At 44.2% G+C, this 102,011-nt stretch overlaps 1 protein-coding gene across 1 annotated transcript; it reads right to left on the bottom strand.

Annotated features, from left to right (window-relative positions):
• Window positions 1–6,772: 6,772 nt before the first annotated feature.
• UBE2H (ubiquitin conjugating enzyme E2 H) lies at window positions 6,773–75,378 on the bottom strand. The gene is made up of 7 exons (XM_080932048.1): window positions 74,930–75,378; window positions 40,048–40,124; window positions 38,908–38,982; window positions 28,451–28,490; window positions 27,297–27,349; window positions 15,128–15,256; window positions 6,773–10,466 (listed from the first exon to the last, which is right to left on the bottom strand). Exons 1-7 carry the CDS (start codon window positions 74,980–74,982, stop codon window positions 10,342–10,344), a joined length of 552 nt encoding a protein of 183 aa, XP_080788174.1. The 5' UTR covers window positions 74,983–75,378; the 3' UTR covers window positions 6,773–10,341.
• Window positions 75,379–102,011: the final 26,633 nt, after the last annotated feature.

The following is a 102,011-nucleotide window of genomic DNA, read 5'->3' as shown; positions in this document are numbered from 1 at the left end:
TCACAGCAGGAAGCAGGCAGACACAGTGCAGGAGAAAGCTGAGAGTTGTACATCTTGATTCGAAGGCAACCAAGAGAGAGACTGGCATCTTCAGGAGGAAGCTCTATTCCACAACAGGTGGAGCCTGAGCATAGGAGGGGACCTCTAAAGCCATCTCCACAGTGACAACACTTCTACCAACAGGGCCACACCTCCTAATAGTAACACTTCCTATGGGCCAAGCATAGTCAAGCCACCACAGTCAGCCTAGCTAAAAGTCTGTGATCGATTCATGGAGCCAAGTTTTGGTGTAGATTCCTTTTTCCTCATGTCCCTTCTTTTTTTGTGCTGGGAATCGAACTCAGGGTCTTTCTTACATCAGTAGAGAAGGCTGAGCCCCAACCAGTCTTAATTTCACTCATCTATATATCCACTTATTTCCGAGCTGAGATGGAAGCCGGGGCCATACATTTCCTGGCAAATGTACCACTGAGCTATGTCTCCAGTGTCTTCTGCAACTTTAGATACATCTTTTTGAAGTTCGGTGTGGTGGCTCACTCCTTTAACCCAGCACTTGGGAAACAGAGGTAGTTGGATCTCTGTGAGTTCAAAGCCAGCCTGGTTTACAGAGGGAGTTCAGGGGTACACAGAGCAAAGTCTTTTTTGTTGTTTTTGTTTTGAGGCACAGTTTTGCTTGTGGCCCAAACTGGCTTTCATAAAACTAACAATGCCCCTGTCTCAGCTTCCTCGGTACAACCATATGCTACCATGGCTGGATATATATCTTCTTAAAGTTCAGCATATAGCCTTTCCCACCTGGCTCTTGCCAATTTGTGTATTCTAATATGCTGATAATGATAATAATGATGATGATAATAACAACAACAACATACAGGCTTTGTCTCAGTAAACCGCAGTATCTTATTTACATTTCTGTAGTCACGGGGAGGGGTGTGTGCGTGGCATGGCATATGTGTGGAGGTCAGAGGTCAGTTTTCAGGATTTGGTTCTTCTCTCACCATGGGGATCCCGGGGACTGAACTCAGGTCACCAGGCTCAGGGGTGAGTGTCCTATAGAGACTGGGCTGAATCATGAGAGCATCATCCAATTTCCCATCAAAACTAAGAGGTCTGGTCCTCAGGAACACGGCTGCAAATGGCAGGAAGCTAGGGAAACCCAGCTTAAGGGCAAAGAAACTTCAGTTTTCTACCAGGGGCAGAAGTGGGCAGCTTGCAGGCAGGCTCTTCTTAGCCTCTGCCAACTGGGGCCAAAGGCTCTTCTCTTTCCCTGAACTCAGAGTAGAAAACCTGCTTGTGAGGGAGGGAGAGGGAACCCCCAGGATCCACATGGCAGGCAGGGAGAGTAGAGAAAATGCTATTGTGTCATGGGAGGACAGATGCTGGGCAGGCAGCGCCGCTGAAGTCGGAGGCCCTCATTCCGGGCGAGGTGTAAGTGAATCACTGGCAGGAAACAAACTGTGCTGAGCCATGTTTGCTCCTTCCCAGACCCTGAAACATGAAGTCTCACCAGTTTCCTGCAGCCCAGCCACACAGTCAGTCTGCAGCAGTGTTGGCTCAGTCCGGTGACCTCAGGGGTCTTTGCTTACCCTGGGGACCTCCTTCAGGCCAGTCTGGAAATGACTGTTCAGTCCAGGTGTCTTTGAATGGGCACTGTCTGCTCAACAACCCAAAGCTACCTCCCCCACACCTTACTGTTAACACCCCCATGTGTAAGACCTTAGTGCTTTCACTTATAACCAGGACTTTAAAATGTCCTCAACTTGGCTTCTTTAGACAGTGTCTCCAGAACTCTATAGCCCACACAGACCAGAAACTCGTGCAGCTCAGGTTGGTCTGGAACTGGTGGCAATCCTCCTGCCTCTGCCTCCCTAGTGTTGGGATTAAAGGTGTGCTTTCCCATGCCCCGTTACTTTTTGTTACCTTTTTTCTTTTTAATGATGAGGTCAGAAGATAAAGTTGCCAGAGTGAATTCTCTCCTTCTACCTTATGGGTTCCAGAGGGGAACTCAGGTCCTTAGGGTCAGCACAGATACCTTTACCAACTGAGCCATGCCTCCAGGCCCGATGGCATATATATACTTAAATTAATATATTATACTATGTATTATTATCTCTGAGTGTATGTATGTATCTCACGTGCAATTTAAGACAGAGTGGGAAGGGGAATGGGGAGGGGGGAGAGGGGGAGGGAGAGGGAAGGAAGGGGAGAAGGGGGGGAGGAGGGAGGGAGGGAGGAAAGGCGGGAGCGCTAACTGTTCCATCCGGTTCCAGAAACAGGTCCACACGTTGCCTTGGTAGAGGACTCTGAACTGGTGAGAAGTATACCCAGCCTCCCTGAATCGGGGGGCAGGGCATGTGGCTCAGTTTGTTTTAGGGATATGGTGGAGTTTTCCAAGAGGCTCCTTATTGGTTTCTTGTTCCCTTTACCCAGCAACCTAGAACTTGAGATGTGATTTCTGGCTGTCTTGAACCTTGAATGACCTTCCAAATAAATGGAAGTGAGAACTATGACGGGAGGACACTGGGCAGAAAGATGGGAACCTAATACCCATTTCGGTCTTACTTCCCAGCCCTGTGGTTCTGCCTTCGGGGAAGGCAGTTGGGGTGCATTGTGGCCGGGTCGCGATCAGTGTCCCCCACAGAATGCCCTCGAGGGTCTTCCTGCTCCGGCCTTGCTCCCGTACTTTGGTCCTGCAGGGCTGGCAGTTGGCAGGCTGGGGTTCTGTGTGCAGAGGACAGGTGTGGTAGTGGCATAGTGGGGATGCTTTGTGCCACCAGCCAGGCTCTCCCTCCCGAGGCGCGGAGCCGGAAGCAGCATGAGTCCCGCGCGCCCCCTGGCGGCGGAGACGAGGAGGGACTCTCAGGAGAACAGGTGGCGCCTTGGCAGCTCAGGGGTCACAGGGATCACAGCATCTGCCCCCCCACCCCCCACCCCCGGGCCGGAGGTTTTAGCTGTCTACAAACTTTCCAGCGGGGCGGGCGGGGCCTCAGTGTCCTTGGATCCTGGAAGTCACCTCCCTCCCCTCCCGAGGGATTGAGGCTGAAGGGACAGTCAGGTGGAGTGCAGAGCCTCCCACCCCGCCAGCCTCTGGTCCCTCTGCCTGGTACTTCCATTGTCCCCAAATGCTTCTAGGTTCTGGAATTTGCTTTCTATACAGAAAAACCCCAGCAGCAGGCAGAGGCTTCCAGGACTGTGCCTCCAATCAGCAGCGGGTGGGTGGGGCTGGGTGGGAGGTACCAAGCAAAATTCTCCCCCTTCCCCACTTCAGGCTTTGTCCCTGGGAAAGCACTGCATCACGGTATATCCTCGTTAATTAGATCTTAAAACAAACACTATACTTTTTTTTTCCTGCAAAACTTTGTTCTGGTAAAACAATAACAAAACGTCTGGGAGGCCGATGCAGGCAGATCTCTGAGAGTTCAAGGCTAGCATGGTCTACAGATCAAATTCCAGGACAGCCAAAGGCTAGGCAGAAAAACTGTCTCCAAACAAACAAACAACAAATAGTGTGTTTTGATTCTATTTTATGCATGAGTGCTTTTACCTGTGTATGTATGTGCACCATGTATTTGTGTGCCTGGTGCAGGTGGAGGTCAAAAGACTGGCATGTAGAAACGGGTGGCTGCAAGTTACCATGTGGGTGCTGGGAGCAGACTCAGGTCCCCTGGAAGAGCAGCCAGTGCTCTTAATCACTGAGCCATCTCTCCAGCCCCCGAAACATTTCACATCTGGAGACAGGCTTGTCCAAGCTGGCTTTCAACTCACACTCCCTGGTCTCCTCGGCACTGACCAGAGACTGGCTATGCCTTTGAGCAGAGAAATTAGCATCCGTGTTGAGATACACGCTGAACTAAAGTTGTCATTACCATCACTAAAGTGAAAAATAACCCATTAATTTTCAACAATCAATTGTACAGCAATTGGGTCATAGAGTTAAATAAAACCCATTCCATCTGCAGACACCAAACCTCGACATTATTGCTGATACCAAGATGTGCTTGCAGATAGGAGTCTGGTATGGCTGTTCTCTGAGAGGCTCTTCCAGCAGCTGACTGAGACAGATGCAGATACAGCCAACCATCGGACTGAGTCTGGAGACCCCAGTGGCAGAGTTAGGGGAAGGACTGAAGGAGCTGAAGGGGAACCCCATAGGAAGAACACAGTATCAGTTAACTGGACCCCTCGGAGCTCCCAGGGACTAAACCACCAACCAAAGAGTATAAACGGCCAGTCCAATGCTACATATACAGCCAAGAACGGCCTCATCTGTGGGAGGGGGCACTTGGTCCTGTGGAAACTTGGTGCCCCAGAGAAGGGGGATGCTAGAGGGGTGAGCAGGAGTGGGTGGGTAGGTGGGGGGGGGAGCACCTACTTAGAGAGAGGCAAAGGGGAGAAGGAGGAGTTGTGGACTGTGGAGGAGAAATGGGAAGGGGGATTACATTTGAAATGTAAATAAATACAATTAATGAATTAAAAAAATGGAAAAAAGACCAGTAATCATCAAAGTTAGTTTTTGCTTTTGTTTTCTGTTGCTTTGTTTTTCGAGACAGGGACTCTCTATGTAGCCCTAAGTATTCTCAAACTCATGTTTGCCTACCTCTGTATCCTAAGTACCACCTACAATAATAACATTTAAAATTACCTATGGAGACAGCAGTCTATATTCCTGCACCAGAGAGTGGGTTCCTGATCAATTTTTATTGATACTGAAGGTTGAACTCAGGGCCTCACATACAGGTTTCCACCACTGGATTACATCTCCTGGACTTACAGTTGATTTTTATGTTTTGTCTCTACTGAAGGACTCAGAAGCATTGGGAACACTGCCATCAGTAGAAATGGGTGTGTTGGGGGACAAGTCCTGACTCTCACATCACATCTGGACCAAAACAGGTCAGCCATTGTATATTTGATTGGGTTGCTGATGGCAGAAGGTTCCAGTAGGTGCTGGCCATGGATTGTCTGCACTTGGAATAGTGTGAGCTCATAGGGTCCTGCCTGGCCCTCTCCCAGATATGGCCCCAAGATGGAGGTGCTCACAATGGAATCCTCAGAGGGCAGAGCTTTCTGCATACAGGACTTTCCAGAGCAGTGGTTCTCAACCTTCCTAATGCTGTGACCTTTTAATACAGTCCCCAGTCATAAAGCTATCTCATCATTGCTATTTCATAACTGATTTTGCTATTACAAATCATAATGTGAATGTTTTCCGACCTTCCTTTGTGAAAAGGTCATTTGATCCCCAAAGGAGTTGGGAGCACAGGTTGAGAAGAACCATTGCTCTCGAGGAAGAGCATGCTTCTCTGATGCTACCAGCACAGAACTTTTCTGAAATCTGCAGAAGGGTTTCTTGTTTTGTTTTGTTGAGGATCTATGTACAGCAGGTTAACTTTGTGCGTAATGTACCTGCTTCTGCCTACGGAGTCAGACAGAAGTAAAGGTGTGCACCATGCCTGGCCCAAAAGAGCGTCTTTAAAACATCAGTCCAATCTTTTCAAATATACACCAGGGACTTATAGCTAGGCTGCCGGGGAACGGGGGCTATTTGTCCTGTTTGTGGGCTAAGGTGCAGCGAAGGTCACACTATGTCGTCCTCCTAGCACTCTCCCGATTCATGAGTGCAAATCTGTGGTCACCTCTTATGGCCTCAAAAAACTCACACATCTACATATGAAAAACATATACATAAGTATTTGTATAATCCATCACCACAGACAGGCAAACAGCCCTGAATTAGAGGGAACACTCCTTTGAGGTAACTTTAAATACTCAAGGGGTTGGATAACTTTTCCCTTCCCAGAAGTTGTGTAGCTCTGGAGACCAGGCCTCAGCCACAATTAACTTACTTGGGGTCTGTTTGGTGGGTATCCTAAACCTTGTCTTCCTTCTTTGTTGAGTAGGGCACCCCAAGATGCAGTGTTTTAGCAAAACCCCAGAGGATCTGTTGGCTTTCAGACAGAGTTAAGGGCAACTTCTGGTCTGGGACCCCCAACTTTCTAAAATCACAAAATCTCAGGAAAGCAAGACCAGCTATTGACACCCAGAGGGGCACTGAGAGAGGTCACTGGTAGGAAGGACTATGAACTCCTGGGGCCCTTATTCCCCCAATCAAAAAAAAAAAAAAAAAAAAAAAAAAAAAGTTCTGTGAACTCCAAAGCTCCAAACACGTATTAGGATCTTAGTGTTCCAAGTGGGGAATCCCACAGTAGCCTCTGATAGCAGCACGTGGTACTGAGGCAGGTCTGCAGAGCCAGCACCAGCCTTCACTGTTTAGATAAGGGATAGTGCTGAACTGCTGTTTCAGGGGTGCCTCATTGCCCTACCTCACTCAAGGAACAGTTCAAGGTATCTGGTGCCTGCCCTCCTTCCCCTTGCTGATTTTCTCTCAACAGGCAGCTACGGGACAGGCTCCGGGGGACAGGCTCCGGGAGACAGCACGGGGATGCCTGGTTAATAAATCATTGGAACTGAGTCCAGGAAACCCGGGTAGCTCAGAAGACTGGACAGCACTGCCACCTGCTGGCTGGCCAGGGAGTGTGAGCTGTAACGGAACTGAAAGGCTGCTCGGGAAGGGCAGTCAGAATCAGGCACACAGGCTCTAGTCCAGACTAGGTTCACGTCCTCGCAGGGATGGCTGTGACGCTCACACCTCAGCCACCTGTCCGTAGGCGCGCCCTCTTGGTTATTACTGCCCGAGAATGACACACTATCTCTGATTTGTCCTTTGTCACGTTGGATTATGTGGGCAGCTCTGAGTGATCAAGTTCAGCCATTTGCCAAGGTATATACACATTTTATTTAAAAAAGTTTACAGTTTTCATTATCCACAACTATTAAGGTTATAGTCAGAGGAGGCATGTGTCCAGGTGACAGACATGCCCACTAGATCATCACAATGTAAGGAAGGCGGAAGGGAGGAGAGAGGGTGAGGAGAAAGCTGTAAAAAGCTCAGATTTCAATTAAGGGCTGGTAAGTCCCTTTTATCTCTTCAAGTATCACACAAAGTGTACCAAATACAATCAGTAATTAAAGGCCATTTTTTCCCACACCCACAGCTGAGTAATTGCTAAACCAAGAGCCCTGGCCACTCCTCAGGTGAGTGGGGAACTGCTCACCCATGGCCCCCAAGGGCCATCACTCCATCCAATTCCTAAAGAGCGGGTCAAGGTGTTCAGTGGCCAGAGGAAGATGGACATGGATTCAGAAGTCCAAAGGATGCAGTTCTTTGTGCCCAGTCCAAAACGAGTTGGTTTCACTTGGCAAGGCTGTGACCCAGTTAAAGTTGCTAACTTTTGCAAATGGCTTTACTTTTCTGAGACACTAAAACACAGGGTCACATGCCTTTTAAAATTCAATGCCAGCACCTCACCCGGGAGACTAGAAACTGGCAGAGGATCTGCCATGATTCTTGGTCACCCCAAAGGGTAGCCTAGAAAATCCAAGTATGAGGTCAAGGCCAACTAGAACTCAGGAGCCCTTTCCAGGGCACAGCTCCTCTGAGAAGGGACACTCCTCAGGAGCCTAGATCAGCCGGTTGGCAATTGGAACAGTGCTTGAAGTAGACAAGCAGTGCTGGAGAGGTGCTGCGACTCCCGGTAACTAGAGTTAATAGAAATGCTGGTTCAAACTGCTTAGCACTCTCCAGAGCATTACAAAGTGGGGGACACTGCTGACAGAAAAGTCAAATGCCAGGGTCTAGGTTGGCAACCATGGAACACAGCCTACTGGCCCCAGTGCTGGACTCCCAGGGCACAGGAACACAGGTCTGGGCTGCCAAGACACAGCCACTCTGCTTGTTGGTGTTTGGCAAGAGCTCAAGTCATCAACAAGGGCAAAGGATGGCTTCTGCTAGTAAAGCACAAGGCAGGACCTCAAAAAAAAGGTAGATAAAGGGTAGGCAGATGCCAGCAGCAGCTCTGACTCACCACTGCCTCTCCAGAGGGGCTTGGTGTTGAAGCAGCCCTGCTGCAGATCTCACTGTGGGGCCCCAGAGTCTCAACTACAGCCAGGCTTTTCTTCTGGTGCTTTGCAATTGTGGGTATGGTCACCTAGTAACCAGGAGCAGGGAAGGGTCAGGAAGCTTGCATACTGCTTAACAGAGTCAAGGCCCCCGAGAGGTGCGACACGCACAGAACCAGGTCCAGAAAGTCAAGGGTGGAGTGACTTGAGGGCAGAACCCAGTGGCACTGTCACCAAACGTCCAGATGGACACTACACTGTCAGCTGTGCACTGACGTCACCCTGCATGGGAAGGAACGATGTCTCTTCACTGGAGCAAAGTGAGCCCCGGTGAGGGTCAAGATCTGTAGCTTCTCACACCTGTTCCCCAAACTTGGCTGTTTTGTTGGGTTTGTGTATTTTTTCCAACAATATCAAAAGCAATTATCTGCATTTTTTTTATTGAGGGGGAGGTTATCAGAATACTATTTTTATACAGTATTGAGAAAAATACATTTTTTTAAATTGTTTGAACTCACAATCACCACCCAGCAGTTCAAGCCTGCCCTAGGTAGCACCCACAAGGCTACAGCAGGAGCAAAGGGCTAATCCACAGGGAAGCAAGCTGCCAAGTGCCAGCAGAAACCCCTCCGCCCCACAACAGGAGATGGCGTGCAGAGGACAGCAGTGAACCAACCCCAGCACTACAGAACTGCATTTCCCCAAAGAAACCTTTTGCTTCATGCCCGTAATTAACATAAGAAAATGGTTTGTCTTTTTATTTAGGAAAATAATCATGCTAAAAGTTGTACTTTATAGATTCTCAAAGAAAGACTGATTGTGCTTTTTGAATTAAAAAAAAAAAAAAAAAAAAGATAGGAGTTTTCCAACCTCATTGACTTAACCCTTGTGGAATATAGCACTTCTAAACTAAAAACACATCAAAATAAAGGTTAGTCCAGTGGGACGTTCAGAAGGTCTTCAGAAGGTCTTATGATTGGCTCCTCCTACTGATCCGGTCCCGGCAGGAAGAATGCAGAACAGAGCTGCTGTCTAAACTGTCTCCACATTCCCTCCAGTCAGCTCCCAACTGCTGGGCAGGCTGCACGGCAGTTAGCCGGCAGCAGCAGGCCAGGCACTTCCGTCTTCTGACTGGCTATTTCCACAGAGGGAGAAAATGTCCCCTCAACCTGTCTCTGAGACAATTCACGAAGCTGGTTCTTCCCTACCTCGAGCCACTTTGGTACAAAAACTTTTGATTCAACTGTTACCCATTTCAAATTCAGGATGTTTTGGGTCTCAGATACCAACACTACCCACTCCCATAAGCAGTTGGCAGCTTCCAGGAAAACTAAGGCTGGAGTTCAAGGGCTGTACAGAGGCTCAAGCAACGAGGCCAGTCTTCCTCCATCTGATGGTCCACTGAGCGCCTTGTCCAGGAGGAGACTGTCTCTTGGTAGGTGAAAATTAAATCTGTAACCTGTCTAGTACTATTCGCACAAATTTAAAAAAGAAAAAAAAAAAAGAAAAAAAAAAAAAAACAAAAAACCAAACCAAACTGCTTCCAGTTTCCCGGCCCTGCCAGTCCAGGGCAATGTCAGTCCAACAGATCCAGCTCTCGGATCAGTTGTCATGCGTCTTCCGGTCACCTTTCCTCCTCCAGTCCTGTTCTCTCAATACGCTCTGCTGGATAACAAGCTGTGCACCCCAAAAGGAAATGGGTTCAGAAAATGCTTCCCAAATATTCTCCAAGGCAAAAAAACAGTGTGGCTGCAGGTCTGAGAGCAGGGAGGGCGGGACTCTACCTAGAAAAATGCACTTAAATCTCAGTTAAAAAAAAAAAAAAAACAACAAACCTAAAAAAGCCCCAAGTCTCACTTCTCATCAACTCTGTCTCACACTGCTCCTCACAAAGGCCACGCAGGCCGGGGAGCGGCTGGTGTGGGCAACCTCCCAAAGCGCTGTCCCAACCCTCTCTTTCCCACTCTGGAAACGCACTGTCCATCTCCATCCAAGAGCTGGTAGATGTGGTTTGTTTCTTTGGAACCATCAATCAGTAGAGAAGCAAACTTTTCCTGTTTTCTCATGTTTACCTATCGGAGCGGCAGTCTCACAGTTCAGCAGCACACAGGCTCTCTTGGCCAATGGGCTCGTGAATGCATGCATTCGGACCGCATATTGCTACCAAAATGGAATGTGGGAATATGCTATGCACCTCAGGTTGAGAAATGACCAAGAAATCAAGATCTAAAGGGTGATATATAATATATATATATCAATGCTATTATTCATAAAAACCTTGTTTAGTAATAAAAAAAATTGCTTTGTTTAAATATGAATATTAGAGTCTGCTTCTCATGGTTAGGAAATAATAGTCTTTCTGAAAAGCAGATGCCTTTTCTACTACAACTCCATGTCCTGGGCCTCATCTTCTGAGAAGTCAGACATAGAGCTCTCCGACGAGCTGTCGCCAGTGCCCTCCTCCTGTTCCTTCAGCGCCTCCTCCGTTGCGTACTTCTGGATGTACTCTGCACAGGGAGAGGGTGGGGGAAGAAAACACAGGGTGTGAGCTCAGTGACCCCAAGGTTCAAACACATCTGCTGTCCCAGTGTTAAGATAACAAAAAGCCAACGGGGATTCCAAAGAGGAAGTGGCGTGTCTGGGTTGGAGTGGGCAATCCACTTTTTACCTTCCATGTTAATAAGGTGATTATCTCCTTCACAGAAATGGTCCAGTGACACCACAGTGACCACCAGGACCTCCCACTCCTCAAAGATCTGCAGCTATGTAACCATAGCTCCATTCTCGCTGCTGGGCTTTGGAAGCAGACAGCAATATGGTCTCAGTGTGTTCCTCAGGAACGAGCTCCACGCATTCACTCGTCACCTCAACATTATGCTTCAAGAGCCTAGGCCAAAGTGCCGGCCGAAAACAAATTTAAGTGCTGCATAAACAACTTGTTCCTAAAAGTCCACTCTGTGTAAGTGAATTGCCTACATATACCAGGGCAGGGCAGTATCCCGCATATCCTCAGGATGTGTCTTTTCTTCCCTATGGTGCTGTTGAAGCCGCTTTGAGGAGGCAGGAGGTCACTTGGGCGTGCCAGTGCTGAAAAGGCAGCACATTTCCCACTTCCTTCGGTTCTGAGAGACAACAGTATACTCTTGGCTGGCCTGGAACTTGCTGTGTGCTTACCAAGAAGGAGGCTGGAGGGAACACTGCTGCTCTCCCACAGTCTTGAGTTCAAACCCCACAACCACACGGTGGCTCACAACCATCTGTAATGGGATCTGATGCCCTCTTCTGGTGTGTCTGAGGACAGTGACATAAAATATGCTGAATTACGTGCATGTGAGTGCATAGGTGGAGGCGTTACAGCGTGGGCTACTCTATGGCTGGAAACAACACTTGGGTTTTGAAAGAGCACCAAGTTCTATTAGCAACTGAGCCATTTCTCCTGCCCAGGGATTTTATCTCTGACTCCTGGCTGCCTAGTCCACCTTTCCTTTACAGAAGTTGCTACATTATTTTACGACATTTTAAAAAACAAAATGTCTAGAAAGCATCTGAGGAGAAGGCTTTTCAGAAGACCAAGAAATCATGAACAAGATGTGGAAATGAAACAGACACAAGGCAGAAGCTGCACTGTGACAGGAAATGGATGAGGTCTCAGAGAGGCAGCTAGAGACACTTAAGCCCCCACACTGTCAACTGTACTCAAGGGTATAGTCTAAGTGTCATCAGAAGTATGTGGCTAGGCTACTGAAAACTGAACAGTAACTTTAAAAAAGTCAGTCTCATATAGTCCATGCTGGCTTCAAAAATTTCTACACAGCCAAGGATAACCCTGAACTTCTGACCTCCTTGACTCAATGCCCTGTGCATGTGACAGCACAAAAAGTTTACGAAGTGCTGGGGACTGAACCCAGAGGTGTGCACGCTAGGCAGGCACTGTCTTAGCCGAGATACACCCTCCCAGCACTTGGGAGGTAGAGGCAGGTAGATCTATGTGAGTTCAAGGCCTTGGTCTAGAGAGCCAGTCCAGGACAGCCAAGGCCCCACAAAGCCCTGCTATAATAAATAAAAAACTCTAAAGAAAATGAGGCAGAATGTAGGTTTGGGTGGGTATGTGTTAATTAAGAAATTCTGATTGGGGTTGTATATCTGATACCTTAAATAACAGATATTTACGTTAAAATTTATAAAAGTAGTCAAATTATTGTTATAAAGTAGCAAAGAAATAATGTTATGGTGGGGTGGGGGTCACCACAACATGAGGAACTGTACTGAAGGGTCTCAGCATTAGGAAGGTTGGGAACAACTGCTCTACAGGCTAGTTTTTCATACTAACAGAGGAACACACTTTAGTAGCTCAAACTCATCCAACTAGACCGTCCCAGAATGACCCAACTAAGGAAAAGAGGTAGATTACCTCAGTGCTGAAGAACCTTGGCAAGCTGATGCCACGCAAAGATTTTGTGTGCATTTGCATATTTGCATGGAGGGTGATGTCAGGCATCTTTTTTGTTCTCCACCTTCTATTGAGCTCCAAGGATTCTCCTGTTTCTCTACTCATGCTAACAAGGCAGGTAGTTTAATGACAGAGTCATTTCTCCTGTCCCACTAGCAAAGGTGTTTTGGTTTGGTTGGTTTATACGGCATAGTGAAAATTTTGGAATTTTGGTTTCTTTAAAAATAGAACTATAATAATAATAATAATGATACTACTAATAATGTACTAGTAATAATGTATGTATCTCCCTCCCTCTCTCTCTCTCTCCAGTGTAACACTGGAATTTTGGGAACTTTGGAGAGCACATAAATGTTAGAGCCCCAGTAGGAGGTTGTTGGTTGTAGTGTGTTAGTAGTTGTGGTCAAAGAAACAGAAAGAAAGAAATTAGATTCAGGGATCCCTCTCTCCCATCCTTTCCTATCTAGTGTGAGGGGGTAAAACTGGGGAGATAAAGGGTAGGACAAAGAACGCACACCAAGTAGCAAAACCCAGCTACAACAGAGTCTCTCTATGCAGCCCTGGCTGTCCTCTGCCTCCTGAGTGTTGGCTGGCTTACTAGCAGAAGTTCTGAGCATAGGAATTACCTATTTTTAGACAATGCCAGGGTCCCCATGTCTACCCACTGGCTGCTTAGTACTCAAACTTGTGTTTAAACCTACATTTTAAAAAAGATTTATTTTTATATTTATTGAAGTGGATGTGTGTTACCAGAGACAGTGGATCCTCTAAAGTTGAAATCCTAGGCAGTAGTGGTGCTCAGAGCTGAATTCAGTCATTTGTGTGGTACACTGAATGAGAATGTCCCTCATAGGCTCATCTATTTGAATACTTGGCCCCCAGTTATCAAAACTGTTTGGGGAGGGAGGATCAGAAGGTGTGCCCTTACTTGAGGAGTTTTGTCACTGGTCTCTCCTCACACTAACAAAATAGTAACACAGCCACTTTGGAAAAGTAATGTGATGTTGAGGCATCATCTCTCTAGCAACTGCTGTATGCCTCACCTGCATTCTTAAATAGCATCAAGTAGATGTAAATGCTACCACCTAGGAAAGAGAAGTAGTTACAACTCTTCTGTGGTTAAGCATGCTAGGCTGTGACTACCACCGCAAAGATAACCTGGGAGAAGGGTCAGGCTTAGACACACCCACTCTGGAGTCATATACCTAGAGAGTTACCTAAAGCCATGAGTAAGGAACTCAGGGGGAGAAGAGAACCTGGGGGGGTAAAAGCATAAATTGGTCATAAGAGAATAGTGATATTTCAGAGAGCAGGAAACAGCAGAGCTGTAGCAGGAAAGGAGGAAGAGAAGCTCCAGCTTTGGCAGCAAAAGGAAACAATGGTACAGTTCCAGGGCAGGAAGCAAAAGCCTGAGTCCTAAGAAAAGCAGACAAGAGCTTTGGAAATAGGTGATCCCAGCAGCAAATGTACAAGCTGGTGAGTGGGTGAGTTTGAGAAATAAGGCAGGGACTTCATTTCCTGAATGGCACGGGAAAGATGGGGGAGTAAGGCAGGGCTGAGCTCAGGCCAAACAGCCACAACTATTGCAGATTACCAAGGATTGCAAACGGACACTCAATACGGACACCACAGAAAGTTAGAAGTTTTTGAGACAGAAGTAGCTAGCTACCCTAGCCTAAGATGAACACAGGTCTGGTTTCTTTGGTAACCAGTACCAGAGCAAACCCGTACAGTCAGGGTAATACTAAGTAAGGCTAATGGGTATGAGAGCTATAGAAATACTTTCTATATTAAGATACCCATGGTTTACAGACACTGGTAAATGAAGAAAATGTCAAAATTTTACCAAAGTTTCCTAACAAAATCTTATTTGGTTGAAACTGCATTTATCTTGGAATACATGGGTTTGGCTATGTAAATTAATGTGCTATGTTAAACTAGGTAATTAATTTGCAAAGTACTTGAGACTTATGAAAACAAACATTTCTACTTTATTTAAACAAAAATACTCAATGACACTCCATAAAAACCTGGGGACAGGAGAAGACAAACAGGAGACTTACTCAACACACGGTCCCCAATGTTCCTGTCTGACAGGAAGACCTGCGTATTCCAGCTCTCCTGACATCCCTACACTGCTATAGTTTGCAGACAGATTCTAACCACATGTTGAGGCTCCTGATGCTCTGCACCCTTTGCAGATGAGCACACTATTAGCTAACACGAGGGAACCTAGGGCCTACTATGTGCAGAAGGAGCAGACACTGCCACAGTTCCAGTCTCTTCCTTTTGTGTCATGCTTTATGCACCTACACTTTTCATAGGCAAGTTCTCAAATGCAGACCCAGGTAAAGGGCAAGCAAGGGTGATGGCTGTAGCACAACCCGGAAACACACTGAAGAGAAAGAAAAGGTAATGTGACATACAGTTCATGCTTTAGATGTCCTTTCATAGCCTTATGCAAGTGATTGGGCCTAAGTGTGGGAACATAGGCTCTGAACCCTAAGGGGAGTCAATGAGCCACTAGAGTCTCTTCTTAGAGAAAACCTACAAGGAACGGAGTCACTTAAGGAGGCTTTATGCTGGTGGTGGTAGTGTGAGCCTTTAATCCCAGCACTGAGGAAGCAGAGGCAGGTGGATCTCTCGAGTTCCAAGACAGCATGGTCTACAAAGTGAGTTCCAGGACAGCCAAGGATACATAGAGAAGCCCTGTCTTACCTTTAATCTTCTGCTTGTACTCTTCTGGTCGGTGGAGATACATGGCTGCAGCGTCGCCATTGAGGGGATCTATGGGGTTAGGGTAGGCCAGCAACTGGGGCAGGAAGGACTCAAATATATTGGTAAGATCTGAAAAAACAAAAACAAAAAACCCCTTCATGGATAGGAACATGCAATCTCACCTAATTAATGAGTTCAGTAGTCAACAATGCTCTCTCTAAAACTATTTTTTATTTACATGTATGTGTTTTAGGCTGCATTAATGTATGTGCATCATGACAAATTAATGACCAAAGGGTGCTGGAAACTACATGTATGTCCTAGAAGAACAGCAGGCACTCTTAACCACAGAACCACCTCTCCACTCTCCCACACCTTCTCCCCTCTTGCTCACCTGCTTAAATACTATACTCAGCTACAATGGAGATGATTTTCCACAATAACATAGCAACACCAACTAGATTTAAAATTAAAACCTAAGCAGCCATATAAGCATATGCAGAACATTCCTGATTTAAATTCACTCCATTTCCCAAACTGAGAAACACACACTATGATTACACATCATAGTCCCAATAATCTATGCCACTCCAAGCTACTGTAATTCCTTTGTAAAACATTCCTGTGTGCATGCAAGGACTACGAGAGAGGGAATGTCTGCTGTGGTACGTACTGAAGTCAGGTAACTCTGTGGAGCTGGCTTTCCATTTTACATGCATTCAGGGGATGCAGGAAGCCAAGTGTGCATGGCAAACAGCTTACCCACACTAAGCCATGTTGATATGTACTGAGGAGATCCTCACCACATACTCCAAGTGATGCCATGTAGCCTTGCCCCACCAAGTTATCCCTGATTGGTCAATGGAGATGCCTACGCCTATAGCTGGGCAAAGAAGAGCCAGGCAGAGATTCAGTTCTTTTATGGGGGAGGGCAAAGCGAGATGAAGAGAGAGGAGGACAGAGAGAGAGAGAGAGAGAGAGAGAGAGGTTTGGCCAACTGGAGGAAGAGTGGCCCAGCCAGACCTGGCAGGGAAGTGGACAAATGAGTGTAGAGGCTGATGTCTGCCAGGCTCTAGTGCTTTAAGGCTTATTATAAATACAAAGGTTTTATGTCTTACCTGGGAACTGAATGATCAAAGGTGAGGTAGAAATCCCTTATTAACTAGCTCAAAGTGAGTCAGTTTCCTGTAAATATTTTTGTCTTAGGCATGTGAGTGTTTTATGCCTGCATATATGTCTGTGTACCATGTGTGCAGGGTCTACAGCTGCTGGAAGTAAGCGGCATCACAACCTCCTGGAACTGGATAGAGTCATGAGGCTGAAAGCCAACCTGGCTACCTAGTGAATTCCAGACCAGATGGAGAAAAAAAATGACAATTTTTACAGGATTTGCTTGATATTTAATATTCTGCTCTCCCAGCTCACTAAGTAGCTCAGCTGGCTTTGAACTCATGATCTCCTGAATGCTGGGATTGTAAGAATAAATTGGAATTAACTTATACTAGATATAGATAAAATGAAATTCAATTATTCACGATAAGGGCAGAAACCTGCACAACTCAGTTATAAATAACTAAGACAGATAAGCAACCTTCTGTTAGTAGGGATGTGATTTCATCCTCAGCCCTCTTCCTACTTCAACTACCCTGTCATAAAACCAGTCTGGTCTCTAGAGGGAACACTGAAGTAACAACCCCTCTACCTTGTCCCTTTGTTCTCACTGGATTTGGTCTATTTTTAGAGTGACTGCCTATGTACTGTTGTTACTGCCCAGCCGCACTACCTGTGGATCCCCAGGGAACTGATTGGATATGGAGGCACGGCATCCATCACAACAGTGTACGTGCTAACGTCTACTGGGTAGAGACCAGAGATGCTATTAAATGTTATTTATACAGGGGCTGGAGAGAAGGCTGAGAGAATTAGAGAACCCACATTCAATTCCCGGCACCACATGGTAGCTCACAACTGTCAACTTCAGTTCTAGGGGACCCAACACCCTCACACAGACAATACATATACCCATTTAAAAAGCAAAAAAACAAAACAACAACAACAACAAAAAGATTCACCTACAACAAAGAATTATCAGGACCAAAATGTTCAGTACAGCTCACGGACACCACAGATGAGCGTCACACACAAGGGGCTGACACCGAGACGCAGCACAGTGGTAGATGCTGACCTAGCAAGCCAAAGGCCCTAAATTTACTCCCAACACTGTAAAAGAAAACCTTTAGACTGTAGGTTCTTCCTGCTCACTTCCTGGAATAGTCTCAAACTGCGCTTCTCAATTAAACATTTTGCAGAGCTAAAATTTCCTATCTTGGGGCTGGAGAGAAGGCTCAGTGGCTAAGAGCACCGACTGCTCTTCCAGAGGTACTGTCAAATCCCAGCAACCACATGGTGGCTCACAACCATCTGTAATGAGATCCAATGCCCTCTTCTGGTGTGTCTTAAGACAGCTACAATGTACTCATATGCATAAAATAAATAAATCTAAAACAAAATTTTCCTATCTCTGACTTATCCAAATTAGCTGTCACAAATCCTGTCTGCTAAGCACCTGAGATGTGTTGAGTGTGAATCAGGAAGTGTTTCAATTTCCTGAAGCCTGATTTGAACACTGAGACGTGGGCAGTAGATCCTGTACAGTTCCCAGGTAGCTTGCTGTCTGTTCTCCCACTGAGTAGTTCCATCTAGAATGTAAAGACACAACTCAGAGGTTCCACCGAGGCTCTTAAAGGGACATCTTCGGAACAGTCCCACACCAGGACCCCAGTACTAAAGTGTTTTAAACAAGAAGGCAATCAAAACAACTTCTAAAACTTTATAACTTTTAAAATCTAAAAGCAACATGTTCTTCAAACTAGTGATTCTTCTACCTCAGTCTTTCCAATTGCTAGCACCACGCCCAGATAAAGATAGCACCACTATCTTTAAGACATGTCAAGGGGCTGGGAATGTGGTCCAATGGCATGTACAAAACCCTGGGTTTGAGCCCTAGCACCCCCCACACAACGCAGCCTCAGCTCTGCACACCTGTGGGCCTAGCACTTGGGTGGTGTATGTGGAAGTATGCTGGGACTCGGAGGCACATTCCTGTAATCTTAGTGGTCCACAGGGGGATGTGGACACAAGCAGGCGAAATTATGAGACAGCTAGACTATACACGAGACCTATTTCCCACCCAAACCAAAGACCAAAAAACCCCAAGATCAAATATATGTATTTAGTTTAGTTGCCTTCCCAATCTAATTCTGGGGAGAATGAATTAAGTATGACAGTGGGTTAAGTGCTGTGCATAGTGGTGCATGCCTTTGATCTCAGTACTGAGAACACAGAGGCAGGAGGATGTCTATGAGTTTGAAGTCAGCACTAGAACACAGTGACTTCCAGGAAGCCATGACTACGCAGGAAGAATGTCTTAAACAAAAACCCAACAACAAAACCCCACACAGACAATGGGTTAAAAATGCCATGGGGCTGGAGAGATGGCTTTTCTTCCAGAGCTCCAGAATTCGATTCCTATCAATCACATGGTGGTTTAAAACACCTGATGCTCACTGTAGTATACAATGGTACTTTCCAAATTAAATCTGAAAAGTAGAGAATTTGCAAGCAAAAGTCCCTGAGATGGTTGCTAATTGTGGTTTCAGTGGGGCAAAGCATGCCATTCCTAGACGTCCACAGGACTGTTAGTAAAACCATCTGTAGTGGGATCTGATGCCCTCTTCTGGTGTGTCTCAAGAAAGTAGCTCACATACATAAAATGAATAAACCTGAAAAGAAAAGGAACAGAGGCTCGCAGAGGTTATAGGGTGTTATGCTGCTTCTGGCACTGAGTGGAATACACCATCTCATCTTCATGAGGAGGCAGGCTCTCTGCAGCACAACTGTGGTCTCCCTGCAGCTTCCCTTCCTCTCAGAAGCAAGGCTAGCATAGCAGGCTTTAAACACTGAAATGTCTAGGCTGCCTCTGGGGCTACTTCAAAGTGACAATTTGCTTGTTCTCAAGTCCCTAGCATAGGAAAATAGCCCATGCCACTCACAGGGATCTGAGGACATGCACTGCCACGTTTTTTGTGACAGGTGTTGCTGGCATGGATTACTAACAACAACATGAACTAAAGTACAGGTTTGTTCTCTGTTCAGAAGGGCTCTGGTGCTAGAAGAACAATGTAGATGGCCTATTACATAGCCAGGGAATGCTTGTATCCCAGGAAGACATCCAGTAGTAGTAACCTTGCCTACTACTTTTAAGTAGCTTTGCCAATGTGTCTGCCCCAAACAGATAAATTCCTTGTGTTAAAGTTCCATGGACGTCTAGGAATGGCACGCTTTGCCCCACTGAAACCACAATTAGCCATCATTTCAAGGGCTTTACTTGCAAATTATTTGCTTTTCAGATTTAATTTGGAAAACACCATGGCATACCACAGTGAGCATCAGATGTTAAAACTGTTGTGGTGGGGCTGGTTCAGTAAAAATGGTGCTTGCCTCTAAGTTTTCTTTAAGACCTGGCAAGTTTGAATCCTCAGAATGCATGAAAAAGCCAGGGACACACACTTGTCAGCCCTGTGCTGGTGAGACAGTGGCAGAGGTAGGCAGGTCCCTGGAGCTTGCCGGCCAACTAGCTTTGCCAATTTGGTGACATTCTATACCACTAAGAAACCCTGCCTCAAACAGCACAAATATCTGAGAAAGAGCACCCAGCTGGTTGTCCTCTGACTTCTTGACAGTTGTCTACACTCTCACTGTCTATACTGCCCACACACTGACTGCCCATCCTCTGGCTGTGCAGGCACCAAATGAGCTTCATGTGATTTCATAGTATTTGTAATTAAAGAACTCGCTCTGTAGCACATGCATTTTGTCCCAGCATTTGGAAGCAGCCTGGTCTCTATATATAGTTGAGTTCCAAAAAAAAAAAAAAAAAAAAAAAAAAAAAAGGCTACAAAGTAGAAAAATTAGCTTTGTGTACACACTTTGGAAGCTCACTGTCTTGTAAAATTGAAGAAATAAATGTATGCTGATAAGTATAAAATCTGATAATTCCTTCATATTTCTAGTTTTATTAGATTTGACATGCATAAAATTAATTTTGTGACCATCCATTGCCTTCATCATGATGGAGGAAGTGGGTTCATTCACCACTCTTATCCTTGGGCTCTGGTGGTTTGAATAAGGGTCCCCAAAGGTTCCCAGCTGGTGGGCTGTTTAGGATGGCTCCCTCTCTGGCTACTACCACTGCAGATAAGAAAGGGCTTGGGTCAGGTGGCACTTGAGTAAGTTCTCCACTGCTGTCCCGGCCATGCCTACTCCCATGACAGTGATGGACTGACCCTCTGCACTGTAGGCTGGCCCCAATTAAATGCTTTCCTTTCTAAGTTGCTTTGGGTATAAAAAATAAAAAGATAGACCCCAAACCTCAGAAAGGAGTTTTTCTGTTTGTTTTTGTTTTGTTTTCAAGACAGGGTTTCTCTGTGTAGCCCTGGCTGTCCTGGTAGGAAGAAAGAAGAGGAAGTAAAAATCTTGCTCACACTTGACAGAGAAAAAGATGAACTCAAGTCTCAGGGTGTCAATTCCTGTGATCTAGAACCCATGATTCCTTTTCTGAGCTACACAGGGCTTTCCTGGGATTCTGGCCATTGCAATTCAAATTTATGGCTAAGTAAATTGTGGTCATCTTAGAATTTTTAAAATTTCATCCTGAAATAGGCAGACAAGAGAAAACAGCTGGGTGGTGGTGGCTGGGCCAGAGGCAGAGGCAGAACTGCTCTGCAGAGCTGACTTCCACAGAAAACCTTGTCTTGAAAAACCAAAAACAGAACAAGAAAAAAGGAGATTGAAACAGAGTAACTAATTAAAGACTCCCACTTTCCTTTGATTATTTTTATAACTTTAGGCTAAGTAAGAGATGTTGAAAATCTTCTACCAGCCTCTGGAAAACAACAACAAAACAGATTTGGGACTTGTTTAAACACCACTTACAATTCCCTCCTGCTTACAGTACACAAACAGTGAAAAACTACAATGAGATTCTACAAAAAAAAAAAAAAAAAAAAAAAAAAAAAAAAAAAAAAAAAAGGAGGAGGAGGAGGAGGAGGAGGAGGAAGAGAAAAACTACTCAGTCACCCCCCCCTCAAAAGTCAGGGACTGAATTGTGTAGACCTGGCTGTCCTGGCATTCAAGAATATGTCCAAAACTCAGAAACCAACGGGCACAAGGTTTCAGCACATGGGAGCGTGGGCAGAGGAGGCTCCTTACTTGTTGCCCAGGAGTAGTGATTAAGTAAGAGGCCATAACCTTTAAAGGCACACCTCTAGTGACCCATTTCCTCCAGCTAGAGCCACCTCCTAAAGTTTCTACAGCTCCCAAAATAGCACTCACCACCCACTGGGGACCAAGTGCTCAACACACGAGCCTTTGGAGACATTTCATACTCAAACCACAATACCTATGTGCCTGGACAACCAGAGAAGCCTCTACTGCAAGTAACACCCAGTTATGGGTGAGAAAAACTTAATAAGGGGGTTCTAAAAGGTAGCAGACATCCTCAAATAGTATTTTAGTAAAGTTAATCAGGAATATCCTAAGATAGGTAGACCATCTTAAAAAAATTTTAGATTCAACGTAACTTTCTCTAGAATAAATGCTGTTGGATCAAGAAAGACACCACATGGCTTAGAGCATTCAGGAGTAACAGAGCAGCCCACCCCAACCTGGAATTCCACTTACTGGTAGTATTTTTGCCTTTTGTATCTTAAGCTTAAATTAAGCAATTTTGTTCTCTGTGGGGAAAGACAACAGTAAAGATATAGCACATTTGCAACGGGTCCCAGTGGCCTCTTCTGACCTGTCTGAAGATAGTATAGCACACTCATTAACTAACAAAAGGAAGGAAGGAAGGAAGGAAGGAAGGAAGGAAATCTGTAAAAAAGCTCTCTTCTATTAATTGTAGTCCTGTCCCACTGTGTTTAAACTGAAGACCTTAAAGGAAAAAAAGCATATCTCAGAAATACTGCTCACCACCTAGCCTGCCTCAAATACTTCTCACTTTATTTGGGTAGCTTTTAGGGCACTGTAGTTCAAACCTGGCACAACCTTCCTTATTTATTTATTTTTTTTAAGATTTATTATATATCAGTACACTGTAGCTGTCTTCAGACGCACCAGAAGAGGGCACCAGATCCTATTAGAGATGACTGTGAGCCACCATGTGGACATGCTATGGTGAGCACAGACCTGGAACTTCAGCTGTAATTACTTTTCTAAACACACTTGTGTCCACTGTACAGCACACGCCCACAGCCCAGTGAACAGCAGGATACCTCAGTTTCTGCCCTGCCTGTCTCCACGGAGTACAGAGTAGGTGTTGCAACAAGTTTTGGGGTCATGCTAAGTTTTAAGCTTTCACTTGGATACTTTCTTCCATTAGCTATTTAGTCATTTTTTTGTGTATTTGTGCTGCATGTCTGTGCTATGGTCCCAGGTCTTCCGGAGTTACAGACAGCTGTGGGCTGCCATGCGAGTGCTCTTAACCTCTGAACCATCTCTCCAGCTCCAATTATTTAGCTTTATATTAGAAATTTTTTGAAGCTTTCCAACTAAGCCAGTCAGTCTGTTTCTCTCTCTCTCTCACAGGCCACTCAGGAACAGCTTGCTGATCAGAAGCAGAATGTCCAAGTTCCCTCATGCTCATTTACCTTTGACTAGAACTGAAAGTGTGTGTGCTTCCTGCAGAGACATACATGTAAAACTAACTTTAAAGAAAGTTCAATTTTTATACAAGTTACCAAAGCACTACTCCAATGACCATTGTCTGAGCAACACATCAATAAACTGTGCCAAGAGAACACTCAGTCAGGGGAAGCATTCAATACATACTGCATGACTGAGCCTTTTAAGACTCTCATTAATTACAATTGATAATCAATTACAATGTGAGTCATATGAATTACATTTGATAAATCTGTGGTTAACTCTTGGAGACACACACTCCTTGAGAATCAGTAGAAATGTTTTCTGGCCAGTTGTACAAAAATTAATGAGGTGGAATCTGACTTGAGTGCAACTGAAACCTGACTGGAATATTTTTGCTACTTACACTTCTAAAGTGTGAATACAGTTTAAGGAAACACAGCATTACATCAAGTAGTTCAGGCAGCTTGCCAGAATTTGTTTTTTAATCCACCCAATCAGATTTGGAGTGTGTGTGCTCTGGTTGCGGTGTCCAAAGCTTATGGTCAGCAGTGGGGACATGGTCAGTGACATGGTCAATGCACCGACTCAGCCCAGCCAACTGCACTGCACAGCAGGCACTGCTCTGAGACCCGTGTCCTCCTCCATTACTCAGGCTGCGCAGAGCTGTGGGCAGTGGTGCCATATGGACAGAGAGAATGAAAAATACAAGTATTTTGGAAAAAAGCATAGCAGTTTGAAAATCTAACATCCAAAATTAATTCCAAAGCCAACATATAGTGAAACCAAAGACCACAGCAGTGCCTGCCTGCACTGTACTGTGAACGTCACAGCGGCCCTAGTTCTGAGCACAGATGTGCTCTGTATCTGCGGTCATAGTACACATGCTAGAGAATGCGCCAAGACCTGCCACCCCAGGGCTATGCTCTTACTGTGCACATTTTCTGCTCTTATACAAACACTCGCAATACTTTTACAGCCCATCTTCTACATGTAAGTATCAAGTACAACATTTCCTGAAATGTTCCTAAAAACAGCTGCCATTTTGTATTATATTATAGGTGGCCTTTTTTAATAGACCATTATCAAATCTAAAAAACATTCAAAATGCTCTATATTTGAGGTATCAAAAATTCAGACAATATTTAATTCTTTAAAAATACAAATTCACTGGAGATATGGCTCAGAGGTTAAGAGCACTGACTGCTCTTTCAGAGGTCTTGAGTTCAAATCCTAGCAACCACATAGTAGCTCACAAACATTTGTAAAGGAATCTGTTGCCCTCTTGTGGTACGTCTGAAGACAGCTACAGTGTATTCATATACATAAATCTTTTTAAAAAATTAAAATTAAAAAAAATGTAAGATTCTCTCTTTGCCCTGTCTACTGCAAGAATGAAGACCATTCTCGGCAATCAGAATGGTCGACATTCCAGAAAATGTTGACATCACTCTGAAGGGGCGCAGTTATGGAAGGACTCCAGGGGAACTCTGTGGAGGGACTTCAATCACATCAATGTAGAGCTGAGTCTTCTTGGAAAGAAGAGGCTCCGTGGGGTAACAGAAAGGAGCTGGCCACTGTCAGAACCATCTGCAGTCATGTTCAGAACATGATCAAGGGTGTTACGCTGGGCTTCCTTTACAAGATGGGGTCTGTGTATGGTCACTTCCCTATCAGCATCGTTATTCAGGAGAAGGGGTGTTTGGTTGAAATCCGAAATTTCTTGGGTGAAAAATATATCTGCAGGGTTCGGATGATGACAGGTGTTGCTTGTTCTGTCTCTCAAGCCCAGAAGAATTCACTAATTCTTGAAGGAAATGATATTAAATTTGTTTCAAATTTAGCAGCTCTGGTTCAGCAGCCACAGTTAAACACAAGGAGATCAGAAAGTTTTTGTATGACATCTGTGTGTCTGAGCAGGGAGCCGTGCTGAGGAGTGAGATCTCAGTTTCCTAGCTCCAGAAACAAGATCCTGATCACAAGTACAATTTGGGGACAACAAAAAACATGTATCATTAATCTTATCAGTATGGAAGTTTGCCTTCATTTTAATAAATGGTAAAATTATATGTTACCAAATTGTTATAAGATAAATGTATTTGTGGTTGTTACCAGTAAATGTTTAACTTGTGTATTTGTTATTTTTCTTGGTCTACGGGCTGGAGAGACAGCTAGCTAATGGTTAGGAGCAGTGGCTGCTCTTGCAGAGGACCAGGGTTAGTTCAGCATTTATACGGCTGATCTGAATCCTTCAGGTCTCCATAGTTTCTAAGCATGCAGATAGAACACTCGTAAACCTAATAAAAAAATCTTTAAAAAGTGTTTCTTCTTGGCTAGATGTGGTAGTACATGCCTTTAATCCCAGCATTTCAGATGCAGAGGCACGCAGATCTCTGTCAGTTCCAAGCCTGCCTGGTCTACATAGATTGTTCCAGGACAGCTAGGGCTACATAGAAAGATCCTACCTCAAAAACAAACAAATAAATACAATCTAAAGATTAAAAACAAAACAAAAAACCAACTAACAAGACCCCTCACCAAACTAAGTTTTTTGTTTTGGAGCTAAAGGGGATTACAGATGGAGAAAATTCATGAACCCATGCTCAAAAGGAGTTTATAATCCAGTAGATGAAGATAAAACGAAAGGGTTAAAACACATGCAAACAAGATGCTCTATGATGGGTTGGCTAGGCAAGAGCATCTGAGAAAGCAATGCTTGTAATGAAAAACGGAACCAGCCATGTAAAGACCAAGAGACAGTCTACTGACAAACCGTGTGTGAGCTACCGGTATGTTCAGGAGAGAGGGATGAACTGTGTGCCAGTGAGCAACTGCGCTGAGTTCACTGACTAGCAGTACAGAGATGTTTCGGAAAGGTGGCTCAGGCTCTGGCTGAACCAGGAGTATTACGCTCTACTGAGCCTTTTTAGACATTTTGAGATTATAATTACATCATTTCCCCCTTCCTGTTCCTCTCTCCAACCCCCCCCCCCCCACTTCCTTGTCTCCTCATAAGTCTAAGTTTTTTGAGACAGGGTCTCTCTGACCAGGCTGGGCTCAAGATTCAGACATCACTCTGTGTCAGCCCCCAAGTCTTCTCATTCCTAAACAATCCAGCTTTGAGTGATCTTTCCCTCCTTTCCTTGTGCCTTCAACAACTATGATCTACTTAGTCATTCTTGCAATCCCCTTTAGAGAGGCACTTTGCTAAAAGTCCCACCTAGAGACAAATGGACACACTTAGTCCCTACGGTAATCTAGCAGAACAAAAAATTAAGAGGCACAGACAACCAATACCAAGTCTAAGTGGGTGTGTGAGAACTCGGAGACATACTCAGGTTACTCAACAGAAACAGTGCAGAAGTTATAGGCTGGGAGCATCAGAGAGGAGAGTGTCTATCAGCTGTGGATCTGGACTTGTAGTTAAACGCAAAAACATTTACTTTGTTTAGTATTACTGGCTCACTTTCAATAGACTTTTAATTATTTTCAATTCCCCTAGCAGGCGACAAGCCCAGGGACCACGGTGACATTCACCACAGTACTCTGAAGAACTGACCCAGAACTGAAGGACGCTCATTTCCCGACCCACCTCATCTTAAGAGGCGCCTTGCTAAGAGATTTTCTCTAAACTCAAGTTTCAGAATATACTCATTAAACAAAGACAACCAACATGTGTGTTCGTATTTCTATACATATTACTGTGCGTTGAACTCACAACCTTACAGACTAATCTCTCAGCCAGTGTTTCCATGAACCCAACAGCGAATGCCCTCAAACTTCTTCCTGTCCCAGCTTCTTGAGGACTGAAATTACCATACCGAGCCCATGGAATCTTTTATGTTTTCAAAAATTTTTAAATGTTTAAAATTATGTCTGTCTGTGGAAGGTGGGCAGTATATTCACATAAATGCAGGTACCCGACGCCAGAGGCATCAGACCCTCAGAGCTGAAGTTAAAGGCAATTGCATGAAGTATAGAGCATGAAGTCAGGTTCTATGCAGGGGTGTTTCGATCTCACCAACCCTTCCTTAAATTATTTTAAATATGCATTACTAAACTGAAGCTTTTATGTCAGAGGGAAAAAAAGCCTGGTTGTCTGGGTATAATATGCATTATGTGTTCATTCTACTTTATTCACTGAGGCAGGGTCTTCCAACTAAACCAGAGGGCATCTGGTAAGGCTAGGCTGCCTAGCCAGCCTGAACAGGGAATTCCTGTCTCTGCCTGGCGAGGCCCAATGCTCACCTGGATCCAGACTCTAGTCCTCGTGTTTGTGTGATCAGTGAGTGCTTTTAACCCCACTGTCCACCCCGTTCTCTTCTCCACCAAGCAAGTCTTCCCCTTGGCCCCTCAAAATTCTTTCCCATTCCCAACACAACGTAACTGAAGAAAGGCCAAACAACATTTTTTTGAGGCAATGTCACGTCAGTATCTCCAAATAATATTCCATGGCGAAACTCACCATACAGAGCTGTCCAAGTTTGATTAATTACATCTAGACACACAGTTCCTGACCTGAAACAGATGAAAAAAATGGCACTTTTTAAAAATTAGGACTCTAGTTGCATGTTTCTGGCAGCCAATTTTATCAAAAACACTTTGTGACAGATCCTTTAGGATGTTGAGTAAACTGGAGAAGAGGCACAGGGGTTTACAAGCTCCTTGAGGTTCACAAGGAACAAGAGTGAACATTCCAGGAAGAAGCACCTGACCAGGTGAGGATTAGAGACATAGGGAGACCTTCTGAGTCCCCAGCACAGAACTGCAATAAACACTCAAGCATATTTTGAGGTTCCAAAAAAAAACAAACAAACTTAAAGAAAAATTTGAAAAATAACTATTCTACATTTTTAAAATTATAGATGTCCAAGACTAAAGTTACTTAGGAAAACGTAACAATTAAAGGTAGTATGTGAACCATACACTACCACTCTACAGATTAGATAAAAATATTAACATCATACTAAACTCCTGAATCTACTTTACTATGGTTACTTAAGAGAACAGTATTTGTCATTAGGATGGACACACTGAGCTATTAAAGATTAAGGAACACAATATAGACATATAATCTATTCATGCAAGGTTCACAAAAATTTCCTATGTAGGTGCGAGACAGCCAAATCAAAGCTGGGCCAAGAAAAAAGTCCAGTCCAGATAACCCGAATTAGATAGACAAGACAGGCTGTGATGACATTATTAAAAATAATCATTAAGAATCATTGGCTAAAATGTAATAATCACTCATATTTGGTCCTCAAGAACTAAGAAATATGCTAAGGGCTGAAAACAGTAAATCCATATGCTGACAAAGGTCTTTTATGTCTATACAATAAGAATTGAGATGTGGAATATTTCAGTTGGACACCAAGGGCAATGACAAGCCCAGTCAGGAACATGGAAATCTGTGGGCAGTGCAATCGGTGACTGCACTGGAACCTCAATGGCTTAAACGATCTATAGGATTCTACAGTTTAAGTGACCATTCATATAGTCCTGCCTCTCATAAAACCCAAAAGATAACAAAAAGTTCTTTTATATCTGTGAAAGAGATGACCTCTCATTAATCGAGAACAGCTGCTGCTAAGATTCAAACATTTTTAAATAGTTACTTACGCTTCATCAATGTTGGGATGGAAAATTTTATTCATGAATCCTGCAAAAAGAGATGTTAATTAGCAGCACAAAGTATGCAGAGAACAGAGTCTTAACTTGTCAGCACCACTGGAAAAGCAAGTGATACTCAAATCATTACTTCCAACCCTAGATCTTTGGCTACTTATAGAATGTATAAGACTATATATATTTCCAACTAACTAAAATGCAGAGTCCTATAATGACAACCAAGCAAGCTTTGGGACTGTGCAGCTCTTTGTATCAGAGCATCTTTTCTCTTTTCTGCTTTATCGTGACAGGGTTTTCTCTATGTAGTCCTGGCTGTCTTGGAACTCGCTGTGTAGATTAGGCTACCCTTGAATTCAAGAGAGTCTCCTGCCTCAGCATCCTGGGCGCTCGAAATAAAGGTGTGCACTACCACTGCCAGGGTCAGATAATCTGATAAGCAGCTGTCCCTGAATTACTGCAGGAACTTGCCAAGAATGTATAATGGGAAGTGAGTTCTAACTAGTGCTATGATGAAAGCCAGTGGATTACGGGCATCATTTGACCACACAGTGAAACATGAACCAGAGCTCCTGAAGTTAGAACACTGCCTCCAAACCACAGACTTTCACAAGAACAGTGACCAAAGCAGATCCTTTGAATCTATTCACTTAAAGGAAGTCAATTTTAATTGAGGCAACCAAGAAATAAGGAAAGGGATTTAAAATACATTCCTAGAGAAAGTATAAACTTTAAAAATTTGCTGTTTGAATTCCAAGAAGAAATTTATTCATTTTCTTTTCTTTTTCTTTTTGAAATCTCTTAGTCTGGGCTACTTATTTTTACTAAATGGATTTATTTATCATTGTACACTGTAGCTGTCTTCAAACACACCAGAAGAGGGCGTCAGATCCCATTACAGATGGTTGTGAACCACCATGTGGTTGCTGGGAATTGAACTCAGGACCTCTGGAAGAGCAGTCAGTGTTTCAACCTCAAGGCCATCTCTCCAGCCCAAGTTCATGTCTTAAAAGGAGAAAAATCCCCTGTAAACCTAGGAAAATGCTAATAACATACATGGCCAGGATAAGCTACAAGAATACTGGAAGTTAAAAACTGGAACAGCTGGTATGGCTGGGGCACACCTTTAATTCCAGCATTAGGATTCCCTATGAATATGAGTTTAGGGCCAGCCTGGGCTATAAAGTAAAACCCCCACTTCACCACCCCCCCCAAAAAAAATCAAGAACTAAAAAGATCCCAAGCCCCATGGCTAGGGCTAAAGCACCCATGGACTAGGAATCCCACACAATCAGGCATAGTGAACAAGATCAATGCATCAGTCTGGATAAACTTAAAGTGAAATTTAAATGGGAAAACAAAGCATGTACTAAAACCTGGTCAAAACCTTGGGCTTAGGAGTGGCAAGTCCTAAAGGAGACCCTAGCGCTGTTTTCTTAAAGAGAGATGTTGTCACGCTGCTTCCTTTTTTTAAAAAAAAAATATTTATTTTATGTATGTGAGTGCACTGTTGCTGTCTTCAGACAGCACCAGAAGTGGCCATCTGATCCCATTACAGATGGTTGTGAGCCACCATGTGGTTGCTGGGAATTGAACTCAGGACCTCTGGAAGAGCAGTCAGTGCTCTTAACCGCTGAGCCATCTCTCCAGCCCCCATCAAGCTGCTTAAGTATTTGTATATACCCACACACAGTGAGGCTCTCCTCTTCTCAAGGGAACTTTTTTAGTGGATAGAAGTTAATGCAAATGCTGATTACTGCCTGAACACTGAACCCTAATGGGACATATCACAGCAACCTGAAGACCCCACCCCAAGGTTTAGAAACATGAAGGAAGAGAAGGCAGAAAGCATATAAAGAGGCGGAGGATGGGAAAGAGGGCTGTGATGTTCAGGACATGAACTCAAAGCAGCTATGGTCATCCACAACAGGCAGTGAGACCAGCCAACATTCCAGCAGGCAGCACAAACTGGGACGGGTGATAGCGAGGCAGTAAAAGGGAGGGGCATATTGGAATCTCTGGGGAAGACTGGAGGAACACTGTGGGGCAGCTATGATCAATGCATACACGTACAAGTCTGCCAGCAATAAACTAAAATACTATTTAAACAAGGGAGACATGTAACAGACGGATGTATTAATAACAGTATTTTTTAAAAGTAATAATATTTTTATCCTCTGGGTTTTACTGTAACTAATTTATTTACTAGGCTACAGAGCTGTGGCCACAGCGAACATCAAAATAGAATGGATGAGATGGTCCCTGATGATTTCACCTGCTAGGGATAGTGCTACATCCCTGTCATCAGGAGGCAGACGTCAAGCCTGAGACCAGCCCTATCTCCAAAAGGAGAGATTTTATGCAACACTGGATATTGGATATTCCTTTTAAAAGAGAACATGTGGTGCCTCAATGTCATCTCTAACTCCAGCTCCAGGAGACCCCACATCTTCTTCTGGCATCATGGCAGACACTCACATGGATACATACACATAAAATAACAAAATCACAATAAACAAACAGAGACAAAGTGGGGCCTGGAGAGACGGCTCAGTGGTTAAGAGTACTGGTTGGCTCAGTGGTTAAGAGTACTGGTCGAGGGCCTGGGTTCAATTCCTATGAACAAGTAGTGTTGGGTGTCTGGGGACAACTCCACCATTTCTATTTTCCTTTTCCTAGTGTTCCTGAATTTCTGTTTAATTTTAAAAGTTAAAAACCTTTCAAATAAGTAGAAACAGTATCAAGTTTTTAAAGTAGATTGAACTACATGTATGTAAACTATCTGAATCTTTTAAAGGAAAATAACCAAGAAAACCAAAGCCAACTATCCTGAGATCTAACATCTTTAATTTCTTCTTATTTAAATGAAACTAGAATCCATTACTAAAAAATAAAATAAAGACCAAACAAAAAGCCTCCCTCGGCTTGTGAGGAACATGCTACTCAAGAGCTGCTCCATTCAAGAATACACTTTTGGGCTGGAGAGATGGCTCAGCGGTTAAGAGCAACGACTGCTATTCCAGAGGTCCTGAGTTCAAATCCCAGAACCTACATGGTGGCTCACAACCATCTGTAATGGGATCTGATGCCCTCTTCTGGTGTGTGTGAAGACAACTACAATATACTCATATATATTATATTATATTATATATATAGTATCATATATACAATATACTCATATATTATAATAAATAATTAAATCTTATTTTTTAAAAAAAGAATGACATTGGTGAAGGGTGCAGACTATATCCAAACTGTTAGGCCAACAATTAAAGTGTCCCCTTCTTTAGTCATGCCTGGACAGTACATTTGAAATCCATAGTTTCTAGACTATTTTCAATTAAATTTCAAATTTGGCCTGGTAGAATACAGGACCAAAACCAAAAGATTTGCAAATAAGAATGCAGCCCCCAGTGTGCTGAGGATTGAAAGCATCAGAATTCTGGACAGGGCAAAACACAGGCAACGAGCAAAGCTGTAAATGGGGATATTCCGGCCTCCACCCTGTTACCAACTGTTCGGGCTTCGGGCCAGTCGCTTTATTTCGTGGAAGCATGGGTCTAATTTTTCATCTGTGAAGATAATAAACAGTCGGACTGTATCAACTCCTTTTTTTTAACTCTAATTCTAGGGGTCCTTTGGATGCCAAAAATTTAGGATATCTTAAGTGTCTAGAGCTCCAAGAACAGAGGACTTAAAAGGAAACGCCCATTGGTGACCTCCTTAAAGGAGACTGACTTTGTAAGGCAGTGCTGTTAAGCAGTCTCTGAGAATTTAATGTAAGCACCAGTGTGCTACAGCAGCAGAGTCCCAGCATCCACTCACTCTTACACAGTAGGCAGGACTGCCTGATGCCTTCCCCCCGTTCAAGGACCAGGGACCACTAGACCAACACTACAGGAGAAACCTTCCCAGGCCACAGAAAGTTCTTCCTAGTGCAGGCTTCTATTGAAAAGAAAATACACGTATTTTATACAATTCCATAATGTATATATTTAGTCATCTCTCTCCTACTCTTCACCACAACTCCATCTGGATCCCCTCCCCCACGGACTATATTGGAAGAATATTAGCAGCTTTTAAAGGGGAAGGAGAACATGAATATGAATGTGTGTTTCAAACACGATCTACGGAGCCCTGGCTGAGCTGGAACTGGCCTTACAACGATTCTGCTTCCTAGGTACATAGATTAGAGGCATATGCCACGATGCATAGCTCAAATTGTTAAACAGCAAAAGGAACACCATTTTCTTACATTTGCTCTTGCACAATCTGTGCAGAGTTTCTGGTACAGCCACTTACATTCTGGACAAGGACGCCAACAATGAAGCTTCTGGATGCGGAAGGGAGAAGACTGGGAAGAACAAACTAGGAATTCAGAGAAAGAACGTTCTCAGGACTGAACGCTTCTGCCCTGGCACACTCTTCTTCCTTTTGGCAATGCTATGACCACACTAATGAATGTGTCTGCAACAAGACAATTTCCCCAAAGACTGTTTCCATTCCACCAGAAACCATTATGAAGATATTTTAAGAGGGTGTATTTTGCAAACAGCTTTATGGGAACACGGTAAGTAGAAGCAGCAAGTCCCAGAGACAGACATGGTGTGGGAGAGTGTGGGGGAGACTGCGCTCAGGGCCGCATGGACACGAGGCAGTGACTCCATTCCCTCAACATGGAACTTTTAGTCTATATGGCTTAACAGTTTAATTGTTAGCCAACATACCAATGATCAATCTGTGGGTGAAGAAATAGTCGGGGGTCAATTCCCTATCTGGGAATTTAACGGGTTTATCTTGATGTAATAAGAGGTGGAAGCAAATGACTAAAGAAATAAGGCAACAGGGACAATGTCAAAGGTCAAAGTGCAGCTCTGTCAGAGGGACAGAGAGCGAGGACTCAAGTGGCTGAGTTTTGCCGTGGCTGATGCAATTTAACTGTAGAGTATGAATTCCTGTGAAAAACTTTTGGTATTTGTTAGGACACATATGCCCACACAAACCTTCTCAAAAAGTAGATGATAAAAAAGCCAAGCATTTATTTTTAAAAATAGTTTTAAAAATATATTCAGGGGCTAAGAATGCAGCTTGGTGGTAGAGCTTATGCTTATGTAAGTATAAAGCCCTGAGTTCAATTCCCAGGACCAAAAGAAAAACCTACACACAAGCACACAGGACTGAACGCTATCTTTCCTTGCAACAGTTTCTCAGCACACACACACATACACACTCATACACACTCACATACACACACTCACTCATACATACACATATAGACTCACACACTCACACACACACACAGAGGCAGAGTTTTCAAGAGTTTCTCTGTTTTTCTTTGTAGCCCTAGCTATTCTGGAACTCACTTTGTAGACCAGGCTAGTCTCTAAAACTTAAGAGATCCAGCTGCCTCTGGCTCCCAAGTGCTGAGATTACAGGTGTGTCACCACCACTGCCTGAGCTTGAGGAGAGAGTCAGAGCTTCTCGACTCCTGACACGCAGGTAACTAGAGTCAGTTATCCAGCTGAAGAAGGATGACTGCCACATTTCAGCTGTGTGCACGGACACAGCATCTCAGACACACAGGCCTGCACCAGAACAGACTTCAGAGTGGGACTTCCCTACTCAGGACACAGACCTGCCTGTCTCTTCAGGTGAGGATACAAGCCAGGAGGAGCTCACTCTCAAAACTCCGTTCTGTTTCCCTGATAGTATGAAGTCTGAAGAATAGCTGGATGAGTAAGAAACATTCATCTTTAAGAAAGGAGGGGTTGTCCTTCAACATCAGACTAGTAAGTTACCGATACCTTTAACTTACTCCCTACTATTTTATTTTTAACCTCTTTTCCATCTCCACAATTTACATTTTATTGTCCTGGTCATTATCTAGCCACACTGAGAGAACTGGAAGGATTTTCAGAGCAGCAGGAAGACAGTAGAGAATTTCAGGTTTCTAAATGTTTCCCTCCTTATTTGGAGACAGGTCTCACAACTGTGTAGTTTGGATAGCTTAGAACTTGCTATGTAGACCAGGATAGCAACTTACACTCAGTAGAGATCTGCTTGCTGATGGCCCTATATGCTGGGATTCTGAAGGTGTGCACTACCACATCTGGCTCTAGCAATTTTAACAAAGTCACAGTTAAAAGCTGATACTAAAAAGTCAGATTGCCCAACGCAGTGAGCCTCAACAAGACAATTTCTATTGCTATTCCTAAGACTAGATTAAATAACTTCAACACATCAGAGCAATGTCAGAAACAGAAAATGAGTTAAAAGTAACTAGGATACTATAAGCACCCCGTAATGTTAGTTTGGGTCACTGAAAATGGTGTTTTGTACTTGGATCCAGAAGCCAGGAGACAGTGCAAACAAAGGCTAGAACAGACACTTCAATTTAGACTGTGCCATGTACCAGGCTCTGAGTTCAAGGTCCACCACAACACAGGAAAAGGAACGTAATTTCAGTACATGGAGCTTAAGCAAATTATCTCCCTCTCGTAATCTCTCCTTTCTTTTTTGAGATAAAGTCTCAGTATGAAGACCATGTTAGCTTCAAACTTACAACCCTCTTCCCTTCCTCTGAAGGGCTGGGATTAGAGGTCTGCCCTATCACACAACAAAGTGACTTCGTGCAACTGTTCACAACCTAGAAATGAAAACTCTCCAGTACATGCAAATTATCACTCTTAAGATCTTATTATTTTGTTTATGTGTGTGTGTGTGTGCCCTCTTGGATGCCCCATGTTGGAGATACAGCGGCTTTGTGCTGTCCAACATGGGTATGAGGTACCGAACTCTAGCGCTCACTAAGAACAAGCTTTCAACTGCTGAACTATCTTTTCATGCTCCACAACTTCTTTTTGGAGCTGTCAAAGGTGAGGGGTATTTTGACACTGATATTATCTTTCATATGTTCTCCTCATAATGAAAATAGAATTTACAATCCAACAGTTTCTGTGCAGCCTTGGCTGTCCTGGAACTCAAGAAAGACCAACCTGCTTCTGCCTCCAAAGTGTTGAGATTTAAAGTGTGTGCCAAGCCCAGCTTGGCTTAATTCTTTTTTTTTTCCCCCCCTTTAAATTCAGATCAAAGCAAAAAGAAACTGGCTGGGGAGATGGCTCAGTGTTAAAAGCCTTTGCTGTTCTTCCACAAGACCCAAGTCTGATTCCTTACACTCACACTTGCCTGAAACTCCAGTTCCCAGGCATCTAACACCCTCTTTCCTGGCTCTGCAAGCACTTGTACAGGCAGCATCCAATCAGACAGACACATAAATGAAGAATAGCCCCCAGAGACTCGTGTGTCTGAATGCTTGTCCATAGGAAGTGGCTCTATTAGGAGGGTGGCCTTGTTGTAGGATGTGTGCCACTGTGGAGGCTGGCTTTGAGGTCTTACATGTTCAAGCTACACCCAGTGTGGCACACAGCCACCTGTGGATCAAAATATAAAACGCTCAGCTCCTTCTCTGGCACCGTGTCTTCCTGCACCCTGTCATGCTTCTACTGCGGTAATAGACTAAACTTCTGAAACTGTAAGTCAGCTCCAATTAAATGTCTTCCTCTGTAAGAACTGCTCTGATTATGGTATGGTATCTCTTCACAGCAACAGAATCCTAGGACACCAAGATTATGTTTGCATTCTAACATCAAATCATAACAAGAAAGAAATGATTGAACACCAAAAAGATGTCAGAATAAGCAGCACAGACATGAAGATCACCTATTTTAAAGTAGAAGCCTAAGCAGCAGGAGGAGTTTTTGTATAGCAAACAAGAAGATTATGCAATAATAAACTCTCCAGAAGCTATACATTATTAAATAAAAACCCAGTGACAAGAGTAGACTACTTTCCTACAAGTTACAGAGCTTCTCCACTGGCTTCAAAACAATACAGGCAATTACTGCTACTCTTGTTTGCCCACCAGAACTAGATGGTAAAACTATAACCATACCTTGCATGGAAGACATGCTTTTTTAAACTGGAGCAATAGTGACACATTTGTTAAGGGAGTAACCAACTCCCTTCTGATTCAATTCCTTGTCTGCTCCATAGAGCCTTTGCTGAGAAAACCATAGTCATAGTAAAGAGGCTACTGCAGCTGTTTTGCTAAGTGGTCTCTGGATATGCTTGTCAAATTGCCTTCTAAATAACTGTATTTATGCCCATAGATTAGTGCTGCTGTTAGACTTATTCCAAGAAGGTTCTTTCTGCAATGGTCAAAGTGACTCATAACCTTAGGTATTTATACCATTCCTCCAACGCTCAAGAAACAAAGCAGAAGGGACAGAAAGGCTGTAAGAGCCCAAGCAAGGTGAGTGTGATGGGGCATGGCTATTGCACTCTTGAACTTACTGCGTCCACCAGCACTGCCGTGTAACAGACAGGGGTCTATGGAGCACCACTTATCTCTGAAGATTTACACAATGTTAATGTCAATATGGGACAGAGCCAAATCCTTCAGTGATATAGCTAATAAGGTGTACACACTCCTGTAAACAACCCTAGTGAAAAATCACCGGGCATCTCTCTCTGACACACACACACACACACACACACACACACACACACACACACATACACACACACGACAGTTACGTGGGAATGGGAAGAAAGGGAATTGGCAAGAGTGGGGAGGAGTAACAGATGGTTACACACATGTATGAAAATGTACGAAAATGTAATAGTTACCATGCATAACTAATATAACAAAACCACCTTTTTTGAAAAGGTGAAAAAGGGCACTGTTCAAGGCAGAACTTAAACTGGCTTTAAGTCAGCCGCAAGAAGAGAAGTCCTCTACATGGAAGCACACAAAGGCAAGGTCAATCTGTAGAGGTGGGGAGAAAAGGTAATGTGCTGTTTTTACTCCAGTGACCAGCAAGATGAGTTCATATGCCATGGGTCCCTGACATCAGGCTGGTGCCAATGGGACCAGTTTAATAAGCCACAGTTTCTTTGTGGTAACTTGGTACCCAGTTCTCTCTGCCCCACTCCTACTCAGCATCATCATAAGGACCACACATATTCTTAACCTCCCAGCCTCTTATGTTCCTCAATTACTGTTCCCTCAATCTCGTTCCCTTCATATGTCCAGGACACACCAAGAACTTTCATGTCTAAAAACAGCTAAGCCTCTGCAGTCACAATCCGGACATTTCCTTTCCCACCAGTCTCTTGTCCTTACCAAGGATCTTATAAAATTCCTCTCCCTGCCTGCCAGCCTTTATTCAGCTTCCGACGGAAGAGCTGACACTAGCATCACCCCGTACCCTCCACCCTCCCTCTGCAATCCCATCCCCCTCCACAGAAAGTGTCTATCCGCTGGCCAGGTGTTCCCGTGCCACTGTCACTCCGGACAAAACCCACAGAAGCTCAAGTTCTTCAGGACAGTCTATGACTGACAACTCCCCACGTATTTCAGTTATCTCTAGACCACTGTACGTGACACAGGGCGTATGCTGTGATTGGTTGCACATCCTAAATAGCATTGCATTGCCGATGACCTGAAAATGGATGTCACAAACTGATTGAAGGAAAGGACAGCTAGTACACGTATTTCAACAACACCAACTTCCGTGAGGAAGATGATACTCACACATCAAATTCTGAAACATGTACAGAAAGGCAAAATAAAACTTACGAATGTTAAAGTAACTTGGGAATTCGCATCACTGGTTAGAGATAAGCAGTATTTGATGCTTAGGTATTTCAGGGGAGAGGATGTGTGCAGCAGCTCCAAGTCTCATCCCAGCAACGAAGTGGAAAAGGGTCTTTGAGGGCAAGAATCAGAAAGGTCAGTGCAATGCCCCTTTGCCTGGGACAGGGAGGCCTGAGGAAGAGCAGACTGCACTCCAGCCGGCTCCTGGCTTCCACAAGCCTGACTGCTGTTAAGCAGCAATGTAAGGTAACACACTACATTTGGAATGAATGCCACTCTTCTCGCTTTAAATGGGTGCACATTTAAAGTGTTTCGATAGGAACACTGAAGGCAAGACGCAGTGTGAATAACACAGGAGTAAGCCAGGCGTGGAAAGCACAGGAGAGGAGGACTACACTCTACAGGAAGTGGTCTGATACTGGTACAGGTTGAGACTTCTATAGGACTTAGTTCTGGGGTCACCTTACAACACTCCATCATCCTAACACTGTCTGCAATAAATGGAAATGTGCAAGGCTGGAGCTAAAGCAAAACCTCAGGATGTTTTGTCCATTTCACTACAGTAGGGGTTAGTCTAAGCTGCAGGAGACTACAAGGCTCACAACTGTAGTCCCATGACATCCCATGCCCTCTTGCGGTCTGCAGACAAGCATACAGACAAAACATTCACATAAGTTTTTTTTTTTTTTAAGCCAAGAAAGGAAAAATTCAGTTCAGTAAAAATTAAAAATTTGTAGACAATCATCTCTCATAAAATTATTTTCCTCTTAGATTCAGAATGGTCATCACATACCTATAGATGGAGATTTGAAGGGGTATTTATCAGGAAGGTCCACTCTAACTTTCCACACCCCACCTTCATATGGTGCTGTAACAGAAACATGACATGTTATCCATTAGAACTCGACCTCCAAGTTAGTACATAAAGCAGGCGTAAATGAACACTAATTCCCTCTCTCTCCTGAAAAAGACCTCAAACCAATTCCAAAAGAGCGAGGAACAATCTTAGCAAGAGGCCTTTTGCTGTGATCCTAGCACAGAGAAATAAGGGAGAGGATCACTGTGGACCCCAGATTAGCCTGGGTTACAGGGGAACAACTGCAACCATCTCAGATTAATGTGTTTCTCTTTACACTGTATCTAACATGGACAGATCTGTTCTGATTGGAATCTCTCCTCACTTACTTAGGAGACTAAGGCATGAAGACCCAAAGTCCAAGGGCCCCTGCACTAGAGTAATTTCAAGCCAGCTAGTGAGAGCCTGAGCCTCTTAAAGGGAACTGGAGAGATGCTCAGTAGTTAAGAACACTTGCTGTTCTGGCAAGAGCTTTGCTCACATCATGGCTTGCAACAACTAACTTCAACCCCAGAGGATCTGACCCTTTTTCTTACCTCTAAAGGATCTCAAGCACACATGGTATACAAATATACACATATGTAAAATACTCATACATTTAAAATTAGTTTTTAAAACTTAAAAGGGGGGAGTTGGGGGGTCAAGAGACTGTAAGTTAGTGACAGAGCACTTATATTGCATGTGCAAAACCTGAGGTCAATCACCAGTACCAGAACAAAAAACATTTTTTAAAAATATCCAGACTTAAGCCAATACTCATTCATGCTTGCTAGATCCTGCTGAACACTACTCATTAGTTTGTAAAGAGACAGTCATGTTCCTTTCTCTCCTGCCTTAACAAATCCCCCAAACAAAAACAGAACAAGAAATACACTTCCCAGGCGTATGGATGTGACCACCCACAATAGAACTCAGAACCTGTGGAAGAGGTAAGTGCATGAATGACACAGATCTCTTCAATCACTGGTTCTAGTATTTAGTTAAGACTTACTTCCCAAAGCCATGTGCCTGTTAATAGTTCTACTGTCTAGTAAAGATTATAAAAAGAAAAGAACACATACCCACACAGGTACTTACTTCCTTGTGGTCCATAAAACTTGACGACAAATTCATTGAGTCCTCCTAGGATTGTAACCTCATGTTTGCTTTCAATGCTGAGGTAGAAGGTAAAGGAAATTACACAGGCTTATAGCACATCTAAGAACTATAGGTGATATCCAATACATGCCAGTGCTACCAAACTTGATATAATTCTGGCAAAACATAAAGTATATAGAACTACTCTACTGCTACTAAGTGATAGATGAAAAGGCAAAGACTCACATGTGGAGAACAAGACTACCACCACCATCCGAACCTGGAACAAAACTTACTTCTCAAATCTTACATCAAACCAGTTTTTGTTTTGCTGTCTTTGAGACAGGGTCTCACTATGTAGCCCTGGCTCTCCTGAAACTCCCTATATGTAAACCAGACAGGCCTTGAATTCAGAGACCTTTTAGGGGCTACCTCCCTAGTGCTGGAATTAAAGGCACCACACACAGCTTTGCTTGTCCTTAAAGCCAGTTACTACTGGTAAGACTGGGGTATGACCTGCAGGAGAGATGAAACACTGGCTCCATTCTCAGTGCTCACAGCATCCATAACTCCAGTTCCAGGGGTTTCCAGTTCCTGGTTCTCCATTCTAGCTTCTTTGGGCAACACACACTCATGCACGTATGCACGCATGACAAGATACCCAATAAATTTAGAGAAAGAAAAATTGATGGCTTCAATCTGCGCACATGCATGTCCTGTGTAGTTAGAGTTCCTCCCAAACACATGCCAACAGGTGTTCATAGCTCTATCTGTACTGTGTTAACATGAAAATACCACAAACTTGCTTAATGTTCATTAACCCTTTAGCAAAAGGGTTAACACGAGAGAGGATAACACTATCCCTGAGAGGGAGGACAGGAGCTGGGGCCACAAGAAAGCATGCAACAAGGGCTCAATGCCAAGCATTACAACCACTGCGCCGGAGAAGGAATCTTAAATATTTACAATTATGACTTATACTTGTGGGTGTCAACTAAAGGCATCTTTTCTGTCCTAAATCAAAAGGCTGCAAATAAAACACCAAAACCCTTCCCTGGTTTGCTTGGGATTTAATCTGCCTGTGTCTACTTGACAAAGATTCTCTTTCCTAAATCATGTTTAAACAAGATAGATCAATGTCCCTCTGACTTTAGTATAACCCACATGCCAGATACAAGGTCTCTAATTACACACTGAATCCTCAGCAGAGTCCACTGTGTATGAGAATCTAAAGGCCAAAGGTATTAAAACGTAAAAAAAAAACAAAAACAAAAAACAATGCTGTGGTGGGACTTTACAGACACTAAATCAGAGCAGGGGGAAAAAAAAAGTTTGGTTCAAAGACAAACACTACTACACTGAAATAAGCCCTCTGTCCCCTGGATGGTGAAGTCGAAGTCACATGACTACTCACAGCATGGACATGCAGCAGAGGAAAAGTTTCTCTTTTCTCTCTCTGCTCCTAAGTCAAGGGGCAAGGATGTGTGCATGCGCGCAACAAAAGACCAGTTAAACAAAAACCACCATCTGTTGAAATGGGTTGGGCCGGCTAGTAATCATGGAAACTCTGAAGATTCCTTTATCATCTGGGGGTGGATGTTAGAAAAGATTTTTTTTTTTTTACTTATTAGAAAAGAAATTTGCAAATTCTTTGGATACTGCTGATTTAGAAAATCACATAGGTCTTACCTACTTAGCATTTCACCTTAAGGATTCCACTGTCACTAGAACAATGATTAGCACTGAAGAACTCAAGTCCAGTTCACTCTTGAACACCAGCCATCCACCACCTATTTCCCCGAGTGGCAGGACAGTAACACAGTCTAGTAGTTAAAGGAGAGTGCCAAACTGCCAAGAGACAACTGACATTCTTGGCAAAGTGTCTGTCAGGATTAGAAGTGATTTTTATATAGTTCAGAACGTTTCCAAAAAGCAAGAACTAGGCCTATTCCACAGGATATTACCGGGTTAAAGACATCACTGGGTCCTGAGCTTGCTAATGCTTTACCAAGGAAGTGGCCTTCAGAGCCGCATCCCAGGGATATACCAGGTTGAAGAGTGTGCTTTTGTCTAGAGGCTGATTCATGGCTGCTTCTTTCCACATTCACACCAGGCTGCTTCCAACTCTCCTTTAAAGTAACAGCAGAGGAAAGCTGCAAACACTGAGCAGCTCTCAACTACGGTATCTAGGATTTGCTTCCTAACATTACAGCGTGTGTAGGGGCTCAAGATACCTACAAGAAACAACAATGGTCCTGAATCGAGGGATCGGAGTGGTTATAGGTATTATAAGCCACCTTCTAGGGGGTTCTGGGAAAGAAAACTAAGTCATGATTCTCCCATCTCTGCCTTTCCAGTGCTGTGAGTAGAGGCATGTCACCATTAATTAATCTTACTTCCTATTATTAAAGCACATCAGCCTTAAGAGAGCAGACAGATGGGCTTTCTGCAGCCCCCGTCTGGCTGACAGTAATGCCCATGCAATCCCTGACAGAGTTAAGCCAAGTGTTTACAACCATTACTCAGATGCTATAATCAAGGCACATGGGAATCATTTACAGATATTCCTACAAATAAATGTTTTCTTTGGCATTTTTCATGGTAACATATATACTCCACCTACAAAGTAGTGAGTAAAAAGAAAGGTATGTATGGTCAAGCAAGTCTAAGGCACTGAATTAAAGAATTCTTAATAACTTCATTAAGTATTGCTCTGTATTCAATAGACAACATTATCAAAGTGTTAACAACAATGGATGCAGAAACTGAAGAGAAAGATCTTAGATGTGCTGCCATTTCTCTAAAGAACACTCAACACTGCTTTTAGTCACAGACTAATTAGAAAAAGACCAAGGTCTTCAACTCTGACTGTGGCTTGCCCTCCTTCCTGCCCTTTTGTTTCCTAGACTAGCTAGCTAATTTATTAGTGTAGGTGTCCAGAGCTCAGTAAGTCCCCACCTGACTTGTATGACTCCAATATCAAAAAAGAAATTTCTCTCTTGTTTAAGATTATATATATGCAAGTACACTGTTGCTCTCTTCGGACATACCAGAAAGAGGGCGTTAGATCTCATTACAAATGGTTGTGAGCCACCATGTGGTTGCTGGGAATTGAACTCAGGACCTCTGGAAGAGCAGTCAGTGTTCTTAACCACTGACTAAGCCATCTCTCCAGCCCCCAAAAGAAACTTTTATGTGGATGGGTGTTGGTTGGTAACAATGCCTGTGTAGCAAGCCTGAAGCTCTGAGGTTCAATCCCCATAATCCCTGAGACCAGACGTGGTATACACATGCCTATGACAGCACGTTACGGAAGCAGAAACAGGAAGATCAGAAGTTCAGGCTACACAGTGAGTACAAGATCATCCTAGCTTGCTACTCTTCCAGAGGATCCAGGTTCAGTTACCAGCTGTGGCTCATACCTAGCTTAACTCCATTACCAAGAGATTTGATTGCCTCTTCTGAGGGCCCCCAAATACACAGGGCCTTCATAACTCATACACAGATACCCTTAGAAAAGAAGTAAAGAAATACTTGGGCTGGTGAGATACTGTAAGTAGATAAATAAAAGTACATGCAAAAACAAGCACAGAGGTTCAAGTTCAATCCCTGGATCCTACATAAACGTACAAGGAGAAAAATCCACAAAGTTGTCTTTTGAAACAAAATTTAAAAAAGAAATAATTTGGGCTGGAGAGATGGCTCAGTGGTTAAGAGCACTGCCTGCTCTTCCAAAGGTCCTGAGTTCAATTCCCAGCAACCACATGGTGGCTCACAACCATCTGTAATGGGATGTAATGACCTCTTCTGGTGTGTCTGAAGACAGCAACAGTGTACTCACGATGAATAAATAAATAAATAGGTAAGTAAGTAAATCTTTTTTTTTTTTTAAGTTCTTAAAAAATAATTTTCTACAAATCATTTCAATAAGTGAGCACAAAACCCTGGACTGTCAGGACTGGTGACATGAAAGAACAATGTAACTAGATATGCAATGTGATACAACAAGGGTGTTGCAGAGCTATTGCTGGCACCATATAAGTAACAGGTGGGGGAGGGGTTCTTGCCATGTGAAGAGGACCGGTTGCTGCAGACCAACAGTGGTGACTAACACAGCAAAAAACAGGCTGCTCGGTACATTTATAATGTTCTATGGATGCTGACCTAGTAAATAACCTAAGTGTGAGACTTAAATATGCACAAACAGTAAATGAAGCTGAGTAAATGAAGTTTGTCCACTGGTGAGATGGGCAGACAGGAAATCAAAGAAACAAGATGCTCACGAGGAATACTTCTTAAGTCAAGAGGAAAACAACCCAAAATCATGTAGTAAATCAGGAGAAAACCTAGACACATACTCAGGAGTGGGTGTAGAAATGGGGGGATGGCTAAGCTCCTGGGTCTCCTTCTTCCCTGTCTGTCTGGAACAAAGGGTAAGGCTTGAGTGTCTGAGACATTTAATCAGAACACAGAGCACAAATGGCTCCGGCCTATGATCTCCACCATCAAGAAGACTGGGCACACGGAGGGCAGGACACAGTACAGCTGACACAGAACACAGAATAGCCTAATCACATTACATATTATTAGGTCTTATCTAATTCCTTCCTGATTTGCCTGAAATTATGACAAATCTCATGTAAGACAGAACTGCAGCTTTGAGTCATTTTTGATTATGAACATCTCAGAAAAGCAAATGTAGAAACACACATTTACATTCCAAATTCTAACACTGCCGGTTTGTATTGGGTCTTAACCTATTGGAGTCACATCTAGATTCACTCATCCAACCCACAATGGGACTGGCACAGAGGCTACATCTTTCTTTGCCTCTTTCAGCTTTGCTGACTTTCACCCTGACTTCCTGTTTCTACAGAGAGCTGCTGCTTCTTACTTTCTGTGCTGGGTTTTAAATGCCACTTCCTCAAAGACCCTCCTGGGCACCTAAAATACACATCCAAACAGACTGTTAGTTTATTCTGTTTTTATGGTAGAATATTATAGCTCCCCAGTTACATTCTACACAGGCTTCTGTCCACTTCCTACTTAGTCTTATGGGCATTGTTTTGGGTTTTTTTTTTGTTGTTGTTGTTGTTTTCTGTTTACATTCTCTTTTGTCATCAGTAAAATTCAGGTTTTGTTTTTTTTTTTTAAGATTTATTTATTCATGTAACTATACTGTAGCTGTCTTCAGATACACCAGAAGAGGGCATCAGATCCCATTACAGATGGTTGTGAGCCACCATGTGGTTGCTGGGAATTGAACTCAGGACCTCTGAAAGAGCAGTCAGTTCTCTTAACCACTGAGCCATCTCTCCAGCCCAAAATTCAGGTTTTAAAGGGCAGGAAACTCATCCGATTCATTCATTCTTTAATCCAGGCACATGCAAGAGAGTGTTCTACATGGGAACTACAGAAAAGCTGATTAAATGAGTACTAAGAACAGTTTTGCTAGACAGGGGGTCAGGAAGTGAATGTCTAAGGAAGCTAAGTGATGGGGTACATGTATACTCACTCTCATCCTAGCCCTGAGGCTGAGGAAGCAAAGGGACAATGAGTAACCCAACTTTGTGTATGAAGTAAGATGGCTTCTGAGTGCTAAACCAACAATGTCTGTGAGGAGAGGGACACTTTCCAGGAGCAAAGTAAAGAGAAAATCAGGAATTGTTCTTACCCTTTAGAACTTCCAAAAATAAAAATCTGAGATAAAGGCAGGTGTATTCACAAAAGTACTTACAAAAAAGCCTACAGACAGGGTTACCATGGCAAAGAACGGCTTCCTCTGTAGCCAGGCTCAGCGTAATCGTCCCTGCCAAGGAACAGGTGTCAGCATCAAAAAAAGTCAGAAAAATACTTAGCAGGGGCCACCAAGATGCCCCGAGAGAAAAGGTCTGAGAGCTGAGCACAACAAACAGCAGATTAATAAGGTCACTCTATGCCGCCTCTGAGCCATTTCTTTCTCCAATAACTGTCTGGTTGTGGCAGCTGACTCCCTGTCATGTCTACCCACAGTGTCACAACACTTGTCCACACTGACAAATACTGGCTTTCCAGTTTCAACTCTCAGATTTCTTAGTTCATCTGAGGCCAAAGAAATTACCTTGCTCTTAAATTCAAATTACACACTTAGGCAAGAGATAAGGAAATCAAGGATAGTTAGCATGACAGGGCAGGGTATAAGAAAAATGTCTAAGGACCCAAGTTCAATACCTGGGACCAACATGGTAGAAAAAAAGAGAACTGATTCCACAAGTTGTCCTCTGAGCAGCTGAGGTTAATTCAAGTCAGGTGACTGTTCATCTCTTGCCCCTGGCACACTGTAGACTTGCCCCAGTACAGTATTTATACCTCAGAAATTGCTACAATCCAGGGTTTCACTTGCTCAAGGGCAGTTGGTCATTATTTACAAATAGTCAGTGTTACTGCTGAACGAAGTCTAGCATGAAAATGGCACTAATGACAAAGTCCTTTGACATTTTCTTCTAGCTCCAGACAATTGTTCCTACCATCGGGAATTGGTTATCAAGCCATTGTGAGATGGGTTAGAGAGCTGGCTCAGCGGAACATGGCACAAACCGCTCTTCCAGAGGTCCCTGCTCCATCCCTAGCATCCTCAGTGTAGCCCACAACAAGCCATAACTTCAGACCTAAGGGATACACATACCAACCTTTGGCCTTTCAGGGCACTAGACACTCAAGTGACAAACACATGCAGGAACACAACCATACACATAAAATAAAGACTTAAACACAGTTAAACCTAAGATATAAAAACAGTATAGTTCTCATTACAGAAAGGCAGTAATAGCATGGTAATGTCTTTAATCTCAGCACTCAAGAGTTAGATGCAGGCAGATTTCTGTGAGTCCAAAGGGCAGCTTGGTCTACAAAGCAAGTTCCAGGCCAGTCAGATAATGCAGTGAGCCCTTGTCTCAGGAAAAAAAAAGGGGGGGTGTGTCAATGAATAAGATGGAAACTTTTATGTCTCTCAATCAAGTTTTCGCTACCAACCAAAAGATGATATGTCCAAAACCTCCTACTTTCTCTGCATAAAAGTAAGTTGCAGACACTGGGCATGGTGGCAGATACCCTTTAATTTCAATGCTAGGGAGACAGAGGCAGGTGGTTCTAAGTTCAAAGCCAGCCTGGTCTACACATGGGATTCCAGAACTGCCAGTACTACATAGACCCTGTCTTAAAACAAAAAATGATAACAAAAAGGAGCCTATGGCTGGCATGGGCTTTCTTCCACACCGCAGTGCTACCCTTAGGTTCAGAAGCTTTCTGTAGGAACCCTGCTGTGAAAAGACCAACTCTGCCTTAACAGCTTCAGTTTCAGAACCCTGGTTTTTCCCCACATTTCTAATGTAAAATAGTTCACTTGTTATGCAGATTATGGTGTGAGGCCTGAAGAATCAGCAAGTTTCTTTGTTGGAGGCACCAGTTTAACTATCTGTACAGGCCCAATCTCCAAACCAAGAAACTGCTGGAAAGTACAGCCTCCAGAGAAGGGCCAGCACGTCCACTTTCCAGTCCACAATCGAGGGCTAAAGTCTCTCACATTAGAGCACTCCTGAGATCCCGCCAGCCCTTCCACCAACAATTTTATTTCAAAAGCTAAGTCCCTCATTTAGAATACAAACAACCCGGAACAAAAGTCGGTTTACACTAACTTGTATCTGACACACACTTTTTCATTCTGAGATATCAACCCTCATCCATATCAGTCTCTCCCTAGAAAACCAATGCACTAGACTGAGACACTAATGACTGGAACCTCTGTGCAGATGAAGCCCTTCTCTCTCAGAAGGGAAGAAGACAAAGGAAGAGGGCAAATGACAACCAACCTCCTCCACCACGACTAGGCATAATCTTTAAGGGAAGCTACGTCTTTTCCTGAGGTTGTGAAAGTAACTTTTATAGCTTTACAGGAATGAGAGAAACACATTTCACAAAACTAAAACCGCTGGCTCGGTTAACAGCTCTCTTTGGTTAAAGGAAGGGTTCCTGATCTGCTTCAGTCTAAAGGATTTGCCCTGTAGTGCCTGCGGGCAGACAACCCCTACCCTAGAAACACGTCTATGGCTCTCAGCATGCAGACAGGAGCATCCCCCATTCAACAGTGGGACTTGAACCCAGAAGAGCTGCTTACTTGTACCTATGACCACAACAGCAGCAAGACCAGGCTAGGGACCCCATCTAAGCTGCCCATCTTTCTGAAGAATTCTGTATGTCAGCATGCAGCTGCCTTTGAACTTCCCTGGCATCTATCTCCAAAGCCTCAAAGATACTGATTTCCATGGATTTCCCTTTCAACAGTTAGTTGGGATATAGAAACAAGACCTAAAGCAGTTAAAAGCAACCTGTAGCAAAACAAAATATTCCTTGACCTCTTTCAGCCTATGTCCATTCAGCCAAAATACACTTTTCACATCAAGACACAACAAACCCAGAACCCAGCCACCCCCATAGTTTGAGAGCGCTTTCTCAGATGCATTTTAATCCTTCAAATGGCTCATTTCTCCACCTTCTTTTCCTTGAAATAATTGTTGGTTTTCCTAAGCCAATAATTACATCTGTTTCAGGACTCTGAAAACAAAATTTTAATGGGCAGTATAACTGACTGGCATAATCCTCCATTAAAGGTGTCTAATTCATCTGGACACAGTGACTTATGCCTATAATCCTAGCACCTCAGAGGCTGACACAGGAACATAACCATGGGTTTAAAGGCCAGGCAGGATTGTGTAGCTCAAAAACATCAGTTCCCCCAGCAGATATTCAATTTAAGGAGTAGCCAAGAAGAAACAGAATAATCTTGACATTAGCTTTCTCCACCACAGAAACCAACAAACTTGGCTTCTGTGGTTTGACCAATTTTTGTCCTACATTTTTCAGTTATTTGAAACAGAATATGTACAAGTGGTTAGTTGTGTTGTGTTCTCTTACTCTGATGGAAGGGTCCGTGTGTGGAAGCACACATGGTCAGAAGGCAGTGTGCAGAGCAGGTCTTTTTCCTCTACCATGTGCGTCAAATTCAGGTAACCAGACCCAGCAGCAAGCCTCCAACCACTGGGCCACCTTGCCAGCCATGGCCGATCACTTTAAAAACAAAATTCTATGTCCGACTTCTAACTGAAATTAAAGAAAAGGAGGAGGAGAGGGAGGGGGGAGGAGGAGGAAGAGGGAAGGGGGAAGGAGGAAGAGACGGCAACAAAGACACAAACTCATACAAGCTTAAACTAAGAACGAATCCAGGACCAAGCAGACCAGTTTCTCCAGGCTGCAGCTCTGACTTCACGTGTACAAGCCACACTTTATTTTGAAAACTAAGAAAAAGAAAACAGCTTTTCTATTATAGACTCTATTTCTGAAAATGGAAGTAGAAGGCTTCAGGGTTACACAGCACACATAACATCCTGTTCACATGACCCCCCGACTGCAAGACTCATTGGTTCAGTCCCACATGCTACCTACAAACTACAGATTGTTATTCTGTTCTGTTTGTTTTTGTTTTTGTTTTTTTTTAAAAAAGAATAGTAAAACTGCTCCCCTCTGTGTCGAGGTGTAAGCATGCATCAGCATCTGCTAAATGCAGAAGTAAATCAGAGAGCACCAGCCCCTAGCCAGAAACATTCTTCCCAAATGTCAAACTGTGTGCAGACATATTTATGTTAAGGGTATACAAACTGAGCTGGGAAGGTGACAGATAGGGCTGACAGGATCTGCATGTCCCTAAAGGTCCTGAGAAGAAAGCACAGCACGGGTAACGGTATAGCACACACTTCTGTCAGCACTTTCCATTTCAAGCATGATTCCCTCAGAAAACTCTTTGCAGATTAAATATACACTAATAAAAAGATCTTATTTTAGAGACAGCATGAAGGAAAGTATCTAGTCTAAGAAATATAGGTAAAATTTAAACTAACTGTAAGATACAGGAAGGTGAATGTACATGCACAGGATTCTCCTCAGTTAAACATGGAAACCAAGCCCAGTGTGGTAGTGCACACCTCTACCCCAGCCCTCAGGAGGCAAGGGTAGGAGTAGCAGAAGTTCCAAGGCAGCCTGGTTAACAGACTGTCTCCAAATACAAAAAAGAACCAATTTAAAAACACAGTGGAAGCTGGCTCAGTGGCTAACAGCACCAACTGCTCTGCAGAGGATGAAGTTTGATTCCCAACACCCATACAGTGGCTCACAACCATCTGCAATTTCAGTTTCAGTGGACCTAATGCTCTCCTCGGGCTTCAGCAAGCACACAAGTGGGACACAGACATACGTGCAGACAGAACATCCATCCTATAAAATAATATAAATTTTCAAGAGTTATAGTTAAAATAGTCCCATGAAAGACATTTCCCAAAAATACATATTCTTAAGAATTATCAACCCAACACAAAGCTATACCTATCCCTATTTGACAACAGAGCCTGGATGAGACTCAACAAACACATCATGTACCAGGCTATAAATATTTTCACACTAGGAAAGCCAATTACCAACCTAAGTTCAGCTTAAAAGAAAACCCATTCCTACTGTTTCAAAAGGTAAAAAGCAGACAGAGAAACTTACAAATTTAAAAGCTAAAATTTAAAATCAGCAAGATGTAGGACACGTGACAATAATTTCCACCTTCTCTGTGTCTGAAGTAGGGTGATCACAAGTTCCAGGCCACTGTGTGCAACAGAGCAAGACCCTGTCTCAAAACAAAACGGGCTGACAATAACATTAGTTTGAAGACAATCTAATGCTAGCTAGCCCAGGCTGCCCCCACCTTCCTGATGCTGAGCCTATGGGTGGCATGCCCACCATGCTCTTATTTTTAAACATTAAAATTTCTAAGCAAAAGTAACAAAACACTACTGTTTTATAGCCTGCCTCTGAGAGCTGGCAACATAAAACTCATTTTCCAGCTCCGTGTCTACAGGCTGTCCCCTCCGCTCATCCCCTGGTACCACAAATCTCAAGCAGTCACTTTACTATCAGTTTGTAGTACTATGCTTCTTTCTGACTAACCCTCTCTCTTCTCTCAACTTTTCTTCAACTCCACTGCTCCCTCAAAAAGCCCTTTCATGGCCGAGATCAAGTGCTACCTCCCAACAGCCTCCTTTGCCTAAGTGAGCTGTGTATCCCTCTCCTCTGTGTACCTGACACTCAAAAAAAATTGACAAAGTCAGGTTCAGTGGTTAGAGCACTGACTGTTCTTCCAGAGGTCCTGAGTTCAATCCTCAGCATCCACATGGCAGCTCACAACTGTCTATAACTGTACTCCCATGGAATCTGATGCTTTCACCTGCTGTGCAGAAGCTGACCAAACAGCAATATAGATAAATAATCTTTAGGAAAATATCTAACTTGCTAGATTCAACCTTGTTAAATTAAAGCAAGAGTCAGGTTAACCTAGAGAAGGAGACTGAGGGAGAGGAGGGACAAGAGTCAGGTTAACCCAGAGAAGACTGAGGAAGAGGAGGGACAAGAGTCAGGTTAACCTAGGAGACTGAGGAAGAGGAGGGACAAGAGTCAGGTTAACCCAGCAGAGAAGGAGACAGAGAAAGGAGGGGCAAGAGTCATGTTTTGCTCCTCTTGGCATCACCACTTGGCAAAATGTCTGAAAGAAAAGCACTACACAGTATTTGATTACAGAAGGGTATGGCCAATGATGACAGCAAACATCACTAATCCCAGAGGCAGACAGATCTGAGTTCAAAGCCTGCCTGGCCTACAGAGGTGAGCTCTAAGACAATCAGGGCTACATAGAGAAACCTGTCTCTCTTTCTCTCTCTCTCAAAAAAAAAAACAAAAAACAAAAAAAAAAAAAAAAACCAAAAGAAATTACTAAAATGAATGTGTAAAATTACCTTCAAACTTTGTACAAAGTGCATATAAAACAAGAATTTTGTTTCCCCCAAATACCTCATCTAGACTATGGAAGTATTCCAAAATGTCCTGAACCCAAAACACTTGCAATCCTGAGAATTTCAGACTAGAAATACTTGGCCTATGAGCCAGACTTAGGTTAAAATACCTATCATACAGTGTCTGGTCCTAGAGATGGCTCAGTGGTTAAGAGCTTGGCTGCTCTACCTGGAGACTCAGGTTCCCAGCAAGGACTGTACAGCTCCAGGAATCCAACATGTATCGTACACACACACAGGCAGGCAAAACCTACATTTAAAAGCAGCAGGGCTTGGTGATACACACCTTTAACCCTAGCACTCAGGGGTCAGAGGTAGGCAGAGCTCTGGGCAAGAAGCCAGTTAGGACTACACACTGAAACACACCCGCCATATCAAAATAATTAAGTAAACAAATGAATAAAGTTTCAAAGAAATCTAACGTAAAGCTTTCATATTAGGCTAATAATAACTAAATATCCCAAATACCAATTAAAATAACTGAAATGAGTGATATAGTCAGGAACACAGTCCTGAAAAACACCCTTGAGATAAGGTCTCATGGGGCCCAGGCTGAGTGTATCACATACCATTGAAGTGGTAAGCACTGAGCCCTGGATCCAACTTCCCCCGGCTCCCAAGTGCTATGACTGTAGGCGTGACCAAATTAAAGCTGTTGTTCTTAAAATTAAAAACGAAAAAAAAAAAAAAACCCTGTCTGAATTTATATATTATTTGAACAAATCTTGGCCGGGTCTTTGTCTCATCTACTAAATCATCCTACTTTTTCAGATGGCCCTGAAATACAAAAGTGAAACAAGGTAAGAACCACAAGTCTCCCTCTCCTAATAGACAGAGTAACAGATTTGCCCGCAGCACAGAACTCAGCGAAAAGATGTTCTAGGCTTGCCTGCTTTCCACCAGACCAGGGCGACTGCTACCTTGCCTTAATCTTACCAACCTGTACTAGTCCTACAGTTGGCACAGAACATGTAGAAATGCTTGGGTAAGCAGGTGATGCATTAAGTCAGGCTAGCTTTAGAGAAACAGCCTTTCACAACCCTTACCTAATTTCAGGATCCATTTCTAGAAAAAGGGTAACATCTCATCATTGGCTTAGTCTTTTAGATTCTCAAACCACACTGACCCAAGCTTCTAAATATGCATCCATATCATACTATCATATTTTAAAACCAGAAATGAATGGGTCAAGGGTTTTCCACTTTGGATTAAGAATTTATACAAGTAAATAAGAAATAAAGCTGCAGGAATTATTGGTGTCGTGAACCTTTTTTGTTTATTTCAGGCAGAGAGAGGCAGGTGAACCTCCGAGTTCTACAGAGCTAGTTCAGGACTGCCAGGGCTGAAGAAAAATCCTGTCTGAGAAAACATTCAAAACAAGCGCACAGAAAGTTCAGGACAGCCAAAGCTACACAGAGAAATAAACTACCAATCTTTCCTCTACCCGTCTTCAGTAACAACCTAATTTTGAAATTAGATGCTCTGGCTTAAAATGTCAAGATACTAATTTATTTGTAAATAAGGTCTACTTTAAGGCATGAGGCAAATGCCTTGAGAGACACAGGCATTTAAAGTCTACACAGCAAGTTCCAGACTGACTATGCAGAGACACCCTGCCACAACAACATTAACAAAATAATAATGATGATGATGATGATGATGATGATGATGATGCCATTCCATTAGTCTCAGAAGACTAAGGAAAATAAGATGAAGGCCAGTGTAGAGCACCTTAATGGGAGAGAGTGGGATAGAGCCCAGTGGTACAGTGCTTGCCTGTAATATCCCAAGGTTTATTCCTTAAGTGGAAGGATGGCCCCCACAGCACATGATGAAGTTTCAAACAACCTCCATAGACACATATTTTCCCCAAGAGTCCTCTTTTTGTTGACTGATGAGAAACACCAGAAAAGTATGAAGTGAAATCTATAGGTTCCAGAGTGGTCCCAGACCAGAAGCTCAGCCTGTCCACCAATCCACACTGTTGGCAGACACACTTGCACTCTAGTGTGTGTAGACTTAGGAGTAACTCACTCCCATCCAACCACCTTCCGTTCTTTCTTATTTGCCTCCTGTCACTGACAGTCAACTTCTTCACAGACACAATCCCTGGCGTGGCACCTCCCGCTATAATCCCGCTATAAGCACTTGAAGAAACTGAAAACAAGCAGTGCCAAAAGTTCAAGGCCAGGCTGGGCTACCGAGTAAGACTCTATGAAAAAAACAACGAATCATTTGTGAACTTCCCCAAAGCTTGATCCCTACTCTATGTCTATATTTAAAGTACCCTGAAACTGGGCAATGGTGGCACACGCCTTTAGTTCCGATACTAGAAGCACAGGCGGGCAAATCTCAAGTTCAGGGTAGCCTGGTCTACACAGCAAGTCCCACACCAGCAAGAGCTACATAGTAATAAAACAAAATATAACAATGCATTAACTTTGCTTTAAAAAAAGGGGGGGGCACCAAAAATCAAAACCAGAAAAGGGCACCAGACCCCCCTGAGGTGGAGTTCCAGGCCACTGTAAATTGTCTAGTGTGGGTGCTCTGCAAATGCAACAACTGCTCTTAACCACCAGGTCATCTCTCCCACCACCTATCCCCTTATGAAACAGACTCACTATACCCAGAGTGGACTACAAGTTACTACATACTGTGACCTAAAATGGAACACCTATGTTCTAAGTGAACCCCACCTCCCTCAATCCCAATCTTAAGGAGCCAGAACTAAAGACAAGGGTCACTGTGTCTGTTTTATCATTTGTTTCATTTATTTTGAAATGAAGTCTTGCTATATAGCCCAGGCTTGACCTTTCACTCCCTTCTCCTCCTCCTTCACCCTCCAAGTGCTGTCATTGAAAGCATTAGCTGATCAAAGCCGTCTTCAAATAGCTGTAACTAAGACCAGGTGAAGAAAGAAAGATGCAGAACATGAACTATCCCTCACAAGCTCACATCTTAACAATTTGGTCCCTAATTAGTAGCACTGTTTTGGGAAGCTGTGAAACTTTTAGGAGGTTAAGCCTAGCTGGAGGAAGCAGATCCCCGAGAAAAGGCCCTGAGGGTTATAGCCTGGGACTGTGCTCAGGCCTCTGCTTCCCAGTTCCCTACCTGTAAACAACTGTAGTACTAACTTTCCTGCCTTGACAGAAGCCATCTACTTTAAGGTCTACTTATGGAGGTGAGAAAGTAACTAATACACTACTCCTGGCGCCTATAATCCAGCATTCTCAAAAGTCACACTGGGCTACAGAGCAAACTCAGGATATAAATAAGCACTTAGTATGTGCCTGTAATCCAAGCACTCCTGAGGCAAACAGGTAGACCTCTGAGAGCTCAAGGCCAGCCTGGGCTACAGGTGAAACTGTTTCAAAAAAACAGAAAAGAAAAAAATGAGTAGGAAAAGAGAGAACACCAACTAAACAAAAAGGCAAATGGCTTTGCATATCAAAAACAAAATTTACACACAAGTTTTACATGCTATGCTTTTGGAAGTTCCAGGACTCAAGCACAGGACTTCCTGCATGCCCTACCACCCTACCTACCCAGGCATGGCCCTCGAGTGTTTAAGACAGCATCTCACTCCATTATCCAGGTTGAACTAGTTGGTGCTACCAGGCCACCCTCAAACAGAGTGCTGGATTAGAGATGTGGGTCGGGATATTTGGCTCTTGTGATTTATTAAAAACCTGCATCCTAGCACGGACTAGTCTTCTGACAGTGGAGCACTCCAACAAGGGCTACATTACCAACCACCCTGTGTCAATTTAATGCAGCATAACCTGTATCTTAGAAACAAACTGCAATTCTAGGGTTCTCTCCACAGGAAGATACTACCATATTTCATCACATGTGCAACACATCATTATGTTATGACACACCAAGAAAGAAAAAAGCTGCATGAAAGTGACTCACCACCCATTTTAAGACATCTCAATTTCAATGATGTTGAGATGTGGAAAAAATCTGTCTTAGAATTTAGAAAATATGATGTAAACCTGACATTGTTTACTAACATAAAATCGCTTGCCATCTTCACACACCAATTTTCCTTCTGGGCTCAATGTGTATTTTTATGACTTGCTGTATAATTAAGTTCAATATGATTCAGGCATTTTATAAAGAACCTACTAATCTGCTTGGCACTGTGCTGGATACAATTAAGTACACCCTAAACATTATCACAAACTGACAAGTTTTCAGCATACATTTGTTACGAGTGTTATGAGTATTAGCTCTCAAACTTTGTGCTCTCTGCATTCCTCACACTTTTTTACAGACTTATTTAACTGAACGTGCATGAGCATTCTGCCCGCATTTGCTTGAGTTTTGATAGTTGTGAGCCACCACGTGGGTGCTGAGAACAGAATCTAGGTCCTCTCCCAGAGCAGCCAATGCTCTTTACTGCTAGCTCTCTCTCTTTACACTTGGGAGGAAAATCAATAAGCATAAATGAAGTCTTGAGCTAGATCCCCAAGACCCACCTAAGAACGCCCGGCATTGCAGGGCACACTTGTAATCCTAGCTCTGGGGAGGCAGAAACGGGGGAATCCCAGAGACTTGATAAATAAATGAACTCCAGACTCAGTGAGGGAAACACACCAAACCTGACAGCCTGAGCTCAATCTCGGGAACCCGGGACAGGAGGAGAGGAATCCCCAAAGTTGTAGTTTGCATCCATATATGTGCTGTGACACGTGTGCCCATATTCACACACACACAACACACAGAGGAGGAATAGCGATGTAGCTCAGTTGATACTGTCTTCGCCTAGATCCCAACACCACATAAGCCGTCCACAGTGATGCTGTCTGTTAATCACACAGCATTAGTGAAGGCAGATGATGAGTTTGAGGCAACCTGGGATATTAGATGTGTGGTGTTTAAGAAAAACCTCGTACATTTATCTTTGTTTTGTAAAATAAAGTTGTTAAAAAAAAAAGAAAAGAAAAACCTCACAGAGCTCTTTTTATTTGTTATGCCTGCGCCCCCCCCCCCCTTTAAGCAATAGAGAGATTGAACCTAAGATGCTGTGCATGTTAACGAAGTGTTCTGGGATTGGGCTAGAGTGGGTGGGATGTGGGAGAGACAGGCTCTAGACCCTCCTATCTCACCTGGTGAAAGCAAATCTGTACACCAGGCCTAGCAAAACTGCCCTTCTAAACCTGCAGCTGCACATGCTGGAGCCCAGAACTACTAACAGGATCTAGGCACACTCAGGTATAGTTTTTCTTACAGTGGTTTTGCAACCTCAGTCCAAATATCAGTAACACAAAAAGGACAAATAATGAATGAACATTACTATTAATTCTGAACTGTGATGAAATTCCTGGGAATCCCCAGATAATTTCAGAAAACGTGTAATGAAACCTCAAAAGAGTCAACCAATGAAACACCAATATAATCCCAGCTTTAGGAAGATGGGAGACAGGAGGATCAGAAGTTGAAGGCTAGTTTTTTGGCCAGACAAAAACACACAGAAAAACCCAAAACGCAATAGAATTATCTATGACCTTAGGAGCACAAGTGCGTTTCTCTAACTGAGCACACATGCACACACAGAGATGGGGAAGGGCACTGTACTTATGGCTGGGACATACCTCAGCAGCAGAGAATGTCATCAGTTAGCATGCACAAGACCATACGTTACCTGCCAATCCCAAAACAAAAACCTAGTGATTAAAGAGTGAACAGAAACCATTGGCTAAAGTATGAGAAGGAAGGGAGCTCATATACAAATGCACAAAAGAGCAATGGGATTGAGTGTTGTTGCTCATACCTTCAATCCCAGAAGCCGAGAAACAGAAAGCAGGTAGGTGTCTGAGTTCAAGGCCAGCCTGGTCTATATATCAAGTTCCAGGATAGCCAAGGCACTACAGAGAGGCCATTTCAAAACAAAACAAAAACCAGGAAGTGGAATCTGCAAAGATAAAAGAAAGTCCTACTTTTTAAAAATGTGCCCATGTCCATACTGTTTCTCTTACAAGTACCAAAACCTCACACTAATGATTTGACTTGGGAATTGATTTAATAGATGCTTCCTGAATACCTAGAACACACAAAAAGCCCACTGTATGCTCTAAGGGATACAGAGACAGATCTTTTGTGTCAGCCTAGTGTACATAATGAGTTTCATATCAGCCCAGGCACAAAGTGAGAAACCCTGTCTCAAAAAAGAAAAGCATAAACTCTTGTAGCAAATCTGGCAATAACAAGGATGATATTAGCTCTTCACAAAACCCAAGTGGTCCAGTGTCTGGTGTACAAGAAGCATACACAACATCTGAAGCCAATGCTGCTATTAGAATAAAGGATGAATAGAGATGGGGTGGGGCTCCAACCTCCAGCCCTCAAGGGTAGCTCACAGCCATCCGGCACCTCCAGAAGCTTCAGTGCACTGTTCTGGGCGCTGCAGGCATAGCACGCACAGGCTACAGACGCACATGCTGGGAAAACCCATATGCCTGGAGTTTCAGGACAGCTAGAGCTACACAGTGTCTTGAAAAATCTTTAAAAAATGAAAACAGAATGAGTCAACAGTATGACTTTAGTTACTTGTTGCACTAAGAACTTTCTGAAACACAAAACCAGATCTGGAAAAGTTGTAGTTTATACCAGGTATGCTGTTACACATCTATAATCCTAGCACGCAGGAACCTAAGGCAGCCACAGTTATCTCAGCACTTGGGAGGTAGAAGCAAGACAATCTGACATTCAGAGCTAACCCTGACTCTAAGGAATTCCAGGCCAGTCACCTGGTTTCAAAATAACAGCAACAAAGCAAAATTTCAAAACTTAAAAAACATGTAAAAAATGTTTTATGAAATAGTACTCTCAAGCTGGGAATAGGGGCACATGTTAATCCCAGCACTCAGGAGGGAGAGGCAGGTGGATCTCTGTGAGTTTAAGGCTGTGGTTTACAGAGGGAATTCCAGTACAGCCAGGTCTACAGAGGGAAACCCTGTCTCAAAAAACAAAACAGTGTTTTCACGTTTTATGCTTTTCTTTTAAAGGTTAGTACTGTGCAAACCTGTATTCCAGCCCTCAGGTTACTGTAGGCAGATAATTGAAGTCAGTCTACTCTATATAAACAGAGACAGATGTAACAGTCAACTTCCCAAGACATCCTGGGCTACAGAATAAACATATATAAATATACCATGTTTGTTTATTAAAGGTGGCCCACAGCTCAGAGCACACAAATCTGAGGAGAAGTCAGAGGCAGAAGAACAAATTGACTGAAGCAGTGTCAGAAAGCCAGTAAGAAAGCCAAAAAAGTCACACAGCTGACACTTAGCACCTATGTGACAGCCAGGTGCTTGTATTTTTAAATACAAAGGTCTAAAAATACACCAGCAGAGTTACTGAGCCAATAAGCCGCTGGTTACACTTCTGACCCACAGATAGCACAAAAGCACAGGTGTCCTTAGAGTTAGTTATAAACTGTCTTTAGTCTCAAATTTGAGAATTTGTCACTTCGTTCATAACTAGTCAAGTGTTGATACAACATTCCATTTTTACTCCAGAAGCTGAACTCAACGTTTCAGACAAGAAATCAAACTGAGCTGAACACATTAGTACCTACTGTCATTGCAACAGCTCACTCACTCAACTGTTTCAATAATAAACAGTCCTCACACATTAAGACCCCCATCATGTAATAAAACCACTTACTTCCCAGGAAGGAAAAAAAAAAAAAACCAAAACCTCAGCAAAACAGCAAAACAAAACAAAAAAACCCAAACGACGGGCACAGTGGCGAGCCTTTGATCCTGGTACACAAAAGACACAGGCAGGCGGATCTCTGGGTCTGAGGCCAGTGCGGTCCACATAGTGAGTTCCAACACAGCCAGAACCACACAATGAGACACTGTCTTGAAAACAAAAAGAAAGATACCCAAAGCTATTTAAATATTCTCAATTAAAAAAGTAACTCCAATTAAAAACTCTGACATCAGGAGATCTAGGCGTCATACACGTAAAGCTTTAACTACTCATTGGGCTGAGGAAAAATAACGGAGAGGAGCTGCCTGGGAAATGTAATGACCACTATCTGAACGACAAAAAATGTGAAACTCTGCCTACCTAATGACTTCATAATAATTTCTGACTAAAACTCCAGCTACATTTTAAATCAGAACCTTTGACTAAAACTACGAGTGTAATTGCTCTTAAAAAAAAAAGGATCAAAATAGTAAACAAAACCACCTTTAAAACTATGAAGAGGAGGCTGAGGCACCACTAAAATTATCAAGTGGACTAAAACTGGTTAACAAAAATATATCCAGAATGACCCTGTGCGGACAAGGGAGAGCTGGTCACACCCTTCATGCAGGGAGGTGCAGGATGCCTGTCTCCTGGCAGCTGTGACACTGGTGTGAGCTGGCAGGGCAGTGCTGAGGAGCTGGCCCTGGTAGCATGGGTGCCCGAGAAACTGGCACCACCCCTCATGAGGAAGGGTGCAGGAGAGCCAGTTCCTTCCCCTTTTGGACTGTGGCACTCAGGTGAACAGGCCTTGGTGGCAAGGGCACAGAAGAGCTGAGGGACTACCCAAGCCCAGATCCAGGGTTGAGTTGGCCCACCCCAACATCTAGCCGTTTATGAACTACTGGAGCAAATGAAGGGCAGGTCCTGCTTGACAGATCCAGCAGGGTATCCGTGACATAGGGTAACAACAGGATTTGAGAGGAATCCCAGTGAGGATTCTGTACTGACAGTGTAGCAAAAGACAGAGGCCTTGACTCATTAATGAACATCCACAAGGAAAGCTGTTTGGACACAAAGGTACACTGGGGCACATTGCAGCTTCCACTGCTGAGACTTGGGAAGCAGGATTCACGGCTGTAGGGCAGCTATGGAGAAAATAAAAAGTTAAAAAAAATATACAGAATATATTATATTCTTTTCCTGGTCTAAAATTCTGTAATTAAAAAAAATTCCTGAAGTTATATATACCTCTTAATATTTTTGCAACCTGTCCTAAAGAAAAGTAAAATATGTAATGAAATTAGCTAAACAAACCCCAAAGTTGTGTTCTTAGATAGCTTCCTATCCACAAGCAGTCATAATCTGTTCTGAATTCAAAAATCAAATGGAACTTCCATATAAAACCCGCTAACAGGGACAAAAGGCATGGTGGTGTGTGTATGCCTGAAATCTTAGCACTTGGACAACTGAGATAGGAGACTGGCCAGCCTGGGCTGTATACATAAAGAAACCTATCTATAAATTAATAAAGCCGGGAGTGGGCTGGAGAGATGGCCCAGTGGTTAAGAGCACGGACTGCTCTTCCAGAGGTCCTGCGTTCAAATCCCAGCAACCACATGGTGGCTCACAACCATCTGTAATGAGATCTGATGCCCTCCTCTGGTGTACTCACATAAAATAAATAAATCTTTAAAAAGGGAGGTGGGGGGGGACACAGCAAATTACCAGAGTTTACTTCACTAATATGAAGCTATAACCCAAGCATTAGTACTTCCTTAAGCTGTTCCTGAGGCCAAAACAGCATCTCCTTGAGGATATAATTAATTTCTACTCAAAAAAACTCTTACTCTTACTTGCAGAAAGGATCAGTGTGCATTATGCTTGTATAGAGTCCAGGTTTCCCTGAGTATACAGACATGCTTAACTACATGAGCATAATTAACTGAAACTGACTATAACCAGATGTCATCAGAACTTCATCAGAGCTGACAAAAAAAAAAATTAATTACACTGAAAAAATAAATAGCCAAACTGGCAGAGTAAAAGCATTGCATTTTATCGAATTTCCTCAGCTACAAAACAGTCCCCTATTTTAAATCATACAAGTCACACACTAGTCTCCCTTTCAAAAAAAAAAAAAAGAATTTTTAATTCTACTTCCCATTAAGCAAACAGAACAGCAGTTGTGCCTTTAGAACAACATAAACTGGTTCCAAAAAGTCAGCATATCACACCAGGCCACTAAAATCATGGAGAGGAAGGACAGGGTGAGGCTGTGGAGGACACTTGCTACGACCAAGGCCCTGGGCTTGGGTCCTGGCACAGGGAAGGGAAATGAGGAGAAAGAATAAGCACAAGCAGGTATCTGGTTTTGTCTGTGATGCTAAAACTGGAACTGAGAATGCCAGGCAAGTGCTCCGCCACTCAACTACAGTCGCCCTGCTCAGCCTGGTACTGGGCATTAGACATCAACACCTTCTTCATAAAGAACTAAAAAAACAGGTTTTCAGTTTCTGAATTCCAAACTATAAAAAATAAACCCTCTAAGGAGTAACAATACAGCTGGACTTGAGCCCACCAATTCCAGCACTCTGAAAGGCTGGAGAGAGAATGGCTAAGTCAAGGCCAGCCAGCATACGCTAAAGTGAGATCCTATCTCAAAATGGTAAAGAATAAGAATAAACAGGGCTGGAGAGATGGCTCAGTGGTTAAAAGCACTGACTGCTCTTCCAGAGGTCCTGAGTTCAATTCCCAGCCACCACCTGGTGGCTCACAACTGTAATGGGATCTGACGCCCTCTTCTGGTGTGTCTGGGGACAGCAATGGTGTACTCACATAAAATAAATAAATCTTAAAAAAAAAAAAAACAACAGCAGCAGCAGCAGCCTGAGTAGCTCACATTTGTAAGCCAAGCACTCAGATGACGGAAGCAAGAGTTATAAGCTAGTGTGAGCCACACAGTTCCAGGCCAGCATGGGCTGCAGCCTCGACTCTCAAAACTCTCTAAACAGTACACACTAAAATTAAGGTGCTAAGTTCCATTGCATGGACTTTGATGTAGCTAAGGTGAATGAAGGTTTACCTGCTGTTTCTCTGCTTCAGAAGATACATGCCAAAGTTATAAACTAATAAATAATTAGTAAACATTCACGTTTGATATGCCATTGACAAGCTTAATAAAGTAAAATGAACCGAGTTACTTCTCAACTCCAGGAAACTAAGCTGAGTGGGTTAGCAAGATGGCTCAGCAGACACAGGTGCTTGCTGCCACGTGACCTGAGCGCTCAAGCACATCACTGAACTTGAGGCCAGCCTGGTCTACAAAGTGAGTTCCAAGACATCCAGGGATACACAGGGAAACTGGGGGGCACAACACAATACTATCACCAATTTAAAGCTAAAACTCTTGTTATAAAATGACACACTTTCCTCTTCATCCACTTAAATATAAATTTATAATATAGTGTATCCAAAGTCTGCATAGGGAATTATTTCTGAGTGAATTCTACTTTGGATTAATGATCGGACTAATTACCAATTCACAGTTGAGAGAACAAACTTAAGGCTATTTAAATATAAGCCCATGCAAAAAATGACCATTTATTAATGAAAAAATAATAAAACCCAAATTTAATTTCTTCCCTTGCAAATTTTGATTTTCCAAGCTGTTACCAAGAAGACTAATTTATTTGTAGATCTAGAATCCAAAATGGGGAGGGGGAAGTACAGACCCTGAAGAAATGGCTCCTAAGAGGATCTGGGTTCAGTTCCCAGCACCCACACAGAGGCTCACAACTATCTGTAACTCCAGTTCTAGGAGATCCAGTGCCCTCTTCTGACCTCCATGCACCTGTTGTACGTACACACCAGCAAGCAAAACCACTTACATACTTATATAATTTCTAAAACACTGGCCAAAGGACCCTAAACATTCAGCAGCATAAGGCCATATCACAACTGCTGTTCTCTTATGGGCACAAACCTAACAGTATCAGTGAGGGGAAAAGGCTTATCAAAACACCTAAATTTTAAGTTTTTAAAATTAACTAATCTTTTATAAAATATCTATACTAAAGTCAATGTACTAACAAAAATCATAAAATCAAAACTATATTGGCACCATTTAGACAAAACTTACTTATTGAGGCAGGGTCTCTCTATGTAGCCCTGGCTGTCCTGGAACTTATGTAGACCAGGCTGGCCATGAACTCATTGAGATTCTAGCTTTGCCTCCTAAGTGCTGGAATTAAAGCCCAACCAAGCCCCGCTGTTTTTGTGTTTGGTTGGTTGGCTGTAGCCCTGGCAGGCCTGGAACTCAGAGATCCATCTGCCTGTATCTCCCATACCCTGGGATTAAAGACATGCAACACCATGTCAATCTAACTGAATTCTGACGAGTGCAGTGTCAGCCCAGCTGCTCTGAGGGAGCAGGAGTAAGTCACTCAAGATCTAGTTTCTATTCAAAGTACCACAACTACAGTTTTACAACCCAGGAAAACTTGAAAAGCATACATACTAAAAACACACAGTCAAGACATTTTCTGTACCAGCAAGATGGCTGACTAGTTAACAGACACCACGTAAGCCTGACAACCTGAGTTCCATCCCTAGAATCCCTAAAGGCGAATGGGGAGAATCAACTTCACAAAGTTGTCCTCTGACCTTACATGTGCACCCAGGCCATTGTGTGTACATGCACACTGTGTGTGCACAGTTTGTTTTTTTTTAAGATTTATTTTATGTATATTGTAGCTGTCTTCAGACACCAGAAGAGGGCATCAGATCCCATTACAGATGGTTGTGAGTCACCATGTGATTGCTGGGATTTGAACGCAGGACCTCTGGAAGAGCAGCCAGTGCTCCTAACTGCTGAGCCATCTCTCCAGCCTCCAGTTTTTTTTGTTTTGTTTTGTTTTGTTTTTTTTTAAGGCATTTTGATACTGAAAGAGGAGAGTTCGTTATGTCGGGGGTACCTCCTATTTCCATTTATACAACTCTAAAAATGATTTACAAATTAGAAACCAGGTGACAAAAAACTATTCCATTTCCAAACCAGTGACAGTCTATGCTGCAGTGGTGTTCCTTCCAGTGGCACCAGCCTGTCTTCCTCAGAGTGACAAGGCACAGCCCTCCCTCATCCTGATTTGGGACTACTCCAGACTTCTCATCAACATAGGTCTGAAGAGAACCATTTACTCAACTGCCCACCTAGCACCCTACAAACTAGGGTGAGCAAAAGGATCAACATCTTCTACAAGCATATTACTCTGTGAAGCTTTCCCCACGTGGCTCCTGAGATTTTGGGTTCTGCTGGGCTTATAAATTACAGTAAGAACCAGCTTACAAACAGCCATGTTTCTCGAGTATATGGTTTGACTCAAGAACCTGCCCATACACATAAGACAATGCATCAGCACTTGGGAGGTAGAGGCAGGTACCAGTACTATATAAGATCCTGTCTCAAATACAGGCAATTCTTCAAATCTGCTGTTCCCTTAAACTCTGAAAGCACCACAAGTCTCACAAAAATATGAACAGGACTCTGTCTGCAAAGGTTTTCACACTGCACTTGAGTCAAACCTTTCTAGTGCTCCAGGGACCACCCTGAATGAGGAAACAAAGCTACTCACACAATATACCATCCCTGACTCCAACCTATAATAAGGCTAAAAACCAGCCGGGTGGTGATTCTGCCTGTCTTTAACCCCAGCACTCGGGAGGCAGAGGCAGGTGGGTCTCTGGGAGTTTGGTCTACAGAGCAAGTTTCAGGACAGCCAGGGCTACACAGAAAAATCTTGTCTCCTAAAAAAAAAAAAACAGATAAAAACAGCCTTAAAATCAAGTTGTCCTTTTGTTATCCAGACTGAGATCCAGCTGACATTAATAAGCTATTAATTTGTTGAGCAACACACGTGTAAAAAAACACACATAAACACAACTGTTGATAATTTACCAGAAAAAAAGTATCAGTAACATCACAAAGTAGTGATGTTAAGTCAGTGTCTACTCTTACAGAATCTTCCTATGAACAGCCCAGGATGGCCTCAAATTCCCATCCCTCCTGCCTTGGGTTTAAGTGCTAGGATTACAAAGTACACCACAATACCCACCCCCCCAAAAAAAGCATTTTACTAATTTTTAGTATACAAGTAGTAGATTCCATTAGAAACATTCTCTCACAAACAAAACCAAACCTTTAGCTGGCCAGTGGTGGCACAGGCGTTTAATCCCAGCAGGTGAGACTCTAAATTCAAGGTCAGCCTTATCTGAAGACAGTTCCAGCACACAGAGAAATACTTGTCTCGAAAAACAAAAATAATACAAACAACAAACAACCACCTTCTGAGGTTCTGAATCGATTAAGGATACCCTAACTCTTCTAACCTTGACTCTGTTATGAACTGTTGTTAGCTGATTTACCTGAATTTTGTCCAAGGGAAAATTAATGTCACAGATCAGGTCTCAGAGTTTCATGCAAATACTAGCAAATTATTATAAACTTCATGGAGATGCTAAGGGAATGTAACTTTAAATATTATCAATACTTTGCAAACACAAGTGTCATCAACAAAAGTATGCTGACCTTTGTAAAGACACTGTCAGCAGAAGTTATGACAGCATTTCCTATTGGGCCACAAATAAAATACTTCATAAAGAAATTGTAACTCATTAATTTTTGTCATCTTTATGTAAGCATGAGCAGGGTGTGTGTGCGAGTGCACACAGTGTGCTGCTTATCCCACAGGCCTCCAGGACTCTTGTCCTCACTTCCCATCCTGTCACAGGGGCACAGGGATTATACACTCGGAATACTGCACCAGCTTTTAATTGGTTCTAAGGACCAGAATGCTGATTCTCACATACTTTACTCTGAGCCATCTGCTTAGCACTAATTTCAATTGGGAGAGAGTTGCTTTAACATGGGCTTTGACACGGTAGGACTAGTAATCAGGACTTGGGGTGCGGGTTGTAATTTAATGTGAGTCATGTAAAATACAATTGAAACAAAGGTTTAACACCAGAGTTTTACCTGTGTATGAAAGAGAAATCATTAGTGAAAATTATATTTGAATTATCTCCTAAAAAGTAAAACATAAACCCTTGCAAAGTGGCGCAAACTCTGATCCCAGAACCAGAAAGGTTGAAGCACCTACCACACGGTGCAGGTTATTTCCTAGGTCAAAAAAAGCACACATCCATACAAATGTTCACAACCACCTGAAACCATACCTAAGCCAAGCATACTAAGGATCAGGATGTACATCTCACCAGGCTTACAGGACTTATCTGCAAGACCATATCGATAAGCTGAGGGGGAAAGATCTTTTAAGGTCAAGCCCTGCTTAGGCTACAGAGAAGGTTCAAAACCAGACAGACAGTGAGACTGTCTCGAAATTTAAAATCAAACAGGCTTTCAAGACAGCTTGACAGGTAAAGGCACCTGCCACAAAGATTGACCATCTCAGTTCAATTCCTACCACATGATAGAAAGACAAAGAGCGATTCTCACAAATCATCCTCTGTATGTGTGAATGTAATGGTAAATGTGACCTACACACAAGAAAACAAAAATTTTTTTAAAGTATCTAAACATTTAAAAAACAAAAAGGTCTGGGGACAAGTAGTGTTTCAAACCCTGGCTAGCGTGCACAAGACCCTGAGCCCAATGGCTCATTCTGTACACACATGTAAAGACACAAAAAGTTACAACACATCCAAACAGATTATCACTCAGAGACCTAAGACTATACAGTAAACTTCACTATTAAGACCAGTGAAGAAACGCACATAAACAGGACACATGTACCCTTAAGGTCTCCCCACTCCACCCTGCAGCATAGCTGTAGCCACTTTGTTCCGTGCCCACCAGCTATTTGATATTGTTGCTATAATCTGCCTGCCAGTCAATGACACAGAAAACAACTCAGAACAGGGTGATGCTGGTCACATACCCTATGTTCTCTATGTGATGATTTTGTTCATCTTAAATTCCACAGCTATAAGTGTCACCATCAAATTAAAGGTCAGTGACCACACACCATGCTATGCCTGGGTTTGTTATCATATTGTTATCAAGGGAAAAGCTCTCCTTGGAAAATAACCCAGCTGCAGCCTTCACTTAGGACCAAGCACAATAGGGTCAGCTTAAACTGTTAAACGTGGGGAAAAAAGGGCTCACCCTACGGCCCCACCACACTGTCTTCATATGAGCTCATTGTAATTTTTGTGGGGTTTGCCTTTATAAGCTGACATAGAAAAATGTTTGGGGTCATAGCCTTAGCCCCTAAATTCTGAGCTACATCCCTGATTGACAGGTCTGACAGAAAGGAGTGTTCCTGTAATTTATAGGGCAGCTCCGGGACACATAATATATGGTTCCACATAATATATAGCAGGGAAGCTAACATACTATATGATACTATATAGACTGGAAATAGCTGGGGTAGCGACACAGTTGTAATCCCAGAATTCCAGGCACCAAGGCAGGTGGATCTCAGAAATTTGAGGCTAGCCTCAAATAATAATAGTTTCTTTTTTTTCTTTTAAGATTTATTTATTATATATGAGTACACTATAGCTGTCCTCAGACACACCAGAAAGAGGGCATCATCTCATTCTAGATGGTTGTGAGCCACCATGTGGTTGCTGGGATTTGAACTCAGGACCTCTGGAAGAGCAGTCAGTGCTCTTAACCACTGAGCCATCTCTCCAGCCCAATGTTTCAAGGCTGTAGAGTGGTAGGTAGACTGACTTGACCAGTGCACAAGCACGAGTGTACACGTGCAAACACAAACATGCTCCCATGATCTACAAACACCATAGGCATCTAAAAGGGGGAGTAGATACTGAGTAGTATATATAACCTCACCCATAGTTGCTGGTTTGTCACAGGAGCCCACTATGTAGCTCTAGATAGCCAAAACTTTAAATCAGGCTAGCCTCAACTCAGATGCTGAGAAGTGATTTATGCCATTGAGTTTCAAAAACTACTTTTCAGCTGGGCTTAGTGACAGACAACTTTAATCCAGCACTTGAGGCAGAAGCTCTCATGTCTCAAGGCTATCCTGGTCTACAGAGTGTGTTCCAGAACTGCCAGGGCTACATGAGACACTGAGGTGTAGGGTGCACACCTTTAATCTCAGCACTTAGTGGATCTCTTAATTTGAGGCCAGCCTATTCTCAAGAGAGTCTAAGGCAGCCAGGGCTAAACAGTGAGACACAACCCCTGCACTCCCAAGTTTATTTGTGTGTGTAGGTCAAAAGACAGCTTTGGGGAGTTTTCCACCATTTGGGGGGGGGGAAACTTTATGTAAATCTACATGCATGTGTGTGCACTACATACATGCTTACTCCTCCGCCCCCCACTGAAATCAACAAGACTTTAGATTCCCTGGAACGGGAGTTATGGGTGACTGTGAACCACCATGTGGGTACTTGGAATAGACCCCACACCTCTGCAAAAGCAGCCAGTGCTTTTAATCACTGAGCCATCTCTATAGCCCCTGGTCTTTTAACACAAGTCTTGCTGTGCAGTTCAGGATGGTCTCTTCAGTGGAGATCCTGCTGCCTCTATCTCCTGAGGATCTCCTCTTTAAAGGGTTATAGGTGGTAAGTTTCAGTGCTGTCTTACATAAGACCCATGAAGCTGCTACACTGCCAAGCATATTCAGCTTCCCTCAACTGTTTGACACAGGATTTCACATAGGTCAGGTTAGTCTTGAACTCCTGATCCTCTCGCTTCCATTGCCTACGTGTCCCAAATTTCTTTTATCAATTTATAGTTCTTTCCTCTTCTCAGCCTTTGGTCTAATTTCTGTCCCTAGATCACACTCACATACACACACACATAGTCTTCAGACACACCAGAAAAGGGCTTTGTCCCATTACAGATGGTTGTGAGTAGCCATGTGGTTGCTGGGAATTGAACTCAGTGCGAGTAACTGTTGAGTCCTATTTTCATATTTTTAACCGGAATAAAGCAGTTCCAGAGCAGATACATATAATATGGCCAAGATGTTGGAAACAAATCCTGTAGAGAATACATGTCACAGAAGAACCAGCAACAGCTAGAGTTTGAGGATGATTTCTACAGGACAGTCTCATTCCCAGACCCGGCTCTAGACCTCCTCAAGCTGGAAGTCCACAGGTGGGATCCAGAACCAGTTTTAACAAACCCTCCAAGTAATTAAGATCACAGTCAAATTTGAAAACTATTATTTAAAGGATTAGATTATGAGTAGCTGCTTTCTCTCCCTTTTTGTAACCTGTATTTTCTCCAATTACTTTATTCTAACACTTTCAAACCAACTATGTTTTTCATTAAAGTGTTTCATTAAAACGCAGATTCTCTGGGTAAAAAGCTACTGCATTGTAAGGATTACGGGATCTGAATTGCATGTCTAAAAAAATCCAATGGTTCTTTTGAACCATAAATCTGCTAACACTAAATAAAACAGACCCCAACTGCATATATGCGTAACACCAGGCAGGGTGCGGGAAGTCACAGCACTACCCACACCAACAAACCAGGTCATCCTTAATGCATGCCCACAGAGAAGGGGTCTCTTACCTTCACACACACACACACACACACACACACACACAAGACTTTCCCCTCATATCAGCTGAATTTGTAACCCTGTTTGTATTTTACAACTTCACCGAAAACTCAGAGGTTCCTGGTTTACCAAAGTGCTATAATAATTCCCCTGTCACCAAAATCTATGCAGGGAAAACAAACTCAAACACTGGAGTTGCTAAGTCCTCAACTTTCAGTCTTGAGACCATAAAATTATTCTTTCATCTCATCAACTCAAGAGAGAAGCCACAGGAAATGAGGGGCCAACCACAGGTTCCAGTGGACACTGGGGCTGGTTAAAATTCTGTCTACACTTTGAACAGAAATTAAACAATGAGTAACCTGGGGACGGAATAACTGCTGATTAACAGCAACAACTCCAAAGTTAAAGAAGTTAGTCCCCTTATGTTTCGATGCTTCTGTTTTGAGGTTTAAAACAGAGACATTCAGATGTCCATACATTGTCATCGCATAAGGTTCCTTAACTTTTCATGTAAAATAAATCAGGTTTTGTTGTTGTTTGAGACAGGGCCTCTATGTAGCCCTGGCCATGAGATCCACCTGCTTTTGCCTCCCAATTACTGGGATTAAGGTGTAAGACACCACATCTGGCAAAGGGGGGGAAGGGATCAATTTTGAAAATATGAAGTATTCAAAAAGCAAAGTGTAACATAATACTATTCTGACATGCTGTCCCTCCTGGTTTGAAGAAACAATTTAAGCACTAAATCCATAAGCACTATGTCGGCCAGTGTCTCACTAACTCTTCCAGACACACACACTGTCTGACACAAAGAGGGCACACAAATATTTAGAGGTTTGAACTTGTTCCAGAAAATGTCTGAAGCCCTACAGGAGCCACCAGCCTTTCTTTAAATTCTAGCAAACTCAGAGCCGGAGGTCCATTCCCACCACTCCTTTTTCCCCAGTTGTAAGTCTCTTAAGGAAATTTAAAAACGGAATATCCTGTTTTGTTATTGAGATCCTTCTGGAAAAGACAATCTTTGAAAAGTCTTAGTATTCTAAAATGTTCAAATTATTACAGCAAAAGAAGGGTGTGCCAAGTCCCCATAATGATCAGATTCAGTTTTCTAGTTTAATGTTCTGAACATTTCTTGAATCTGAATACAGGTTTTCCTTTTTTACCCCTTGAAAATACCCTTGGCTCTGTCAGTGGCTCCAGGCCTCCCCAACCCCCACCTCTTTTGTATGTAAACACACTCTTGTCACACACTCCCATCAGCTGTTTCATAGCTCCACCCCTTCTCCTTTTCCGGGTAGTAACAGAGCAGCCAATGAGCTGCGAGGAGCTGTGCCTGCGGCCTTTTGCCTGCATTCGCTTTTCCAAAACAAGCAGCTCTAGCCTTCAGCAGGGGCACTGGTTCACAGATAAAAGGCTCACCAGAGCTGTGCAACAGGGCCAGACAGTAACCCCCACCAACAAGGAAACCCACGTAACCTGAGCTGTTTGTTCCTCCACCAGGGAGAATTTCAACCGATATTCCTTTAGGGCAAATCACGGTTAAGGTCACCAGAGTCCCAGTTCTCAGACAATCTAAATAATCAGTGGTTGCCGATGGAAACCTCAAAAGTTGCTGGTCCTGTGTTGCTCCCGAGGCTGGCAATGGCTGCACTATCCAAGACCACTTTACAGGACCCAGGCTAAAGACAAGAGGTTTTTATTCCACAGCACCCAAAAGTCATGTAAATCAGTTTCTAGGCTCCCGTGGAGGTTTGCACAATCCTCAGCTGAGGATCAGAAGAGAAACAATGAATGAGTCAGAGTTTCAGAGCATAATCGCCCAGCAGATTAAGTGCATTGGTGCAAAACACTCACTCCCTGAATAACTTGGGAGTCAGCTAGCCTACCAACCCATCACAAAAGAAATATCACTGGCTCTGAAGGAGACCATGTCTAGCAAGGTGCTAGAAAGCCGTGACCAATTAGTAGCACACCCTCTTCTCTCCCTACCCCCACCCGCTACTTTCCTACTATATAGGTTGCTGCCAGGCTGAAACCCTTGTAGTATAATTATGCCCAGAAGACAGCCACAAATGGACTGGAACAGGAGACATCGATGAAACTGGCTATCAGCCCCTACCAAAGGGATCATGGAGGGACGACGACAAGTGCCAGACATTCCTTCAGACCTTTTCTTTCCACTTCCTTCCCACCATCTTTCATTTTTAACCCTCAGCACTGACAGGCAATTGTATCCATCTTAGCAACAGACTGGGGAATTCACTCTTAAAATTTTCACTAAGTATATACCTTACCCAAAAATTGTAAACTCCACTTGGGCCTACTGTTGTGAATTCAACTGAGAAAGGAGGCCATAAAATCTCTCACCTCCACAATACACACAAACACACAAAAGAAAATCCGAAAAAAAAAATTTAACTCCCAAACCAGAAAATAAACTTGAAGCAGAGATAGCCTTTCAAATCCAAACTGTTATCTCAGAAATCTGTGATTTTAAAGAGCCCTGTTTTCTTTTGTCAGCAAGAGAGGTGGAGAAAGAACAGAAGAAGCCAATGTATCTTAGCCTTTCTTCATCTTCTACTAAAAATAAGCTATGAAATAAGCCACTTAGGGAGAGGGGGAAAGAGACACCCTGCTGTTCTTTGTTTCCCTCTCCCTAGCCGCCCCCCTCACCCGGAATCCTAAATGCGGTAATCATTCTAGATGCCACAACTACTACGTGAACAAAAGGCGCTGTGTGGAGAAGGCTTCAGGTCAAATTAGGCCTCACTCTATCCTCAATCTTACAGAAATCTATGTATGGTAATCTGATGATCTGACACCCATCAAAAACAGCTGGAATCCTCTCCCCCACTCCACCCCAATTATACATTAGGGTGATATTTGCATTAGGTGTGATGGTAACTCTCAATTCAAGACAAAAATAACTCCAAGTCTAGCACCATGTCATTTCCTAGTATCTAAACAAAAATACCCCCCCAACTGCTTTGTGTAAAACATACACAGAGCCCTGGTTACAAGTTTCCCTCGGTAAGAGTCAGCATTCATGGTATCATACGTTCACTTTACAGAACAATCACAGTCACAAACGGCCCATAAAGAGTTGCTTTCACATGTACCTAGGTGTGTATCTAGCATATTACCCTTTCTTACTGGTGGCTCTCAGGTCCTTCTGACTGCCCTTCCCCCAAATTCTAGATTCCAAAACCTAAAACTTGCGAATTTAACCAGAACTATTCTTAATTTCTAGCCAGATCTCCCCTGGGCAAGGAGAAAAACATTCTTATTCCTGAGAAGATGGATTAGTCAAAAAAAAAAAATTTAAAACAAAAAATACTCTTGCCTAGGCAACTTTCCTCCCAACCCCCAAGTTAAAATCCTATGCAAAAACTACTTTTTTAAAACTTCAGCAAATTCTGTAACTGAGTTTTTGACAACCACTGATATTTAGGGGGAAAAAAAATCAAAAACAGCAATAAAGAAGGAATTCACCTGAAGAATCTAGACAAACAACTTGAGTTATATAAACAAAATCCTGCAACAGGGGGAAATGGTTGGGGGATGGGGGCAAGGCAGAAAAGAGAAACAGGAGACAGGACTTGTTAACAGCCTTTCACACACTACCGCCCCCCCCCACCCTGGGGATTAGCTATTTAGAACATTGGGCTCTCGCCCCCACCCTCAAAAAAAAAAAACATTTTTAAATACTCGGTTTGTCTTAGGAACCTTCGTGAATTTCTCTATTGGTCATGAAAAAAACTCAGCCTGGATTCCAACCAAAACCACTGCCTGAAGGACTCTTATCAGTTACAGCTCTACCACTGCAACCTCGGGTGTACATAAAGTTGGGGGAAGGGGTAGAAAATAAAAGGTGTCACTTGGCCCAGATCAGGGCAAACAGTCCCCAAGAACTGTACCCTCACAGAGAGAGTTTTGATCAAGTGGCTATTTCGTTCGGGAGCTCCTTTCTCTCCTTCCTCCCAGCTGTCAGATCCACAATATGGAGGGTGCCTGCTAAGAGGGCCTGGGGGTTCTCACTGCATGCACTATGAGTGGGGTAAGCTTTGTCAGTAGAAAGAAAAACGGGAAGGTTCTCCAGACCAGAAGGCTTAACAGGAGTGTCTGATTTAAAACACACGGAGCTCTTTATTACAAGAGGGGGCCCTGGACAGACTACTCTCTTCCTAATATAGAAAGGAATTAGGGATAAAGAAGGTCGCTTGAGTTACCCCAGTTTAAGCAGCACTGTGAGTGGAAGGAACCGGGACACCTCAAAAGAGAGAAGGGGGGGGAGGCTTTCCTCTCAGGAATTTCTGTAATGAGCCCATAAACCCAACGCTAGCAAACAGGAAGCAAAGACCCTGAAGATGAGCTCCCGGTGACGAAGGAGGTGGCTAGTTATACCCCCAACACACCCCTATGAAAGGGCCATCTTAGGAATCCAAACGTCGTAGAGGGAAAGTCAGGGGCTGGGGGGGGGATGCAGGGAGGGCGAAGAACAACGCACGTCTCGGGGGGCTGCAGATAAAGGGAGACTAGAAAAAGCCCTCGGCTCCGGGGAGGTGCCAAGGGGCCGCCGTACGCACCGGGAAAGGGAGGGGAGGCGCGGTCAGTGGCCTGGAGTGCCCCGGAGCCCTCGCCTGGGCACCCCCACCCGCCCTACACGCAGTCCGAATTCCCCTCCATGAAGGATACAGCTTGACTACGTCCGTGTCCATCCGCCTCTTGCCGGGACTGGGGGATGACATGGTGTCGCCGCTGCCTCTCCGTCGCCTGCGCCGCCGCCGCCTCTCTCTCCTCCTTGGCCCGTCTGTCACGGGCCCCGGGCCCAGCTCGCAGGGCCCCGCGGCCTCGCCGGCTCCTCGGCCGAGGTGGCAACACCCGCGCGGTCCGGTGGGGTCCGCTCAGCCGCCGCCGCCGCCCCCCGCACGGGGGAACACCGGGCACTGCCCCGCCGAGTGGGGGCGGGGACCCAGGCGCCCTCTCGGGCTGCCCTCGGCTGAGGCTCCGCCGCGGCCCGGGCTGCCGCTGCTCCGCGCCGTGCGCCGCTCCCTCCCGCCTGCGCTCGCTCGTTCGCCTGCCCGCCCGCTCACGCTCTCGCCAGCTCCCAGCTGCTTCCTCCACAAGCCGACGACTCCAGCTCGGTCGGCCTCTCTACCCTAGCCTCGCTCTAGACGCCGTGATGTCACCTCTGTGACGTCATCTGAGAGGCGGGGCGCCGGTGGGATGGGAGGAGCATCGTCGACGCGATGTAAGCTTATCAGGGGAGTTCTGGGAGATGTAGTTCCTCTTTCTCCAGCCATCCTGCAGCCCTCCGCCCCCTCCCCCAACCTCCCTACACATTCAGCGCTCAACTGCCAGTGTCGTTACGATCAACATAAACGATGGTAGTAAATAATGGCAGTATGATTACATTCATGTGCTTTATGAGCCACCCGCTCACACAGTGTTACAAAGGCTGTTTGGATATGGAGAAGGCCAAAGTGGCAATTACTCAGACTGGCGTCCAGATCTGGAAATTCCCACACCAGCATGTTCTCTGCACCCTGCTCCTCTTCAGATGGAATTTGTTTGCAGAGATCATAGACTATAGTAAGGCTTCCCGGGAGCTTGCAAAGCAGGGTTGATTTACCCTCTATACAAACAAGGCCAATAATTCCAGGGCTGCAATAGAACAGGCCTTACCCTGTAAGAACAGCAAAGAACAGATAGATCATTGGTACTGACATCCTCATTCTACAGAATTTGAGGTAAGTTGAGGTAATCTTAAAATCACAAAGGTGTGATGGATAGAAGCACCCTGCCCTCCAAAATCCTATATCAATCGTGTGTTTGTGACTCTGAGGATGCAGTGTGAATGAAGATGAAGTTAATACAGTCCTCCCAGAATAGACCAGAGTGTCACATCATTTGAGAACTAGTAAGGAATGCCTCCAGAAAGGCCATAGGCCTACTCAACATATGCAGTTGAACAGTGGTTTCCTGAACAATGAAGTTTGAGGGATCCTGATCTACAAGACTCAAATGTGACTGTGAACCTAAGGAGCCAACAAGGTAAAAGAGGCAGAATAGTGCCAGTATTCTCAACAGCTTTACCCATTGTCTCTTCCCTAGGATGCACACTTGGACTTTGTCAGGTCAGATGCTGTGAGCTGGGTCCCCCTTAAAAACATTACACACACACTCACACGACCAATGCCGTGAGACAGGAGCAATAGGCTTCAATATGGCCAGCTATTTTTTTTAGCTGTAACATGCATATAAAATGTACAGTGTTAACCATATTTAAATATTCAATGCAACAGCAAAAGCAAAAAAATATTAAATATTGCGCAACTATGAGTAGTGTTCACTTCCTGAAGCTTTTCATCAATCCCAACAAAAACTATGCACCCCTTAAGTAATAACTCCTCTTCCCCATCCCTACCAGGCCCTGGAAATTTCCATTCTGTGTTCTGGGGAGAAAAAGGAAGATTCATTGCTTTCTCTTAGAAGAGAGCTGTCAGCAGACATGTGTGAAGAGACTTCTAACCACCTTTATCTAACCACTTTATTGAAGGAAGAAAAAAACAAAACAAGATTTGTCTTTCTCACTGTCTGCACCAGACTCCCCAGGGTGTTATTGCTGCTTCGAGCTCTTCTAAAGTGGCTCCCCCGACCTCCTTCGCCTGATTAACTTTCACCCTGTGCTGAGACAGTGGTTTTCAAGCTTGTCCCAATACTTCAGAATCACCTGGGGAGCTTGTTAAGCTCACAAGTGTCCAGGAACTGCCACTGGGAATTCGGATTCAGGAGACCTGGGGTAAGGCCTGAATATCCCTGCCTTTAACGAACATGCCAGATGTTTTTGATACTGGCCAGCTCTGACCTCAAGATTACAACAGACACCTCAACTTCAGGACACCTATCTGATCACCTCTTGCGGGTAAATGTATTTATAAAGTCCTATGCCCAAAAAGGCAGAAACCATGTATGTACTCTCTGCCCCTCCACCATACTCACAGTGGCACCTAGAGAACCCATAGTCATTACCTTAAAAATCACAGCATGTGTACAGAACAGACAGAAAAAGGGGGTCAAGGAAGGGACACTCGAGGAAGAAAGGCCTGGAGTTGGGGCTTAAAAATTCCGTGTGGTGTTTCCCTCTTCACTGATAGAACCGCTATAAACAAAGAACTTGGCAAAATAACCAGAGCGGAGCTTCATGACGGAAACTGGCAGACCACACTGAGGGTGCTGAGGCTGCTCCCTCCACACGTAGTGGAGGGTTAGCCCTGCAAGCAGCCCTAGCAAAGACTCAAGGCTAAAGATCCTAAAGAAGAATCATAATGCTGCTTGGAGGTTTTTTTTTTTTTTCTTTTTTAAGATTTATTTGTTTAATATGTATGAGTGTCTGTTTGCATGAATGCATGTGTTTTATGTGCCTGGTGCTCTGAGAGGCCGGAAGAGAGGAGTCCTATTCTCTGGAATACGGTACAGGATTGGGAGCCCACTTGTAGGTGCTGGGAACCAAATTTAAATCCTCTACAAGAGCTGCACTGGATCTTAAATGCAGAGCCATTTCTCCAGCCCTAGGAATTACTTTAACTCTTGGTTACTGAGGACAAATGTACCGTTCCCTGGTGTTCATTATGCCTCAGTAAGCCACTTATATCCTCCCTGAGCCTCAAATCTCCTCATCTGTGAAGTATGGGCTCCCACGCCCTACCCAGATTGAGTACCTTGATGGAGTTCAATGGAAAAGATCAATTTGAAAGTCTTAGAAGTTATAATCTGGGCCGGAGAGATGGCTCAGTGGTTAAGAGCACTGTCTGCTCTTCCTGAGTTCAATTCCCAGCAACCACATGGTGGCTCACAACCATCTGTAATAAGATATGACACACCCCTTCTGGTGTCTGAAGACAGCTACAATATACTCGTATACATAAAATAAATAAATCTTAGAAGTTATAAACTGCTTTCCAAAGGGGAGTAGGAAATAGCGATGACCAGGGGTACTATGGGAAATACTATGACCAGGGGTACTATGGGAAATACTATGACCAGGGGTACTATGGGAAATACTATGACCAGGGGTACTATGGGAAATACTATGACCAGGGGTACTATGGGAAATATATGACCAAGGGTACTATGGGAAATATATGACCAGGGGTACTGTGGGAAATATATGACCAGGGGTACTATGGGAAATATATGACCAGGGGTACTATGGGAAATATATGACCAGGGGTACTATGGGAAATATATGACCAGGGGTACTATGGGAAATACTATGACCAGGGGTACTATGGCACTGGTACTGGTCTTATGTAACTGTTACTACACTCTTAGCACCCCATTTCCCCCACTCCTTGTACAACATTTACAGAAGGAGGTCATTAGCTTTGGGGAAATCTGCTTTGTTTACTTGCTTTTGAGGATGCTACAACATCGCATTGTCTCTGTCTGTGGTAAAGGTAGGCACACATTTCTCTCTGGGTATTTTACCATTTGTTCTTTCCTGAGTGCACCTCCCCTCGTCTAACCTTCTTCCTTCCTGCTTCCATAGCTTCAAAGAACTCCTGAGTCTGCCCTGAGCCGAACAGTAAGTTCTAAAACTTTCCCGCGGCTTTGCTAGAGAAAACTGAACTTACTATTGAATCTGTTCCTTTTGCTTTCCCCCTTTCCCCAACTTTCAGCCGTTCCAAAGTCAATAATTTACTCGGAGGCAACACCAGGGCCTGGGAGTGTCTGTTTATACTTGTGCACTCACAAGACCGCGCTCTGGAATGAGCGATGAGCTTCCTTATCAGAAACAGCCAAGGGGCGCCTGGGAGGAGCCGCTGTCCAACGCTGCCTGACTCAACCGTGTTGCAATCTGAAAAATGGATTCTGGGCCTGTTTATCTCTGCCCCTGGGCAGGGCCAAGCTTTACCGGAGGGGCCGATCTCATAAGCAGCTTCTGCGAGGCAAGAAAATCAGCTTGAGAGAATAGAGTGCTTCCAACAGGTCTAAGATGGAACCAGTTTATTTGGCAGAGTGAGTGGAAGAGGTCAGCAAGAAACTGAAACAGTTTAAGAACGTGGGTTTGGCCCTCAGAAACCACAGAGAAGAGCCAGGTGAAGTGGTTCTAGTTTGTAATCCCAGTGTTGGAGAGACAGAGGCTGGCCCTGGGGATAATCGGTGGACTCTGGCTCCCAGTCAGAGACTCATCTCAAAAATGAGGTAGATGTCACCCAGGAGGAAGAACACTTAAGCTTGTCTGCTAGTCTCCATATGCATGTACGTACATGTGTGCCTACACACACACACACACACACATACACACACATACACACACATACACACACACACACATACACACACATACACACACACACACACACATACATACACACACACACACACACACACATACACACACATACACTCAGAGAGAGAGAGAGAGAGAGAGAGAGAGAGAACTGACAACGGAAAATTAACAGCTCCAACCAGTCACTCCTTCAGAAGTCAGCTCTGGGTTGCTGAAGTGGCTCCAGGGACAAAAACACTTGCTACATAAACCTGTTGACCTTAGTTCAGGCCCCAGAACCCATAGTGGAGTTGTTAGTTTCACTAATGTAAGAATTTAGGAATGCACTAAAAGAGAAATATAAGGACAGTATTTTTTAAGCCCCAGCACAGGATAACTTTAAATGTCAGGACAGTGGAAGAAAGAAGGAAAGCCATGCTATTTCAGCTAGCATGGAGGTCAGACCCACGGCAGACAGACAGGGAGCTAAGACAGACAAGATGGTGAGGACGGCTTAGACAAAGAAATGAGGGGAATGGATCGGGGATGTGTCCAAAGTGTTAGGAAAAAGAGTTGAAAAGAAGAAAAAGAAAAGTTAGGATTTTCTGAATAACTGAAAAAGAACAGAGATTTAGCTATCCAAGCTAAATGGCAGTGAAGGTATGGGCCTGTATCCCAGTAGGCCACTGCACTAGGAGTGAGATTATGGCAGTTATAAAGTTTCAGTTATTCCACCTCTCTCTTTACCATGGTTCAAAGTGAGTCCACCTCCAAGAGGTAGTCTAGGTAATGATCCAGCCCATCTTGATTATTGGTATACACCAAGGCCAGAGTTTCTGTTATCTTTCTCTCTCAATTTTTTAAAAATTTATTTTATGTGAGAGTTGTTTTTTTTTTTTTTTTTTTTTTTTTTTTTTTTTTTTTGGCTTGGATATCTGTGTTTATACCACAGGCCTACTAAGTACCATCACAGGTAAGAAGAAAGCACCGAGTCTCTGGAACTGGAGTTACAGATGGTGTGAGCTACCGTGTGAGTGCTGGGGACCAAACGAGGGTCCTCTGGAAAATCAGCAAGTGCTCTCAACCGCTGAGCCATCTTTCCAGCCCCTCTATTCTCTTAGCCAGAAAACATGTGCACCAGGCATGTATGTTCCTGAACTCCCCTCTATATCACACACACACACACACACACACACACACACACACACACACACACTCACCAGGGCAGGCAGTGGTAACACAGGCCTTCAGGCCTTTAATCCCAACACCTGAGGCAGATGCAGGAAGATCTCTGAATTTGAGGCCAGCCTGGTCTACAGGGAGAGTTTTAGGATTGCCAAAGCTACACATAGAAACCCTAGCTAGAAAAATAAAATAAACACAACAAATAACATTTAAAAGGAGATGCCTTGGAATGGAGAGATGGCTCAGCGGTTAAGAGCACCGACTGCTCTTCCAGAGGTCCTGAGTTCAAATCCCAGCAACCACATGGTGGCTCACAACCATCTGTAATGAGATATAATGTCCTCTTCTGGTGTCTGAAGACAGCTACAATATACACATATACATAAAATAAATAAATCTAAAAAACAAACAAACAAACAAACAAAAAGGTGATGCCTCAGAAAGTAAAGGTATTTGCAACCAAACTTGGAGGCCTGAGTTCTAGCTTTGGGACCCAGATGGTGTTAGGAGAGCACCAACTACCATGTTGTCCCCTGACCTGCATGCGTATAAGTATGGTGACCTATGTAGCACCCCCCAATAAATTAATTAAAATGTCAGAAAAAAATGTGTTCAATTGGATCTTCCCAAAGTTCTCTTCAAAGTAGCAGGAAGTCTCATAGGTACTGAGTACCTCCCCTGAATCACACACTCGGCCAGGGTGTGTTATTTACAACCGAACAGCCTATGGAATAAATGAGTATTCCCAGAAGTTAAACAACTTGCCCAGGGTCACAGAGAAAGGAAATGGAAACATTGGAAGATATCAACTCATTGGTTCTGGAGCTACCGAACTGCTATTGTTAACTCCAATTGAAAATTACATTTGTAGATGTTGAAGATTCATTCTGTCTTGTACTCCATCCAAATTCTACTTTATTATTTCTTAAGATTCTGTTGTGTGGTTATTAAAGCTCACCCTTATGAGGAGCATTTTAATGAAAAGGAGCAAATTGAGAAAGGAAAGATACAAAATATATGATTCGAGTATTAAAGGGACACCAGGAAGTGAAATGGAGCTAAATCCTGCATTCAAAATTTTCAAATTGAATTAAGGGACCTTGGGGAAAGACCCGACCAAGCCAAATTAGCTCCAGGCAACTTAGTATAAATCTTTAATCCCAAGAGTCAAAGAAATCCAGGTGTGGTGGTAGGTACTTTTAATCCCAGGAGACTGACAAACAGATCTCTAAATTCAAGTTCAATCAACAGAGAAAGGTCCAGAACAGCCAAGCTTAGGCGGTGAAGAAGTTAGAAAAGAGGAATCTAGTAATAATGTAATAGAACACGGGGGGCCATGTTCCAGCTCCTGCAAGCAGCAGAACTTGGCAGCTTCTGCCATGTGGCTCTGGCTTTCTATTCAGGAGAAGAAGGAGACCACAGGGACAACTGTCTGGTTAGCTGGAGCCAAGAAATTAGTGATGATTAAGAAGAGATCAGCATTACTGAGGTGAAATCTTCTGGGAAGTGTTTTCTGAGAGCACAAAAAACTGTGTTCCAGAGATAGCCAAGGTTGTACCTCATGTTGCAGCTGTACTTGGTAACGTGTAAGAATCACCCAGCTGGTACTGGTTTCGAAGGCCTGAAGGCATCATGAAGAACAGCCGAGGCTTGGCACTGTGAGAGGCCATGGAAGGCCATTGGTGAAAGTGCAGCCTCAGTTGTAGTTGACAATCCAGGATTGAAGAGGTCATGCAAAGGATTTGAGGCTGGCACCATGAAGGGAGCCTATGAGAGGCTATTGGTGAAGCCTAGTTGCAACGGAAGACCCCAGTATATTAGAGATGCCAGTAGCATGGGATGATCACCAAGAGCAACCTCAAAGGTGTGGTGGATCAACCTGAGGTTGATGTGCTACAGAGGACAGAGCTGGAGAAGTGAAGCCAGCCCTTGGAGGAGCCCAGAAGATCCATCCGTAGGGAGATACAATGCCCTCATCTAATGTGTCTGAAGACAACTCAGTATATTCATAACCATAAAATAAATAACTCTCATGTTTCCTAAGTCATTGATTCAGAGCCCAAAGTTACAAGAAAGCCAATTGCATGTCATGTTTATGTGCCCATAATACATATAACCCTACCACCTTCCCCATCACTCTCCTCGACAAGTCTCTCACTGAGCCTAGAGCTTGCTGTTTGGGGGCTAGACTAACCAGCAAAGGTCAGAAACCCCCATTCTCTGCCCAGCACAGCACTGGGGTACCAGGAGGCCATGCCCACTTTTTACACAGGTTGTTATGAAATAGAGTGTGCATGTGCAGAGGTTTGCTGAGAAGCAGGGTATCTGAACGCTCATGCCAAGGTATTTCCTGGAGAAATCCATGCAGTGGATCTGGTATAAAGGAAGTTTATTGGGGAAAGGGAGCGATATGAGGGCCTGGGGAAAGGGTAGAGGCAGACAGATGGGAGCAGAGCCTTGGGGTCAGAGAAGTGGGAACCGAGGACATAAAGTGGGAGAATGCAGCTAGGAACACGTGCAAACAGAGAGAGAAAGAGGAGAGAACTGGGGTGGCAAGAAGTCCTTTCACACACCCTCCGCAGGTAATGGCTCAGTGGATGATGTAAAGCATTGCTAGGTCCCTCTGAGTGCTAGGATCCAATTCATGCCCTCGAGTTAGTGCCACGTGTTCACCCACTGCCTCATCTAAATAAAATATTTAGTTTAAAACTGTATTTGTATATACTTTAATACCAAGAGGCTAATATACTGATCCCCAAATAAAATACACCCATCCAGATCTATGGAGTGTTAACAGTTTGTATCACGTGTGTGTGTGTGTGTGTGTGTGTGTGTGTGTGTGTGTGTATGTGTGTGTGTGTGTGTTTTTCCCCAAGGTTTTTTTTTTTATTTCTTCCCTTTCTTGTTCTATTATTGTTGTTTCTTGTTTAATTTATGTATAGTTAGTTTAATAGGTTAATTTTTATGTCAACCCCAACTACATGTTAAAATCCAGGTCAAGGGGCTGGAGAGATGTCAGCAGTTAAGAGCACTGACTGCTCACAACCATCTGTAATGGAATTGATGTCTTCTTCTGGTGTGTCCGAGAGCTACAGTGTACTCACATGCATAAAATAAATAAATCTAGAAAAAAAGAAGTGTATTAAAAAACAAATTCCAGGTCCATTTGAGCTACAGGTCTCAGGAAAGTCTGAGCCCTTGGGACAAATAAGACCAGTCTGGACTTAACTCCCTCATTAGCTGTGTGGCCTCCTTCAGTTTCCTTTGCACAGGAAGTCTGGGCCTCTGTGACTTGATTATCAGGACTAAGTCAGCACTCACAAGTGAATGCTTGTCACTCATGTAAGTATTTCTCAAAAATGCAGTCTGATCTCCCCAACTAGTCATAGGACAGTAATTACAATCTATACAATGTATCCTTTGGGTCTTTGCCTTCCCACATCTCTCCAACTTTCCTTTAACACCATGACATGTGCACAACAGGAAGTTAATAAATGCTTGTTAGTAACTGAGAAATTCCACGCTGCCACACAGAAACTTACACACGTGTACAAAGCAGCTGTTGAGATATGCAGACCATTCAGAATACCCATGAAGTAGAAAATGTCCAAATGTATGAATAAGTGAAATAAATGTAGGATGTCCATACACTGGAGTGTGACTGAGTGATGAAAGGAAAAACTCAAGCACATGCTATATCATACGTGAACACTGAAGACAGTGCATGAAGTGAAAGAAGCCAGTCATAAACAGTTCACATTGTGTGACTGCATTTCCAGGAAACATCCGAACAAGGTGTAACAAACACCTAGTGGGTACAAGAGGTTTGTTATGTTTGATGTTTATTTTTAATTATTACTTTTTTTGAGACAGGATTCTCTGTGTAGCCCTGGCTATCCTGGAACTCACTCTGTAGATCAGGCTGGCCTTGAATTCACAGAGGTCTGCCTGCCTCTGCCTCCCAAGTACTGGGATTTAAAGATGTGAACCTCCACCACCCAGCTGTAATTATTACACTTTTATGTGTTTGTTTTGTGTGTAAGGGATGTGTGAGTGCCATAGCACACATGTGGAAATCAGAGGACAGCTTGTAAGAACTGGTTCTCTCCTTCTACCATGTGAGTCCTAGGGATGAAACTCAGGTCTTCCTACAGGCTTAGAAGAAGCACCTTGGGCTGGAGATGGCTCAGTGGTTAAGAGCACTGACTGCTCTTCCAGAGGTCCTGAGTTCAAATCCCATCAACCACATGGTGGCTCACAACCATCTGTAATGAGATCTGATACCTCTTCTGGTGTGTCTGAAGACAGTGGCAGTGTATTTATATATAATAAATCTAAAGAAGAAGGATGAGGAGGAGTAAAACCTTTACCCACTGAGCCACCTCTCTGGGGTTAAATCCAGTGCTTTAACTACTGAGTCATACCACCCTCCTTAAAAGTTATTTCTGGACTGATGAAGTGGTTCAGTACTTGCCTTACAAGTAAGTTATCAATCTGAGTTTAATCCATACGGCTCATGGTAAAATTCAAGAACCTCCTCTTGAAAGTTGTCCTCTGGGGACCAGGGAAATGGCACAGTGGTGAGGAGTACTTTAGCACTTGCAGACCTGAGTTCAATTCTCAGCACCCACACGTTATCCTGCAATTGCTTGTAACTCCAACTCCAGTGGATACAACTCCTCCTGGATTCTTTGGATACCTGAATTCACAAGTGCACATACCCCTACACAGACACACACATGTATATATAACTTAGAAATAAATTTTAAAAGAGAGGGAATTGGGGACCTGGCTAACTCAGTGGTAGAATGTTTGGCTGGCCCAGGTTGAAATCCTCAGTAACACACACACACACACACACACACACACAGTAACACACATACACACAGGCACGCAACTTATTTTAATTTGAAACAGGGTCTCACTATGTTGCTCAGGCTGGCCTTCAACTCCTGGGCTCAAATGATAGTTCTATTCCAGGATCTGAGGTAGACAGAACTCCAAGTGCTTAGCAGTTTTGTTGAAACCGTAACTAAGCCATCTTCCTTGTTCCATCAGGGACAGAGGTTGACAGGGACAGAGGAACCAAAGCCTTCTTGGTGAGAGCATACTGCTGTGCCCTTTCTGCCAGCATCCAGCTCTTCCCTCCCAGTCTTTAGCTGTTGCAGTGAAGGCTCACAAGTTGCCAGCTTGTGAGTGAACACAACATCTCTGTCTTACTGGTGCTGGGCAGCTGAATTGGTTCCAGGTCCCCTCTACCCCATGAACTGATCGCTGCCCTCCTTCCATGTGATTTGTGTCAAAAGTATTGGCTGTGCTTAAAAGGCTGAGTGTGTGGCATCAGGACTTCCACTTTCCACACTCCAGTCTGTCTGAACACTAAGACGAGGAATTAAGGGAGTCTTTGACCTGAAAATCCAATCCTAGCTTTATCCCTGAGCATGTCCAGGACCTACCAGTTCACTTTCTGAGTAGACTACAGGGGCAGAAAAGTTTAATATGTAATCCTTTACAGTGAATTAGAACCTCTATAAAAAAGAAAGAAGCTTAAGCACCAGGCATGGTGACTGGTGGTGCACATTTGTCATCTCAAAATAAAAAGTAGAAAATGAGTTGGGGCCATCACACAGTTGTTGAGAACTTCCTGCTATGCAAACACATGGATGCATAAGTAACCAAACTGGAACTGAACTCACAGCAGGTAGCCCCAGCATTTAGGAGGTGGGGGGCCAGAAGGAGCAGGAGTCCAAGGTCACCCTCAGCCACATAACTAACTTAACAACAACCTAAACTACATGAGATCCTGTCTCAAAACAAGCTAAGACAAAACACCCCAAAATGAAAAAAAAAAAAAAAAGATAAGTAAACAAATTAAGGTGTGAGGAGATGGAAGTGGTTCACCTGTCCTAAGGGAGGTCCTCTCAGTGGGACCGACTCTGTACAAAAAGTATGTACCCATGAAAGGCAAATCCCAATTCTTTTCCTTTTCCTTGTTGGCATCTCCTTGCCTCAGAAATAGCATAGAGACTGTGAGGCCCTTCCCTTGGGGCTACTCCCCTGCTGCCTCAGACCCTCTAGCTAGTCCTTGTTTTCTGGAAAGACACCTGGGCCCCAGGCCTCACAGCCTGCCTCATCCCCTGGGATGCTGGTTTTCAGTGCCAAGCGATTCACTCAGCTCTGTTCCCCAATGTGTGCCTTGGATGGATTTTGATTTACTGAGAGGGAAGCCTTCCTTGAGGCATGGAAGAACTTTACACTGAGGGGGAGAGTCCGACACATGCTGGGTGACCTGAGCTCCATTTTCCTCAGGACATTGTCCTGTGTGTTGGTGAGGGATGATCTCCCCAACTTCTTTACCCAAAAGTTTCTGAAACATTCAAGGGAGTGGGGTACTAAGGACCACAGGCTTCCTCTAGCTCTCAGCAAGGCTGGTATGGGTCCCCCACGATGATCAGTCAGTTACAAACAACTCCTGCCTGCCCCACGTCCCTCTAGGATTGTGTTTGTGGTTCCCTGTTACACTTCTGATGTCTGTGTTATGCCAGATTCTAGTACAGAAGAAAGACAGATGTAGTGGCTGCTGGAAATGCCAGTCTCCCAGTCAGAAAGGGGAAGGCAAGGTCTTTAGGACACCTCTGCCCCAGCGACAGCACCTTTGACACCCTTCACTGTTCTCACACCTATTTGCTTCCTCCTGAGCCCTGAAATGGCCTGCTCCAGGCTTAGTCTTAGGAGCATTGTGTGACTTTCAGGCCTGCCACACCCTTACAAGGCAGCCAAACTGGAGGAAGTGTTATTAAAACTATTTCAGAGGGGTTCCCAGATAGCCCTCCAAGACCAAGGGTGTGACCCTACTTTACAGGGCCTTTGTCCTTCCTTTCTAACCCTGAGGCAGAGGAAGAGGAGTGCTGGGTGAAAGCTAGACTCTGAAAGAAAACATATCTAAGTGTAATACTTACACTGTAAGCCCAGCACTTGAGCTGAGGCAGGAGGATCGTCATGGCTAGCCTGGGCTACAAACTGAATTCCAGGCCAGTCTGGACTATAGACTGATATCCTGTCTCAAAACAAAAACAATACAAAAAATTTCAACTACAACTGTTTTTTAAATTTTGTCTTCTACTTATTTCTAATTTGTGTGTTTGGTTGGTTGGTTTGGTTTTTCAAGACAGGGTTTCCCTGTGTAGGCTTGGCTGTCCTAGAATTCACTCTGTAGACCAAACTCAAAGGTATCTGCCTGCCTCTGTATCCCAAGGGTAAGGTAAGAGGTGTGTGCTACCACACTCAGATAAATATATAATATTTTCCCACTCTCCCTGTCCCTGATGCAGTGCTGGGGTTTCCTGTGCAACAGGAATTCAACTCAACAGCATTTGTCCCCACTCCTGCTCCCTCCCCTCACTGTTGGATTGACTGTGCCTTTAACAGATAAATGCATTTCCTTCCTAGTTCCCTTCCCTAAGAAGTCCGTCCCTGTCTGGGTGATAGCTTTCTCCCCGTTCCCAAAATTACCCAGGTGGGACAATTTTACCTCTAAGTCATGCACAGCTGTGTTTTAGTTTAGCATTGATACAGATTCTTTCCAATTATAGTTCAAGGGTTTGCTTCTCAAAGGTGATCAATAAGTAACTCCAGGAGGCTGGGATGTGGCTCAGTTGGTGGAGGATTTGCACATGCTCAGAGCTCTGGGTTTTTATCCCCCAGCAAGATATAAAGCCAGGTGTGGTGGCGAACTCTTGACATCTGAGCACTTCAGAGCACATCCTCTAGAAGCAGGAGAATCGAAAGCTAAAGGCCATCCTCAGCTATGTTGTGATTTTGAGACTAGCTTGGGCTACATAAAATGCTTTCTTAAATGATAATAAGGCAAAATGAGAGGAGGGATGGAGAATTCATATCCTTATTGGTAGGATCTAGTTTTCAGAAATGCATGTGTTGGTTATTAGGTAACTTTCTCTCAAACCCTGGTGCTTTGATTGGGAACCTTGAGCTAGCCCACTCAGATGCCTGGAATTAAATTTCTCTCACACAAGAACAAACCTCATTGTCTGTTAGAGATCACTCACTGAGTACCTTTCTAAGCAGTAGTGTGGATCTCAGGAAAGGGATGAAGAACTTAGTCCCCAGTCCTAAGCGAGATCTAATGGAGGGGCTATGCCCTCCTGGGAACAACCCTCCCTGTTGTCACTGAGGCAAAACAGGTTCATTTTAGGTAGAGATACCACATGGACGGGCAGCTGGAAGTCAGAAGCAGTGGTTCTCTGCTTGTCATATTTAGTCAGTTTTATTGACATGATAAAGCTAGGGTTTGACAGAGCAAACACAAAGCAAGGCAAAACCAAATCAAAAGACTGTCTCAGGCTGGCTGTGGTGGCCTAGGACTCTGGAGTTAGAGGCTGGCAGATCTCTGAGTTCAAGGCCAACCTCCTCTACAGAGTTCAAGGATAGCCAGGGCTACACTGAGAGACCCTGCCTAAAAAAAAGAAAAAAAAAAAAAGAAAAGAAAAAAAAAAACAAACAAAAAGAAGCGAGACTGTTTTTCCGCAGCTCCTCACAAGCACATGAACCAGCAATAACCTTCCAATACTTTTTCTGTATTTTTGAAATTATTAACTTTTATTTTTTGGAACAGGGTCTCAAGTAATGCAGCCTGGCCTTAATCTCTCTGTGTATTTGAGGATAACCTTGAAATTACAGTTCTCTTGCTTCTGTTTCCTTAGTGCTGAGGTTCTAAGCATCTGGCTTCTGCTGCACCAGTATCGGATCCAGGGCTAGGCAAGCATTCCACAAAATGTCTAGCCTAAGATCGTTGATGTGTTAACTTCTAACTGCCCAGAATCAGAAAGATCCAGTTGCCTAGATTGATGAGGGAACCGATCTTCACAAGTAGCCAAGATTTGGCTGCATTAAAAAAAAAAATCTAAAATCAAGTACTGACAAAAATATATTCATATAGTTTTATACCAAAAAAAAAAAATTCCTGTAAGAAACATCCCACCTTGCAGAACTTCTCCCACAGGCCAAACCTTTGAGGATGTGTCTTGTTCATGCTTCAACAACCAGAAGCCCTGTCAGCAAGAGTGAGGGCTAGAGGTCCTGCAGTTTAAGCCCCCAAATGCTGCCTGTAAGGGCAATATTTAGGGAGAGTTTGAATGCTTTGGGCAATTCATTCTTTCATTCATCCAGCCTCTGTTGAGCACCTGTTTTGGAACACAGAGCTTTTATTCTTAGGTATCTGTCCTTAAATTGTCCATACAACTATCAGGGAGACTACAACATCCATGATTACAGCACAGGCAGAACCTTCCCTCTGCCTTTTTTGTTTTTTTTCTTTCTCTTCTCTGGTTAAGAGATGTCAGTGCCCAGGATAGGAACAGAGTTATGGGCTGAGAATCTACTCCATTTGTCATTGCTACCATGGACCCCTTTAGAGGAATGAAAGGCACTTTTCCAACTGGGCGGGTGGCACACATCTTTAATCCTGGTACTTAGAAGGCAGAGGCAGGAGGATCTCTTAGTTTGAAGCCAGCCTGGTCTACAGAGCAAGTTCCAGAACAGCCAATGTTACAGAGACCACACACACACACACACATGCGCCCGCGCATGTATGTACCCTAAATAAAGTTACAAGGACTGGAGCAATGGTTCAGTGTTTAAGAGCACTTGCTGCTCTGCCAGAGGACCATTCCTAGCACTTGCAATGCAGCTCACAATTGTCTATAACCTCAGCTCCAGGGAAATTTGGCCTCAGGCTTGGCACGCATCTACATATATACATAAATAAATAAAATAAACCTTTAAATAATTTCTCATTTCTCTTTACTGAAAAGGTGGGTTACAGAGTTAGATCAGGGAGCCTGCAAAGCAGACAGCAGCAGACTCCAGGAGGGCCTGAGGACCAGAAGGTGTAGTGGGCAGCTGGAAGCCTAGGGACTGAGGGCTAGGGCTAAAGAGCCAGGCCCATGGAGCTAGGTCCTCAAGCTTAAGCAGAAAGCTGGACCAGGCAGCTGCAGGGCCTCTGGGTGAGGATCACTACAGAACAGCTACACAGACCCAGAGCAGAATCAGAGAACCAGGGTCTCCTGTTGGATCACCAGGAGTCTGGTGACCCGTCCAGATGCCCAGAATGGAGCAATGATCTGTGGGAGCAGACCTACCCCTGGAATGATTGATATCACTCTCAGGCAGGTAGACCTGAGGTTATCCATGAAGACTGTCAAGGTCATTATGAGAGGAACAGAACTAGCAAACCACATGACTTTCTTATGAGGACACCTTAATAGTCCCGTTTCAACTAAATCACCTTTTAAAGAATATTTTCGCTGGATAGCAGGAAAGACAAAGCATTTCCACATAATTGATTTCTGTGAGTTCTTTCATAGACAGATGCCTGTTGACACTGAGAGGCTGAGGCAAGAGGATTAAGAATTCCAATTCTGCTGGGCAAGCCTGGTGTATGCCTTTGATACCAGCACTTAGGAGGCAGAGACAGGCAGATGGGTCTCTGAGTTTGGGGCCAATCTAGTCTACAGAGCAAGTTCCAGGACAGCCAAGACTACACAGAGAAACCCTGTATCAAGCAACAACAACAACAAAGTGTCTTCAAACAAGGCCACATATGAATGGCATGGGGCAGGGGCACAGGTCTACTCACTATAACCACTATAACTACAGCATATATAGTTTCAGTTCAGCCAGGGCTACACTGTGAGCAGGAAAATCACGGGGGGTGGCTCAGTCAGTAAAGTGCTTGCTGGGAGTTTAGGTCCCTAGTTATCATCTCTCCCCTAAAAAATAAATATTAAATAAGAAAAACAAACAACTAGCAGGTAGTGGTTGTTTTAATTCCAGAGCTAATGGGGGGAGGGTAACAGTAAGATCCCTGGAGTTTATGAGAAACTCCCACTCCAAAAAAAAAAAAAGGTGGGGCACAGTTGAGGAACACCTGATGTCAGTCTGGCCCATGTACACATACACACACACCCCCAAAACAGGAAATTGAGACACTCATACTGGGAAGAACTCATTAGAGGGGAACCACAGAAGCTGAGAAGCTGGAAGAGGCTGTCTTTAAGCCGCCCCACTTTATGCAAGTTGGTTACAGCAGCCACAGCTGTTTTGTGGCTGAAGAAAGAAAGTGCAGAATCCCTACTCTCTCAGTTAACGTTCCTGTTGCTGTGCTAAAACATTCTGGCAAAAGCAATTTACAGGAGACAGGCTTTATTTGGGCTCCCAATTCGAGGGTATTTATTGTCCATTAAGGTGGGGACATCAGGGCAGCAGGAGCTTAAGGCAGCTGGTCATTTGGTGCCCACAAACAGGAAGCAAAAAGCAGGAGCACTGGAGCCCAGCTAGCTTTTATACAACTCAGGACCCTGGTGTGGATTCTCCCCCTGCAATTAACCTAATCACCGTCATCCCTCGGCCCAGGTTCATTAGCCCTTCGCAGTGTATCTGGAGGCTTGGTTGTTTGGTGACTTCAGAACAGCATCTCATATTACACTGAGCAGCACTAACTGATTTAGTGTGCCGTTTCTGCCAGCCAGATGTGTTCTTCCATCTCCCCAAGTCCCTCTCATCCCAATCAAGGACACCATTGCTGTTTAACTAACCCCAAAGCCACCAAATGTTTTTACTCACTGTACTTTCTAGTCCCGCCCCACCCCTCCTCCCTGTCTTCCTTCCTCCCTCTCTTCCTTCCTTCCTTTCTTTCAGGCAGAGGTTTGCTAGCTAGCTCAGTCTCCTCAGCTACTTCAGCTGCCCAGTGTTTGGATTGTAAATCCTGGCTACTCAAACAGCCTTCAACTTTACATCTCTAACACCTTTCCCCAGTCTCCAGACTCATCTACTGAAGGAATTTCCTTCTTTCTAGCATTATTTTTTAAAGAGTTTACTTATTTATTATGTGAACGTTTGTAAGCTGCCATTTGGGTGCAGGGAACAACCTGGGTCCGATATAACATGGAGACTCCTAACCAGTGAGTCATCTCTCTAGCAGGCTTCATTCTTTTTGAAGGGTGGAAGATGGGAATGTGGTTTTGTATGTAACTCAGACTGACCTAGTTACTAGCTTATAGCCCAGACTGGCAATGAATTCATAATGATCCTCCTGTCTCAGCCTCCTGAGTGTTTGGATTATAGCATTCTTTGGTGTCTACCTGGCAACTGCTAAGAAGTTCCTTATTAACTTTTTGAGACTTCAATTCCCTGTTTCTCTCCCTCAGCCACAAAGCACACAGGTGCACACCCACATATCAGACTAGTGTGGCTCTGGATCATTAGCCAATGAAGAAAGTGAAGTTTTGAAAGAGGGTTATGGGACCCTCAGCAGACTTTGAACTTGCTATGTAGCTGAGGATGATGCTGAATTCCTGATTCTTTTGCTCCTCCCTCTCAAGTGCTGAGATTAACAGCTATGACCACCATACCCGGTGTAAGATTTCTTTTTAATGGATTTAATGTAGACATATTACTGTGCTTGAGAAGATTTTAATATAGTAAGAGGAAAACAAAATCAGGCCAATCAATGGTCTTATTTATTTAGGTTTTATGAGACAAGGCTCTCTGTAGCCCAGGCTTGCCTCAAACTCATGATGGTCTTCCTGCCTCAATTACAGGCAAAAATTACATACGTAGGTCACCACAAATGAGATACTTTCAGAAACACAAATCGCCGGGTAGCAGAAGTGGTGTACGTCTTTAATCCCAGCAGAGCCCGTTCCAGCCAAACTTTGTCTCAAAAATAAAAATATTTTAAAAAGAAAGAAGAAACACATACAGAGATAACATTACATTCCGAGATAGGATTAACAAAGATACATCTATTCTGGTTCTTGCAACCTCATTATCCTCCCCAGCTCAACCCAGTTAGAGTCTCCTTGGACTCAGTTTTGCAGACAAGAAACTCAGAGAAGCCATGAGGTGCCAGGACGCCTCTGTCATGAGGAGGTGCTAAGGGTGTGATAACGCGTTCAGAAACTCAGTAGCAAGCCTGGGTAGCAGTGGGAATAACTCCTGTTTCCCTTTCTCCTAGTTGTCTGGAGAATATGATGTAAGGTCTGCTGGAAACCCCTTCCATGTCCCGTGTACACGGGAGAGAGAGAGAAAGAATTTCTGAGGACAGAGATGATGGAGTGAAACTCATAATGCTTCAGCTCCTGTATCCCACCGGGAATCTGGATATTGAGAGGGCAAAGGAGAGCCCATTCAGGTCTCCCAGCCAGGAAGAGGGGTCTGCAGGAATGCGCCCCCCCACCCATGTCTCCCCTCTCTCTATACCTACTACTTTTCCTTCCCTTTTCATTTAGACCTGTGTGCCTCTTTGTGAAGCAAAGGGCAACAGAAATAAAAGTCCCATGGGTAATTTGGGGTGATACGATTACTGTGAGTAGTTTGGACAGGAGAAACTTGACATGGAGATGGGTATTAAAGGAAGCAGCAGAGTTAGTTACGAACACCTGTGATCCCGGTACTCTGGAGACCAGAGCAAGAGACTGAGAATTCAAGACCAGCTTGGAGTATATAGTAAATTCCCAGCCAGCCTCAGGTTGCATAGTGAGACGCTGCAACCCAGCAGGAGTAAACACTGGGTGTGTTGTCAGTCCCTGGGAGGTGCTGAGGTGGCCAGCCACCCTTCTGTGGAAAGAACAACTGCACTGCAGAAGCAATGATGACCTGGAGGAAGACACTGAATGGTCGAGGCACAGCAGAGGCAGGGCAGGCTTCCCTTGCAAAATGTCCAAATTCAGTACACACAACCCCCAGCCCAGGGCTTGGAGAGGTGGACCAGCCCAAGGATGGCGTTTAGGTCCTCCCTCCTAGATGCCCAGTAGGTATAATTCCAGCCTTGGAAAGCAGACAGGCTCTCCAGAGCAAGCTGCCTGGTAAGAGTAGCTGTATGAGTGAGCTCTGCTTTGAGAATGTCTCAGTGACAAACCTGGGTGAGTATGGAAGATGATCCCAGAAAACCATGTCAGGTGTCCACAAGCATGGGCACATGTGCCCACACAAATGCAAGCATCATACACACTACACATACACAAACACACACACACACACACACACACACACACACACACACACACACGACAATGAAAACAACACAAACTCCCCAGCCTACATTCTCCTCCCAGGCCTGCTCCTGGTCGTGGGGTCCCTCACTTAGGTCACAGGCTTTTTGTCCCGCCCTCATCCAAATCAGTTCCCCAGAGCCATGGGTTCCGCTGAGGAAAGCCTCTTAACCCTCACACTTATTAGTCTGGTCCTCTTTACTTCTGACTCAGATCTCATCTGGCCTACGAACTGCCTAGCTGACCCCTCTTCTTCCAGGGCCCCTTCTGATTTAATGTTTATACAGCTCCTGCTTCTTACCTTCCTAGACCTGGGTACCATCTCTCAGAGAGAAACCTTGTGTATGTCAAGACCTCTGTGTATGTCCCATCTGTAACTGGAGACATGTGTAGATGCTTATGGTGGGCTTAGGGTGGAAATGAAAGGTTCCCCACTCGTAAAGAAAGATCATTCCCTGGTGGCTAATAAAGCCCAGCACAGTTAGAGAGGGCTACCCAGGTTTGATTGCTAGTACTCACAGGGTGGTTCCTAATCACCTGTAAGTGCAGTGTCATAGTGCAGGCATGCACTCATATACATAAAGATTTTATTGATTTTGTGTATGTGAGCACACTGTCGCTGTCTTCAGACACACTGGAAGGGGGCATCGGTTCCCGTTACAGATGGTTGTGAATAGAACTCGACCTCTGGGAGAGCAGTCATTCTCTTAACCACTGAGTCATCTCTCCAGCCCACATTTATATACATAAAAAAAATGGAAAAAAAAAAACACAAAATACCCCAGAGCCTAGCACAGTAGCTGAGACAGTATCAGCCCCTTCCCATGGCAGGAAGTGGTGGGTCTATGTCCACTGAACCACCTGATTCCAGAAACCTCTGATCGCGCAGGCTCCCAGCTTCCCAAAAGCAATCTGGCTCCTTGTGCCTTGAGACGTTAGTCAACGTGGTCATTTGCAGTCTGAGCTCACCCTGTCTTCCAGTTTCCACCCTCTGCACCTCCCTGCTCTCTGCCTCCAGGGTCTTTGGACTCCTCCGTTCTGAACTGACCATGACCCGTTGCTGTTGTTGCCATCCACCCCTACTGTTTCTCCTCCTGGACGGCCCTCCCACCCAAGGCTCTCAGCAAGCAACTGCTCTCCTTAAGAGGTCCGCCTTTCCTTGAACATTCCTAAGCCCTCCAGACTTAGATTTACTGTCTGGTATCAACTATGGTCTGCTATAATTTAAGTATGTTTGCCTTTCTCCTCTTTCTATTTTGTATATTTCAGGGGTCAGCCCCTTTTGTCTTAGCCAGGATTTCTATTCCTGCACAAACATCATGACCAAGAAGCAAGTTGGGGAGGAAAGGGTTTATTCAGCTTACATTTCCATATTGCTGTTCATCACCAGAGGAAGTCAGGACTGGAACTCAAGCAGGTCAGGAAGCAGGAGCTGATGCAGAGGCCATGGAGGGATGTCACTTATTGGCTTGCTTCCCCTGGCTTGCTCAGCCTGCTTTCTTATAGAACCCAGGTCTACCAGCCCTGGGATGGCACCACCCACAATGGACGGGGCCCTCCCCCCTTGATCACTAGTTGAGAAAATGCCTTACAGCTGGATCTCATGGAGGCATTTCCTCAAGGGAGGCTCCTTTCTCTGTGATAAACCCTTTCCTCTCCAATTTGCTTCTTGGTCCTGATGTTTGTGCAGGAATAGAAACCCTGACTAAGACATCTCCTGTCTTCTTTCTCGTTTCTTTTGTCTGAGAAAGGGCCTCACTGTGTAACCTAGACTGACATCTAATCTGTGTAGACTTCATGCTTCCCAAGTGCTGGGGCTGCAAGTATGTGCCACCACAAGGAGCTCCATCTCTCTCCCTCTCTCTCTCATGTGTTTTTATGTATATGAGTACACTGTAGCTGTCTTCAGATACACCCGAAGTGGGCATCAGATCTCATTATAGACAGTTATGAGCCACCATGTGGTTGCTGGGAATTAAACTCAGGACCTCTGGAAGGCATTCAGTGCTCTTAACCTCTGAGCCACCTCTCTCCAGAGCCCCTATCTGCTTCCTTTATACTTTTTACATATGCACGCATATGCCTATGTGTGGTGTTGGAAAGCTGGGCCCAGGACCCGTGCCAGCTGGATAAGTGCTGTACCACAGAGGTGCATCCCTGTCTGCCTTTACATTTTCATCTATCTACTTAGTAAATTTGAGCTGGGGTTTCACTGCATGGCCCTGAATGTCCTACAACTCACTTCTGTAAGCCAGCACTGGCAGCGAGCCTCCTGTTTTAGCTGCTCAAATACTGGAATTGCAAGTGTATGTCATTACTTCTGAGTTTGAGATTTCTCCATGCTCCAGGATCTTGCCTCGTTTCCCAGGTACTGGGATTATAGGCACACATCATTACACAAGGCTTAAAGGTATATTATCCAGTAAGAGAGGAAAACAGGACTGCTGGTGTAGTGTAGTGGAGATGTTTGCTCATCCTCAGCAGCATTACCCAGCACTCAAAGAAAAAGTGAGCAAGGAGGGAAAGAAGGAAGGATGGGGAGAGAGAAGAAAAGCACTGGACAGATGACTGCCACCAGCACATTCAGCCTGCCATCCAAGCAGCACACAGCTCTCTCTCAGTTGTGCCAACAGACTGGTGTCAGCTCCACCTCCCCCACCTCGCCCAGGCTGAAGGGACATGAGAGGAAGCAGATGTGCATGCGCACACAGGACACCCCTTCCTAGAGGGGCCTGGACGCATGCTTTTCCACAGTCCAGAGATAAGGGTCTCCGTAGCTGTTTCAGGACCAGATGGATGGATGCAGACAAAAAAATAAAAATAAATAAATCAATAAAGGAGGAGGAAATGACTGCTCCTACAGGGTCAGGGTTTCTATTGCAGACACAAGGGAGAAAACAGGCAGAGGCAGAGACGTCTGGGAGAATTCAGAGCAACATCACCCTGAGCAGGACCATGTGTGGGGAGGTTAGGCAGGTGACCTAGACTGGCAGACAAAGGGGCCCAAAAAGGGCTGGATTATACAGGGAGGGGCAGCCCAGCCCCCAGGCTGGAGAGTTCAAGGTAGGGGACAGGGTATGCTAACCAAGAGGACCTTGTAACAGGTGGGAACGGAGGGATGCTAGGAGAACTGTCAGCCAGCATCCACTTGATATGTTAACAGGCACCCCAGTAACTTTGTCTCCAGCTTGGGACCTAACATTCTCCTTCAAGAACGTAGGTTGTCTCTCATTGGAGAGCTCAATGCGCTGTGGTACTTGCCCACCAGGATTCCTGGACAGGCTTCTTATGGGGTTTCCCCATCGTTCAGAGAAGAGCAAGCCTGTCCCCTCAATCTACCGTTTCCTAGACTTGTTGACATGCTTATGACAGGAGCCAGAGTACCCTGCTGGGAACTCAGTCACACCAGGGAGAGATCATTGCTCTTCAGCCCCATATTTCAGGTGGGCAGACTGAGGCAGAGAAGGGGTAGAAGGAGGGAAGGAAGGTGTTATTACAGAGAACTCAGAGCTTCTCCCTTCTGAAGCTGGGAACCTTAGGCTTGCTCCTACTTCAGGGTCTCTGTTGTCTGGAATGTTTTGCTCCATTTTGCCTGTTGACTCTTCAGCTTCAGTTTAGCAGCAGCCAAAACATCGGTTTCGCAGAGCCTTCCCTCTCCTCGCTAACACGGCCCCTTGGAGTCACCACGGTTTCCCAGAGCCTTCCCTCTCCTCGCTAACACGGCTCCTTCTAACACCACTCCTCATGCATCCGTCTGTTTTGGTTCTTGGCTGGGCACTCTGTAGCTGACTCTGCTGGCGGCCTTCCCAGCAGCCATTTCCCCTTCCTCCAGCCCATACAACTCAGAGTTTGTTTGGGTTACTCTTCTGAGTCCCACTCATCGTGGGAATAAATTCTGATTGGTGTTTGGCAGCCTCTTCGTTAGTGGTTGAGCACGTGAGTCTCAGTCTCCCCCCCTTGTGTCAGGGTTTCTCTGTGTAGCCCTGGCTGTCCTGGAACTCCTTCTGTAGACCAGGCTAGCCTCAAGCTTAGAATTATTTAGAGATCCATCTCGCTGCCTCCTGAGTGCTGGGATTAAAGGTGTGTGGGTGTGTGTGTTGTGTGTGTGTGCAGTGTTTATATATATACAGTGTATGCAGTGTGTGTGCAGTGTGTACAGTGAGTACATACTGTGTGTGGTATGTGTGCCTATCCAGTGGGTTTGTGTGCATATGAGTACACACATTGTAGGAGACAGAAGTAGATGTCATATCTTCCTCAGTTTCCTGCCGTTTCATTTTTTGAGACAGGGTGACTCACTGAACCTTTGTTCATCTGTTCTGCTAAGTTGGCTGGCCAGTAAGCTCCAGGGATCCACCTGACTCTGCCCTTCCCCCATCTCTGGGATTACAGTCTGTACAGCCATGTCTTCTTTTATATGTCAACAGGGGTTTTGCCTGAATGTACATCTGGGCGCGAGGACAGAAGAGGGTATTGGATTACCTAGTACTGGAGTTAAAGGTGGTTGTGAGCCCCCCTTTTGGGTGCTAGGGATCAAATCTGGTTCTCTGGAAGAGTAGCCAGTGCTGTTAATGGCTGAGCCATCTCTCCAGCCCCCTGGCTTTTATGTGGTTAGAGCTGAACTCAAGTCCTCCGTCCTCTCAGCAGGTGCTTTACCAGCTGAGCTCTCTGCTCAGGCCAAACCCTTTTGAGAAGCAGCTAGGCCTGGGCCTCTGTTTTCTGTCTGCCAGCAGTTCTACTGGGGAGACGGACATGGCTGTACTGCTGAAAGTCTTGCTGGAAACTTGGTAGTGTGCTGAGAACAGAGACAGCCCAACTTACCACAGGGTCTAAAAATAGGCCCAAGCCAGCAAGAAGCTGCACAAGAAGCTGTTGAGGTTCTCTCTAGTGATAGACCTGTGAGGTACTGCTGCCCTTCCGGAACCACAGGCCTTCTGAGTGCCACCCCAGAGCTCTTACACCTAGGCAGCCAGCCCCCACTTTGGACCCCAGAACTAGGCCACTGCTGGCCTGAGTCCCCTCAGGCTTGGGTGGTCCTGGCACCAGCTGGTTTGCTACCTTGCGCTGGTCACCAGAAGGACTTCTTCTATTTTAAATCCCTAGCGTAGTTCTCAAGGAACAGCTGAGGCAAGTGCTTAAAATAGAGGCCCTCTGTTTCCTGCAGTCACCCCGCCTCACCCACCCTGCTGCCCACCCCTGCCGTCTGCCTGCCAGGGGGCAGAGAACTCCTGAGTCTCTTAGCAGTGGGGAACAAGGCAGAAGGGCAGACATTTTTACAAAGAGTGTACCCACAGGAAGAATGGGTGTGTGTGTGTGTGTGTGTGTGTGTGTGTGCGTGCAAGTGCGCCCGTGTACTTTATTCATGAACGAATGTTTTTGTGTGTTTTTAAAGATAGTCTTGTTATATAGCCCAGACTGGCCTTGAACGTACTATATGTAATCCTTTACCTCACTCTCCCAAGTGCTGGGATTACAGGCACGTGCCACCATATTAGGTTCTAGAGCAACTTGTTTTGGGCATGTGCCATGTTCCCTGTGGCAGGCACCATAACAGACAAAATGAATTTATGATCCCTGCTAAAGAACCAAAGCCATGGGGAAGAAGTGCTTGTTCCTCCCTGTGAGCTGTTCTCTGTGCCTTCTGGCTCCTCACGCACACACTGAATTTTCCCCACCTCCTCCCCATCCCCACAAGACAGAGTTTCTCTGTGTATCCCTGGCTGTCCTAGAACTCATGTGTACTGTGAGTTCCTGGATGACCTTGAACTCAGAGATTCATTGGCTTCTGCCTCCTGACTGCTAGGACTAAAGGCTTGTGCCACTACAACCCGGCTGGATTTTCTTGCCTTAAAGAACAGCCTCAAGGAAGTCACACCTGAGATTGTTCATGTTTAGAACAATCTGGAGACATGCTTGCCAGGTAAGCAGAGGTCCTAATGTCATGGGTTTCACATGGGTTCTCTAGAACCCACACTGGGAGGCAGAAGCAGGCAGATCACTGGGACCCACTGGTTAGCCTAGTTGGATCAGTGAACTCCAGACCACTGAGAAACCCTGTGCATGTGTGTATGTATATGTGTGCATGTGTATATGTGTGCATGTGTATATATGTGCATGTGATGTATGTATGTATTAGTCAAGCTAGTCCCAGCACTCAGGAGGCAGAAGCAGGAAGATCTCTGTGAGTTCCAGGTCAGCCTGGTCTACAGAATATGTTTCAGGACAGCTAGAGTTACATGGTAAGACCTTATCAAAATAAAGGAACAAGCAAAATTAACAACAAAACATAGGGTAGGGCCAGTTATATGGCTCAATGGGTAAAGGTGTTGCCATGGAAACCTGACACATGTGCCCACCTCATGCATATACAAAATAAAAACAAGGTAGCTGGTACCTGAGGGAAAACACCCAAAGTTGATCTCTGGCCCCCAGACATGGTACATTCTGTACATCAGCACACACAGACGCTGAGTCATGTGCATCTGGTTGACTATTGAGGGATCTGAACCCAGATGTGGGCACCCATAGCTGGGCTGATCACCCTGGCACTACACTACCCTTAAATGTGATTTGACAAATGAGGCCAGGAAGACTCAGTCAGAGGCTCCTTCCTTCTCTGGGGAGTTCCTGGAGATGGTAAGATTGTTTGACAGGTGAAACTAGGGCCATGGGAATCCCTGGCTCTAGACAGCGATGAGCCCGCCTTCCCTCACAGGCTTCAGCACGGCTCCCTTTCAACTGGAGTCTCACCAAAGGTTCTGGGTTCTCCAGCGTTGCAGTTGCCTCCAGAGGCAGTTTTCATGCAGGACAAGAATTAGCTCCCAGAGAGGGTTGCTTATTAATCATTCGTTTGCCCACAATATGTAGTAGTAAATGTTAAAAACTCCTGAGTCCAGAGCTTCCGCCCCACCTTTGGTTGTTGAGTTTCTGGATGAAAGACAAACACTCACAGCATTTATCTTTACATATGCTTTAAGCATCACAATAGCTGGGCAGCTCTCCACGCCCTATACTATTAGAATCTACTTTCCTATGGATAACCTCAAATTATTTCTATTTTCTATGTTCCACCTGGCTCTCAACTCCTATTGGGCAGCCTTCAGTGCACGTTTTTTGGTTTTTGTTTGTTTGTTTGTTTTTATAAAGATTTCTTTATTTCATTTATAGGAATACACTGTTGCTGTCTTCAGACACACCAGAAGAGGGCATTGGATATTATTACAGATGGTTGTGAGCCACCATGTGGGTG

Source organism: Micromys minutus (assembly GCF_963924665.1).
Source record: "Micromys minutus genome assembly, chromosome: 18".
Classification (NCBI taxonomy): domain Eukaryota; kingdom Metazoa; phylum Chordata; class Mammalia; order Rodentia; family Muridae; genus Micromys; species Micromys minutus.
Note: the sequence above shows the minus strand (reverse complement) of the source record. Positions and strands in the feature narration are given on the sequence as shown.

Coding starts and splice junctions, on each gene's coding strand:
- UBE2H (XM_080932048.1), bottom strand. CDS start 74,982: ATGTCATCCCCCAGTCCCGGCAAGAGGCGGATGGACACGGACGTAGTC. Junction 38,983..40,047: donor GTTTTATGGACCACAAGGAA/GTAAGTACCTGT, acceptor TTTCTGTTACAG/CACCATATGAAGGTGGGGTG. Junction 15,257..27,296: donor AACTTGGACAGCTCTGTATG/GTGAGTTTCGCC, acceptor TTGTTTTTTCAG/ATCTTACCAATATATTTGAG.